The sequence below is a fragment of the Haliotis cracherodii genome, unplaced genomic scaffold (genome assembly GCF_022045235.1).
Source record: "Haliotis cracherodii isolate W230 unplaced genomic scaffold, xgHalCrac1.p SCAF_32, whole genome shotgun sequence".
Lineage (NCBI taxonomy): Eukaryota > Metazoa > Mollusca > Gastropoda > Lepetellida > Haliotidae > Haliotis > Haliotis cracherodii.
In genome coordinates, this window is record NW_027266289.1 from 998079 (window position 1) to 1142257 (window position 144179).

Sequence of the window (144179 nt, forward strand, 5' to 3'; positions counted from 1 at the left end):
AAATATCGCTCCTAAAGTGTTGTTTAAAATGTTCGACTCTCAGTTAATCTATTATTTTAGATGGTTCGGTGATTTCGGGTGTTCATAAATGGTGGTTCAAGCGAAGTTTTGAAAATCTGTTTTGGGTATTAGTTCCAAATCTACAAATGTTGTAGTGCTCGGAGAATGTGGTCGATATGGTATTTGTAGTCATTCTTACACAATATGTTTAAGATACTGGTTCAGGCTTCTTAATATGTCTCAGGAGAGAGTTAGTTAGGTTTGATGCCGTGGGTAGGAAACATTGGTTTCTGCTATTAGAAATATGTGATATGCTCATGGCTTTGGACATGTGTGGGAATTTCAAGATGCTGGTGATCCTGAATATTTTATAAGTGAGTTTATCCTGAGAGTTAACAACTGTCATGCACAAACCTGGTATTCTGAAGTGTCTGGATGCTCGACATTAGAACTGTATTCATTATTTAAGACACCATCGTCACTTGGGAGCTAGGAATTATACATAACACAGGAAGGAGAGATGGCATCGACGAGACACTCCGGTTTTGTCCATTGTGCAAATTAAGGGCAGATGGAAATGAACTTCATCTCATTCTTGTTTGCCCTATTTATGAAGATATTCGTTCCAAATATTTCCCATATTGAGACTTTACTACTGGTAGTTTTCGTAAAGTAATACTAAACTAGTGTCCAAAAGAAACGATACCACCTGTTTGCAACGACATTAAAGAAAAACTAAACAATGCAGAAGTTTAGGATTGGTGTTATGCTTTTGAGAAATCCTTTCACAACATCTGTACAAAAATTTCAATAAAATCTGTACAACCAATATGACAAGCCTTTAAAGATGGGTGGGGTCGAAAAATGAACATTTCGTTAGAGCACTGATCACAGAAACAACGGGAAATGTCACACCACACGTCTCAAAGTCAAGTCAGTAGCGGGTATGTCCACCGTGAGCATCAATACATGCCAGAACACGCCTACGGACTGATGACGTCAAACGTCTGATGACGTTGGGAGTGATGCGTTGCCATTCCTCGAGGAGACATCGTTCCAAGTCCTGGACGTTGACTGGAGGCACACGGCGACGTCGGATTTGCCGATCGAGGTGGTCCCATAAGGGATCGATGGGATTCATGTCCGGTGAACATGCGGGCCATGGCAAAACCTGTACATTGGCGTTGGCAAGGAAGTTCTGTGTCAATCTTGCTGTGTGTGGCCTTGCATTGTCATGTTGGAAAAGGAGTCCACGAGGCTGTTGCTGAATAAAGGGCACCACAACAGGCCGTAGGATGTCATCAAGATAACGCTGTGCATTCAGGTTTCCACGAATTACGACAAGCATCGTTTTGACGTCACCACATATGCCACCCCAAACCATTAACCCTCCACCTCCAAACGGCCGGACCTGTTGGATACAGTTAGGCGCCAAACGTTCACCAAATCGTCGGTATACAAGCTGCCGTCCATCGTTTCTGAAAATGAGGAATCTGCTCTCATCAGAGAACATAACACGTGCCCAGTCCCGCCGTTGCCAACGTCGAACTCGCCTGGCCCAGATCAGTCTGATGTTCCGGTGTCGAGGCGTCAGGAGCGGTCCGCGGAAGGGATGACGTGGCCGGATACCATACTGCCGTAGTCTCCTGTAGACGGTCTGTCGACTGATCCTGTGTCCCAGTGCTGTAGCCGCCGTGGACGTCGCTGTTACGGTGCGGTTCCTCAGGTGTAATACCCGGATGTAACGATCTTCACGGGGCGTGGTTACTCGTGGTCTTCCACTCCTGGGCCTGTCTGACGTCTGACCTGTCTGACGTAACCGCTGCATCAACCTGGTGATAGTGATGCGTGCGCAGCCCAACCTTCTGGCGACGTCGACGTGTGACGCTCCTTGTTGGACCATTCCAACGACTCTCTCTCTCTCGATGGCTGTCAAACGTGGCATATCTTGTGTTCTTTTTGTTGCTGTGATATCAACGTGTCTGATCAGCCGTTTTATACAGTTTTTCTGCACGCGCAGAACATGCTAGAGAGGGAAATGTCACTTTCACGAAATTTACGTTTTTTTCCCGGAAGTGATCACGTGTTCCTGGTATTTTTTTATCGACTATGCTGTGTTTGGGATGTGCAATACGAATTGGCACTTTTTCATAGTTGACAATTCACTTAGTAAAAAACAATTTTGAAAATAAGTTGGTATCGTTTCTTTTGGACACTAGTTTAGTTAGAATGTTAAACTCTTCTGATGTAAACTGTCTTGAGAACTTAGCCAAAGATGCTATCTGTCTTCGTTTTCCTTACCTGTAAACATTATTTCATGCAGCACTTGATGTGAAACTATATTGTCTATATCTGTTAATGGGCCTGAGGCCTTATTGCCCAATAAACTGATTTATTGAAGTAAGTGAAACGTTGCAATTAAAGGGTTTACTCGGTTATTACGTTTTTTGAATCAAGCGTACACATACTGCTATACCATTAGTCTACTTTTTCTTGGATTTAGAGGACGAATTGTTCATTTAGTATTAACATACAATGTATTACGTCCCTAATGTCACTTATGAACAGACTATCGAAGTATTCCATTATGCAATATAATTACTATGACAGTGTTTAATGTCATCGCGGCAACTGAAAAGGCATCTCGTATATCACAGTTGAAGGATTTTTCAATCGTGACAATTACGATTAAACGGAAAATGTCCTTCAACGATTTGGAAATGTTTTTTGAACACGTTATGTTAGTGAGTGAGTGAGATTGATTTTACGCCGCTTTTAGCAATATTCAAGCAATATCACGGCGGGCAACACCAGAAATGGGCTTCACACGTAGTACCCTTGTCGGGAATCGAACCCGGGTCTTCGGCGTAACGAGCGAACGCTTTAACCACTGGGCTACCCGACCGACCCTGTTGTATACTAGATTTCTTCTGACTGATTCTTCTAAAAGACATTGCTCTCTTTATGCAAATTCGTTTAAGAAGACATTTTAATGTACATCAAATAAATATAAATATCCCTTCGCTTTACCAAACGCTGATCTGGATGTTTAATTGTCAACACTGGTTACAACTACGTCGACAGTACATCAGCATATAGCCCGAGTTTCTTGTGCACTCTCCCGAAGAGGCCCAATAGTCACAGTACTGTCCCTGGTCAATACACGGCGGACCTGCAATGTCAAACACTGTGTGACTCACAGTACTACCCCTGGTCAATACACGGCCAACCTGCAATGTCAAACACTGCGTTAATCACAGTACTACCCCTGGTCAATACACGGCCCACCTGCAATGTCAAACACTGTGTGACTCACAGTACTACCCCTGGTCAATACACGGCCCACCTGCAATGTCAAACACTGCGTTAATCACAGTACTACCCCTGGTCAATACACGGCCCACCTGCAATGTCAAACACTGTGTTAGTCACAGTACTGTCCCTGGTCAATACACGGCCCACCTGCAATGTCAAACACTGTGTTAGTCACAGTACTACCCCTGGTCAATACACGGCCCACCTGCAATGTCAAACACTGTGTTAGTCACAGTACTACCCCTGGTCAATACACGGCCCACCTGCAATGTCAAACACTGTGTTAGTCACAGTACTGTCCCTGGTCAATACACGGCCCACCTGCAATGTCAAACACTGCGTTAATCACAGTACTGTCCCTGGTCAATACACGGCGGGCCTGCAATGTCAAACACTGTGTGACTCACAGTACTACCCCTGGTAAATACAACCTTGGAATGTTTCTACACTGAGATGTGATGAAATAGTTTGTAAACACTTGCTCATGTCAGATTTTTTTTTATTTGTCTATTTATCGCGTTGGCACACTGTTCTCCTAAGTAATATCAAATGTGCGTGTTTCGTCCAGTGAAGGAACATGTCACAAGGCACATGTTCATCCGAGGGTCTAAAGACAGACAGTCACCTGCTGCAAGACACACCTGCTCTGATAGAGGGAACCTGTTCCACCAGGGGCCTGCAAACAGGAGGTCAGCTGCCACACGGCACACCAGTTCTGCTCGTGATGGAGGGCACTTGTTTCACCAGGAGCCTGCAAACAGTAGGTCAGATGCCACACCAGTTCTGCCCGTGATGGAAGGCACTTGTTCCACCAGGGGCCTGCAAACAGGAGGCCAGCTGCAGCTGTCACATGGCACACCAGTTCTGCTCGTGATGGAGGGCACCTGTTCCACCAGGAGCCTGCAAACAGTAGGTCAGATGCCACACCAGTTCTGCCCGTGATGGAAGGCACTTGTTCCACCAGGGGCCTGCAAACAGGAGGACAGCTGTCACATGGCACACCAGTTCTGCCCGTGATGGAAGGCACCTGTTCCACCAGGGGCCTGCAAACAGTAGGTCAGATGCCACACCAGTTCTGCCCGTGATGGAAGGCACCTCTTCCACCAGGGGCCTGCAAACAGGAGGTCACCTACCACATGGCACACCAGTTCTGCTCGTGATGGAAGGCACTTGTTCCACAGGGGCCTGCAAACAGGAGGTCAGCTGCCACACGGCACACCAGTTCTGCCCTTGATGGAAGGCACCTCTTCCACCAGGGGCCTGCAAACAGGACGCCAACTGCAGCTGTCACAAGGCACACATTCTCTGCCCGTGATAGAGGGAACCTGACCCCGTAGATCTGTACCCATTTCGTAAGTTGTTCGTTTTCGAGGGCACCTGATCCATGAGATCTGCACACAGATGGCCCTGCTGTAGATTACCTGCAGTGGTTGTAGTTGTAGTGACGGTGGTTGTCGTACTAGTTGAAGTCGTGGTTGTAGTAGTTAGGGTAGTAGAAGTTAGGCGGGTTGTAGTTTTTGGGGTGAGCAGGGTAAAGTTGAAGCTTGTTGCACAGAGACGAGGGTTGCACTGGACTGTGTCACAGCACTGGAAACATAGCCTGGGGTGGGATGTACGACGACCTACCATCGTCTGTAGAGTCTTGTACATGTCACAGATCTGTAATTGATTACACTCAGCTATCCTACATTACTCTAAGGGTAACGCTATTTATCAGGGCATTATCATTTGCAGAAGCCCGAGGTCTTCCATTAACTGCCCGACGCAGGAGCGCAGTTGAAAAGACCGAGGGTTTCCGCAAATGACAATGCCCTGAAAAATAGCGTTACTTTATAATAACTAAAATGGATGGGATTTGCTATCAAATAAAAAGAAACAATATCGGTTTTGAAACATTTACTGCGATAAACACGAATGTCACTGACTCACTTTTACAAATATGGAAACGTCATAAAACAAACCAGATGACGTCAGTATTGAACTTGACGTCACCTATCCCTATTCTATGACGTCACCTAACAACGGGCGTGATATTGGAGCGTCGTCAAGCAATATGGGGGCATTATCAAGCTACAGTGGCCTGCTTATTTCTCATAACATGCTTGCATTCTATCCATTTTAGCTTTTATACAACCTACCATTGTCTGGAAAGTTCTGTACATGCCACAGATCTGTGATATAGATAACATTCAGTTCTACTTTACGACTACAACCTACTTGCTAGGACAGAATTAGTTGAAAATTATTGGACTAATTCTGTTCTGAAACCACCCTGACTTTGCACCCTGGGTACTGGAAAGGGGTTTTCAGAATATTGGAGTCAATCTCTGACAACACTGACTCTTCCACTTTGACTTAACGTCAGAGATATAACTGGAGGAATGTTGGCTATGATAACACACTCTTAAACCCTTCTTAAATGAAAATAAATATATTACAGCTGGATAATTGTCACTTCATCCGCTAGTCGTTTGTACAACTTAAGATGTTTCAAATAGCATTTCTAGACAGAATAATATCATAACAGTCAATAAAATATACATTCAAATCATTCAGAATCAATACTTATGTCACATGTTTGAAAAATACCATTTTCTCTTGCTAATTCTTTCAGAATTTTCTTTACACTTTAAATAACCAAATTTGTACGTCTGACACGTGTCCTCTACATGTATATACACACCTGCCTGCTCTCACATCCCACCCTGTAGGCGTAGTGGCCCGTGTCGTCTACAGGTATATACACACCTGCCTGCTCTCACATCCCAGCCTGTAGGCGTGGTGGCCCGTGTCGTCTACAGGTATATACACACCTGCCTGCTCTCACATCCCAGCCTGTAGGCGTGGTGGCCCGTGTCGTCTACAGGTATATACACACCTGCCTGCTCTCACATCCCACCCTGTAGGCGTGGTGGCCTGTGTCCTCTACATGTATATACACACCTGCCTGCTCTCACATCCCAGCCTGTAGGCGTGGTGGCCCGTGTCGTCTACAGGTATATACACACCTGCCTGCTCTCACATCCCAGCCTGTAGGCGTGGTGGCCTGTGTCCTCTACATGTATATACACACCTGCCTGCTCTCACATCCCAGCCTGTAGGCGTGGTGGCCTGTGTCGTCTATATACTCTCGGGTGAAGCAGATCTGATCAACACAGATAAGCCAATAGTCTACTGTAAATCAATTTGTTCCAACACAGTGGTAAGTTAAATAGATACGATTTACGATACAAAACTATTTAAAGTATTTCACAGATTAAAAGATCAAATATGCAACATGGTTAAAGTTGTAGCCTTCTAGATTTACTTTACATTGTAGATACGATACACAATATACTAGAGTGTAGTTCAGTTGGCCTGGCAGCTGGCTAGTAATGTGATGTAGGTATATGTGTGTCATGTTTACAAGGCCCCCTTACCTCGTCCTGGCCACACATTTCGAAGGCCGTACAGGACTCGGGTGAAGAAGCGTCGTTACAGGATCTGCACAACACGTCGTTGTCTGGGAAAACACAGAGTGACGTTATTACATACAGATGCGTTGTTACACACAGTAACGTTATTACACTCAGTGACGTTATAACACACAATGGCGTTATTATATACAGTGACGTTATTACACACAGTGACGTTATTACAGACAATGGCGTTGTTACACACAGTAACGTTATTACACACAGTGACGTTATTACACACAATGGCTTTTGTAACAAAGTAACGTTATTACACACAGTGACGTTATTAAACACAATGGCGTTGTTACACACAGTAACGTTATTACACACAGTGACGTTATTACACTCAATGGCGTTGTTACACACAGTAACGTTATTACACACAGTGACGTTATTACACACAGTGACGTTATTACACACAATGGCGTTGTTACACAAAGTAACGTTATTACACACAGTGACGTTATTACAGACAATGGCGTTGTTACACACAGTAACGTTATTACACACAGTGACGTTATTACACACAATGGCGTTGTTACACACAGTGACGTTATTACACACAATGGCGTTATTACATACAGGGACGTAATTACACACAGTGACGTTATTACACACAGTGACCGTATAACACACAGTTACGTTATTAAACACAGTGACGTTGTTACACACATTGGCGTTGTTTCACACATTGGAGTTATTACATACAATTGCATTGTTACACACAGTGACGTTGTTACACACAGTGACGTTGTTACGAACATTGACGGTGTGAAACTCATTTGCGTTGGAACACACAGTTACGTTATTACACATAGTGACGTTATTACACACAGTGACGTTGTTACACGCAGTGATGTTATTACACACAGTGACGTTATTACAAACTGTGACGTTGTTACGCGCAGTGACGTTATTACACACAACGACGTTATAACATACAGTTACGTTATTACACACAGTGACGTTATTACACACAGTGACGTTGTTACACGCAGTGACGTTATTACACTCAGCGACGTTGTTACACGCAGTGACGTTACTACACACAACGACGTTATAACGTACAGTGACGTTTTTACACGCAGTGACTTGTTTGATAGGCATTACTTAGAAGCTGGTGGATGACAAGATAGACACAATTTTATGGATAACTACTTCTTTAATACTGTAAAAAAAGCGACGTTTCGGTATATATCCTTATACCGTTGTCAAGCAAGACTGAAAGCAGTGACGTGACGTTATTACACTCAGTGACGTTGTTACACGCAGTGACGTTTTTACACACAGTGACGTTATTACACACAGTGACGTTATTAAACACAATGGCGTTGTTACACACAGTAACGTTATTACACACAGTGACGTTATTACACACAATGGCGTTGTTACACAAAGTAACGTTATTACACACAGTGACGTTATTAAACACAATGGCGTTGTTACACACAGTAACGTTATTACACACAGTGACGTTATTACACTCAATGGCGTTGTTACACACAGTAACGTTATAACATACAATGACGTTGTTACACACTGTGATGTTTTAAATCATGTCTGCATCATGCAGATTCCTGGAAGCCATTCCATTGAGGAACGTTACGTTATTTTGAAGTTTCAATCAAGTTTCTCATCATGAATGACTTACTCATAGTAGTTCAGCTTGATCAATGGTCACATTACAAGACAGGACTGTGTTAGCATGTCATGTATAAGCAGGGCGTGATGCAGGTAAAACCACAGCGTATTGCCCTTAGTTACAAGTTGTGTTGGAGAGGTTATATCAAACTCTTAAAAATATTATCAGGATGTTCTATATTGAAACTGAGAACAAGTGTGATGAAGGTAAAACCACAGCGTATTGCCCTTAGTTACAAGTTGTGTTGGAGAGGTTATATCAAACTCTTAAAAATATTATCAAGATGTTCTATATTGAAACTGAGAACAAGTGTGATGAAGGTAAAACCACAGCGTATTGCCCTTAGTTACAAGTTGTGGTGGAGAGGTTATATCAAACTCTTAAAAATATTTCCAAGATGATCTATATTGAAACTGAGAAGAAGTGGGATGAAGGTAAAACCACAGCTTATTGCCCTTAGTTACAAGTTGTGTTGGAGAGGTTCTATCAAACTCTTAAAAATATTTTCAAGATGTTCTATTTTGAAACTGAGAAGAAGTGGGATGAAGGTAAAACCACAGCGTATTGCCCTTAGTTACAAGTTGTGTTGGAGAGGTTATATCAAACTCTTAAAAATATTATCAGGATGTTCTATATTGAAACTGAGAACAAGTGTGATGAAGGTAAAACCACAGCGTATTGCCCTTAGTTACAAGTTGTGTTGGAGAGGTTCTATCAAACTCTTAAAAATATTATCAAGATGATCTATATTGAAACTGAGAACAAGTGTGATGAAGGTAAAACCACAGCGTATTGCCCTTAGTTACAAGTTGTGTTGGAGAGGTTCTATCAAACTCTTAAAAATATTATCAAGATGTTCTATATTGAAACTGAGAACAAGTGTGATGAAGGTAAAACCACAGCGTATTGCCCTTAGTTACAAGTTGTGTTGGAGAGGTTCTATCAAACTCTTAAAAATATTATCAAGATGTTCTATATTGAAACTGAGAACAAGTGTGATGAAGGTAAAACCACAGCGTATTTCCCTTAGTTACAAGTTGTGTTGGAGAGGTTCTATCAAACTCTTAAAAATATTATCAGGATGTTCTATATTGAAACTGAGAACAAGTGTGATGAAGGTAAAACCACAGCGTATTGCCCTTAGTTACAAGTTGTGTTGGAGAGGTTCTATCAAACTCTTAAAAATATTATCAAGATGTTCTATATTGAAACTGAGAAGAAGTGGGATGAAGGTAAAACCACAGCATATTGCCCTTAGTTACAAGTTGTGTTGGAGAGGTTCTATCAAACTCTTAAAAATATTTTCAAGATGTTCTATATTGAAACTGAGAACAAGTGTGATGAAGGTAAAACCACAGCGTATTGCCCTTAGTTACAAGTTGTTAAATGTAACTCCATAATACCAGCCTAGTTCGGCAAGGGTGGAAACTGGACTTTTGTAGTCAGTTAACTCACTTGCATATGGCATCGACCAAACAAATTTTAGAAGCACCAGAATATTACTCTACAGAGAAGGAAACATTTGCTTTAATTTTGTCAACAGTTTGAGATTTATTTAGAGACTACCGTGTATCCCATTATCCCAGTATTCACTGATCACAATCCACAGACCCTTCGTCTCAAAACTAAGAAGAGAAAACAGAGATTGGGAGGTGGATTTGCCTTTGGGAGATTTGAATCTTGAGATCAAACATATCAGGGGCAAGGGCAATGTAACTACAGAAGGACTGTCTAGAGTCGTTCTTACATATAGTGACTGTTCATAGTATGTCTACGCCTAGCTATAGTGTACTCACTAACCAGTGTACTCGGTAACTGGTGTACTTACTGACAGGCGCTTCCATTGCGATGTGTCTGCCCTTAACATAGGCCACCAGTAGCTGCAGACAGAGACTCAAGCTAAACAATGTCATACATTATGTTGACAGTAAAACATAAACATTGTGAAGAAATTCAAAGAGGCATTATTACACTGAGACAACGTTGAAGTGGTTCCAACTGACTGAAATGTTTTACATAGAAAGAATACTGATGCCGTCACTCACAACACAAAGGTTGTTTCGACATTCTGAATACAGCCATGATATCATCACTGAAGCCGTTACTCACAACACAAAGGTTGTTTGGACATTCTGAATACATCCATGATATCATCAATGAAGCCGTCAATCACATCACAAAGGATGTTTCGACATTCTGAATACCAGCCATGATATCATCACTGAAGCCATTACTCACAACACAAAGGATGTTTCGACATTCTGACTACCAGCCATGATAGCATCAATGAAGCCGTTACTCGCAACACAAAGGTTGTTTCGACATTCTGACTACCAGCCATGATAGCATCAATGAAGCCGTTACTCACAACACTAAAGTTGTATGGACATATCAAACATCAGTCGTGACATCAACCACCAAAAGGATAGGTCCATGACATCAACCGTTTGTGCAGGCACAACGTCAGTTGTTTCCTCAAGAAAAAATGACCTTATAGCCGAAATGATAACAATGGATCGTGAACACGAGCAGCTGTTCACCTGGAAACGTTGTTTGTGCACGTCAGGTATATGAACACATACAAGGGCCTTCCTGCACACTCACCATGAGGCTTGGCCAGAGGCTGAGGACGGACATGCTGGACCTCCACAGCTGGTCAAGAAATGTCCGGTAATTAACGTCAGTCAGACACACGGGCCAAATCTCCTTCTTTACCTACAAATCTTATCACGATCAGTTGTCTCAGGTCAGGCAAATATACACTAACACACTGTCCTGGATGACACCTTGTGAAGTTACAGCTGAATCAACCTTATTGTCCCTGTTAAAACGTTCTCGCTGGGTTTGATATCGTAAGTCCTTGTCTCTATCAACGCGTAACTCGATATCGTACTGTCCTTGTCTCGAACAACGTATAACATGACACGTATTCGATGGTTACGGGACTGTTGGGTAACTTCGACGCTTCATTGTCTAAAAACAGTCCACATTTCTTGTCGATATCATAATGCATATTTGGGGTTTACACACTCAAAAGAGAGTAGTATATAACGACCCCCGTTATATACTACTAAGGAGACAGCGTTTCATGTGGTCGGGATTATAATGCATAATTGGGGTTTACACACTTAAGGAAGAGAACGTTTCAAGTGGTCGGTATTATAATGCATAATTGGGGGTTACACACTTAAGGAAGAGAACGTTTCAAGTGGTCGGTATTATAATGCATATTCGGGGTTTACACACTTAAGGAAAAGAACGTTTCAAGTGGTCGGTATTATAATGCATATTCGGGGTTTACACACTTAAGGAAGAGAACGTTTCAAGTGGTCGGTATTATAATGCATATTCGGGGTTTACACACTTAAGGAAGAGAACCTTTCAAGTGGTCGGTATTATAATGCATATTCGGGGTTTACACACTTAAGGAAGAGAACGTTTCAAGTGGTCGGTATAATATTGCATATTCGGGGTTTACAAACTCAAGAGTTTGGGCGTTTTAAGTGGTCGGTATTATAATGCATATTCGGGGTTTACACACTTAAGGGAGAGAAAGTTTCAAGTGAAAATAATGCCAAAACTTGTAATAACATAGACGGAATGTTCTTGGTTGGAGAAAAGTTACGAGAAGTAGGTGATCTTTGAAAAGTACGATTGCTGTCCCAGTGTCGGAAGGAGTGACCCGACTTGACTCAGATATGAGACAGCTGAGAACAAGGATCGACAACCGAACCGGCGTTATTGTAGAATCCGGACACCAGGTTGTATGGACATCGTGTGTGGTTTGAGACGAATGTGACTGATGGGAAACATGCACTGTGATGATTGATGGGGACACCAAGTTGTATGGACATTGTGTGTGGTTTGAGAAACGTGTGACTGATAGGAAATACGCACTGTGCAGACTGATGGGGACATCAGGTTGTATGGACATTGTGTGTGGTTTGAGAAACGTGTGACTGATAGGAAACATGCACTGTGCAGACTGATGGGGACATCAGGTTGTATGGACATTGTGTGTGATTTGAGACAAATGTGACTGATGGGAAACACGCACTGTGCAGATTGAGGGGACATCAAGTTGTATGGACATCGTGTGTTGTTTGAAAAACGTGTGAATCTTTGAACTAAAGTCAAGTGTAGGCTTTTCTTTTTCATTGTGTTTTCAGTTTCACAGTTAAGATCTTATCGATGCCATCATCCACAAAGACAAACCTGTTTGCAATAAGTCCGGCGTTTGGATTCGGGGGGTCGAAAAGTTCTTCAAACAGCAAGTCCTCTAACACAGACGCTGGCAAACCCGGACTTGGTGGGGTTGATCTTGAAACAGTCTTGAAACGCTCGCAATTTGAGCCTTGGAACTTCAATCTGGCCATATGCAGTTTTAACAACAAAGACATTAAATGTGTTCAGATGTTGAATTATACGAATAACTCTTCCCGTCAGTCAGATCTCCGTCCACTTTCACGAGGTCATTTACTTTGACAAGTGTCATTTATTCAGCCATGTTAATTTACAAACAACGCAGTAGTATTGCTTTGTTGATTAAAATGAGAAATCGTGTCGTTGATATGAAACTATATTTCTTGTCTTAAAAATAGCGATTACGTGAGATAATATCAGTGAGCAATGTGTGTTGCGGGGGAGGTGAGGGAGTGGTCATTTAGACAATGGTCAACCCAGTCGGTGAAGCATGACCCACTCTGACGCAAATGGTTCATACCACATGTCCAAGGAGAATTCCGCGGTCAGTGTGGCTTGGTGAGGATCGTGTATGCCCTTCGTTATGTCGATAACGTACATTGTTCACAGACCGCCTCCGTGGCCTAGTGGTAGAGCGTCCGCCCGGAGAGCGGAAGGTCCGGCGTTCGATCCCCGGCCGCGTCATACCAAAAGACGTTAAAATATGGTACTTGTTGTTATCCTGTCTGGCGCTCAGCATTTAGGGGCTAAAACAAGGACTGGTCGGCTCGGAGTCAGTATACTGTGTCTGAGTGGGGTATTCATGTTAAACTGCGGCATGGTATCTCAGTGTGCTAGCACTATAAATCGGCATCAGTCCGTGCTAGTAAAAGCAGCCTCACACACACGTACATGCACGTCGCTCTTTAAGTGCAATAATCTTGGACGCGACGCCATTTCACCTCACCTCACATTGTTCACAGCTGTATATTAGTGGTCGGGTAGTTGTGTTATTTGTTTGTTTTGATTGGTTGTTGTTTCACGCCGTCATCATCAACATTTCAGCCATGTGACGGCTGCGTGGAAATAATCGAGTTTGGACCAGACAAACATGTGATTGATATTATGAGCCGTCGTCAGGGTACGAAGGTACACAATCAAACACAATTACACAAGCAAGATTCAGCAGGCGGCGTGGCCCTGGCGACGTTCAAGACCTCACCCTACATCCATAGAGGCGACTGAGACATCACTACATGAGTGAGTGAGTGAGTGAGTGAGTGAGTTGGGTTTAACGCTGCTTTTGAACAGTATTCCAGTTTTATTCGGCGTGTCAGCTTAATGTGGGAGGAAAGCCCGAAGTGATGCAGGTCTCAGACGTTTACCACTTCGGTGAAACCCACGGGTATGGTGCTGACAAACCTAGAAACATAATTGGGGCGAACCGGGATTCGAACCCACAATCATAGGTTTCTGGCGTGCCCATGGTACGCAACTCTGCACAGCGAATCGCGGCGCCTTAGACGACTGGGCCACCCGTGCCCCCGCCACTAAATGAATTTCACAACACAAAGAAATGTACTTCACACTTTTATTGTCACATTGTCGCTACCTGGGATAATCACACGTTCATGTTCATCACAGAACTATCAATACTATCAACATGAGTTACGTAACGCTGGAAGCCATTGACAACAAACTGACGGCATGTCTGCTTCAGTCATCACGTAGAAAGTGCTACAAATCAGCTGCAGGTTTAATGGCAGGTTATCACAATACAGTAACGTCCCCTGCACTGCACAGTTATAGCTTTTATAACGACGACGATCAGCTTCACAAATACACGTCAACAGTTACGAAGACGTTACGCTGGAGACCAATAAGAACTCTCTAACGTCAACCACTAAACAATAAAGTCAAATCAATCTAATAGCGCAATCTCTTTGACAGTTATACCACAAAACGACGTAATTCTGCCAAACATGTAGCATAACGTCATTTTTATTACGTTCAAAAATACGAAACGTTTGTGAAACGCCTGCCCTGCAGATACAACATAATAAAGATGTACATCAGATATACACAAACATTCGTCGTCTCGGTGATGACGTTATATCACTTCATCAACATCGCCTCTCAGACTTGATTACAGGTGTGTAAGCATTCTGCCTGGTATTTAGGACAGACTTGATTACAGGTGTGTTGTCATTCTGCCTGGTATTTAGGACAGAGTTGATTTCAGTTGTGTTGCCATTGTGCCAGGTATTTAGGACAGACTTGATTACAGGTGTGTTGCCATTGTGCCAGGTATTTAGGACAGAGTTGATCACGTGTGTGTTGCCATTGTGCCAGGTATTTAGGACAGAGTTGATTACAGGTGTGTTGCCATTGCGCCAGGTATTTAGGACAGAGTTGATTACAGGTGTGTTGCCATTGTGCAAGGTATTGAGAATAGAGTTGATTGCGTTGTCATTGTGCAGGTACACAGGATAAAGTTCATTAAGAGTGATAGCCACTGTGCCAGGTTTTAGGATAAAGTTGATTACAGGTGTGGGAACCATTGAGCCAGTTACAGAGGATAGAGTTGGTTACAGGTGTGCAACCATTGTGCCAGGTACATAGGATAGAGTTGATTACAGGTGCGATAGCCACTGTGCCAGATAACAAGGTCAAGGTTGTCTAAAGGTGAACAGGACAACCACCATGCCAGGTTTATAGACTTGAGTTGATTATAGGTGCGCGTCTGGCGTGACACTACCGGCCGTTGATCCCTCCCTCACTCACTCTGCAGGAGAACATAGGATACTATGCAGTCTATATACAGGGTGGGATACACACACATACATGAGCATCGCGACCATGTCGCTCGACGTTATACAACCAGTTCGTTTATGGTTTGTTACAAGAATAAATAATGCTTTCATACAGAATGACATGACAGTGTCAGCGTTTACAGAGCTGAACGATAAGAGTGATTACTGTGAAGGCGGCGACGACGGAGGAGAATGGGGCGACGCTGACGCTGGACGATGGTACCACACGGCTGTAGCGCTGTTGGACAGGGGACCTGGAAAACATCAGTGTTTGAAAGTAAGAGGGGCTGACTGAAATATGGAAATATATGTTCTTTGGTTGTTGTTTACGCCGTACTTGGCAATAGTACATCTATCTGTCAGCGATCTGTGAGTACTCGAGTCTGGACCAGACAATCAAGTGATTGAGCACATGAACAAAGAGCCATGTAGTTGTAATACGTGAGTGAGTATGGTTTCACGCCGCTTTAGCAATATTCCAGCAATATCACGGGGGGGGATACCAGAAATAGGCTTCACACATTGTACCGATATGGGGAATCGAACCCGCGTCTTCGGCATGACAACGAGCGCTTTATCCAGAGGGCTACCCCACCGCCGAAATGAGATACGGTGACTTGCATAAACACAACAAACTTACATGTACCTGATGGCACGGATAGGTGAGTTAGTGAATGATTTTTTACGACATAACAATAATCTAGATATATCAGGCCACCATGAGCAACGCTCCTCACAAGATCATCGATAAATCGGGGGCACGGGTGGCCAGTCGTCTAAGGCGATTCGCTGTGCAGATTTGCGTCCCTGGACAGGCCAGAAACCTATGATTGTCGGTTCGAATCCCGGTTCGCCCCGATTATGTTTCTAGGTTTGTCAGCACCATACCCGTGCTCGTGGGTTTCACCGAAGTGGTAAACGTCTGAGACCTGCATCACTTCGGGCTTTCCTCCCACATAAAGCTGACACGCCGCGATATAACTGGAATACTGTTAAAAGCGGCATTAACCCCAACTCACTCACTAATCGATAAATCAGCTACAAGCTGGACATTGAGGCATCAGGAGATTACCCCACACCACCTGCCGCGTGCTGACGGCGACTAATATCACAAACTATCTACTGCAAGACATCAATGCATCGTGTGTATAATTGTAACACTGTAGTGAATGGATTCACCTTGTCCTGAAATGGGGGACCTCCTCATCTGGGGCCGTAACGGTGTCAGAGACGACGTTGTCCCAGGTGGCGCCGTTGTCGTAGCTCACCTCCACGTTCTGGTTGGGGTACTCCGTGCTGACCTCCCACCTTCGGCCTTGACCCCTGCAACATACTCCATTTACAAAGATATCTGGTCAAAGTTCGCGCCCTCTGAACCTCATTCTATGCCCTTATTTGGGATGAGATGTTTTCCCACAATTACATCATGGTATTGAATAGAATCATTAACATACCTGGCCCCTGGTGGTGGAACTCTATACGCCACGCCAAGCCTGTCCAAGAACGGTAACTCTTTGTACCCAAGTGTGTTAGCAAAACGACTCCAGTCCTGAACTCGCGACGCGTTTCTAGCCGTGACGTCAGTGAGGTTCTCCCACGCGGCCCGGTGCCACGCCCTCTCCGCCACAGCCAGAAGTCGGGGGTATATGAGACCCTCCTGCTGGCCCGCCGTCCGTGTCATCTCGCTGAATATCTGGGCCTGGATACCTGTAACAGCAGCGCCTTACACAACTCAACTTTGTGACGGTTTTAATTTGAGACCCCGTTCAGATTCCGGGAAATAGAGATTCCCAATATCCCCTACATTCACTATATCCCATTGTTACGATATTCCATTGTTATGATATCCAATTGTTACGTTATCCCATTGTTACGATATTCCATTGTTATGATATCCAATTGTTACGATATCCCATTGTTATGATATCCAATTGCTACGTTATCCCATTGTTACGATATTCCATTGTTACGATATCCGATTGTTACGATATTCCATTGTTATGATATCCCATTGTTACGATATTCCATTGTCATGATATCCCATGGTCACGATATCCCATTGTTACGATATCCCATTGTTACGATATTCCATTGTTATGATATCCCATTGTTACGATATTCCATTGTTATGATATCCCATTGTTACGATATTCCATTGTTATGATATCACATGGTCACGATATCCCATTGTTATGATATCCCATTGTTACGATATTCCATTGTTATGATATCCCATTGTTACGATATTCCATTGTTATGATATCCCATTGTTACGATATTCCATTGTTACGATATCCCATGGTCACGATATTCCATCGTTACGATATCCCATTGTTATGATATCCCATTGTTATGATATCCCATTGTTACGATATTCCATTGCTACGATATTCCATTGTTTCGTCTCGACCAAAATTTTACCAAAATTAAATGCGACAGTAAACCCAGAAATCGCTATGTACTGAAACAAATTGTTAAATTCATCAATTACCGCACAAGGTCAATGAACAATCAACAAAACACGCTGCTCCGTGTGTGCTGGAGTCCTACTGTGTCACATCACCTGTACTGACCTATGATGTTCCGTGGTCGCTGTAACGGGAGACACGTGTCCTGTCTCCGTGCACAGTAGCCCTGCCGTGTCAGAGGTTCCCCGGTGAAGGTGACGTCAACGTTGCTGTACACGTCGTCCGGCGTGTACCAAAACATTTTCCTGGCGTCTGTGTAGCGAGTAGCCCAAAACAAGCCGCGCTCCAGGGGGTCGGGCTCCTGTGGGTGGTCCAAGTACAGGTGGGTGGCATGGCCTAGCACTACCTGGAGCAGGGGGGTTGCACAGTTACAGGGGGTCATGTTGAGGGGTGGGACAACTTGTAATTGATGGGAGGTCATGCTGAGGGGTGTGGCAATTTGCAAATTAACCTCCATGTCACACCACCTTGTATCCCCGTGTCACACCACCTTGTATCCCCGTGTCACACCACCTTGTATCTCCGTGTCACACCACCTTGTATCTCCGTGTCACACCACCTTGTATCCCCGTGTCACACCACCTTGTATCCCCTTGTCACACCACCTTGTATCCCAATGTCACACCACCTTGTATCCCCGTGTCACACCACCTTGTATCCCCGTGTCACACCACCTTGTATCTCCGTGTCACACCACCTTGTATCCCCGTGTCACACCACCTTGTATCCCCATGTCACACCACCTTGTATCCCCGTGTCACACCACCTTGTATCCCCGTGTCACACCACCTTGTACCCCCGTGTCACACCACCTTGTACCCCCGTGTCACACCACCTTGTATCCCCGTGTCACACCACCTTGTATCCCCGTGTCACACCACCTTGTACCCCCGTGTCACACCACCTTGTATCCCCATGTCACACCACCTTGTATCCCCGTGTCACACCACCTTGTATCACCTTGTCACACCTCCTTGTATCCCCGTGTCACACCACCTTGTATCCCCGTGTCACACCACCTTGTATCCCCGTGTCACACCACCTTGTATCCCCGTGTCACACCACCTTGTATCCCAATGTCACACCACCTTGTATCCCTGTGTCACACCACCTTGTATCCCCGTGTCACACCACCTTGTATCCCCGTGTCACACCACCTTGTATCCCAATGTCACACCACCTTGTATCCCAATGTCACACCCACCTTGTATCCCTGTGTCACACCACCTTGTATCCCCGTGTCACACCACCTTGTATCCCCGTGTCACACCACCTTGTATCCCAATGTCACACCCACCTTGTATCCCAATGTCACACCACCTTGTATCCCAATGTCACACCCACCTTGTATCCCTGTGTCACACCCACCTTGTATCCCCGTGTCACTCCACCTTGTATCCCCGTGTCACACCACCTTGTATCCCAATGTCACACCCACCTTGTATCCCCGTCTCACACCACCTTGTATCCCCGTGTCACACCACCTTGTATCCCAATGTCACACCCACCTTGTATCCAGCATTAGCCATTCTGTAGGCTCTGTTTGCTCTGCCGCCAGTCCACGCGTTGTTCCACACCATGGCGGTATGGATGTTAGACAGCCTGCGGAGGGGTGTTTCCCCCGTCTCCATCAGTCCATCCACCCATCCCGACAGGGTGATGCGGAGATCAGATGCTATACGGGACACACGCTCTGCAAAGAACTCCCTCACCCCATTCCTGTCCAGTCGTCGTGCCCTACACGCGGAAGAATTAACAAACACGTCTCTCACTTCACCGCCTACAAAGTGATACGTCCGCATTGGGTCTATATCTCGTCTCATTCTCTGCACTTCTTGCAGCACATGGCGGATGAATCTGTAAGTGGAGTCCAGACACGGGTTCACCATGTTGTCGTCAAACATCTGCACAGACAGGAAGTCCAGGTTGTCGTCTGCGTCAGTCAACAGGAAGTCGTCTGCTGTGGGGTCACCGAGGTCACGTAGCCGGGCTTGTCGAGCCTGCATGGCAATGATCCCGGCCCGTGAGTGGCCCGGCATGTCAAACATCTCCACTACCTGGGACAGAATGAGGGAGTAAGTACAGACGAACCACGACAACTGGATTGACGGTTTATCTGTCCGAAGTGAATTAATACATCAGGCATCGGCGAGTCAAAATATTTATTTTCCGTGAACGAAAACAATAGCTAACCTGAGTATTACTGGTGTGTACTACTGTATGCTTGAATCATTATTTTGGAATACTCCTTATAAGTACTGGGGGGCACGGGTGGCCCAGTCGTCTAAGGCGCCGCGATTCGCTGTGCAGAGTTGCGTCCCTTAGGCACGCCAGAAACCTATGATTGTGAGTTCGAATCCCGGTTCGCCCCGATTATGTTTCTAGGTTTGTCGTGCTCGTGGGTTTCACCGAAGTGGTAAACGTCTGAGACCTGCATCACTTCGGGCTTTTCTCCCACATTAAGCTGACACGCCGCGATATAACTGTAATACTGTTAAAAGCGGCGTTAAACCCAACTCACTCACTCACTCACTATAAGTACTGGTTTGTTTTATATGCAGGTCGCCGTCTTTTGCAGGAGAACTATTGTACTCTTTTCATCAGTGAGTTTCAGTGATCCATTTATATGATTGATGGTTCTTCGTGTGTACAGCTACGGTAAACTACGGTTATAACGAATTTAAAGGGGCCACTTATTTGGTTCGTAATAACCGTAGATCGTTATAAGCATATATACAGCCTATATACAACAAATGGCCTGGACTAAGAAAAATGTGTGTTATATTGGTCAGTTCGTTATAACAGTTTTCGTTATAAACGTAGTTTACTGTATTTGTTTAACATGCATAAACGCAAAAACATAGTTAAGATCAAAGTACGCGTGTGTAACGTGTGGACGCGCTGATAACATCGAAATATCGGCTACCCACCTCGATGTGCCTCTCCGCCGCATATCTGATAATTTCTCTATAGTCCTCTACGGTATAGAACCCGGAACCGGAAGTTGAGTTGTCTCCCCCTGATCCCAGCTGAGGGAGAAGGCAGTTTGTCTCTGTGAGGTCATGACAACGCCTCCCAGCTACCTGAAGGTGCACGAATACTGTGATCAATGTGACCTGATATATCCCACATATATAGCTGGGGTTTGCAAATGGGGTATTCTGAGTCATTCATGTTGATATTTGAACAAATTGGTCGTAATATGCCTCTGTTCATAATGTAAACCAACATGTGCCTCAGGGGCAGCTTGGGTTGTATACTCCCCAGGGAGCTGAGAAAGAAAATCTCGTGCACTCTGAGCTACTGCCAGGGGTAATAACGTAGTGTCATGAGCATTTACTGGGTGAAGGGAATCTGGCGCATTATCAACGCAGTTATTATGATATGGTAAAAACGATACGTAGATTGAGGGTACGTTAGCAATGTGAACATCTCATGAAACTATGTTGATATTGACACACAGACATCCCTTTACAAACAAGATAAAGTTTCGACGATATCCAAACCATTACAACCATTATTGGTATACAACCCTAGATTCTAACCAGGAATGAATATTGTTTTGAGAACCGACTGAACACATCGACGGGACAGTGAAGGTATGTGTTTCAACAATGCGACAGTTATAAGTATCTTTCACTATAGGTGGGTCATGTTTATTTCATTACGTCACAGATGCCTTTCTAAGAATTATGACGCCAAGTTTGATTATCTCTGGACAGTCGTCCTTGAAACAACAGAGAGAAACATGTCAATGGTCAAAGGTCAGGAATTTAGAAAAAGCCAGAACCAATCAATTTTATGAGCATTTTAGGGGGATTTGGGGGAATAAGATTGTCCTCTTTCTCTTCAGAAAGTATTCCGTGTTTCCACTCACTCACCCGGCACCAACCCCAGTTCCGCTATTCCACACACCCTCACTCACCCTGGTGAGGTCTGGAAGCCCCGGTATCTCGAGGCGCCACCCCTCGTCGTCACCCAGGTGGAACAGGAACCGATTCATCTTGTAAGCCGCCATTACGTTCATCACTTTCATCACTTCCTCCTTAGACCGGAAGTTACGTGCTACTTCCATCAGTAAGCCTCTAAATTAACAAAGTCTGTCCGTTAAAACAGAACTAGGCATTCCAATGAGATCAGTTGATCTGCACAAATTAATTTAAACAATTAAGGCAGCTCCGAGTCCATCCATTCAGAACTGCAAGTAGTTTCCCGGTACGGGTGATCTGTGGTCCAGGGTGCTGTTGTACAAAACAACCTTAGCACTACAACTGTCGTAAGTCTACGTTTAGGTGGGGCGGTCGGGTAGCCTAGTGGTTAAAGCGTTCGCTCGTCACGCAGAAGACCCTGGTTCGATTCCCGACATGGGTACAATGTGTGAAGCCCATTTCTGGTGTCCCCCGCTGTGATATTGCTGGAATATTGCTAAAAGCGGCGTTAAACCATACTCACTCACTATGTTAAGGTATGAGTGTTACGATCACCTTAGCGCTAAGATCGCTTTGTACAACGGCACCCTGAACGCAGCCAGATCCTTATAGGAATAACTGCACCAGGCCCCGTTCCACAAAGTGATCTTAGCGCTAAGTCGATCGTAACTCCCATTCTTTAACACTGACTTACGACAACCGCAGCGCTAAAATCGCTTTGTGGAGCGGGGCCCTGGAACCATAGGAATTAATCCGAGATTCACTCGTATGACGGTCTGTTGGTCATACGACCTGGATCATCCACAGAAACTGATGCCACTGGCATACTATTCAATGTGGCGCTGAACTGTTAATTGTTGTCCGTCATTCTTTACTTAGCTGTATCATCAATTCAAATATCACATTTGTACAATCTCATTAAAATCATATCTAAGTTCTCGTTTCCGCTAAACAAAGATCTGAGGACATCCCATTACGGATCATGTCAGAACGACCTTTCGCGAACTTTGACCGACCACTGAAACGAATAACAAGTAGTCGATATCACCCAATGAGAAAGCAGCTTTCACTAGCTTTACGGCACTCGTTTCAACCTGACGACTTCCTTTTCAGACTAAGCTTGAAAAATATGTTGACACATTCTGGTATGTCTAATATATGCTTCCCCCGTACTGTACAACGCCTCCCCCGTTCAAAATTTATCCCACGGAAGCGAGAAATAGACGATAATTTTGACAGAATCAGTACGGGCCGTAACTGTCGTTCGAATACCCCGTGTTAACATTTTCGAGTTTGCATGATTCGAAAACACATTCCCACTGTCATTTTCATGATCTGGTAAGCGACGCCTTGATTGGTCGGATGAAAGGTCATACTGACGTGACCCCTAATGGGGTGTCCTCAGATCTTTGTTTAGGGACAGCGGAAACTAAGATCTTATTTTAATGACACTGACATTTGTAATACGGTTGATAAATATGAAACATTTTTTCATCTGTTTCCCGGAACCTGCAAGACCCTTACAGAAATAACTGGGTCAGGATCCATAGTATCTGTCGGTTCATACGACCTTCATTCACCTCAATACACTTATTCCATTTCGCCTGCATCCTGGAAAGGGGGCACGGGTGGCCCAGTCGTCTAAGGCGCCGCGATTCGCGGTGCAGAGTTGCGTCCCTTGGGCACGCCAGAAACCTATGATTGTGGGTTCGAATCCGGATTCGCCCCGATTGTGTTTCTAGGTTTGTCAGCACCATACCCGTGCTTGTGGGTTTCACCAAGTGGTAAACGTCTGAGACCTGCATCACTTCAGGCTTTCCTCCCACATTAAGCTGACACGCCGCGATATAACTGGAATACTGTTTAAAGCGGCGTTAAACCCAACTCACTCACTCAGTCATCCTGGAAGCGTCTTCCACGAAGGGCAGATTTCATTTGCCGTAACAGGAAATAGTCACTGGGGGCTAAGTCTGAGCTGTGAGGGTGGGGGATTTAACTGTACAGCCCAGACTTAGCCCCCAGTGACTATTTCCTGTACAGGCAAATGAAATCTGCCCTACGTGGAAGACGCTTCCAGGATGACGAGGACATAAAGGCTGCCACAGAGGCGTGGTTAGAGGCCAATCTGCGGATTTCTATAAAAGTGGTATTAAAAGCTTGAAGGACAAATGGAAAAAGTGTTTTGAGGTGAATGAAGATTAAATTAAAAATTAAAAGTGCAAAAGATATTTTGCGACGTGGTCTTATATTGAAGTTGCAAAACTTATTGAACGCCCCTCGTACTATTCATTGTGACGCGGGACGGTCGCGTAGCCAATTGTAAGTGGTTAAAAGCGTTTGCTCGTCACGCCGAAGACCCGAGTTCGATTCCCGACATGGGTACAATGTGTGAAGCCCATTTCTGGTGTCCTCCGCCGTGATATTGCAGGAATATTGCTAAAAGCGGCGTAAAACGATAGTCACTCACTCACTCATTGTGGCGCTGAATTGACTTCATTTCCTCACTCACTATAATTGTTGTCCATCATAATTCTATTCTTATCCACATCATGAAGACAATGTTCACATGTGTAAAAAGGTTTATAATTAGCACACGTTTCTTTAGGAATGGTCGCGTACCTGTATTCGAGTCTGGGAGCATCCTTCACTGTTGCTCTCGGCACCTCTCCCGTGAAGCCCCCGCTCCCATCTCGACTCAAGCTCAGCAAACTCTGCACCCCATAGAAAGCACCTACAGGGTCACGTGACATTATTGTCACTACCTGTCTCCCCGGATCCACAGTCAGCGTGTATGCTTCTCGTGACGAGGTCACTTGGCCGTTCATCCTAACATCCGGGTTCCCGCGTCTGAGCTCTATGACACGTGACGCTACACGGTTCCAGGACAATGTCACTGAGCTCATGTTCAGGGTGGCTGCACGGATGAACAATAAAGGATGCAGTTATGATCGCATCTGACGAACCCTGATTGTTTTTGTACCGTCTATATAAAGAACCTATATCGTGAAACATGCGCGGTCCTACCTAGCAGGACCTGTGCCTTTTTGCTCAACTCTACCTAATATGAATTCCTTGTGACAGAAGTACCGTCTTGCCTGAACAGTTTGCCCGTTTCTTGTAAGTTCTATGTTCAGGACCACCTCCGTGGTCTTGTGGATAGAGCATCTGTCCACAGACCAAATGCCGGTGATCCGATCCCCTCCCACGCCATACAGAAACACGTTAAAAGATGGTATTTTTTGTTTCCCTGCCTGCACGTCACTATATAAGTGCAATTATCCCGACCGCAAAGTTCAACGCTAAGGGTGGTCGGGTAGCCTAGTGGTTAATGAGTTCGCTCGTCACGCCGAAGACCCTGGTTCGATTCCCGACATGGGTACAATGTGTGAAGCCGATTTCTGGTGTCCCCCGCCGTGATATTGCTTGAATATTGCTAAAAGCGGTGTAAAACCATATTCACTCACTCAACGCTATTTCTCAACTCCCATACCTAACAGGGGTTGTATATCTTTCTTGACAAGCATACATATATACTTTAAATGTACTGTGCATGATTTATGAATGATGATTCTTATCAGAAATGTCTCGTGCCGTCAATGATGATTCTTACCTACAAGAAACTGAGCCTCTCTGATGAAGGTGTTGTCTGCAACCACACCCCAGCAGCACTCGGACAGCAACAGGCTGGAACTGTTGTCTATCTGAAGCAGGGATACAAACACCACTCGCCTGGTTAGACTGCATATGTTTATGTGACTCCTACAAAACTAACATATCTACTGAAAACACACACATTCACACACACAGACACACACAGTGCACGTACATACACACATACACACAGTACACACACACAGTACGCATACACGGCACACACATTACCGTAGTACATACATAATGCACACGCACAGCACACATACATAGTACACACATCACAAACACAGTACACACACACTCACAAACACACACACTAATACACACATACGCACACAATACACACAAAGACACACACAATTATACACACACAATACACACACAAACAAACAAACACACACACAGAACACACACACTAACACTCATACACATCCAAACACACACAGTACACACACAAACACACTCACACTTCATACACATTATGTCAGTACCTGTGTTTCCAGTGGTGTTGGGAGAATATGTCCCCCTGGTCCTCCGAGGTCCTCAGTCAGTTGGTTCACGGTAAAGCGGTCCTCCAGGCTCAAGGGGTTGTACCTGGGTACATAAGACAAACAGAGCACTTATGGAGATTCCTTCATATTTTCAATGGCACCAAATCAGGAATCACATTTCATCACCAGCAGCAACAGTAGCAAGAGGACATGAATGCCTTTTTCGATCATGCCAATTATAACGAAGTACCAGTCTCCCTGGTACCCATATACTGCGTGAATGTGTTTGTGAATATATGGTTGCACTACATTTCGCTGTGCAGATTTGCGCCCTTTGTTCGTGCCAGGATCCGCGAAATATCAACATCAAGCTAGCATGGCATTATCCAACTGAAATACTGTTCACAGCGAACTCCAACTTTGTGACACAAAAGAACCCCAATCTCATTAAAATCAGATCTTAGTTCTCACTATCGCTAAACAAAGAACTGAGGACATCCCATTACGGGTCACGCGAATTTTGACCGACCAATGGAAGGACTGACAAGAAGTCGACATTAGCCAATCAGAAGGCAGCTTTCTCGTGCTGTACGGCACTAATTTCAAATTGGCGACTACGCTTCGAAACATATTTTGACAAATTCTCGATTACAAAATTGAAACCTGATCAAAAGAACATTCTGGAATGGCAAATATATGGTCTAGATTGTATGGATTCAGTCGTTAAACCCGTAACTATCGTTTGGAATACGCCGTAGATAATGATCTGGTAAGCGACGCTCTGATTGGTCGGATGAAAGGTCGTTCTGACGTTACCCCTAATGGGATGTCCCTTTGTTTAGCGGTAGCGAGAAATAAGATCTGATTTTAATGAGATTGAAAAGACCCCCAATTTCTATTTGAAAATAATAAATATTAAACGTCAAGGGATAATGTCAAAATGCATTATTCTAACCGGACATGCTAAATCCCACTATCCAGGGCTACCCGTATCCGCCATATCGGTGTGTTATGTATAGGTTGTCAATGTCGTCGCTCGGGGGACGTCTTCAGCAATCCATGTTTATCGAAAGAGGCGCAGACGTAATCAAGCCGTCAGGTTCGCTTCCCTTGTTGATGCATGGCATCGAATCCCAGTTGTGTATATCGATGCTCATGATATCAATCACTGGCCTGTCTGGTTTAGAGACTCGATTATTTACAGACCGCCGTCACATAGCTGGAATATTGCTAAGTGCGGCGTTAATCAACAACAAAATTAAAAAAACATGTCGTACCTGTCGTCAATGCCGGTCTTCCACTGCCTCTCATTAGTAAAGGGCCCCAGAAAATACAGCTCCTCCCCTTTAGTAGCATTCAGCGTCCGTGGAGACATCCCCTCCGCCGTCACGTACCAGTTGGGCAAGACGTGATTCCTAGCGGCTAGCGACATCCCCACAACCAACCTGACAACTCGGGGCTCGTTCGGCCGCAGCGCTCGAAATCCAGGAACAGGCTGGAACTTGAACAATGAGCCTTTAACATGAGTAAACCTTAGCTTGTGATCCTGCAGGATGTATCCTTGGGGGTTGTGCACAAGGTTAGGCGGGAAGAGCTGCCCGAAACTAAACATGTATATCTCCCAGTTGCCGGCCACAATGTCAGAGTCGTTGGTGTTGGTGAGGGTCATGTCGACGAGGCTGCGATCAGGCTGGGCCGTGTTGTCTATGACGGTGAGGTTTACTTGAAGGTACTCCGCGATCATCTCGATGGTGTTGAGGGTGACGATGGGGAGGGTGGGTGTCGGGTGGGGGGTGAAGGGTACACCCCTGCTGAACCGCCGGCTGTCGTGGGACCTGGAAGTGGGAAAATAATAATAATAATAATTATCATCATCATCACCATCATCATCACCATCATCATATAAAGAAGAAGAAGAAGGGGAAGAAGTTATAAATTAATTCGATAAACTTGGTATCACGTTCCGATAAAATTATGTTCTTTCAGGCTCCATTCATTTACGCGGTGCCTTTTTTCCGAAAAAAAACTATCAACCGATGCTTCCAATATACGTAGATAGGGGTTTCCCAATGTTAGGGGAGGGGGTACCCAATGATAGGAGTTTCAAAATGAGTCGCCCAAACATGGCGACAAAGAGGGCTGCAAGTCATTTGGAACTATATGATAAATGGGGCGGCTCACTCAAGGAGTGTATTCATGCGCGATATCTAAACCTACTCCAATGAGTGAACGCATAACTTAAACATATACTATCTAATGAATGAAATGGTATGATAAAGAGATTGTTTCCCTCGTGTGTTTCGTATCGTAAATGGCATATGTTAGACACAATGTTTAACATAACACAATGTTTACTCCTAATATATGACATCTAAGATATCGAAACACACTCGCCTCAACATCTCTATTTTTTGTTCGTCCATACAAAATTTAAGGGTAAATCTAAGAGCAAGTAGCATAATACACTGTACAAAATGATATTTAAAGTACAACATTGCGAAGTTTTATTACATAAATCAGTGTGAAAGAGTTTTCTGAAGTTGAGAAAAGTGATATTTTATTTTCATTACGGTGAAAATAACACTTGATATTTCACTGCAGTGAATATGACACTTTGATAAAACTATTGTCATACAAGCGTTATCTCCCCTCAAATTGTCTCCCTTTGTCGTAAGTGTCCAGCCCCTACACAAACTGTTGTCCTTTTTACGTAAGCGCCACATTGACAAGGCAAATTTATGATAACATCGCTTCTTGTCGTCTTGTTATCCCCTTGAAAAGGTTTCATTATAATAATAAGGTTTCAATCGAGACTTTCGATTCACAAGCGCTATTTCTGATACTTGGCCACCGTGTACTCTTTCGCTTCCAGCAGCGGTCTCGTGGCTTTCAAGAATATGTTTTTGTGAAAGTTGATTTTGTATATAATCATATCTAAATGTATGATAAAGAATATTCGTGACCGTAAATATTTTTTAAGACTTTTGTTTATATTTGTAGATTTTGCAAACACGAAACTACTTTTTAAGTCGGAAATACAAGGGTTGGGTAGGAAGAACCTACGTTTCAAGGTTTTACATTTGTATTGAAATATTTAATTTTCTGGAAGACAACTACACAATAGGTATATAATAGGATAGTCCATGTATCCAGTGAAGTATATATCGTGGTTCTTTTTGTAAAATTTAGAATTTCTATACTTTCTTAGCACAAGTTTTATTATTCTCGGCACTACAACTTGAGCGTATATATATGTGAGTCATGTGACTTTAAAACCAAACAACGTAATGGTTAACACACTTTGTTTTGTTTGTTTGTTTGTTTGTTTGTTTGTTTGTTGTTTAACGCCGCACTTAGCAATATTCCAGCTGCATGACGGCGGTCTGTAAACAATCGATTCTGCACCAGACAATCTAGTGATTGACATCATGAGCATCGATCCACGCAACTGGGATACTATGACATACATCAACCAAGTCAGCGAGCCTGACCACCCGATACTGCAGTCGCCTTTTACGACAAGCATAGTGGCAATTTACGGCAAGCATGGGTTGCTGAAGACCTATTCCACCCCGGATCTTCACGGATATGTTAAAACACTGCTCAGTGAAGAACACAGTATAGTGACCCGCTACACTCCAGACAGAAGGGCCATACATTGTACTCTAATGTTCATTCACCAGCCAACATGGTCTAACTTCAGCGCCACACAGCTTTCACTACCTTGATCTGAGGGACAATGTCTGGTTGTCTCTGATCTCCATGTCACGTGGCACGTCCTGCCAGCGATCTGTGTCACGTGACCGGAACTGGACGGGCATGCCGGGATACTCGTTGTTTGTTACAAGTCGGGTCCCTTCCATTCTGGAAATAAACAATCACTAAACCTTCAAATCTACTTTGCTTTAATTGTACGTCGTTTGGTGGAAGATGGAGGCGAAGACCTGCTTCTGTGTACACAACTGTGGGATGATGACTTCTCGCGGATCTCTGTTCCAACCTCAGTGAGGTGAGGTGAGGTGAGGTGAGGTGAGGTGAGGTGAGATGAATTGAGGGGAGGGGAGGTGAGGTGAGGCGAGATGTGGTGAGGTGGGGTAAGGCGAGAAGAGACGAGGTAGGTGAGGTTAGGTGAGGTGAGGTGAGGTGAGGTGTGGTGAGGTGAGGCGAGATGAGTTGAGGTGAGGCGAGAAGAGACGAAGTGAGGCGAGAAGAGACGAAGTGAGGCGAGAAGAGACGAAGTGAGTTGAGGTGAGGTGAGGTGAGGCGAGGTGAGGTGAGGTGAGGCGATATGAGGTGAAATTGGGTTTAACGTTACGTTTAGGCGTATTGCAGTTACAATGCACCGTTGCATGCATGTGTGAGTGAGTGGTTGTACGTACTAGGCCGGATTACTGTCGGTTTTATAGTACTCGTCTAGAAAAATACCATGTCGCAGCTTAACATGAATACGCCACTCACACACATTATACTGACTCCGAGTAGTCTTTTTTAATGTCGGGCGCTAGGCAGGTAAACAGCAGCTCCCGACCTTTGGTAAAACAAAAACAAAACAAAAAATGACCCATAAGTCTGTCAACACTAACCGAGCACCGGGCGGAGGAATTCTGTACTGAATGCCAGCCTGGTCCATCCGGCGTATTTCCCTGTGTCCTACCGCGGAGATGAAAGAGTTCCAGTCCTTGGTCTGTTGCAGGAGGCGCTGTGGTCCACTCGGCAGACGTTCCCATGGTGCCTCGTGCCAAGCACGTTCTGCCAGAGCCAGGAGACGGGGATAGATCATGTAGTCCATCTGGTCAGCTGTCCGAACTGTCTCCGTCCACAGGTGTCCCTGCATCCCTATAGAACACAAGTATACAGCAGATATAGACAGGTGCCCTGCATCCCTATAGAACACAAGTATACAACCAGATGTAGACAGGTGTCCCTCTATCCCTATAGAACACAAGTATACAACCAGATGTAGACAGGTGTCCCTCTATCCCTATAGAACACAAGTATACAACCAGATGTAGACAGGTGTCCCTCTATCCCTATAGAACACAAGTATACAACCAGATGTAAACAGGTGTCCCTCTATCCCTATAGAACACAAGTATACAACCAGATGTAGACAGGTGTCCCTCTATCCCTATAGAACACAAGTATACAACCAGATGTAGACAGGTGTCCCTCTATCCCTATAGAACACAAGTATACAACCAGATGTAGACAGGTGTCCCTCTATCCCTATAGAACACAAGTATACAACCAGATGTAGACAGGTGTCCCTCTATCCCTATAGAACACAAGTATACAACCAGATGTAGACAGGTGTCCCTCTATCCCTATAGAACACAAGTATACAACCAGATATAGACAGGTGCCCCTGCATCCCTATAGAACACAAGTATACAACCAGATGTAGACAGGTGCCCCTCTATCCCTATAGAACACAAGTATACAGCCAGATGTAGACAGGTGTCCCTCTATCCCTATAGAACACAAGTATACAACCAGATGTAGACAGGTGTCCCTCTATCCCTATAGAACACAAGTATACAACCAGATGTAGACAGGTGCCCCTGCATCCCTATAGAACACAAGTATACAGCCAGATGTAGACAGGTGTCCCTCTATCCCTATAGAACACAAGTATACAACCAGATGTAGACAGGTGTCCCTCTATCCCCAGAGAACACAAGTATACAGCCAGATGTAGACAGGTGTCCCTCTATCCCTATAGAACACAAGTAGACAGCCAGATGTAGACAGGTGCCCCTCTATCCCTATAGAACACAAGTATACAGCCAGATGTAGACAGGTGCCCCTGCATCCCTATAGAACACAAGTATACAACCAGATGTAGACAGGTGCCCCTGCATCCCTATAGCACAAGCATACAGCCAGATGTAGACAGGTGTCCCTGCATCTCTATAGAACAAAAGCATACAGCCAGATGTAGACAGGTGTCCCTCTATCCCTATAGAACACAAGTATACAACCAGATATAGACAGGTGCCCCTCTATCCCTATAGAACACAAGTATACAACCAGATGTAGACAGGTGTCCCTCTATTCCTATAGAACACAAGTATACAGCCAGATGTAGACAGGTGCCCCTGCATCCCTATAGAACACAAGTATACAGCCAGATGTAGACAGGTGCCCCTTTATCCTCTCAATAGGAAAGCATATGCACTGACTGCTGAGGCTCAACTGAAGTCGTTTTACGTGCACTCATTAATATTATAGCAGTGTGGTGTCAATGATACCTATGACATTTTCTGGACTCGTCAGCTGAACACATTGGCTGCCGTCATCCCCACACACGTCCGCAGTCGAGAGTGGCTCCCCGGAGCGGCCCCAGTCGATGTTCGAATACAGATTCAAGGGAGAGAAGTCGAACACTTTCCGGGTGTCTGTGAACCGGGTAGCCCAGATGAGACCGCGTTCTTCCGGGTCAGCTTCATACGGGTGGTCGAAGTACAGATGGGTAGCCTGGCTCATGATGACCTGTGGTGCAAGGTGAAGGACAAAAGGTCATATTGATTTTGGGGTGGGGGCAACTGTAAAGCAGATGATCTGCTGATAGAAACTTTTCAGGCTTGATTAATGCTTCCAAGGACAACATTCCATTGAAACATTGATATGTTCCAGCACATTTTATTCCAGCTATATGGCAGCGGTTTGTAAATAATCGAGTCTGGACCCGCCTATCAAGTGATTGATATTGTGAAAACAATCCAGGCAATTGGGATACGATGACATTCATTAATCAAGCCAGCGAGCCGGAGGATGCGATCCTGTTAGTCGCCTTCTATGCACGCATACTATGTGGGTGTAAATGAATCTGATTGTACCTTGTCTTTAATGTGCATACTTGTGTGAAAAGAAAATACGGTGAAACCTTGTCGCCGCGACCTACTATACAGAGTTGCGTCCCTTAATCGTTCCAGAATCCGCTGAAGATGGATTCGATCTGGCTATTCATAATTGTATTGCTTATTATCCTTTGTGTCCCACTACCAAACATGTGCTCGTGGCTTTCACGTGTTTTTCCCCCAGATGAAGCTAACATGCTTCAATACAACTGACATGCTGATCAAATCGGTGCAAACCCACTCATAAGAAATATTCATCTTAAATTGAAACAGGTACGATGACACGCTATCAGCCAAGTAACCGAACTTAACCACACGATCCTCAGAGGCGCCTCATACGTTAAGGATAGGTTGCTGGGCCTTATCTGGAATCTCAATGGGCCCATCCTTTTATAGATACATCACATTGGAAATTGCAACTATGAGATTCTCCAAAATGCCTTTACCAACACAAAAGTCTGCAACTTTATTGTAACACCACAGTTCAAATTTGACGTAGCCAAAAGAGAAAAAGACATATTGCTTGGACTTATGCTGTCGTAGATTTAATTCTAGGCTATATGGTTTGAATGACCTTGACCTTCATGCACAATAGCTTGTCACTGTTTTACGACCTTGTATCGTCATTGCTGTTTTACATCCAAAGTAGGTATTTGGTTTTTCTTTCCTTCTCAGGTAGCAGTAAGTGATTTGGGGCTGCAAATACATTTTTCATAATTTATTTTCAGCCTAATGAAAATGAAAGAGTTTGGAAATTCAAACAACCAAATTTAATAGGAGTTAATGTACCTTGAATCCAGCATTAGCGAGTCTGTATGAGTTGTTGTAATGCCCCCACTGCCAGTGGTTATTCCAGGGGTAGACAAACACATCCGGGGTCGCGAGTTCTCTCCTGTCATGTAGCTTCCCATCATGCACAAGCCCGTCCTCCCAGCCTCCTAGCGACAGGTTCCGGGCAGCAGCTAACCGCGACACTCTGTTGGCGAAGTAGCGGGCTAGGCTGACGTTTGCTACGGGGTCCGACAGTCGAAGTCTCTGACACGAGATGGAGTGGTTCCATGTTCGGCCCCAGACTTCATCACCTCCGAAGTGGAACACCCGCAGTGGATTGACATCTCTATGCATCTGCACCAGCTCGTTCAGCACGTGGTCCACAAAGCGGTAGGTGGACGGCACACACGGGTTGATGGCGTTGTTGTGGAACATCTCCTCCCGAGGGTCGCGGAGACTGCTCCGCTCGTCTGTCAACAGGTAAGCCCTTCCTTCAGCCGCTCTCCGCTGTCTGGCGAGTCTTCGCTGTCTCACTTCCATTGATTTGATGGCAGCCCTGGAATGGCCCGGCATGTCGAACTCGGGGATCACCTCGATATGGCGTTGTCTCGCAAACTGTAAAATCTCACGATAATCGGCGATGGTATAGAAACCGGAACCGGAAGTGCCTGTGTCAGGTCCTGAACCAATTTGTGGCAGGAGGCAAAGGTTCTCACTGAGGTCATGACATCTCCTTGACCCAAACTGCAAGTCAGAACAACCACACAATTTAAATATTACTCAAACTTTAAATAAATTAAAACACTCAAAGTTGCAGTGGTCAATGGACAGTCGAGGCCTTAGTATGGGCCAGTTGTTAAAGTATTCACTGGACATGTGAGAGGCATTAGTTTGGTCCACCATCATAAAGTTGCTTCAAAACTGAGACGATCACAGTTAATCCGTACCTTCGTACATTCGTTAAATATGTACAACGGAAGCTGAGACACATCACATTATTCAAGTCTTTGAGAAGCATTTAGAAGTGATACACATAAGAAAGAGAATTTATGGAAGTCAACTTCTTTATTATGAGGAACACAACGTTTCGGAGTATATGCTTACTCCTTCATCAGGTGAATGAATGCCATGAGGCAGGGGGCATCTATATGTACATGTTAGAACAACAAAAGTAATAAGACAACAAAGGTAGAAGCTTAACAAGGGAAGCCAACAGATAAATAGAGCTGATGGCGGTTAGCAAAAGACACCGTGAAAGCCTTGGCTACAATTGCAGCCTGAAAGGTCTGGAGGCTACGTACCCTTGTGAGGTCTGGTAGTCCAGGAATCTCCAGCCGCCAGCCCTGGTCGTCCGACAGATGGAAGTGGAACTTGTTTATCTTGTACACTGACATGGCTCCCAGAAGTCTCAGCACATCCTGTTTCGGGAGGAAGTTCCTTGAAACGTCCAAATGCATGCCTCTGTATTCAAATCGGGGAGCATCTGTTATTCTCATTTTTGGCAGCACACGGCCGCCATTCAAGAGCATCAGAAGGGAATGTATGCCATAGAAAACACCAGATGGTCCCTGGCCAGTGATTTCCACAGTATTGGTTGTCGGGTCCGCTGTTAGACGATAGGCGTCGCTGCTGTTGAAGAACCTTCTGTCCGTGACGTCACTGAGATCGACCTGCCCCATCCTGAGTCTGATAGCGTTATTTGTCTGGTCGATCTGTGTTGGGCGATTCATTCGTAACTGACCTGGGGTGAAGAGGCTTAGTGAATTCAAAATGTATAGTACCAAATATCCGCTCAGCAAAGTATGTGTCAAGGGCGAAGAATTTTTTTATCTGTCCCTCTTTTGAAAAAAATGACGAAACAACTGATTTTTAATTATTATATCAAACCTAAAATGGTTCTTATATTCACAAATGCTTGAATTGTACCCCAATTAGTTCAAGCGACCAGTGTCAGAATACAGTTCAGTACAGTGATGGAGGAATGAGTGTTGGGTCAGTTGGGATATATGTAGAGAGGATTGCCCCACATACTGACAGATCATATAGCTGTGTTGTTTATCAAAAGGAACGTGATACCTTCGTTCAGATGTTACTCAACAATTAGAAACTAATCCCAATTAGATCCCCGAAATACTGATAAAATCAGTTTACGTCGCAGAAACCACACACGCCACTATCACCCAGCAGACCTAAAGTAAGAATCCATTTGAACACTGTTAGCAGCTAACTCAGTAAACCTACCTTCCAGGAAGTTGGCCTCCTAACTGACCTGGCTGTCAGGAACTACACTCTATCACCCCTGTCACCCAAAAGACAGACAAACCTGGCAGAAAGTTAGCCTCCTAGTTGATCAACCTACCAGAACGTTAGCCTCCCAGTGGACCAGCCTGTCAGAAAGTTAGCCTCCCAGTGGACCAGCCTGTCAGAACGTTAGCCTCCCAGTGGACCAGCCTGTCAGAATATTAGCCTCTCAGTTGACCACACTGGCAGCAACTATACTCAATCACAATTGTCACTCAGAAAACCTACCTGCCAGAACGTTGGCCTCCCAAATGACCTCACTGTCAGTAACTATACTCTATCGCCGCTTTCACTCAGCAGACCTACCTGCCAGAATATTAGCCTCACAGCAGACCTACCTGCCAGAATATTAGCCTCCCAGCAGACCTAACTACCAGAAAGTTAGCCTCCCAGTAGACTTACCTGCCAGAACGTTAGCCTCCCAGTAGGCCTACCTACCAGAAAGTTAGCCTCCCAGCAGACCTACCTGACAGAAAGTTAGCCTCCCGGTAGACCAACCTGCAAGAAAGTTAGCCTCCCAGCGACCTACCTGCCAGAAGGTTAGCCTCCCAGTAGACCAACCTGCCAGAAAGTTAGCCTCCCAGCGACCTACCTGCCAGAAAGTTAGCCTCCCAGTAGACCAACATGCCAGAAAGTTAGCCTCCCAGTAGACAAACCTATCAGAACGTTAGCCTTCCAGTGGACCTACCTGCCAGAAAGTTAGCCTCCCAGTAGACCTACCTGCCAGAAAGTTAACATCCCAGTAGACCAACCTGCCAGAAAGTTAGCCTCCCAGTAGACCTACCTGCCAGAACGTTAGCCTCCTAGTAGACCAACCTGCCAGAAAGTTAGCCTCCCAATTAGCCCACCTGCCAGAAAGTTGGTCTCCCAGTAGACAAACCTGCCAGAAAGTTAGCCTCCCAGTAGACCAACCTGCCAGAAAGTAAGCTCCCCAGTAGACCTACCTATCAGAAAGTTAGCCTCCCAGTAGACCTACCTGACAGAAAGTTAGCCTCCCAGTAGACCAACCTGCCAGAATGTTAGCCTCCCAGTAGACCAACCTGCCAGAAAGTTAGCCTCCCAGTAGACCTACCTGCCAGAGAGTTAGCCTCCCAGTAGACCAACCTGCAAGAAAGTTAGCCTCCCAGTAGACCTACCTGCCAGAAAGTTAGCCTCCCAGTAGACCAACATGCCAGAAAGTTAGCTCCCCAGTAGACCTACCTATCAGAAAGTTAGCTCCCCAGTAGACCTACCTATCAGAAAGTTAGCCTCCCAGTAGACCTACCTGACAGAAAGTTAGCCTCCCAGTAGACCTACCTGCCAGAATGTTAGCCTCCCAGTAGACCAACCTGCCAGAAAGTTAGCCTCCCAGTAGACCTACCTGCCAGAGAGTTAGCCTCCCAGTAGACCTACCTGACAGAAAGTTAGCCTCCCAGTAGACCTACCTGCCAGAAAGTTAGCCTCCCAGTAGACCTACCTGCCAGAAAGTTAGCCTCCCAGTAGACCAACCTGCCAGAAAGTTAGCCTCCCAATAGACCAACCTATCAGAAAGTTAGCCTTCCAGTAGACCTACCTGCCAGAAAGTTGGCCTCCAAGTAGACCTACCTGCCAGAAAGTTAGCCTCCCAGCAGACCTACCTGACAGAAAGTTAGCCTCCCTGTTGTACGGCTATCAGTGACTATACTCTGCCACCAGTGTAACTCAGTAAACCTTTACTGCCAGACATTTAGCCTCCCAACTCCCCTCACTATCAGCAGCTATACTCTGTCACCACTGTCGCTCAGCAGACCTACCTGCCAAATATTAGCCTCCCAGCAGACCTACCTGCCAGAAAGTTAGCCTCCCAGTTAACTTGACTGTCAGTAACTATGGCCCACTGGTCTCCTATGGTGAGATCCCGTGACGTGTCGAACACCGCTATGAGAGGCTGTGGAATCAGCCTCCTCCGCCACTCATCTCCCCCTGGGCCCCCTGTCCCCCCTGACTCTCCCTCAGACCCTTGGTTCCGCTGGAACCTCTCCTGTGTCGTGGGCGGGTTGTACAGATCGTCCGTGTCTCGCTTCCACTGTTCCAGAGAGTTATAGGTGCCCCCGTACTCCAGGCCTTCGTCTCGAGTGTTCGCGATGACCCTGGGGATCAGCCCTGTTGCAGGAACATAATGTAGGTAAGTCATATGCACAGCTGTGTATATTGAAATGTATATCTATCTATGCTTGATATCAAGTATCATCTTACCATTGGTTTTAAAAATACGATGACTTACTTACATCTATTCTTTCTGTCTGGCACCCACTGCCAATCATGCAGACCGCCTCCGTGGTCTAGTGGTAGAGCGTCCACCCGGAGCGCGGAAGGTCCGGGGTTTGGTCCCCGACCGCGTCATACCAATAGACGTTAAAAGATGGTACTTGTTGTTACCCTGTCTGGCGACAAGGACTGGTCGGCTCGGAGTCAGTATACATCATAACTGTGTCTGAGTGGGGTATTCATGTTAAACTGCGGCATGGTATCTCAGTGAGCTAGAGCTATAAATCGGCATCAGTCCGGACTATTACAAGCAGACACACACACACACACACACACACACACACACACAGACGTGCATGCACGTCGCTATATAAGTGCAATAATCTTGGACGCGACGTTAAACCCCATTTCACCTAACCTCACCTCACCTCACCTCAACTCACCAATCATACAAATAGTGCCATGTGAGAAACTGTGACATTGTCTCTTTGAAATTATACATTTAAAGTGGGTACTGAATGCCTTGAATCTGGGCAAATCTAGCTAAGGGCCTGACGATTTCTTGCTTTTGCTAATCAGGAGGGGGAGTGGTGTTTGGTAGGGGCAGGATATATTTTCAAGCACTGATCCTAAACATACAGTTCATTTTCTCTTTCAGGGAGAGCCATAAAATTGTATTTTATACCAATGCTTCATTTCAGAACACCCAGAATCTCAAGCGAACAGTTGAGGTCAATGTAAAACCTGAGGCAAAATTGTTTATTTCCAGTATTTGTTGGGACAGACTATTTTCAAACCCCAGCACTCTCGAAACATGAATTGGTCGGACACTAAGACTACACTTCAAGCCCACAAAGACATTCATTTTAACGAGACTGCTGAATTAGATTAATCAGATAAATATTTACCTTTGTGATCCGTCCAATGCCTTATTTATCTTTTATCATTTTATGTCTGATCACGAGATATGTCAACTTCCTATGCAACTCCATACATTTTCAGGATAATCAATGGCACTCTTTAGAAAGATGGGTTTTATATATATTTAGTCAACCCTGACTGTCAAAAATGTTCACTCAGTTCACTCAAGTTCTTCATAATCAAACGCATGAAGAGTGAAAATCCCCCTACCGTCGGCGGTGACGTACACGTTAGGCATGACGTCAGACCGGCTGGACATCCACTGTAGACCCAGGAATCGAATGGTGCGCGACTCTCCTCGGGGGAGCGGGAAGAAGTTGCGGGTCGGGGACAGGCGATAGAGCGTGTCATGGACCCTGTCCAGCCTCCACCCCTGCTCCGCGAGCCCCTCCCCCAGCTGACTGGGCGCTATCCCCCGGATCTTGTTGAAGAAGATGCTCCAGGGGCCGGTCTGGACCACAATGTTTCCCCGATTGGTCAGATTGAAGAGAAGCTGACATGTCGTGCCCTGGTCATGGAGGTTGTCGATAACCTGGAACCGGAAGTCGAGGAACCGAGCCAGGTAGTTGATTGCTGATTGGTCGATTTGACATGTCACATGGCCCACTGAGGAATACAACAAAATTCAATGTATGGGGTGTCATTTCAGATGATAACATATGTCAATACATCAATCATGATTAAGAAAATAACGTTTCGGTGACGTAAGCTGGATGCTATGTCAGTAATTAAAATTTGAATAATGATAATAATAACAACAACAATAATAACAATATGTGTGAGTATATTTTTACGCCGCTTTGAGCAGTATTTGTGTTATACCATAGTGTCAGCGAGGTATGGAGGAAAACCGATCTAATGCAAGCTATTTTCATAATGCAAATAATATTAACATCAACAATAATAATAATGTGTGTGTAAGTTTAGTACTACGTCACTTTGAACAGTATTGAAGGTATACCCCGGTGTGTCAGTTAGGGGAGAAATGCCTATGTAATGTCAGTCTTGGTAGAAAACCACGAGTATGAATAAATAGCTGGCATAATATAAAATATAATCAGTTCGAATTTGGGATTCGAACCCCGCGTTCGTAGGTTTCTGGCACGGCGAATTGAGACGAGACGAGACGACTTGACCACCCCTGACCCAACAATAACAGTCAGCGACAGGATGGAGCGACTCGATCATTTTATTACCGTCTTCGCCAAGCTTGTGGTTTTGACACAGAGGTCCACCCATGGAACGTCCCAGAATATGGAGAGGGCTTCATGGAAAATGATGAATATAAAATTCTTTGGAATAGGCCCATTTACAGCCTCAGACGAATCCAAGCCAACAAACCTGATCTTGTCCTTGATAGATTCAATGAAAGCATTTATATCATTGTATTTTCGGTCCTCTTGGACACTAATGTGATTGGCGAGATTAAGGAAAAACGTGGCAAATATGCGGACCTCGCTTTAGAAATGTCACGCTGGCATCCCAAGTACCAAGTTGTCCGACTCCCCATTGTTCTCGGTGCCTTAGGTTTGGTACCTCCCAATCTGTTGACTGAAATTGAGGGAGAGTACCCGGGTTTGCTACCAGAAATATACAGCCCGCCTGACAATCTGGGTAATGCAGAAGGCTGCAGTGTTGGGGAGTCTTCACATTCTCCGAATAGTTCTGGGTGGGTTTGACTAGGCAGCGCTTCCTGGGAGAAGTCCCATTCACTGTCTGGGCTGCGAGCAGAGGGGGCAAAGGGCCCTGAGCTGATGATGAGCCTAACTGTGCCAGGATCACCCAACCCTCTTTGCTGCATTTTTTATTTTAATCTTTAATAATAATAATAATGATAATAATAATAATAATAATAATAATAATAATAATAATAATAATAATAATGCGTATTGTTCTCGCACTCTTCCGCGGTTTATGATAACGCGGGGATAAACAAACACGTGCTGATAAATAATTATCCTCATGATGATCATTTGGCTGATGGGTAGGAAAAAATGATCACGTGACGACCTTCGTCAATCCCCTCGCCTCACCAGCGTGTCTGCCATGAGATCGATTGACTCATACCCTTGCCGAGTAATTAAATTACGTAATATTCAACAAAAGTATTTGCTATTTGCAAGCAGAGTCGGTTCTAATCAATCTACAAACAAGTACTGCAAGGGGAATCGGCGACTCAGACGTGGAGACAATTTGAGATCTCGCTGTGTCATCGCGGACGTAACGTGAATATGCGTGACATTTGTTTGCCCGCGTGAGGTCAGCCTTGTCCTCAGAGGAGTGCGTGCTTGCGTTGGGTGCTCGCCGATCATGGGGGTCCATGTTTTCAACATGTTCAAGAAATTAACAACCCTGCGGGAAAAACAATCTCAGATATTTCCCTGACTATTTCCTTTTGTTTCCGTGTAGTGGTAGGGAATCTCATTGAGGTGCCAGCACGGACATACAGCCTGCAAGTGAACTACCGCGCCCCACCTTGAAGACACAGTCAGTGCACCCAGCAGTAGAGATCAGGATATCATAGAGGGGATTCAGTGCACCCAGCAGTAGAGATCAGGATATCATAGAGGGGATTCAGTGCACACAGCAGTAGAGATCAGGATATCATAGAGGGGATTCAGTGCACCCAGCAGTAGAGATCAGGATATCATAGAGGGGATTCAGTGCACCCAGCAGTAGAGATCAGGATATCATACAGGGGATTCAGTGCACCCAGCAGTAGAGATCAGGATATCATAGAGGGGATTCAGTGCATCCGGCAGTAGAGATCAGGATATCATAGAGGGGATTCAGTGCATCCGGCAGTAGAGAGCAGGATATCATAGAGGGGATTCGATGCACACAGCAGTAGAGATCAGGATATCATAGAGGGGATTCAGTGCACACAGCAGTAGAGATCAGGATATCATAGAGGGGATTCAGTGCACACAGCAGTAGAGATCAGGATATCATACAGGGGATTCAGTGCACCCAGCAGTAGAGATCAGGATATCATAGAGGGGATTCAGTGCACACAGCAGTAGATCTCAGGATATCATACAGGGGATTCAGTGCACCCAGCAGTAAATCTCAGGATATCATAGAAAGGATTCAGTGCACACAGCAGTAGAGATCAGGATATCATAGAGGGGATTCAGTGCACACAGCAGTAGATCTCAGGATATCATAGAGGGGATTCAGTGCACCCAGCAGTAAATCTCAGGATATCATAGAAAGGATTCAGTGCACACAGCAGTAGAGATCAGGATATCATAGAGGGGATTCAGTGCACACAGCAGTAGATCTCAGGATATCATACAGGGGATTCAGTGCACCCAGCAGTAAATCTCAGGATATCATAGAAAGGATTCAGTGCACACAGCAGTAGAGATCAGGATATCATAGAGGGGATTCAGTGCACACAGCAGTAGATCTCAGGATATCATAGAGGGGATTCAGTGCACACAGCAGTAGAGATCAGGATATCATAGAGGGGATTCAGTGCACACAGCAGTAGATCTCAGGATATCATAGAGGGGATTCAGTGCACCCAGCAGTATATCTCAGGATATCATAGAGGGGATTCAGTGCACCCAGAAGCAGATCTCAGGATATCATAGAGGGGATTCAGTGCATCCGGCAGTAGAGATCAGGATATCATAGAGGGGATTCAGTGCACACAGCAGTAGAGAGCAGGATATCATAGAGGGGATTCAGTGCACTCAGAAGTAGCGATTAGGATATCATAGAGGGGATTCAGTGCACCCAGAAGTACAGATCAGGATATCATAGAGGGGATTCAGTGCACCCAGAAGTAGAGATTAGGATATCATAGAGGGGATCCACGGTACAGAAGCACCAATGCACTCCCAGACTTGCCGTCTCATCGATGTCGTCAGCCGCCTGATGACGTCATCGGAATCCCTCGCCGCTCGTCCCTCATTTGAGCGTCCAGCTGTTGATGGTTCTGTGCACAGCCAAACATCCTGGATGACCAAGTGTTGTCTGTTGCTGTACCCTAAGGGCAGAGCGTCCAACGGGAGAGTGGAAGGTCGGGGTTCGATCCCCTGCCACATGATACCAAAATACGTTAAGATGGTACTTGTTGATACCCTGCCTGGCGCTCGGTATTAAGGAGCTAAAACAATGACTGGTCGGCTCGAAGTCTGTATGGGGGCACGGGTGGCCCAGTCGTCTAAGGCGCCGCGGTTCGCTATGCAGAGTTGCGTCCCTTGGGCACGCCAGAAACCTATGATTGTGGGGTCGAATCCCGGTTCGCCCCAATTATGTTTCTAGGTTTGTCAGCACCATAAATGTGCTCGTGGGTTTCACCTAAGTGGTAAACGTCTGAGACCTGCATCACTTCGGGCTTTCCTCCCACATTAAGCTGACACGCCGTGATATAACTGGAATACTGTTAAAAGCGGCGTTAAACCAAACTCACTCACTCACTCGAAGTCTGTATAGTGTCTGACTGGAGTATTCGTGTTAAAACTGTGGCATGGTATCTCAGTGGGCTAGAACTATAACATCGGCGTTAGTCCGGACTAGTACAAGCAGCCACACACACACGGGCTCTATGTAAGTGCAACAACCTTGAACGCGATGTTAAACTCCAGTTCACCTCATCTCACCTGTTGCTGAGGGAATGGTAACGGTTTTAGCCTAGTAACGTTTCGATAACGTTTGTAATTGTTTGGTCAAATCAAATTTTCAACTGAATACTTTCTTTTGTCAGGCAGTTTATAAACACAATAAAACCTTGAAATCACTGTTGGTTGGTTGGTTTGTTGTTTAACGCCGCACTCAGCATTATTCCAGCTATATGACGGCGGTCTGTAAATAATCGAGTCTGGACCAGACAATCCAGTGATTAATATAATGAGCATCGATCCACGCAATTGGGATCGATGACATGCATCAACCAAGTCAGCGAGCCTGACCACCCGATCCCGTTAGTCGCCTTTTACGGCAAGCATAGTCACCTTTTACGGCAAGTATGGGTTGCTGAAAACCTATTCTACCCCGGATCTTCACGAGTCTTGAAATCACTGAGTTCATAAGCATCGTATGGGCACTGATGTAAATATCACTTCACGCGCACCATTGTATTGTTTACGTCATCCGGACGGCAATGTTCACGTCATGCGAATCTTATCGTGGCGTAAGGTCGGAATGAGTAAGTGGTTTTGGTTTTACGCCGCGTTTAGTACTATTCCAGGAAAATCACGGCGGGAGACACCAGAAATGGACTTCACACATTGTACCCATGTTGGGAACCGAACCCAGGTCTTCAGCGTGACGAGCGACCGCTCTAACCATTAGGCTGACCCACCGTCGAAATGCCATCCCACTAGAAATGACGTCATAGTTCAAGATTGTTGACGTCATTCGACAATTGTGGTTTTCTAAGGCGGCGGTAGTGATCAGTTCATTTTTCCAAAGGGGAGCTAAAAATGATTAAGAAATATTGTGCAACGAAGCGATTACACTCGCCTGTGTGCCATACTGATTTTACGACTCGTGTAAGAATTCACGTATTACTATCGGTCGCGCTCGGGAAATACAAGAATTCTGACATTCGTTTCGTAAAATCAGTACGAACACTTGTTGGTATAATATTCTCTATGAATCGCCACAGTCTGCTGAACACGCTGATCTAGGCGCCGGTCCCCGGATCAAGTGCAGCGATACCCAATATGTCACTCTCATCACTGTGGCGATATTTTTCATGTGATCTATTTAAATCAAAGGAAGGAATTCGAGGCGTTTGAATAAATACATTTGGAGTCTTTAATAAGTACAGTAAACTACGGTTATAACGAACTCAAAGGGACCACTAATTTTAGTTCGTTATAACCGTAGTTCGTTATAAACATATATACAGCATAACGACAGCAAATAGTCGGGACAAAAAAGTAGGTTCGTTATATCCGTCAGTTCGTTATAAGCGTGTTCGTTATAAACGTAGTTTACTGTAGATCCCGTGTGAACAACGCACTTCCTCTTAACTTACACGAAATACTAGTTAATGCCTGGTTAAGGAGCTGGCAATTATTTCCATGCTGCCCGCTCTCAGGCGGGGTACAATTTCTTTTTCATAGAAAACATTTTTATTTGAATCAAGTTGGGGACAAGTGATACTTGTACACATAACATACGGTAGGTGGACTCTTGCACAACATGATTGGTAGACACCCTCTGCGAAACACATTTCATGAAATCACAAAAATAAAAACACTTTGATTTACTTGAGAGTGCACGCATTGTCCATTCACTAAAACCATAAGCTCCCACGGAATCTACACAAAGCAAGGTGAGCACGACGTGTCATTACATCGCAAATTGTAGCTAACATTGCTTGGTATTTGCTTAGAATGTAACCCAGAGCTTAACCAAGAATGCTGATGACACCACTATAGTCAAGTATATTTCTTGAAAGACGACATGACCGCTCGGGCTTCTTGCGGCCATTTCAACTTTTCTTTTAAGTCATTTCTGTGATCGCTTGTGAACGCACCGTAGACCCGTCAGTATTTGCTTCCGTAGAGTAATCTCCCTTTGTACCACAGAGGGCGCGGTTACTCAACACGCCTTTTTAAATGTTTCGACTTGTCAGGACAATATGTCTGGGTTTTTTTTTAGGAAACAAAGGTTTTACTCAAACTATGATGACAACTGCATTATACTGATGCATTACTTAAGTATTGAAGTTGTATTTGTTGACGTTCATCAGCTGATGAAGACAGTGCGTCACGTGAGCAAATTCCATGATGCGCGAAGCCCTTTGTGAAAAATTTGCTCACATGAGGTATTGTCTTCATCAGCTGATGAACGTCAACAAATACAACTTTAATCCTTATATTGACAGATACATAAATCATAACAAAACAATCCATTTAACATCAAACTATAGCGAACTATATCAACGCGGAGAGTCGTGACGTCATCCGTCCCAAACATTCCATTTGGAGTGACATCCCTTGGTTTTACAAACGGCAGAAAATGGCGGCTACCGCAATATCATTCGCTTGAAATACAAGTTGCACCCAGTAAAATAGCGTTGGAATTGGAAAGAAATCCACACCGCCTCATCCTGAAAATGGATACATATTAACGTTCTGTGAACTTTTGGTGTGTGTTTGAGTCATACTACGGCTGCTGATGACGGGGATTACCGCTTGATGCGGCACAGTTGGATTTACTGAGGCATGATAGTGTGGAGCCCGGTGATTTCTTTTGGTAAGTCGAGCATTCTCTGTTACAGCTTCGAATGAACGCTTCATTTCGGTGACCCGACATATACATGATATGTCTGACTTCAAAGCCTGCATCATTCATAGCTTAAATCGATGTCGCTCTCAGTTTTCCCTAATTATTTTTAATATTATTTTTTAGACATGGAGGAACTCCCCTAAAGTAGTTCTGTATGTCACCGCGCGATTGACAACGTATCATCACGTGACATACTGACGTTCATCGGCAAATGAACGACAGTCAGCTTGGTAGTGTTCACCTAGGCAAAGTTACCCGCTACTGTCAATATTGAAACATATCACTGAGAAAGCAAATTAGCAGAAGCTGAATTGTCTCTCGTTTTGAACCTTAATCCACCTTTTACCAACTCGTCTAACCCAACGATGCTCTCATGCTTGTACAACAAAGCGATCTTACCGCTACGATGATCGTAAACCTATGTTAAAGTATGGGACTTACGATCACCTTAGTGCTAAGATCACTTTGTGGAACGGGGCCCAGCGCTTTATCTCTCAGGCCGGGGACCTCGTCGTTTGAGGTCGAACAGAGATGGCATGGCGAGGAAGACAGAGGATTAGCTTTTACAGCTTTCATTGTAAGGAGGAGAAGGTATGGATGTCAACTTCTTTATTATGAGGAACACAACGTTTCGGAGTACATGCTTACTCCTTCATCAGGTGAATGAATGCCATGAGGCAGAGAGCATATATATGTACATGTAAGGACAACAAAAGTAATAAGATAACAAAAGGTGGAAATTTAACAAGGGAAGCCAACAGATAATTGACGCTGATAGGTGATTAGCAATAGACAATGAAAGCCAACACTGAATAGTAATTAGCGCTGATAGTTATGGACAACTGGAAACCAGGACTAAATTATCACTGATTGGTAATTGGTAATTGGCAATGGAACAATGGGCAAACGAGAGGCCGGGTTTTTTTTAGCACTGATAGGTTAACGGAAGGCCGGGGGTAATTAGCACTGATTGGTAAACGGGAGGCCGGGGGTAATTAGCACTGATAGGTAAATGGGAGGCCGGGGTATTTAGCACTGATAGGTAAATGGGAGGCCGGGGGTAATTAGCACTGATAGCTAAACTGGAGGCCGGGGGTAATTAGCACTGATAGGTAAACGGGAGGCCGGGGGTAATTAGCACTGATAGCTAAACGGGAGGCCGGGGGTAATTAGCACTGATTGGTAAACGGGAGGCCGGGGGTAATTAGCACTGATAGGTAAATGGGAGGCTGGGGTATTTAGCACTGATAGGTAAATGGGAGGCCGGGGGTATTTAGCACTGATAGGTAAACGGGAGGCCGGGGGTAATTAGCACTGATAGCTAAACGGGAGGCCGGGGGTAATTAGCACTGATAGGTAAACGGGAGGCCGGGGGTAATTAGCACTGATTGGTAAACGGGAGGCCGGGGGTAATTAGCACTGATAGGTAAATGGGAGGCTGGGGTATTTAGCACTGATAGGTAAATGGGAGGCCGGGGGTATTTAGCACTGATAGGTAAACGGGAGGCCGGGGGTAATTAGCACTGATAGCTAAACGGGAGGCCGGGGGTAATTAGCACTGATAGGTAAACGGGAGGCCGGGGGTAATTAGCACTGATTGGTAAACGGGAGGCCGGGGGTAATTAGCACTGATAGGTAAATGGGAGGCTGGGGTATTTAGCACTGATAGGTAAATGGGAGGCCGGGGGTATTTAGCACTGATAGGTAAACGGGAGGCCGGGGGTAATTAGCACTGATAGCTAAACGGGAGGCCGGGGGTAATTAGCACTGATAGCTAAACGGGAGGCCGGGGGTAATTAGCACTGATAGGTAAACGGGAGGCCGGGGGTAATTAGCACTGATAGGTAAAGGAATAGAAATAGCAATGGGCTCCGAAACGTTGTGTTCCTCATAATGAAGAAGTTGACATCCATAAATTCTCTTCCTTATGTGTATCACTCTAAATGCCTTTCAAGGACTTCAGCTTTCATGATTATCTCAATATATTTACAGAGATTCTTCTTAAACAATTCTATGACATTTAGCATACATGTTCCTTCATTTTGACATGGGATATACAATTTACGAGCATCGTTAAAATAATTATGTACTACTGGCGTTATCAAACAAAACTTTCATATTACATAATTTACAATACGACCACTTAATAGGGTGGTATTCCATCTTCCAGTTTCAATTGGCAAGCAGTAGCAGTATTTTCGAGCGAAGATTATTTAAGCGCTATACGGAAAGAGGGTATTTAGTAAATGGGACCCGTGAAGATCCGGGGTAGAATAGGTCTTCAGCAACCCATGCTTGCCGTAAAAGGCGACTATGCTTGTCGTAAAAGGCGATTCACGGGATCGGGTGGTTAGGCTCGCTGACTTGGTTGATGCATGTCATCGATCCCAATTGCATGGATCGCAGCACACCCAGGGAACCAGGATGAGGACCTCGATCGTGGCAAAGAATAACGCATATATTCTTGGATCACGTTGGCACCATCAGCAGACTGATCTGCTATAATATGTTTTTTTCCGCATCATTAAGAAGAATATCTTCATAATTCATAGAAAAAACTTAGCAATAATTTTATTATGAGATCACAGTTACTTTTGCCTTCGAGTATTGTCTGAAATGCCAAATTGTATTGCCACCATCAGAACCACATATTTAAGCTGAAGACAGAGTCGTCAGTGCTGCCAACGTGATAAAGTATAGCGTCTGTACCGAGACACGCCCCATTTAAATAAAGTCTGTATACCCATGAGTTAAAGTAAGAGGCGACTAACGGGATTGATGGTCAGGCTCGCTGACTTGGTTGATCGGTGCTCATGATGTCAATCACGGGATTGTCTGGTCCAGACAATCAAGCCGTCAGGTTCGCTGCCCTTGTTAATGCATGGCATCGAATCCCAGTTGTGTATATCGATGTTCATGATATCAATCACTGGCCTGTCTGGCTTACAGACTCGATTATTTACAGCCCGCCATCATATAGCTGGAATACTGCTGAGTGCGGCGTTAAATAACAAACAAACAAACAAACAAACAAAAGTACAACGATAACCTGAGGACCACTGACCTGAGAGCGCGGTGGCCAAGAGAGCGATGAGCCACGACATGTTTACTCCGTGTGTCCCGGCGTTCTGGCTGTCTGGGGGAACAGTTCCCCCTTTTACCTACACGGAAGAACGCTGGCGGTAATCCCCACAAAGGTCCAAGCAAATAGCTGGAGCGAGGGCGGGAGGTGGTGGGCGGGGCACCCGAGCGTGTTCCTCCTTCCAGCGACAGTTGTGTCTACAACTGGCTTCTTAGTACGTCAAACATGCTTTTTTAACTTTAATGGTTTCCTAGATAGGCCGAACATGTACAGATGGAATTTGAGAGTGTTGAATAAATGAACTATTAACTTTGAAGGGAATCAACATTTTTGAAAAATGACATAATGTTCAAGAATGTTGCAGTAATCTTGTCATAGCTTGTCTTCTGTGGTGTTAGTTGGAGTATGTTTGGTGAAACGACTGACTGACTGACTGACTGACTGACTGACTGACTGACTGACTGACTGACTGACTGACTGACTGACTCACTCACTCACTCACTCACTCACTCACTCACTCACTCACTCACTCAGTGTATGATGCATTTGCATAATAAAGCGTGTGCGCGCTTCATAAAGAAAATACTGTTTGTCTGTACAGGTGTACATACAATGCACTTTAAAATCGCCTGCAATCTGACAACTGTGGGGACAATAGCCCAAGGAGAATCAATATGGCCTTTGAAAATACAAAACAAAACGTAAATGCCGAATACGAGGGCTGGTCAAAAAGTTCTAAGCCTGACTAACTTTTAACTATTGGCCATAACAAAGTGAACGAGTCAATGTAGTACATTGTTTGATTAGTTCATTGCAAGTCTATTTGCTCCATTGAGGTCGTTCGTATATTAGTGACAGCCAGTTGAACGTGATAGGGGTCGATATAGACACAGAACGAGTCATCATTCTTTTTTACTTTAGAGAAAAGTATTCATGACCGCATGTGACAGGTGTATGGGGATAAGTGCCCTAGCTATTCCACTAGGTGAGGTGAAATGGGGTTTAACGTCGCGTCCAAGATTATTGCACTTATATAGCGACGTGCATGTACGTGTGTGTGTGTGTGTGGCCTCTTGTACTAGTCCGGACTGATGCCGATTTATAGTGCTAGCACACTGAGATACCATGCCGCAGTTTAACACGAATACCCCACTCAGACACAGTATACTGACTCCGAGCCGACCAGTCCTTGTTTTAGCCCCTTAATGCCGAGCGCCAGACAGGGTAACAACAAGTACCATCTTTTAACGTCTTTTGGTATAACGCGGTCGGGGATCGAAACCCGGACCTTCCGCTCTCCGGGCGGACGCTCTACCACTAGACCACGGAGGCGGTCAAGCTATTCCACTATTAAACGTTGGACAGCCATGTGTAAGGCTGGGAGAACAAGCCTTGATGAAGGGCGTCCCTCAACTTCCATTAATGAAGATTCAATCAAGGAGATAGAGAAAACTCCACCGCCAGATAGACGTATTACCATTGCTGAACTTGAGGAAGACACGGGTCTAAGCCATGGATCCATTGAAAATATTATTCATGAACATTTACAGATGAATAAGATATCTGCTCTTTGGGTGCCGAAGTTTCTAAATTCTGTTTTAAGGAAAAAAAGAACTGACATTGCCAGAGTAAATTTAGAGCTAATTGAGGAGGATTTCGTCAAATTCTAAAACTGATTAGTAATGGATGATGAAACATGGGTCTACCACTATGATCCCGAGTCATATCGTCAATCCATGAAATGGCAACATTCCACTTCTACGGCACCAAAGAAATTCAAGTCTTCAAGATCTGTGAAGAAAGTTGTGACAATTGTATTCTTGGATGCAAAGGGTGTGATCCTTATTGATTACCAAGAAAGTCAAAAGGCGATTACCGGTGCCTACTATGCTGATTAACTTCATCGCCTGAGACATGCTGACTGCTGGAGTTCTATTATTTCATGACAATGCCTCTTCTCACAACTCTCAACTTGCAAAGACTGCTGTGCTATAATGTGGGTTCGAAGGGCTTCCTCACCCTGCATTCTCGCCAGACCTGGCACCAAGTATTTCCACCTGTTTCCTAAACTGAAAGAACACCTTTGTGGAAAGCGTTACTACGACAACGATTACCTCAATGGGGTTTTCGGGGTGGCTTCAGAAAACTACTTCCTGACTGGAATTGAAAAGCTTCTCTATCGATATGAAAAGTGTACTGAAAAACAGGGAGATTATGTCGAAAACCTTTCACAATTGGTTTTGTTTGCTAGGTTTAGAACTCTTTGACCAGCCCTCGTACTGACCTACTGTTCTTTATTTAAGTTGACCAGACGAGTAAATGTGAGGAAAGAAATATCCGCATAGAAAATCCCACTCAAGGGCGCGAAGTATAGATAGATCGGGTATGGGGTATAGACGCCCTATCCAAATGACCACGGGGGCGATCTGTAAAAATCAGGCGCAGTGCACCGCGTAAACCCTGAACTCTGAACCCTGGTCCCTGAACCCATCAAGGGAAGTGGGGAGTGAAACTGGAGGGGGAAGTGAGAGAAACAATTAAAGAGAAGGAAATATCACGGTGACGGAATTTACTGTTACAGAGGAGAAGCACGTACAATGATCTTCCTCTTCGCAAGTTAAATATCTTCTTTCAGTTTAGTTATTTCCACCAAGTTGAAGAAATGATGCGTGGAAAAAGTGTTTTTATAGAGATTCAAGCGAAATCCCCTCATTATTAAACCGACTCAATCGACATTTTAGTGGTACGTAATTTGGACATAATATTACCTCCCTTGTATATGTTTTGCAGAAGTTACTTCCCTTGAATTTAATTAGCGCTGCATAATCAGTCATGAACGCTGAGTTTTATCAAAGTGCATCAATCTTAGAGGTGCACAACGCAAGGATAAACATAGTAGGTGTTCCGTTCACCACCGCGAAGGTTTGATGAGAAATGTGGACATGTTCTTTGGTGAGTATTTCATCGATGAAATGGAATCCTGTTAGTCGAGAACCCCAGTTTTCGTGCACGAAATTGATTATGATATTAGCATTTCAACGTTATGCTTTAAGTCTTTCATAGTCATGCTTGTTTGCTTTTCGGATGTTTAAGAATCATGTCGTACATCGAGGCCTAATGTAGGATAATTCTTAGCCTTTTGTTTGAAAAAGCTTATCTGATGTAAACCCCGTCCTTGATCTATGATTCTGAAGCAGTGACTGAGTGAGCATGGCGAGGGTTCACAGTTGACAATGCCGCAGTTATGTAATGTATGGCAACACAACGTGCTAGATGATACATGTATACCTTTTAAAGATGGCTGTCCTGACAGTCTGGTGTTCATTGTCAGCGCCTAGATTCAGTCAGTTGCTGGCAGACATTGTCAGTGTAATTGTACTATACTGGCATCACTGACAAAACATAGCCTCATCCCATTTCTGCTCCGTTTCTGCTTCGTTCAGCTTCATTCACTGATTGTGTCGCAGGAAAAAAAACAAGTATGAAACCGATATTTTACCGAACTTGGACAATAGACTTGATGACAATCAGCACCGATAGAAAATGGGGCTAGTCCTATATTCCTTGCCACATTGCCCAATAGTAAAGGTATCATAAGGACGAGTAGACACTGGCCTGATTTAAAGGTTTTGCTACCTTGTGTTTTCATCATAAGGACTAGTGGACTAAAAATATGAGTTTTTATCGCTGCAATGATTTGTAAATTCCTGCAGTACAAAATACTTAAAATTACAACACAGAATTTTTTATCCAAGTTATTGACTCATGAATTAAGTTAGAACAGAGAAACAATGGATTATTTGGATATGTTAAAAAATACACCTTCCATCAATTGGTCATGCAGGTTGGTTGGTTTGTTGTTTAACGCCGCACTCAGCAATAGTTCAGCTATATGACGGCGGTCTGTAAAGTAATCAAGTCTGGACCTGACAATCCAGTGATTGACATCATGAGCATCGATCCACACAATTGGGACCGATGACATGCATCGACCAAGTCAGCAAGCCTGACCACCCGATCCCGTTAGTCACCTTTTACGACAAGCATAGTCGCCTTTTACGGCAAGCATGGGTTGCTGAAGACCTATTCTACCCCGGATCTTCACCGGTCGGTCATGCAGGTACTTGCTGAAGCAATGTGCTACTCATGAAAGCAAGGCTTGGTAGCGAAAGTGTCACATACACATGGGAAGGTATTCTTGTATATTTTAATGTTTTAAAAGTTGAATTTTACTCGCTGAAATACATGTACTCATTATGAGATATTGTTCAAATGGAGAATCACCTTCATAGCATCCCTAGCCACGCCTTAATGACAGGACGTCAACTGCTCTGTTTGTAAACAATAGCCAATACCTCACGAGCCTGCTCTGCTCGCCTTATCACCCGACACAGAATGTTCTGCTCTGGTGACCACACTGTGGGAGTAGACTTATCTACTTTTCTACTTTATCTACTTTTCTCTTGTTTGCAAACACACTTATTCTGACATATGAACAGACAGGCAAGCCTTTCTGTGCTCTATACACAGAGCTCCAGATAAGCTGCGTATCTGCGTAAAATACGCATCAGAAATGCAGAAATATACAGTAAAATAAAATCCAATTACAGATACGCTACAAAAATAAGACTTGTGCATATCATCAAAATATTGTGAAGTAACCCTGTGTATTCGAGTAGCAAATCAGCAACTTATTTTGAAATTATAAACAGGCATTCCGTCAACCTTGCCAAACTCCACGATGACAGTTACATAATGATCATTTGCCATCACACTTTCTTGTGGAAGTATCGTGGTATTTTTGAGTCCCATATAGCTCTCGAACCCACACGACACTATTTTGCAGGGACTAGATGAATAGTGTTTTTAAATATTTAACTTAGATACCCACATGTGTAAAAACTAGTGGGTAACAGAAATTTGAATACCCAGATAGAATTATTGATACCCAATGATTTTAAAGTGCATGGGTAAAATACCCACAACACCAAAAGCTTATCTGGAGCTCTGATACATATTGTTTTGCATAATGATATAGGCCAATGATAGGCACACTACTACAACTGCGCCAGAGGTGCATGACAATATCGCTTCACACATCAATTCAAAGTGTTCGTACTGTTAACTCACCACAGGGCTTCCATGACACCATGTGGAGGATAAAAAACCAAATGGAAATAGCGTGTCAGGTTTTAAGGTATTTTTCTCAACTAAAAGTTACGTTTAAATACCGTATTCGACGTAATAAGCGCCCCGCTTTAGTAAGCGCAGACGGCGGTATTTGCTAATATATTGGCTAGTGAACAATCCCAATTAGTCACCCCTTCCGATTGATCAATGATCACAAGACTTATTAATTCGCGTACAGTACGCACTCGTGTGTTAAATACACCCTTCATTATGGGCAATTAAATTCTAGAAAAATAAATCTGTCGTACATAAACATTTCAGGCTGTCAGCATAAATCACGAGATGTATCTTTCAACTCTGTTTTTTTTCACCAAAATAATATTCCAATAAGAGCCCCCTATTTCTAATTTTGAGGATGCCCTGGGCACTTATTACGTCGATTACGTTAAATGTGTTAACTGGTCAGAAATGAAACATGAAAATGAATGTGTAAATTGTGATGTGGTAACAGAGGTACTGGGCTAGCCGCAAGGAACTAGCCTACAAGGTAGGAGAGTGATTGACTTTATACCAATCCAATAATATTTATTTTGAGGCTTTGTTAAAGACTGACTTCTAATGTAATCACGCTGGCAGTTAGTATTTTGTAACTCATTCGTAAGAAAAACACGAGCTTTCTCTTCAATTTGCAATGTTGTTTTGCATGTTTTGAGTTCTTGCCTCGTTTAAATATTTGTGACACTGCAGCTTAATACCATATTCACTCTCTTTCCCATCTTGGATGTTGCAGGGATCAGTGTGACCACACAGTAGAGATGTTCTCGTCAAACCACCAGCACAGTTCTAAGGCCAAGTCTAGTGGACCCAATCACTCCCTCTGTCAAGGTGGGGCACGGCCCAAGGTCACAAGCCAAGGAAAGCAGGTCTCAGACAAGGGCCACTGCAACAGCAAGATCAAGGGTCCTCAAGGAAAACTGGTGTCAGATAACTTTCAGTGCAATGGCAATGGTCCTCAAGGAAAGCAGGTCTCAGACTGCAACAGCAAGGACTGGAAGAAGGAGAGCCGAGAGGATAGATCTTGTGAAAGACTGAATAGTCTGAGCGAGGAGCAGATTGAGAAGTTCTTCTCGTGCCCATACACTAGTGTGGAACAGGAAGAGGCAGGTGCCCACAGACAGAACGAGGGAGTGCAGGACACAGGTTTGTGGGCGGATGAAGGAGACCAGGTGTATGATGGCAGGTGCGATGGCCGACCTCACTGCGAATCCAGTAGTGGTCACTGTAGGAAACAGGTGAAGTGTAGTCGACAGGAGTCTTTCGCCTTTCCTCTTCTCCACTGGGCGTTTGGAAACCGGCCTTACACTACACGTGGACGCCTCTACAACAGCCTGTTCGAGCCTTTCAATAGGAGCAGTAGGAATGTGTGTCACTGCAGCGAGTGTGTGAAGGGCCGTGTGTGCCAGTCAGCCAGTGTCCAGGGGGTCAGTGCCAGGCCCCCGAAACGCAGCATCAGTAAGTCTCAGAGCTTGATGCTGAATCGGGCATCTGTGAATGACATGAAAGCTCCCACCCAGCAGGTGAACCACATCTCCTTGTATGACGAGACGGATGAACGGCTGGCGCTGGAGAGATGGCGGAACGCAGGCTTGGCTCTGAGACGGGTCCTCAACAGCAAGGTGGCCTCTAAACACCGGAGTGGCGACCTCCATGGCTCTGGGGACTGTCTGTCCACAACAAGCAGCCGGGAGAGGCTGGCTCAGCAGTGTCAGAATGTCGTTGATGAGATATTTGATGATGTTGATGAAGAGGACACTTTGAAGAACGTGGGTTCATCTTCGACCTGCTCAACCAGTGAGTCTCCAGAAGTGTTCTTGTTGTCTGACCAAACTGACCAGCAAGGGGACCAGTCGAAGCCGGCCTTCCAGACCCCGGTGGTCAGTGCTGTGGACAGGCCGGGTATATGGGACAGTCAGCTGTATTCCACAGATATATCGAGCCAGTTCGATCTGTCCCCAGATCTGGACGACTCCCAACCTGATAGTCAGGAAAAGGGAGGCGAGGAAAGCTTCCTGTTTCCATGGAAACGTCATGCCACGTTTCTGGGTGCGTGCCTGTTTCCGCAATGTATGAGCATGATAGGACTGCGTCCGTACACAAGTGCAATAAACCGCAGTGGGACAGAGTGCAATGAATCAACTCCGGAGTGCAATATGAACTCATCGAAGCAAGGCTGTGATAACTCCGCTGTCAGAGCGGGTGGTGCAATGTTGACTGTAGGAGACACACCTAGACCAGACAGTGGACATGCATATAAAGATGACTGTGATAAGGGGAAGGGTTGGGTTCGAACTGATGCTGCTGGCAACCCTGGCCGGCAGAATGCGAACCGGCTTAGTTCAAACAATGATGGAGAACATTTTGTGGTTGAGAAACCGCTTTCATCGGATTCCCATGGCGAGGTGGACAGACTGGGCTATGTCCGTCTGTCCAGCGGTCAGTGCACCTCCAGTTTCCATAGTGAGGACGGGTATGCCACTAAAAGTAGTGGTTACCATGGTGACAAGGGAGGCGACTCTGACTTGACAGACAACAGTTCCATGTGTGGTGATAGTGGGGAGATCTATTTCTATGAGGACAATGACAAGTTTGATACTGTGCCACGGAGGAAAAAGTCGAAAGAGAAAGCTGCAAACCCCCCCAAGAAAACTCTGCAGCGGGAAAAGAAGAAGAAGCTTGTCCACGCCCGGAAGACACACAAGAGGAAAAGTAGCTCCAGCTCCAGTGACGTCGTTCAAGAAGAGGGTTGTCATGGAAATGATGATGATGGCGAAGACATAAAGGGTTTGTAAAGTTTACCTACAAAGTAAATGATAGAGCTGATTTATAGCAGATTCTTGTTTGGGTTAAATTTATATAAATTTTCTAATCTCGACATGCTCAAGATGATGAAGTTTATAATGCATACTGGCTTTCAATGATTTGAACCAACTACGAGGTGAAGCAAACATTCCTTAAATAAGACAATGGCAGAAAGTCAATCTCATTAAAGGGAGCACGGGTGGCCCAGTCGTCTAAGGCGCCGCGATTCGCTGTGCAGAGTTGCGTCCCTTGGGCACGCAAGAAACCTATGATTGTGGGTTTGAATCCCGGTTCGCCCCAATTATGTTTCTAGGTTTGTCAGCTCCATACCCGTGCTTGTGGATTTCACTGAAGTGGTAAACGTCTGAGGCCTGCATCACTTCGGGCTTTCCTCCCTCATTAAGCAGACACGCTGTGATATAACTGGAATACTGTTAAAACCGGCGTTTAACCCAACTCACCCACCACCACCAATCTCATTAAAATCATATCTCAGTCCCAGGACATATCAAGTCAGAACAGTCTTTCATGCAACTTGATACAACCAATCAACATCACTTGTGATGTATTGCGAATATGAATGTCCGAATGTAATGTTATCATGCAACCTGAAAAAGGTTATCACTAGGTATTCGGAACATAACATATGTTTCCAACATTTAAAACAGAAGGGTTTTTTCCATTGCCCTTTAGATCTAGGCCTATCTTTTGGACAAAGCAGAAGTTTCATTTCTTCAGTTTTCAAGTTTTGAATCGAGAACTTTGTCAAAATATTTTTCACGGCATAGTTTAAATGGAAGTTATCATTTTGAAACTAGTGTGGTAAAGTTTGAGAAAGCTGCTTCCTGATTGGCTAATGTGACTTCCTGTTAGTCATTTCATTGGTCGGTTAAAGTTTTGCGAAAAGTCGTTCAGATGTGACCCGCAATGGGATGTCAGTTGAGAGCAGCTGGCCTGCCAGGGTTGTTGACGTCTTTGTGTTTAGCATGTTTGTCATCAAACTGTGTGTCTACAGCCTGAGTCAGAGATGTAATGTGATCAAGGCACCACAACCCACAAACCCCACCCCTCCCACAACTTTAATCTGTAAAACTTTGGCATTTTCATAAGGGCTGGCTATTGACATAGACCATCGTGATCAATAATCACAAACTAAATATCGATCAATTATTGGAAAAGTAACTTTATGCAAATTTGCAAGAAAATCCTGAAATAAATCAACATATGTCACACCACTGCTGAGCAGTGATACATTTATTTTATGCATGGATTACTTTGTTGACGTCTGAGATCTGACATAAAACAGTTGCTTTTCATCTTCCAACAATTGACATGATTGACAATAACAAGTCTATTTCTGTAAGTCTAAAATTTATTTCATCACAAAAATGTATGTAACTTATTATCGATCACAACTGTTTCATATCGATAATCATTAATATTTCTTCCCCTTGATGATAATTCCGATTATTAATCGTTTTAGCCAGCCCTAGTTATAAGTTTCCTATGTAATGTTTCAGTTGCTGAAGTGCCAACTGCATTCTCATCAGCATTTGAGCCTTGTCCCAGTTTCGCCCCACGGGAAACACAAGATGGCTACAGCCAGGGACAGATAACTCCACCACGCCGAACGGCTTCAGTTGCACGTCATTTCCTTGATCGTGGAGGCAGGACCTACAACCATCAGTGCCCTGCTGCTCATAACGGCCACTTCCGCATCAATGATGTCACCTCATCCGATTTGTCGAGTCTGCCAAACTTTGAGTTAGCTCCCTTGTATCATCTTCCATCATTCCTGGAATCGTCACATGACTCCTCGCCGCCCTGTCACATGACATCGGACATCGGCAGCTTTCACCAGCTCTGGAGTGATGGACTGGTTGCAGAGCCAGAGAAATCCGTCATGTCACCTTCCGCTGTTGGCCCTTCAGACAGGGCAGATTACCCTCAACATCCTGAAGACCAAATTTCATTCCTTGAACAGCACAGGGGAGATAACTGTTTTGGGGTCAAGTCTCGGCTAGCTGGGGATGTTGCGGCAGGTTTCAAGGATTGTCAGGTTGATTTTAAGGATGTAGAGGATGTAGAAAAGGATCTGTGTCGTGTTGAAAAGGATCTGCAGGGTGTTGAAAAAGATCTACAAGATGTTGAAAAGGACCTTCAGGGTTTTGAAGAGGACCTTCAAGGGTTTGCGAGGGTTACCCAGGCGGCAGTAGGAGAGAGTGACTCTGTACGCCCTTCTGACAGGGGAGGTAACTCTCTTCTGTCCCCTGACTCCTGGATACGGCTGATCGATGAGATCTACAAGCCGATCGTGTGTGAGAGTGACGCAGGGGAGGAGTCTGCACTGTCGGACATTGAGGGCGACAAGAATCAGGACGTGAGTCATCATCATCCATTGTCGGCTTCATCACCTCTGTAAAACAAATAATCAGTTAATTCATGGATTTATTTTTGAAATCGTCCACTATTTGTAAAAAGTAAGAAAAAAAGAGACGGTCTTCGTTTGTGCTTTAGTTGGCATCTATCCTTTAAAATATTTTCTTTTACACATTCCATGCACAAGTATTTAAAAAATTTTAGTAAATAAAATTGGTGGTGGTGTTCCTGCCAGGTACTAATAGTAATAGGATGTACACTTGGCTTGCAGAAGACTCCAGATTTCTTCCGGTGTCCTGACAATCCTGACAAGACTTCAGACAGCGGTGATGCAGATGATGAGTTTGAGTGTGAGTGTGACCACTGTCAGCTGCTCCGCAACCTCGACTGCCCATCTCACTTCCTGTCAGCCATCAACTCCAGCAGAGACACGGGGCGGGAGACTGGAGACTCCTCACACCGACCAGATCCATGGTAAGTGTCACTCACACTTCCTGTCAGTCATCACCTGGAGACTGGAGACTCCTCACACCGACCAGATCCATGGTGAGTGTCACTCACACTTCCTGTCAGTCATCACCTGGAGACTGGAGACTGGAGACTCCTCACACCGACCAGATCCATGGTAAGTGTCACTCACACTTCCTGTCAGTCATCACCTGGAGACTGGAGACTCCTCACACCGACCAGATCCATGGTAAGTGTCACTCACACTTCCTGTCAGTCATCACCTGGAGACTGGAGACGCCTCACACCGACCAGATCCATGGTAAGTGTCACTCACACTTCCTGTCAGTCATCACCTGGAGACTGGAGACTCCTCACACCGACCAGATCCATGGTAAGTGTCACTCACACTTCCTGTCAGTCATCACCTGGAGACTGGAGACTGGAGACTCCTCACACCGACCAGATCCATGGTAAGTGTCACTCACACTTCCTGTCAGTCATCACCTGGAGACTGGAGACACCTCACACCGACCAGATCCATGGTAAGTGTCACTCACACTTCCTGTCAGTCATCACCTGGAGACTGGAGACACCTCACACCGACCAGATCCATGGTAAGTGTCACTCACACTTCCTGTCAGTCATCACCTGGAGACTGGAGACTCCTCACACCGACCAGATCCATGGTGAGTGTCACTCACACTTCCTGTCAGTCATCACCTGGAGACTGGAGACTCCTCACACCGACCAGATCCATGGTGAGTGTCACTCACACTTCCTGTCAGTCATCACCTGGAGACTGGAGACTCCTCACACCGACCAGATCCATGGTAAGTGTCACTCACACTTCCTGTCAGTCATCACCTGGAGACTGGAGACTCCTCACACCGACCAGATCCATGGTGAGTGTCACTCACACTTCCTGTCAGTCATCACCTGGAGACTGGAGACTCCTCACACCGACCAGATCCATGGTAAGTGTCACTCACACTTCCTGTCAGTCATCACCTGGAGACTGGAGACTGGAGACTCCTCACACTGACCAGATCCATGGTAAGTGTCACTCACACTTCCTGTCAGTCATCACCTGGAGACTGGAGACTGGAGACTCCTCACACCGACCAGATCCATGGTGAGTGTCACTCACACTTCCTGTCAGTCATCACCTGGAGACTGGAGACCCCTCACACCGACCAGATCCATGGTAAGTGTCACTCACACTTCCTGTCAGTCATCACCTGGAGACTGGAGACCCCTCACACCGACCAGATCCATGGTAAGTGTCACTCACACTTCCTGTCAGTCATCACCTGGAGACTGGAGACGCCTCACACCGACCAGATCCATGGTAAGTGTCACTCACACTTCCTGTCAGTCATCACCTGGAGACTGGGGACTCCTCACACCGACCAGATCCATGGTGAGTGTCACTCACACTTCCTGTCAGTCATCACCTGGAGACTGGAGACTGGAGACTCCTCACACCGACCAGATCCATGGTAAGTGTCACTCACACTTCCTGTCAGTCATCACCTGGAGACTGGAGACACCTCACACCGACCAGATCCATGGTAAGTGTCACTCACACTTCCTGTCAGTCATCACCTGGAGACTGGAGACTCCTCACACCGACCAGATCCATGGTAAGTGTCACTCACACTTCCTGTCAGTCATCACCTGGAGACTGGAGACCCCTCACACCGACCAGATCCATGGTAAGTGTCACTCACACTTCCTGTCAGTCATCACCTGGAGACTGGAGAGGGGAGACTCCTCACACCGACCAGATCCATGGTAAGTGTCACTCACACTTCCTGTCAGTCCTCACCTGGAGACTGGAGACTCCTCACACCGACCAGATCCATGGTAAGTGTCACTCACACTTCCTGTCAGTCATCACCTGGAGACTGGAGACTCCTCACACCGACCAGATCCATGGTAAGTGTCACTCACACTTCCTGTCAGTCATCACCTGGAGACTGGAGACTCCTCACACCGACCAGATCCATGGTGAGTGTGACTCACACTTCCTGTCAGTCATCACTTGGAGACTGGAGACTCCTCACACCGACCAGATCCATGGTAAGTGTCACTCACACTTCCTGTCAGTCATCACCTGGAGACTGGAGACTCCTCACACCGACCAGATCCATGGTAAGTGTCACTCACACTTCCTGTCAGTCATCACCTGGAGACTGGAGACTCCTCACACCGACCAGATCCATGGTAAGTGTCACTCACACTTCCTGTCAGTCATCACCTGGAGACTGGAGACTCCTCACACCGACCAGATCCATGGTAAGTGTCACTCACACTTCCTGTCAGTCATCACCTGGAGACTGGAGACTGGAGACTCCTCACACCGACCAGATCCATGGTAAGTGTCACTCACACTTCCTGTCAGTCATCACCTGGAGACTGGAGACTCCTCACACCGACCAGATCCATGGTGAGTGTCACTCACACTTCCTGTCAGTCATCACCTGGAGACTGGAGACTCCTCACACCGACCAGATCCATGGTGAGTGTCACTCACACTTCCTGTCAGTCATCACCTGGAGACTGGAGACTCCTCACACCGACCAGATCCATGGTAAGTGTCACTCACACTTCCTGTCAGTCATCACCTGGAGACTGGAGACTCCTCACACCGACCAGATCCATGGTGAGTGTCACTCACACTTCCTGTCAGTCATCACCTGGAGACTGGAGACTCCTCACACCGACCAGATCCATGGTAAGTGTCACTCACACTTCCTGTCAGTCATCACCTGGAGACTGGAGACGCCTCACACCGACCAGATCCATGGTAAGTGTCACTCACACTTCCTGTCAGTCATCACCTGGAGACTGGAGACTCCTCACACCGACCAGATCCATGGTAAGTGTCACTCACACTTCCTGTCAGTCATCACCTGGAGACTGGAGACTGGAGACTCCTCACACCGACCAGATCCATGGTAAGTGTCACTCACACTTCCTGTCAGTCATCACCTGGAGACTGGAGACACCTCACACCGACCAGATCCATGGTAAGTGTCACTCACACTTCCTGTCAGTCATCACCTGGAGACTGGAGACACCTCACACCGACCAGATCCATGGTAAGTGTCACTCACACTTCCTGTCAGTCATCACCTGGAGACTGGAGACCCCTCACACCGACCAGATCCATGGTAAGTGTCACTCACACTTCCTGTCAGTCATCACCTGGAGACTGGAGACTCCTCACACCGACCAGATCCATGGTAAGTGTCACTCACACTTCCTGTCAGTCATCACCTGGAGACTGGAGACTCCTCACACCGACCAGATCCATGGTAAGTGTCACTCACACTTCCTGTCAGTCATCACCTGGAGACTGGAGACTCCTCACACCGACCAGATCCATGGTGAGTGTCACTCACACTTCCTGTCAGTCATCACTTGGAGACTGGAGACTCCTCACACCGACCAGATCCATGGTAAGTGTCACTCACACTTCCTGTCAGTCATCACCTGGAGACTGGAGACTCCTCACACCGACCAGATCCATGGTGAGTGTCACTCACACTTCCTGTCAGTCATCACCTGGAGACTGGAGACTCCTCACACCGACCAGATCCATGGTGAGTGTCACTCACACTTCCTGTCAGTCATCACCTGGAGACTGGAGACTCCTCACACCGACCAGATCCATGGTAAGTGTCACTCACACTTCCTGTCAGTCATCACCTGGAGACTGGAGACTGGAGACACCTCACACCGACCAGATCCATGGTAAGTGTCACTCACACTTCCTGTCAGTCATCACCTGGAGACTGGAGACTCCTCACACCGACCAGATCCATGGTAAGTGTCACTCACACTTCCTGTCAGTCATCACCTGGAGACTGGAGACTGGAGACCCCTCACACCGACCAGATCCATGGTAAGTGTCACTCACACTTCCTATCAGTCATCACCTGGAGACTGGAGACTCCTCACACCGACCAGATCCATGTAGCTGAGTGAGACTATGGAGATAGTTGTTTCGTACAGATAATAGCCTTGTGTATACTGTAATTCCAGGGAGAATGACTGGACTCCGAGCGCTGATGACAGTTTTGAGATCAACTTGGATGACCTCCGACCTCTGGAGCCATTCCTGCTGTCGTTGCAGGATCTCCCGCAGGATCCCGTGGACCTCATGTTTCAGGTTAGGAGTCAGCAGGGTAGACAATGTGAAGATCACTGAAAAAATGGCACAAAAGGTTCTGGATAAATAACAAAAAAAACATTGTGTCAAAGTGTTAAATAGTATACTAATCTTACCATGCATGCTAAATAACACATCTTATGACTCTAATATCATGAGGGGGGGATATTTGACTGTTTTGAATGTATCAGTGTGCCCCTCCCTCCTCTACTTCAGAATGTGATCACCCAGATGCTGGCCGTGCACCCGGAGCTGCTGGGGGACCAGGCCCCACCCCCCGTGCCTCAGACTGTCATTGACAGCCTCCCCTCCCTCACAGCTACACATGACAACATAGGTGAGTCACAGCTACACAACATAGGTGAGTCACAGCTACACAACATAGGTGAGTCACAGCTACACAACAAAAGAGAGTCACAGCTACACAGCATAGGTGAGTCACAGCTACACATGACAACATAGGTGAGTCACATCTACACCCCCTGTGCTTCATTGACAGCCTCCCCTCCCTCACAGCTACACACGACAACATAGGTGAGTCACTGCTACACAACACAGGTGGCTACACATGACAACATAGGTGAGTCACTGCTACACCCACTGTGCCTCAGACTGTCATTGACAGCCTCCCCTCCCTCACAGCTACACATGACAACATAGGTGAGTCACTGCTACACAACACAGGTGAGTCACAGCTACACATGACAGCATAAGTGAGTCACTGCTACACCCCCTGTGCCTCAGACTGTCATTGACAGCCTCCCCTCCCTCACAGCTACACATGACAACATAGGTGAGTCACAGCTACACAACATAGGTGAGTCACAGCTACACAACATAGGTGAGGCACAGCTACACAACATAGGTGAGTCACAGCTACACAACATAGGTGAGGCACAGCTACACAACATAGGTGAGTCACAGCTACACAACATAGGTGAGTCACAGCTACACACGACAACATAGGTGAGTCACAGCTACACAACATAGGTAAGTCACAGCTACACATGACAACATAGGTGAGTCACTGCTACACCCCCTGTGCCTCAGACTGTCATTGACAGCCTCCCCTCCCTCACAGCTACACATGACAACACAGGTGAGTCACTGCTACACAACATAGGTGAGTCACAGCTACACAACATAGGTGAGTCATAGCTACACAACACAGGTGAGTCACTGCTACACAACATAGGTGAGTCACAGCTACACAACATAGGTGAGTCACAGCTACGCAACATAGGTGAGTCACAGCTACACATAACATAGGTGAGTCACAGCTACACAACATAGGTGAGTCACAGCTACACATGACAACACAGGTGAGTCACTGCTACACAACATAGGTGAGTCACAGCTACACATGACAACATAGGTGAGTCACAGCTACACATGACAACATAGGTGAGTCACAGCTACACAACATAGGTGAGTCACTGCTACACAACATAGGTGAGTCACAGCTACATAGGACAACATAGGTGAGTCACAGCTACACAACATAGGTGAGTCACTGCTACACACGACAACATAGGTGAGTCACAGCTACACAACATAGGTGAGTCACAGCTACACAACATAGGTGAGTCATAGCTACACAAACATAGGTGAGTCACAGCTACACAACATAGGTGAGTCACAGCTACACAACATAGGTGAGTCATAGCTACACTCCCTGTGCCTCAGACTGTCATTGACAGCCTCCCCTCCCTCACAGCTACACATGACAACATAGGTGAGTCACTGCTACACAACATAGGTGAGTCACAGCTACACAACATAGGTTAGTCACAGCTACACAACATAGGTGAGTCACTGCTACACAACACAGGTGAGTAACTGCTACACAACATAGGTGAGTCACATCTACACCCCCTGTGCTTCATTGACAACATAGGTGAGTCACAGCTACACACAACATCATAGGTGAGTCACATCTACACCCCCAGTGCTTCATTGACAACATAGGTGAGTCACAGCTACACACGACAACATAGGTGAGTCACATCTACACCCCCTCTGCTTCATTGACAACATAGGTGAGTCACAGCTACACACGACATCATAGGTGAGTCACATCTACACCCCCTGTGCTTCATTGACAACATAGGTGAGTCACAGCTACACACGACAACATAGGTGAGTCACAGCTACACACGACATCATAGATGAGTCACATCTACACCCCCTGTGCTTCATTGACAATATAGGTGAGTCACAGCTACACACGACAACATAGGTGAGTCACTGCTACACAACATAGGTGAGTCACAGCTACACGCGACAACATAGGTGAGTCACAGCTACACACGACAACATAGGTGAGTCACAGCGTTCTGTGGAGACATGTTTTGCCTCTGTGACAATGCCGTCATTGTCTTTCTCTTCCAGTAGATGATGACCTCACCTGCCCTGTGTGCCTCTGTCACTTCCAGCGTGGAGAGGACATGACCCGTCTACCCTGTCATCACCTCTACCACCCACTGTGTATCCAGGCCTGGCTGGCCAAGGTACGTAGTGTGTCCCTCTACCCTGTCTGTACCACCGACTGTGTATCCAGGCCTGGCTGGCCAAGGTACGTAGTGTCCGTCTACCCTGTCTGTACCACCCACTGTGTATCCAGGCCTGGCTGGCCAAGGTACGTAGTGTGTCCCTCTACCCTGTCTGTACCACCCACTGTGTATCCAGGCCTGGCTCGCCAAGGTACGTAGTGTGTCCCTCTACCCTGTCTGTACCACCCACTGTGTATCCAGGCCTGGCTGGCCATGGTACGTAGTGTGTCCCTCTACCCTGTCTGTACCACCGACTGTGTATCCAGGCCTGGCTGGCCAAGGTACGTAGTGTGTCCCTCTACCCTGTCTGTACCACCCACTGTGTATCCAGGCCTGGCTGGCCAAGGTACGTGGTGTGTCCCTCTACCCTGTCTGTACCACCCACTGTGTATCCAGGCCTGGCTCGCCAAGGTAAATATTGTGTCCACCTCTACCCTGTCTGTACCACCGACTGTGTATCCAGGCCTGGCTCGCCAAGGTACGTAGTGTGTCCCTCTACCCTGTCTGTACCACCCACTGTGTATCCAGGCCTGGCTCGCCAAGGTACGTAGTGTGTCCACCTCTACCCTGTCTGTACCACCCACTGTGTATCCAGGCCTGGCTGGCCAAGGTACGTAGTGTGTCCCTCTACCCTGTCTGTACCACCCACTGTGTATCCAGGCCTGGCTCGCCAAGGTACATATTGTGTCCACCTCTACCCTGTCTGTACCACCGACTGTGTATCCAGGCCTGGCTCGCCAAGGTACATATTGTGTCCACCTCTACCCTGTCATCACCTGTACCACCTACTGTGTATCCAGGCCTGGCTCGCCAAGGTACGTAGTGTGTCCCTCTACCCTGTCTGTACCACCCACTGTGTATCCAGGCCTGGCTGGCCAAGGTACGTAGTGTGTCCCCCTCTACCCTGTCATCACCTGTACCACCTACTGTGTATCCAGGCCTGGCTCGCCAAGGTACGTAGTGTGTCCCTCTACCCTGTCTGTACCACCGACTGTGTATCCAGGCCTGGCTCGCCATGGTACGTAGTGTGTCCCTCTACCCTGTCTGTACCACCCACTGTGTATCCAGGCCTGGCTCGCCAAGGTACGTAGTGTGTCCCTCTAACCCTGTCATCACCTGTACCCCCAATTCAGTGTGTCTGTTACCTGTACAATGATGTATTCCTTGTCTTGCAGTCTGGCACGTGTCCTGTTTGCCGACACAGTCTACACAATGAAGCTGAAGGTCGGAGTGAGGATTGATAGAAGGTCGAGGTCAACTGGATGACCAACACAAGATATTAGCTTCTAGGCAACAATGATATTGTTTTAGTAACTTATTACTTATGTTATGTCCAGGTGGTGATGATATTGATAATGCACAGTCACATTCCGCCTATTGGTTGCTCGATTGTTACCGTGGTTACCCTGGAGGTTATATTGTTCTTTGTGGGCACCACAGGGTAATGTGTTATGGACGTTAAAATCTGTTGATTTTCCTTTTGAATGTAAGTCTAGATGTGGCTAGATCCCTGAACTTGTTGTTGCGGAATGGTCCGTAGTGGTTGTTGCCTTTCTACCTAACTGTGCTGTGATTGTATTGTCATAGTGTTAGCTGTTGGTAACCTCCATGGAGATGACTCGTTCCTCTCCCTGAAGCTTGTATGTGTGTCTCGGTCTTTACACTGACAGAAGACAATACTGTCCCCCACACCAGTGCCCCCAGTACATCAGACCGCCACTGTATGTTAGTCTCAGCGCCCCCAGTACATCATACCACCCCTGTATGTTAGTCTCAGCACCCCCTGTACATCAGACCACCCCTGTATGTTAGTCTCAGCGCCCCCTGTACATCAGACCACCCCTGTATGTTAGTCTCAGCACCCCCAGTACATCAGACCACCCCTGTATGTTAGTCTCAGCACCCCTAGTACATCAGACCACCCCTGTATGTTAGTCTCAGCGATCCCAGTACATCAGACCACCCCTGTATGTTAGTCTCAGCACCCCCAGTACATCAGACCACCCCTGTATGTTAGTCTCAGCGCCCCCAGTACATCAGACCACCCCTGTATGTTAGTCTCAGCACCCCCTGTACATCAGACCACCCCTGTATGTTAGTCTCAGCACCCCTAGTACATCAGACCACCCCTGTATGTTAGTTTCAGCGATCCCAGTACATCAGACCACCCCTGTATGTTAGTCTCAGCACCCCCAGTACATCAGACCACCCCTGTATGTTAGTCTCAGCGATCCCAGTACATCAGACCACCCCTGTATGTTAGTCTCAGCACCCCCTGTACATCAGACCACCCCTGTATGTTAGTCTCAGCGCCCCCAGTACATCAGACCACCCCTGTATGTTAGTCTCAGCACCCCCTGTACATCAGACCACCCCTGTATGTTAGTCTCAGCGCCCCCAGTACATCAGACCACCCCTGTATGTTAGTCTCAGCACCCCCTGTACATCAGACCACCCCTGTATGTTAGTCTCAGCGATCCCAGTACATCAGACCACCCCTGTATGTTAGTCTCAGCACCCCCTGTACATCAGACCACCCCTGTATGTTAGTCTCAGCGATCCCAGTACATCAGACCACCCCTGTATGTTAGTCTCAGCACCCCCTGTACATCAGACCACCCCTGTATGTTAGTCTCAGCGCCCCCAGTACATCAGACCACCCCTGTATGTTAGTCTCAGCGATCCCAGTACATCAGACCACCCCTGTATGTTAGTCTCAGCGCCCCCAGTACATCAGACCACCCCTGTATGTTAGTCTCAGCGATCCCAGTACATCAGACCACCCCTGTATGTTAGTCTCAGCACCCCCTGTACATCAGACCACCCCTGTATGTTAGTCTCAGCGATCCCAGTACATCAGACCACCCCTGTATGTTAGTCTCAGCGATCCCAGTACATCAGACCACCCCTGTATGTTAGTCTCAGCGATCCCAGTACATCAGACCACCCCTGTATGTTAGTCTCAGCACCCCCAGTACATCAGACCACCCCTGTATGTTAGTCTCAGCACCCCCTGTACATCAGACCACCCCTGTATGTTAGTCTCAGCGCCCCCAGTACATCGACCACCCCTGTATGTTAGTCTCAGCACCCCCAGTACATCAGACCACCCCTGTATGTTAGTCTCAGCGATCCCAGTACATCAGACCACCCCTGTATGTTAGTCTCAGCACCCCCTGTACATCAGACCACCCCTGTATGTTAGTCTCAGCGCCCCCAGTACATCAGACCACCCCTGTATGTTAGTCTCAGCACCCCCTGTACATCAGACCACCCCTGTATGTTAGTCTCAGCGCCCCCAGTACATCAGACCACCCCTGTATGTTAGTCTCAGCACCCCCTGTACATCAGACCACCCCTGTATGTTAGTCTCAGCGATCCCAGTACATCAGACCACCCCTGTATGTTAGTCTCAGCACCCCCTGTACATCAGACCACCCCTGTATGTTAGTCTCAGCGATCCCAGTACATCAGACCACCCCTGTATGTTAGTCTCAGCGATCCCAGTACATCAGACCACCCCTGTATGTTAGTCTCAGCGCCCCCAGTACATCAGACCACCCCTGTATGTTAGTCTCAGCGATCCCAGTACATCAGACCACCCCTGTATGTTAGTCTCAGCGCCCCCAGTACATCAGACCACCCCTGTATGTTAGTCTCAGCGATCCCAGTACATCAGACCACCCCTGTATGTTAGTCTCAGCGCCCCCTGTACATCAGACCACCCCTGTATGTTAGTCTCAGCGATCCCAGTACATCAGACCACCCCTGTATGTTAGTCTCAGCGATCCCAGTACATCAGACCACCCCTGTATGTTAGTCTCAGCGATCCCAGTACATCAGACCACCCCTGTATGTTAGTCTCAGCACCCCCAGTACATCAGACCACCCCTGTATGTTAGTCTCAGCACCCCCTGTACATCAGACCACCCCTGTATGTTAGTCTCAGCGCCCCCAGTACATCGACCACCCCTGTATGTTAGTCTCAGCACCCCCAGTACATCAGACCACCCCTGTATGTTAGTCTCAGCGATCCCAGTACATCAGACCACCCCTGTATGTTAGTCTCATCACCCCCAGTACATCAGACCACCCCTGTATGTTAGTCTCAGCACCCCCTGTACATCAGACCACCCCTGTATGTGAGTCTAAGCGCCCCCAGTACATCAGACCACCCCTGTATGTTAGTCTCAGCACCCCCTGTACATCAGACCACCCCTGTATGTTAGTCTCAGCGATCCCTGTACATCAGACCACCCCTGTATGTTAGTCTCAGCACCCCCTGTACATCAGACCACCCCTGTATGTTAGTCTCAGCGATCCCAGTACATCAGACCACCCCTGTATGTTAGTCTCAGCACCCCCAGTACATCAGACCACCCCTGTATGTTAGTCTCAGCGCCCCCAGTACATCAGACCACCCCTGTTTGTTAGCCTTATGTTAACCCTGCTGCTTGTATGAATGTCCTTGGATACACACTGACTGCACACAAGACGTACCAACCCCACTAAGTCTGATCACCACTTGTGTTGAATGTCAACCCCTTGCTAGTCCTACTTCGGATGCAACTCTCTATTTTACAATACATTATATAAAAGACTTTGAAAAAGGAAATGCTCTGAAATCCTCATTAGGAATGGAGGAATAGTTGTGTGTGGAGGTGAAAGTATTGATAGTGAACAATGAGAGGATCATTCAGGCTATCCTACCTTAAGTTGCAAGCTCTCAGGCACAAGCCAGCGTTTTGGTGAAGGGGCCACCACTAGGATGGACACAGCCTCTAGTCCACTAGTCCGAGACTAGTGACATCTGACTTTCATAACCCCTACTGATGTATGTACCATGTGTTAACATAGTATTGTCATGTGTCATGTGTCATGTGTTCACAGTGTTTACATGTGTTCACATGTGTCATGTATGTACCATGTGTTCACAGTGTTTACATGTATCATGTGTGTACCAAGTGTTCACAGTGTTTACATGAATCATGTATGTACCATGTGTTAACATAGTATTTACATGTGTCATGTGTTCACAGTGTTTACATGTGTCATGTGTGTACCATGTGTTCACACGTGTCATGTATGTACCATGTGTTCACAGTGTTTACATGTATCATGTGTGTACCAAGTGTTCACAGTGTTTACATGAATCATGTATGTACCATGTGTTCACGAGTGTTTACATGTATCATGTATGTACCATGTGTTACCAAAGTGTTTACATGTATCATGTATGTACCATGTGTTCACAGTGTTTACATGTATCATGTATGTACCATGTGTTCACAAAGTGTTTACATATACCATGTATGTACCGTGTGTTTACAAAGTGTTTACATATACCATGTATGTACCATGTGTTCACAGTGTTTACATGTATCATGTATGTACCATGTGTTCACAGTGTTTACATGTATCATGTATGTACCATGTGTTCACAAAGTGTTTACATATACCATGTATGTACCATGTGTTTACAAAGTGTTTACATATACCATGTATGTACCATGTGTTCACATGTATCATGTATGTACCATGTGTTCACATTGTTTACATGTATCATGTATGTACCATGTATTCACAACGTGTTTACATGTATCATGTTTGTACCATGTGTTCACATTGTTTACATGTATCATGTATGTTCCATGTGTTACCAATGTTTTTACATTACCTTGTGTGTACAATGCTCTCACGTGTGTAACATTAATATGCCATGTATGTATCATGTGTAACGTGTGTATCAGATGTGTAATTTGTTTATCATTGATGTACCATATGGGTACAGTGGATGTACCACTGATAGTACATGTGTGCACCACATGAATACTGCGGATGTACCATACATGTAGTATGGATGTTTCATTGTTATAAGCTACCGCTGTGTTTTTTACTTGGGCACAGGGGATGTGTGATGTCTGTTTTCTACTCTCTATGTTAGCGTTATTGACATTAGTTATTATCAAATGTCACTTTTGTTAAGCATTTTCTTTTAGCTGTTTAAAGATAAGACTGCCTTAAGAATCACCTTTTTGCGATTCCTAATTGTAGCCATGTACTTTTTTAGAAAGTCATGTTAACTTACCAATGTTGAAGATTATTGTTATCCAAACACTGCCAAGCTTATCCAAAGCTAGATTCTGTTAGTTCTGTGGGAATGTCCATTGTGTGGGGTCACTGGTCACTTATCCAAAACTAGATTCTGTTAGTTCTGTGGGAATGTCCATTGTGTGTGGTCACTGGTCAAGTTTTGTTGCCAAAGGTCATTGGCAAGTCCCCAGCACTGGTCAATGTGGTAAACCTGCTGACGTGACTTGTCCGTCTCATTACCCTACACATTATAATATAGCTGATACACTTGGCCAAGTAGCATTTAAACCATCTCATTCCCAGAGAGTCTTGTTTCCTTTCCACGTCAAGTGACCAGAAAGCACTCTATGTGTTTTGAAATTGTGGAGAGATCTTAAAACAAACCCAGGGCAACAGTGGTCTTTGGCACCACACTCTGTTGTGCAGAGTGATGTACCTTTAGTGTGACAGAATCCTGTTATTGTGGGTAAGGGACTGGTCATTTATTATAAGGGGAGCAAGGATGTTTGAAAAAAATGAGAGCGAAAGAAGGGTGGTCGCTTAGACGTGTCACATCTATAAGGGGATGGGGAGAGGGTCTAGGGTGAAAATGACTGTTCTAATTTTTTAAGTATTTTTTTAATATAAATTATGACATTATTTAGGGACTGGCCATTTCATTTGGGGGCATGAAACCATGTTACATAATATGGGCGAGGGAGGGGCAGGGTGGGGTGGGGTGGTGGTCAAAATATGATCCAGTCCTTAGACCAATATAGACAGGAGACACAGCTAATTTGATGCAGCCCAACGATTTGTGTCAACAAAGTTCTACATTCTTATCTGATGATTTGAATTGAAGTCTACCTCAAGTCTTCAATAATTTAAAATTCTGCTGGTCTAGAATTCGCCATTACATGACAAGCTTACATATGTTACAAGTTGGAAATGTTAATGCTGTGATATGAAACAGGAAATTTTGTTTGCTTTTGTTTCCTTGTGGAGTTGTATTTGCCTCTTAAATAGCTCTGTTTGAATACATTTACAGTTCTACAGAAAATTCGCAAATTGCTTCCATGCATTGAACACACTGCTTTCTTCTTCGGAGGCTGTGGATTCAGCTGTCCTCGTGGTTCGTCTTACTTCCCAGCCCCTACATGATCAGATTTTACAAATGGGCTCTGGCTAGTTGGCAGTCCGATCCCTTCAGTTAAAGTCACTTTGTGCGACTGCTAACTTCAAGTCCATGAATTTATAGCCTTCAAATTTATTTGCCCTAAGTGAGGGCAATGATCATATTTCATTTTCATTCCTAATTTTGGATAATTGTCTATATTTCCGCTTGATTCCAAAATTTGGCTGGACAGAGCACCTGCTTTTACCAGCTTAACCAGGGAGTACTTCCATGTTCTAACCACTTGACATCCACTCTCTCATGTTCTAATGCCGGTCTCCTAGTGAACTGTTATCCCCTGTGACACAACACCTTCAACCAGGGAGTACTTCCATGTTCTAACAACTTGCTATCCATGTTCTAATGCTACAAATATGTCTCCTGTGTCACCAACTCCTGCTGACAACTGCTGCACCTTGTGCTGCCTCTCTCAGTTTCACACATCCCATGACCGTACTTCCTGGAATAAACGCCACGATTTGATTAAACAGCTGGTATGCATAGATTCGTCCCCATTATTATCTTTGCGATTAAACGCCGGGGTATAGAGTGTCTGAAAGAAATATTAACCTTGGTTTAATCGAGGTAGTACGGTAATTACTATATCTAAACCTGGACCAGGCACCAGCCAGGGAGTGTAGTAACCTTGCTGCTGGCCACTCCCAGAGTAGACTTGTCTAACCATTAACCAGGACTGCTTTGATACGTTGTCAATTTCTGGGCCCTGTTCCTCTAAGCAAGCTTAGTGCTAAGTCGATCGTAGCTCCCATACTAAACATAGACTTACGACATTGGTAGTGCTAAGACGATCGTAGTTCCCATACTTAAACATAGACTTACGACATTGGTAGTGCTAAGTCGATCGTAGCTCCCATACTAAACATAGACTTACGACATTGGTAGTGCTAAGACGATCGTAGCTCCCCTACCTTAAAATAGACATATGACAGTGGTAGTGGTAAGACGATCGTAGCTCCCCTTCATTAAAATAGACATATGACATTGGTAGTGGTAAGACGATCGTAGCTCCCCTACCTTAAAATAGACATATAACAGTGGTAGTGTGCTTAGACGATCGTAGCTCCCCTACCTTAAAATAGACATATAACAGTGGTAGTGCTTAGACGATCGTAGCTCCCCTACCTTTAAATAGACATATGACATTGGTAGTGGTAAGACGATCGTAGCCCCCCTACCTTTAAATAGACATATGACATTGGTAGTGGTAAGACGATTGTAGCTCCCCTACCTTAAAATAGACATATAACAGTGGTAGTGGTAAGACGATTGTAGCTCCCCTACCTTAAAATAGACATGACAGTGGTAGTGGTAAGACGATCGTAGCTCCCATACCTTAAAATAGACATATGACATTGGTAGTGGTAAGACGATCGTAGCTCCCCTACCTTTAAATATACATATAACAGTGGTAGTGCTTAGACGATCGTAGCTCCCCTACCTTAATATAGACATATGACAGTAGTAGTGCTAAGATCATTTAGCGGAACAGGCCCTTTACAAGTTGTTCATATTCTTTCAATTTCTCTCAACTAGCGTAGTCCATAAACTCCAGATGACTAGTCACATATAAGGGGGTCTCAATGTCTGCACGTGTCCAGCAGTCACAATGCATCACTCTCACTGTTAGGTGCGGAGACGAGGTTCTCGCGGGATGCGACAGCTGATTGTGCATGGAGGCGAGAACCTTGCCTCCGAGTTGCTGTATACGTTATGTATTCCTTCATGAATAAATTGTTGATCATGTTTATTAGCATGTGCGATTATTAAGCATTGAGGCCTTTTTGTTTTTATTTCATTATATGGCTGAGTATTGATGGGTCATGTGTCATCTGGTACAGGAGGAGGCCCGTGAAGATGCGGCGTAGAATCGGTCTTCAGCAACCCATGCTTGCTGTAGAAAGCGACTATTCTTGTCGTAAGAGACGATGGACGGGATCTGGTGGTCAGGCTCACTGACTTGGTTGATACATGTTATGGTATCCCAATTGCGTAGATCGATGCTCCTGATATCAATCACTGGATGGTCTGGTCCAGACTTAATTATTTACAGACCGCCGTCCTATAGCTGGAATATTGCTGAGTGAGGCATTAAACAACAAACAAACAAAATGGTACACGAGTAGGGTTGATGCAGGTGCACCAGTAGAAACGTTCTTTTGAATCGCTGTGTGGTGGCAAGTGGTCGTGTGTACAGTGGGTATGGTTTTACGCCCCTTCTAGCAACATTCGAGCAATATCACGGCGGGGGACACCAGAAATGGGCTTCACACATAGTAATCGAATTGAACCCGGGTCTTCCGCGTGACGAGCTAACACTTTAACCACTGACCCCCCAGTGGCCCAGTCGTCTAAGGCGCCGCGATTTGCTGTGCAGAGTTGCATCCCTTGGACACCAGAAACCTATGATTATGAGTTTGAATCCCGGTTCGCCCCAATTATGTTTCTAGCTTTGTCAGCACCATACCCGTGCTCGTGGGTTTCACCGAAGTGATAAACGTCTGAGACCTGCATAACTTCGGGCTTTCCTCCCACATTAAGCTGACACGCCGTGATATAACTGCAATATTGTTACCTACTCACCCCACTCACTTACTCACTCATGTGTACAGCACACAGGTCACAGCTGTCAACATTGGTTGGGGAGTAGTTGGATGGGTGACCGTGGTCGGCAGCTTGCCCCAGAGTCTCTAGTTTCTGTACTTACAGAACTGGGATGGTACAGATTTGTCCTCAACAACTTCAAGACAACGAAATGACACAAACAAGATTGAAACAATCTGTGCCGTGACTTTATGTAAAGCAAAGTTACTCATCCTTGAATGCAATCATTCGGAACAACACTTATATTCGGTATAACACTTATAATCAGTTACCGTATTCGACGAAATAAGTGCCCTGCTCTAATAAGCGCCCACGGCGATATTTACTTATATACTACTCAAAAGAAGTTAGGGGTCACACCATTTCGAGAGTATGAAAATGTAAATCATTGTGTACACCCAGTTGGTTGTATTTTGAGAAATGTTTTGAAAAGAATTGAAGATACGCGAATCAAACTGAAGGATCATGTGCAAATCATGGAGATTGAACGAGTTTGTGGGTGCATCAGGTGCTTTGAGAAATGTCAAATTCTAACAAAAACTGACATCCAGTGACGTCAATCATGGCAATCGAACACAACATTTACTGATCCTTGCCTCATCATTAATGAAATGCACCGTGTGCCGTTATTGCTTAAATTCCGCGAACGATTCTGTACGAGTCACATGTTTCATCCGACTTGAATGTTGAACATGACTCAACGTCAGCTAGGCCTTGTTGATCATGGAAGAGCCATTGCATGGCTTCAGGACGGTCTGAGTCACAGAAATGTTGCCCAGAGAATCGGTTGTAGCCAAAGTGTGATTGGTAGACTGTGGCAGAAATTTCAAGTGATCAATTCCATTCAGAATCGCCCTCGTTCTGGAAGACCCAGGTCAACTTCACAACGTGAAAACCGGTATATCACAAACCTGGCATTGCATCAACGAACTGTCACAGCTAGACATGTTAGAGATGAACTGCGTCTTGCAACAGGAACCCAAGTGTCTGACCAGACAATCAGAAACCAAATACGGGCAAACAACATCCGGTCACGGCGCCTATAAGTTTGACCACCTCTTCAGCAACATCATCGTAGAGCACGTGCAGACTGGTGTAGACGTCACAGACACTGGACACGCCCTGAATGGCAGAGAGTGCTCTGTACAGACGAATCCCGGTTTGCACTGCAGTTCAATGATGCCACGATTCGTGTCAGACGTCACAGATATGGTTGAGGCTCAGTGATGGTGAGGGCTAGAATTTCTGTTCACCACAGGACACCTCTCTACGTCGTTCAGGGTTATCTGACAGGAATTCGGTATAGGGATTTATTAAACCCCTTGTTCTTCCTGAACTTCGTCAAATTGGACATGGTGCCATTTTGCAGGACGACAATGCCAGACCTCATCGTGCTCGGGTGGTAGTTTATTTCTTGGCACAAAATGGTGTGCAATGAATGGATTGGCTAGCGTACTCACCAGATTTGGCACCGATTGAACACGCCTGGGACGAGTTGGGTAGACGTGTGGCAAACGTCAACCTGTAAATCTGCAAGAACTGACACAATTCCTTCAAGCAGAGTGGCAGGCTATCCCCTAACAGTTCTTTCGACACTTAATTGACAGTATGCGACAACGATGCGCAAAGGGCGGTTTTACTCGCTATTGACATGGCATTACTCTGTATGACGTGTGTTTTTGACCCCGTTATTCACAAGTGGTCGGCCATTTTTACCGATGTCGCCACTGTTGAATGATTTTGCCGCTTTTGTGCAGCAGTGATTGGCAACTGTTACTGTGTCTTTTATTTACACCAGCATATGAAATCTGAAATTTTACAGACTATAAATTATTTGACCCTTAACTTCTTTTGAGTAGTATATATTGCCTAGTGAACAATCCCAATTAGCACCCCTTCCAATTGATCAATGTACACAAGACTTATTTATTCATGTATGATACGCACCCTTAATTATGGGCAATTAAATTCTCGAAAATATATCTATCGTGTATAATACACACAGATTCTTCTTTTATATCATTTCAGGCTGTCAGCATAAACCACAAAATTTACAATCTTTCAACTGTTTTTTATCTCACCAAAATTATATTCTAATTAGAGCCCCCTATTTCTAATTTTGAGAGCGCCCTGGGCGCTTATTACGTCCAATACGGTTATCAAGCAGCATTGTGGTATACATTCATGAACATTCACAAGCTTGTTTGTATTTTGTATGTATAAAATAGTATTAAATGAACTGATGTGTAGTTAGGTGGTAATTCAAGGTCATGTTAATTTTCAAGGCAAGCTTGTCAGGTCATGACACCAACCAAGTGACTGGTCTTCCATGTCATCGTATCCAAATTATCAAGATCGAAACTCAGTTCAATCAGTGGAGATCTGGGTTAGAATAGATCTTCAGCAACCCATGCTTGACGTAAAAAGGCGACTATGATCGAGTAAGAGCCAACTGACGGGATCGGGTGGTCAGGTTGATGCATGTCAACGTATTCCAATTGCATGGAGCGATGCTCATGATGTCAATCACTGGATTGTCTGGTCCAGATTTGATTATTTACAGACTGCCATCATATAGCTGGAATATTGCTGAGTGCGGCCTTAAACAACAAACAAACAATCAGTGGACACTCTGGTCCAGACTCGATTACAGACCGCCGTCATATAGCTGGAATATTGCCGAGTGTGGCCTTAAACATCAAACAAACAATCAGTGGACTGTCTGGTCCAGACGTGATTATTTACAGACCGCCGTCATATAGCTGGAATATTGCAGAGTGCGGCCTTAAACAACAAACAAACAATCAGTGGACTGTCTGGTCAAGACGCGATTTTTTACAGACCGCCGTCATATAGCTGGAATATTGCAGAGTGCGGCCTTAAACAACAAACAAACAATCAGTGGACTGCCTGGTCCAGACTCACAATTTAGTATTCAGTTTTTACAGACCGCAGTCATATAGCGTAAATATTGCCGAGGTCAGACCAGACTATCCAGTGATTAACCTTATGAGCACTGATCGACACAATTGGGATAGATAGATAGAGCCTGACCACCCGCTCCAGTTGGTCACCTCTATGCAAGTGGTCACAATGGGCGGGTGATGGTCATCATGGCGACTGATGGTCATCATGGTTGAACCCCTGTGAGGACCATCTTCCTGAGGCAAGAGAGTTAACTGACTTTAAAAGTCCAGTTCCCACCCTTGCCGAACTAGGCTGGAATTCCTGGGCTCGACCGTAGCGCGAGTTGTGTCCTTTCTATGCCTCTCCTATTGACCAATCAGATTCAACCTCTCGTATCACTTGCATTTGCTTCAAACAAAACGGTGGCGCCCATCGATAATCATGATCTATATTGTGATTAAACGAGTCTTACATTGCGAAGTGCATCAAATAATCTGAGCACCTTGATTAAAAACATGAAAAGATTTTAAAAAATATCTGTTGACAAGGAGTTAGCGGTGCACGTGCTTTGCAAATCCTGCAGTCGACCGAAATCTGCATGACACTTTACGAACCGGATTTCGATTTCAGTGCGCGATTTTGATTGGATTATGCATAGACTCATTAGTCCAGCCACAATGTAACTCCATAATACCAGCCTAGTTCGGCCAGGGTGGAATCTGGACTTTATAGTCAGTTAACTCACTTGCCTCGGGAAGATGGGTGAGGACACAGAACAGGATAGATGCAGCATAGAACAGATTTATTTGTACATTTCATCACATCCACATCAATTCAGCATACATAAATGAGGACCTTCCAGCTAGTACTGAAATATACTGATGGCAATAAATAATGGGACAGAAATACAGCAGATTGTCCAATCATGGTCAGTGAACATGCCACACAAGGAGGTAACTACATGTCATGAACTGTGTGATTTGCAATCGAGAAGATGGTAAGAAATTCGTACACGTTTGTGGATAACAACTTGTGGTTTCCTGCATACAGCAGACTCCAGCTTGCCGATGTAAGAATCTACATCAAAACGTCGCAATAAACCAGAAGTTGTTATTTTTCTTACATGCACCATGAGTGTGATGTGTTGGCTGTAGACGAATACTCCAACACACGCAACATTGGTATGAGTGGAGGGCCTTGAGCGGAGGGCCTTAAGCGGAGGGCCTTGAGCGGAGGGCCTTGTTATCTTTCGGACGAGTCAAAATTCATCACATGATGGGTCAAAACTGATCATGTGATGAGTCAATATTCGAGGTCAGTGTCAGCCAAACGATTTCGGGGTCGACATTGAAATTATTGTTTGTGGTACGGATTAACCAATGGAAACGCAAGATTCTTAATCGAGGTATAATAATTTCAGATATTGTTGGCACGCTTTTGGAAAAGTCACCTGTGTTAAATCCAGGCTGAAGCACTCCTGAAGCACTCCTACTTCTGCCACTGTTTGACTTCCTACCTTCAGTGATGCAGGGGATAAGTGCCCCCCCCTTACTAGTGGATGCTCCTAGCTGTATAGGTGTGAAGCCCTGGTGTATTCAAACGCATTCAAATCAGATCTTTTACTTAAATTCAGTACCTCTCTGCATGAGGATCTGATAACCCTCCATATAAAGTCATGCTTAGCAAACTTGGATCGCCCAATCAAATGCAAGATGCTTGTGTTTATGTCTGGTTCGGATGGTGGTGTGGGGATGTAAAGTCTGCTCTCAAACACCACAGACAACGGGCTCGGTAGAGGGTTCACAGTCATCCAGAAACTAATTAGCCTTGGGGCAGTATGTGTGTTTAAAATCAGATCTTGGTGCTCGCTACCGCTACACAAAGACATCTCATTACAGGTCAGAACGACCTACATCCAAATTATCAGAGCCTCTTTCTAACTATGCTACCTCGTAACAGTTAACCATGTTAACATAGAACATTCCGAATGATAGTAACAAGCTTTATGACTGATTCTGAATGCTAGACATTGTCTCTCCCTTCAGTGGGATGAACTCTGAAACAGCCCAAGGGAAGAACTTCTAAACTGATTCTGAATGCCAGACATTGGCCCTTTTGTGTTGCTGCAGCAAACACTACCTCCACTCAAGGCCCTCCACTTAAGACCCATGAAAGAATTTGGGGTGAGCGCTTTACTGAGTCACCCAACAGCCCATTTTGGGATGGTGGAGACCCCGAGTTGTTGCAGCACCAATGCAGCAGCGCAGCCACCTGTTCCCCTGGCGCTAAATACTCAGCTGAAGACACAGACATCACTGGTTCTGTTATTTTATAACTAGTTACAACATAACTAGGCATGCCATCAGCTGTCGACACAGACATCACTGACTCCATCGTCCTGGTAACTATCCACCATGAGGACACAGACATCACTGACTCCATCGTCCTGGTAACTATCCACCATGAGGACACAGACATCACTGGTTCTGTTATTTTATAACTAGTTACAACATAACTAGGCATGCCATCAGCTGTCGACACAGACATCACTCTGGTGACTCCATCGTCCTGGTAACTATCCACCATGAGGACACAGACATCACTGACTCCATCGTCCTGATAACTATCCACCATGAGGACACAGACATCACTGACTCCACTGTCCTGGTAACTATCCACCATGAGGACACAGACATCACTGACTCCATCGTCCTGGTAACTATCCACCATGAGGACACAGACATCACTTACTCCATCGTCCTGGTAACTATCTACCATGAGGACACAGACATCACTGACTCCATCGTCCTGGTAACTATCCACCATGAGGACACAGACATCACTGACTCCATCGTCCTGGTAACTATCTACCATGAGGACACAGACATCACTGACTCCATTGTCCTGGTAACTATCCACCATGAGGACACAGACATCACTGACTCCATCGTCCTGGTAACTATCCACCATGAGGACACAGACATCACTGACTTCATCGTCCTGGTAACTATCCACCATGAGGACACAGACATCACCGACTCCATCGTCCTGGTAACTATCCACCATGAGGACACAGACATCACTGACTCCATTGTCCTGGTAACTATCCACCATGAGGACACAGACATCACTGACTCCATCGTCCTGGTAACTATCCACCATGAGGACACAGACATCACTGACTCCATCGTCCCCTGGTAACTATCCACCATGAGGACACAGACATCACTGACTTCATCGTCCTGGTAACTATCCACCATGAGGACACAGACATCACCGACTCCATCGTCCTGGTAACTATCCACCATGAGGACACAGACATCACTGACTCCATTGTCCTGGTAACTATCCACCATGAGGACACAGACATCACTGACTCCATCGTCCTGGTAACTATCCACCATGAGGACACAGACATCACTGACTCCATCGTCCCCTGGTAACTATCCACCATGAGGACACAGACATCACCGACTCCATCGTCCTGGTAACTATCCACCATGAGGACACAGACATCACTGACTCCATCGTCCACCATCAGCTAAGGAAGTGAAGAGGAACTGGATGTCCATCATTTCGAGCTCGCTGTAGCAACTTCCTCGACTCCAGCACAAAGTTTGAATAGTGGATCTGAGGGTAGAGTGGTATTAGTTCATCCACTGTCTCCATGGTAACCTGACCACACCTCATGAGGCCGAGATAGCGGAGGGACTTGCAGGTTTCTGATATGGCTCGTACCCCGTCGTCCGTGATCTCCCCACACCACGCTACGTCCACCCGCTCCACTGTCTTGCTGTACCGCCCGATGTACTCCAGAGCTGGAACAACCACACACATTTGCCAGAACCTACCATGATTCCAAGACCATGACAAAATGACAAAAGAAAGGCAACTCCCAAGTGAGCTTAGCTTAGTTTTGTTTGTTTGTTGTTTAACACCACACTCAGCAATATTCCAGCTGTATGATGACGGTCTGTAAATAATCGAGTCTGGACCAGACAATCCAGTGATTGTTTGTTTGTTGTTTAACACCACACTCAGCAATATTCCAGCTATATGATGACGGTCTGTAAATAACCGAGTCTGGACCAGACAATCCAGTGATTGTTTGTTTGTTGTTTAACACCACACTCAGCAATATTCCAGCTATATGATGACGGTCTGTAAATAATCGAGTCTGGACCAGACAATCCAGTGATTGACATCATGAGCATCAATCCACGAAATTGGGATACGATGACATGCACCAGCCAGCTAAGCTGATGAAAGTCTGAATATTAACAATAAATTCTACTGGCAATTATGTCTCGTGACATTTTTAGAATGAACCATTGTGGTGGACGGACTGTTCTAGTCTGGTAACTTGTTTAACGTGGGTACTTCAAAATTATGTGCACGTTCCTTCTGCCTTGTACAGCAGTACATCAATAATTTATGTCAAATCCCGACACTCATGTGTGTTGTTGCATCAGTACTTACTCTTGTCGGTGAGGTTGCAGGCGACGCAGGACAGACACTTGAGGTGGACGCAGGACAGGACGATGGTCTTGATACACTCGTCGTCCACTGTGCGGTTGAGGGACACACTCAGCACCTCCAGCTCCTTGCAGCTCCGTGCGATGTTCTCCAGGCAGCCCGAGCTGAGCTGTGTCATGTTGGAGATGTCCAGCATCCGGAGACGGGGAAGCTGCAGCAAGTGAGTGAGTGAGTGAGTGGGTGAGTGAGTGGGTGGGTGAGTGAGTGAGTGAGTGAGTGAGTGAGTGAGCTGCAGTGAGTGAGTGAGTGAGTGAGTGAGTGGGTGAGTGAGTGAGTGAGTGAGTGAGTGAGTGAGCTGCAGTGAGTGAGTGAGTGAGTGAGTGAGTGAGTGATTGAGTGAGTGAGTGAGCTGCAGTGAGTGAGTGAGTGAGTGAGTGAGTGAGTGAGTGAGTGATTGAGTGAGTGAGTGAGCTGCAGTGAGTGAGTGAGTGAGTGAGTGAGTGGGTGAGTGAGTGAGTGAGTGAGTGAGTGAGCTGCAGTGAGTGAGTGAGTGAGTGAGTGAGTGAGTGAGTGAGTGAGTGAGTGAGTGAGCTGCAGTGAGTGAGTGATTGAGTGATTGAGTGGGTGAGTGAGCTACAGAGAGTGAGTAAGTGAGCTGCAGTGAGTGAGTGAGTGAGTGAGTGATTGAGTGAGTGAGTGAGCTGCAGTGAGTGAGTGAGTGAGTGGGTTTGTGAGTGAGTGAGTGAGTGAGTGAGTGAGTGAGTGAGTGAGTAATAACTGACAGAATTAAAGCACCTGTCAAGGACACTCCAGCACTAAAGATTCCTACTCCTCGTACTCTGCACTTTCAAATTAACCTCTGTGGATACAATCTATTACAGTGATTGTCCATGAGACAAGCACTAACTAGAAGGACAAAATCATGATTTCATCCACTTTAGATAGGGCATTCTTCTGATGATGCAAGTACCAAATTGGAAAAGATCAATTTGTCCTAGAAACTGAAGCGGTCTGAACCCTGCTACGCGTGGACATCCAGGGAAGTATATCCTGAGTGTCACGGTTGGGCGATCACACTACATGCCATTCCAAGAAATACAAATGTCCCTTGCATTCCAGCATGCAAGAAATACATATGTCCCTTGCATTCCAGCATGCAAGAAATACATATGTCCCTTGCATTCCAGCATGCAAGAAATACATATGTCCCTTGCATTCCAGCATGCAAGAAATACAAATGTCCCTTGCATTCCAGCATGCAAGAAATACATATGTCCCTTGCATTCCAGCATGCAAGAAATACATATGTCCCTTGCATTCCAGCATGCAAGAAATACATATGTCCCTTGCATTCCAGCATGCAAGAAATACATATGTCCCTTGCATTCCAGCATGCAAGAAATACAAATGTCCCTTGCATTCCAGCATGCAAGAAATACATATGTCCCTTGCATTCCAGCATGCAAGAAATACATATGTCCCTTGCATTCCAGCATGCAAGAAATACAAATGTCCCTTGCATTCCAGCATGCAAGAAATACATATGTCCCTTGCATTCCAGCATGCAAGAAATACATATGTCCCTTGCATTCCAGCATGCAAGAAATACATATGTCCCTTGCATTCCAGCATGCAAGAAATACATATGTCCCTTGCATTCCAGCATGCAAGAAATACATATGTCCCTTGCATTCCAGCATGCAAGAAATTCAAAATGTCCCTTGCATTCCAGCATGCAAGAAATACAAATGTCCCTTGCATTCCAGCATGCAAGAAATACAAATGTCCCTTGCATTCCAGCATGCAAGAAATACAAATGTCCCTTGCATTCCAGCATGCAAGAAATACAAATGTCCCTTGCATTCCAGCATGCAAGAAATACAAATGTCCCTTGCATTCCAGCATGCAAGAAATACATATGTCCCTTGCATTCCAGCATGCAAGAAATACATATGTCCCTTGCATTCCAGCATGCAAGAAATACAAATGTCCCTTGCATTCCAGCATGCAAGAAATACATATGTCCCTTGCATTCCAGCATGCAAGAAATACAAATGTCCCTTGCATTCCAGCATGCAAGAAATACAAATGTCCCTTGCATTCCAGCATGCAAGAAATACAAATGTCCCTTGCATTCCAGCATGCAAGAAATACAAATGTCCCTTGCATTCCAGCATGCAAGAAATACATATGTCCCTTGCATTCCAGCATGCAAGAAATACATATGTCCCTTGCATTCCAGCATGCAAGAAATACATATGTCCCTTGCATTCCAGCATGCAAGAAATACATATGTCCCTTGCATTCCAGCATGCAAGAAATACATATGTCCCTTGCATTCCAGCATGCAAGAAATACATATGTCCCTTGCATTCCAGCATGCAAGAAATACATATGTCCCTTGCATTCCAGCATGCAAGAAATACATATGTCCCTTGCATTCCAGCATGCAAGAAATACAAATGTCCCTTGCATTCCAGCATGCAAGAAATACAAATGTCCCTTGCATTCCAGCATGCAAGAAATACAAATGTCCCTTGCATTCCAGCATGCAAGAAATACATATGTCCCTTGCATTCCAGCATGCAAGAAATACATATGTCCCTTGCATTCCAGCATGCAAGAAATACATATGTCCCTTGCATTCCAGCATGCAAGAAATACAAATGTCCCTTGCATTCCAGCATGCAAGAAATACATATGTCCCTTGCATTCCAGCATGCAAGAAATACATATGTCCCTTGCATTCCAGCATGCAAGAAATACATTACCTTGGCCAGCTGTTGTAGACCGTCGTCTGTGAGGCTGCAGGCCAGGAGGTGGAGGTATTCCAGTTGTGGACACCCAGCGACCAGCGCCTTCACACTCACGTCCTTCACCTACAACACCAGCACTGAGTTACCAGGGCAACATTAACCAACATCCAGCGACCAGCGCCTTCACACTCACGTCCTTCACCTACAACACCAGCACTGAGTTACCAGGGCAACATACATCCAGCGACCAGCGCCTTCACACTCACGTCCTTCACCTACAACACCAGCACTGAGTTACCAGGGCAACATTAACCAACATCCAGCGACCAGCGCCTTCACACTCACGTCCTTCACCTACAACACCAGCACTGAGTTACCAGGGCAACATACATCCAGCGACCAGCGCCTTCACACTCACGTCCTTCACCTACAACACCAGCACTGAGTTAACTGGCCTTTTCTTTTGTTGATCCGAGCAATTGAGATACGATGACATGCATCAACCACGTCAGAGAGCCTGACCACCCGATCCCGTTAGTCGCCTCTTACAAGAAGCATAGTCGCCTGTTACGGCAAGCATGGGTTGCAGAAGACCTATTCGACCCCGGATCTTCACGGGCCACTGGCCTTTTCTGTTCAAGAATTCAAACCTCAGTAGAATATGAGAAAAATCATACATAATAAAAACATGTTCCAAACTTTGTACGACAGTCTAACAGGGATTTATCTAGAGTCTGCAGCAAAAGTCACTAAAAATTCCCAAATGGAAATGTATGTTATTGCTTTGTAGAGGCCATAGAGAGGCAACTTTTATACCAATGACAATGCTGCCAACAGGGCCAATGAACTGGAAGAGGCATAAATGCTTAAGTTTTACATAATTGCACTGAATACAATATTAAAATACCACAAAATTTAGAAAAATTAAGTTAAAAAAAATACATCCAAATTTTGAACAAAATATCTTGCTCAATTTGCCTGCACTGTAGAATCTTAGACAAATCCCTGGATAATAGTGTCACCTTGACGCACTGGTCGATACGGAGTTGTCGGGGTAATAGTCTTGTCTCACCTTGACACACTGGTCGATACGGAGTTGTTGGGGTAATAGTCACACCTTGACACACTGGTCGATACGGAGTTGTTGGGGTAATAGTCTCACCTTGACACACAGGTCGATACGGAGTTGTCGGGGTAATAGTCTCACCTTGACACACTGGTCGATACGGAGTTGTTGGGGTAATAGTCTCACCTTGACACACTGGTCGATACGGAGTTGTTGGGGTAATAGTCTCACCTTGACACACTGGTCGATACGGAGTTGTTGGGGTAATAGTCTCACCTTGACACACTGGTCGATACGGAGTTGTTGGGGTAATAGTCTCACCTTGACACACTGGTCGATACGGAGTTGTTGGGGTAATAGTCTCACCTTGACACACTGGTCGATACGGAGTTGTTGGGGTAATAGTCTCACCTTGACACACTGGTCGATACAGAGTTGTTGGGGTAATAGTCTCACCTTGACACACTGGTCGATACGGAGTTGTTGGGGTAATAGTCTCACCTTGACACACTGGTCGATACAGAGTTGTCGGGAGAATAGTCTCATCTCACCTTGACACACTGGTCGATACGGAGTTGTTGGGGTAATAGTCTCACCTTGACACACTTGCCTAAACAGAGTTGTTGGGGAAATAGTCTCACCTTGACACACTGGTCGATACGGAGTTGCCGGAGACGGGGACAGCCATGGGCTACAGCCAGCATCCCCTCGTCAGAAATCCTGTTGCACTGACTCATGAACAGATGCTCCAGCTGGGGACAGCCATTGCCAATCTGCACATCACAAACAGAGCTATAAGGATAACACATCATAACACACGTTAGACTGACATTCTAGAAGTTGGTGAATTAAAAAACTCCAGCTAGACAACTGTGTAAGAAACTACACTGAAACTAAAGGTCAGCCGTACGACCAGTATATCAGGAAATTGAGGTTCATTTATTCCACGATACGTATCATGATATCATTTCATAATGATACGATAGCTGTGTGATAGCTGTCTGTAAATAATGGAGTCTGGACCAGACAATCCAGTGACTGAAATCATGAGCATTGATCTATGCAATGGGGATACGATGACAAGCATCAACCAAGTCATCGAACTTGACCAACTTACAACAAGCATAGGTTGCAGGGACTTATTGTCTCTCCTGGAATCCCACCGACTGCATCCTTTCCAGGAGATTCTGGACAATATAAGCAACATTTCTCTTGACTCTGGCTTGACTAATGGTTAGTGTCACGAGCTGATGAGGGCACCAGACAAACTGCACTCACCGCAACGATGGACTTGTCAGAGATGGAGAAACAGCCGTCGAGGTTGAGGTGGCGGACGAGGTGACAGAACTTGCCAACGGACTCAAACACATCGTCAGAAAATACAAAGTACCTGGGATCACAAAACATCAATTAGATGTAATCTCATCACCAGTACCCTACACTAATCAACATCTATCAGAAAAGTACCTGACTGTATCTATAGCATGCCCCTCCCACCCACAAAGTCTCACCTAGCTAACTTGAGCGTCCTGATATGGCGACACTTCAACTGTATCTATAGCATGCCCCTCCCACCCACAAAGTCTCACCTGGCTAACTTGAGCGTCCTGATATGGCGACACTTCAACTGTATCTATAGCATGCCCCTCCCATCCACAAAGTCTCACCTGGCTAACTTGAGTGTCCTGATACACCCACACTTCAACTGTATCTATAGCATGCCCCTCCCACCCACAAAGTCTCACCTGGCTAACTTGAGCGTCCTGATATGGCGACACTTCAACTGTATCTATAGCATGCCCCTCCCACCCACAAAGTCTCACCTGGCTAACTTGAGCGTCCTGATATGGCGACACTTCAACTGTATCTATAGCATGCCCCTCCCATCCAAAAAGTCTCACCTAGCTAACTTGAGCGTCCTGATACACCCACACTTCAACTGTATCTATAGCATGCCCCTCCCACCCACAAAGTCTCACCTGGCTAACTTGAGCGTCCTGATATGGCGACACTTCAACTGTATCTATAGCATGCCCCTCCCACCCACAAAGTCTCACCTGGCTAACTTGAGCGTCCTGATATGGCGACACTTCAACTGTATCTATAGCATGCCCCTCCCATCCACAAAGTCTCACCTAGCTAACTTGAGCGTCCTGATATGGCGACACTTCAACTGTATCTATAGCATGCCCCTCCCACCCACAAAGTCTCACCTAGCTAACTTGAGCGTCCTGATATGGCGACACTTCTGAAGGATTTGGATAACACCCTCGTCTGTGAACGTTGTCAGTTTGCTGTCACTCACATCCAGGGTCATCACGCGGTCACTCAGGGAGGTCAACCAGTTCAAGATACTGTCCGTAACCCTTGACGACACGGGTAGATAGATATGTCGCCATAGAGACGGATCATGCGCAGCCTGGTGCCACAGTTTACAGACACGACACACGCGACACAACAAGTCGGGCATGGAGAGGTATTGGAATATGTTCACAACTAGAGACAGGGGCAGAATCTGGCTGGCATCTTCATCACTGTCGCCATGGAAACTAGATACCTGTGTTTGCATGGCAACGGCATAGTCTGTGTAAGCTCTGCTTGTGGAAGGAATACATACAGTACTGGATGAAATGTGTGATGCTGTGTTCTTGTTGCCATAGTTACAGTTCATGTTGGAATCCCCTGCGCCTCCTCTGTCCAACAAGCGACTGAAGCTGGACAAATGTTGGGTGTCATCTTCGTAACTCTTGTGAGGACTTGTCTTCATGGTCTTCTTCTGCTTCCGCTGGATACATGACAAACTTGCAGAGGAGACGGATTTATTTAATAAATTGCTGTTTTCACTCTGAGCTAAAGCATAGATTCCAGACCGACCAATCTTCACAGGGTCCTGTCCTTCTGTGTGTTGGGGAGGTCGGCCTTCCCCTTCATCCTCGTCATCACTGGAGCTCCTCCTCCGCGACGGCCCCGAGCCCCGTCGCATCTTCTTACACGGACAGGTCTCACACGGTACAGCGTCCATGTTCCCCCCAAGTGTGCAGGTCTCACATCTCACTCCCCCAACAGGGATGCCCTGGGACGGCCCAGCTTCTTCGTCAGCCACATCCATGCAGGTGTCTGTTTCCAGTCTTCTACCTCCTCGCTCACCGCTGTCCATTCAGCAGTGTCCAGTCTTCTACCTCCTCGCTCACCGCTGTCCATTCACCAGTGTCGAGTCATCCCCTCCTCGCTCACAGCTGTCCATTCACCTGTGTCCAGTCTTCTCACTCACCACTGTCCATTCACCTGTGTCAGCTGAAGAAAGGATTCTAATTATATTACAATAAATATTTTATTTAGAGAATCAAATCAGAGAAAGTAGTGAAAGGATACAGCGATACAGTATTCTAACCCAAAACAAGGTCCATGATACCATACACCAATTAACAGCCATAGAACATCAGATTAGAAGTTATACCGTATTCGACGTAATAAGCGCCCAGGGCGCTCTCAAAATTAGAAGTAGGGGGCTCTTATTAGAATATAATTTTGGTGAGAAAAAAAAAACAGTTGAAAGATCGTATATTTTGTAGTTTATATTTTTCCAGAATTTCAATTGTCCATAATTAAGGGTGCATATAACACACCAGTGCGTATTATACACTAATAAATAAGTCTTGTTTACATTGATCAATTGGAAGGGGTGATAATTGCGATTGTTCACTAGCCAATATATTAGCAAATATCGTTATGGGCGCATATTAGAGGGGTCAAATACGGTATTGATTTTAAGCATATATATAATAATAGATTAGTCAGTTGCTGCAATCTGATTTTAAAAAAGAAGGTAAAATGGGATCGGAAGCCTAAAAGTGTTCTACCATTGAGAAGTTATATCTCCCTTTTTTCATGTCATTTATGCCATCTTTGCGAAACTGTCCTTGCCAATAATTAAGGTATCATAAGGAAAAGCAGAGATTTGCCATAATTAAGGGGTTTGCTATGTGTAATCATTATAAGGACTAGTGGACTAAAACAGTTAGTTTCTATCACTGGACCCTATGGTGGTCGGCTGCATGATCTGCGTGTGGTGTGTACATATTTCAGCGGTAATTTGTAAATCACAAACATGTGCAGCATTGCTTGTGTTTTCTGTTTGACATCGACAAATGACATTCCAGCTATTCCTCGTGCCATTGCAGAGATATAATATTATGCCAGCAGAGCGGACACACCACACTGGAAATAACACAAGCGGGACGTGCAGACCATCACTTCCGGTGATAATCTGGCTGCATATGAGAATAATACAACACATTCACGCACCTTGCCGTACATGTGGATAGAATTGCCAGTATCAATTCAACTCCATTTCTTAACTGACATCGTGCAGTTACGCCAATGGAACTTTAAATTATTCCGGCAATGACGGCCACCTCGATCTTCCCTTCGTGACCAAGAATTACCTGTGTGTAATACGTCATCAGTTCTTGCGTAGTAAATATATACAACACGAACTCTGCAGGAAACGAACCTGAGCAAGTTTAAACATTGTAAATCTGGTACATTTAGACGACACAATTTCATGGTATTGGTATATTTTTAACATAAGTCGAATCAGCTAAAAATGATAGAACAGCTATTATTCCAGCGAAATATATTTCTGACGTTGGCCCAACGTTTAAGCGCTTTCCCAGCGCGTGACTCCTCGTTTCACTGTCACGCAGTGATATTGGAGCAGCGGCCATGCAAATTAAAAGAAGCTCATTTATGGAGTAACCCCTCCCCATAGCAAAAAAAAAAACACACAACAATTTTCTTCACAATATATCATTTATGCATTAGAAAATGATGGTTGTGGTGAATTCTGTTGGTGGTAGACATGTTTTTTGTTGGTAATTTTTAAAAGCACATTTTGTGTGTCAATATTAAATATATAAAATAAATGGCTGTAAACAAATCAGTTTGCATATTGCAATGCACATTTTATAAACGAAACCAGTGTGCTGACTTAGGAAACATGCAATAGAACAAATAAACAATAACCAAAATTGTTTGGTTTATGGCCCAAAATGTGCCAAAATGTGTCAAAAACAGGAATATATCACTAATTTTTAATTTTCAAATTATTACAAAACCTAATATCTCATAATCTGCCTGAAAACCTGCAAAATTCCAAACTTAATGTAGGTAATATAATGTATGAAGATTTAGTAAATATGATCTCACCCACCCCATCCAAGAAAACAACAAATATATTATTACATATTTACGAGGCGGTCGGGTAGCCCAGTGGGTAAAGCGTTTCGCTCGTCACGCCGAAGACCCGGGTCCGATTCCTGACGTGGGTACAATGTGTGAAGCCTATTTCTGGTGTCCCCCGCCGTGATATTGCTGGAATATTGCTAAAAGCGGCGTAAAACCATACTCACTCACTATTACATATTTTTAAAAAATATACTATGACAAAACTAATATTCATGTACACCAAACTGTTTTGTTTGAACAGATTAATCGTTTAAGTATCTCACTTATATGAGCTAGAGAAATTTGATTTATCCAATATGGCGGACAAAATGGCCTCCAAGATGGCCGCCAATACAGGAACTGACAATATTTCGTCTCCACTTCGGAATCCAGAGACATTGAAATTACAAAATTTAGGTTTCGATCAGGAACTCCATCTATCGTTTTATTGTCATAAATAAAATTAATCATCGCCTGTGTTAAGTACTGTTATTGCTGATCATATTAGCTTACTTTGAAGTGTCAATGTGAAACACTAATATGCAATTGCTTCAATATTTTCAGTAACTCAGATCCAACTGACAACCTGTAATATTAAGACAGAGATCATATTAGATTGTTAAATACTAGCTGAGATAATGATATGGATAAGATCTTATGAAAAAAAATTGAACTCACATTCTTGTATCACTTATCGATGCACTGCCTGGGGCCCAAGCTTCAACAGCGTAATTGCACCGAGCTCAGATAATCGAGACTGGGTATTCTCTGTAATTTATTTGTGAGTGAATCGTGAAAGGCAGTTGCACGCTGGTAATTTCGATCTAGAAGAACATTGTGAAACGTGATATTCTTTTGAGTGAGTGAGTTGGGTTTTAACGTCGCTTTTAACAGTATTCCAGTTATATCGCGGCGTGTCAGCTTAATGTGGGAGGAAAGCCCGAAGTGACGCAGGTCTCAGGCGTTTACCACTTCGGTGAAACCCACGAGCACGGGTATGGTGCTGACACGCCTAGAAACATAATCAGGGCGAACCGGGATTCGAACCCACAATCATAGGTTTCTGGCGTGCCCAAGGGACGCAACTCTGCACAGCGAATCGCGGCGCCTTAGACGACTGGGCCACCCACTCACAATTTGCATGAATGAATGAGTATGGTTTTACGCCGCTTTTAGCAATATTTCAGCAATATCAATTGCATGAACAGTAAGCGTTGTATATTGCCTTCCATGCGACTGTTGTCTTTAAAGAAACCAGAGAATCAAGTTGTTGTTGGCTTGTTGTTTAACGCCGCACTGAGCACTATTCCAGCTATATGACGGCGGTCTGTAAATAATCGTATCTGGACCAGACAATCCAGTGATCGATATCATGAGCATCGATCCATGCAATTGGGATCGATGACGTGCATCAACCAAGTAAGCGAGCCTGACAACCCGATCCCGTTAGTCGCCTTTTACGACAAGCATAGTCGCCTTTTACGGCAAGCATGGGTTGCTGAAGACCTATTCTACCCCGGAATCTTCACGGGTGAGGGAATCAAGCAATGGATCAGCCAAAAAATCCAGTGACACGATAGTGCATTTACTGCTTTTTGTGGAAACTAAAAAACCTATATGTTAATTACATCTGCCGTGTACAAGTGTGTTTAGAACGTAGTATGGCTACAATGACTACATGGCTACAATGACAACAATGACTACATGGCTACAGTGGCTACATGGCTACAATGGCTACATGGCTACATGGCTACATGGCTACAATGACAACAATGACTACAATGACTACATGGCTACAATGACAACAATGACTACATGGCTACAATGGCTACATGGCTACATGGCTACAATGGCTACATGGCTACATGGCTACATGGCTACAATGACAACAATGACTACAATGACTACATGGCTACAATGACAACAATGACTACATGGCTACAATGGCTACATGGCTACAGTGGCTACATGGCTACAATGGCTACATGGCTACATGGCTACATGGCTACAATGACAACAATGACTACATGACTACATGGCTACAATGACAACAATGACAACAATGGCTACATGGCTACATGGCTACAATGACAACAATGACTACATGGCTACATGGCTACAATGACAACAATGACTACATGGCTACATGGCTACATGGCTACAATGACAACAATGACTACAATGGCTACATGGCTACAGTGGCTACATGGCTACAGTGGCTACATGGCTACATGGCTACAATGACAACAATGACTACATGGCTACAGTGGCTACATGGCTACAGTGGCTAAATGGCTACATGGCTACAATGACAACAATGGCTACATGGCTACAATGGCTACATGGCTACATGGCTACAATGACAACAATGACTACATGGCTACATGGCTACAATGACAACAATGACTACATGGCTACATGGCTACAATGACAACAATGGCTACATGGCTACATGGCTACAATGGCTACATGGCTACATGGCTACAATGGCTACATGGCTACATGGCTACAATGACAACAATGGCTACATGGCTACAATGGCTACATGGCTACATGGCTACAATGACAACAATGACTACATGGCTACCGTGGCTACAATGGCTACAGTGGCTACAATGACAACAATGACTACATGGCTACAGTGGCTACATGGCTACAATGGCTACATGGCTACATGGCTACAATGACAACAATGGATACAGTGGCTACAATGGCTACATGGCTACAGTGGCTACAATGGCTACATGGCTACATGGCTACATGGCTACAATGACAACAATGACTACATGGCTACAATGACAACAATGGCTACATGGCTACATGGCTACAATGACAACAATGACTACATGGCTACATGGCTACAATGACAACAATGGCTACATGGCTACATGGCTACAATGACTACATGGCTACATGGCTACATGGCTACAATGGCTACATGGCTACAATGACAACAATGGCTACATGGCTACATGGCTACAATGACAACAATGACTACATGGCTACAATGGCTACAATGGCTACATGGCTACATGGCTACAATGGCTACATGGCTACATGGCTACAATGACAACAATGACTACATGGCTACAGTGGCTACAGTGGCTACATGGCTACAATGACAACAATGACTACATGGCTACAATGGCTACATGGCTACATGGCTACAATGGCTACAGTGGCTACATGACTACATGGCTACAATGGCTACATGGCTACATGGCTACATGGCTACATGGCTACAATGGCTACATGGCTACATGGCTACATGGCTACAATGGCTACATGGCTACAATGGCTACAATGGCTACATGGCTACATGGCTACATGGCTACAATGGCTACATGGCTACAATGGCTACATGGCTACATGGCTACATGGCTACATGGCTACATGGCTACAATGGCTACATGGCTACAATAGCTACAATGGCTACATGGCTACATGGCTACAATGGCTACAATGGCTACATGGCTACAATGGCTACATGGCTACAATGGCTACATGGATACATGGATACATGGCTACAATGGCTACATGGCTACAATGGCTACATGGCTACAATAGCTAAATGGCTACATGGCTACAATGGCTACAATGTCTACATGGCTACAATGGCTACATGGCTACAATGGCTACATGGCTACATGGCTACAATGGCTACATGGCTACAATAGCTACATGGTTACATGGCTACATGGCTACATGGCTACATGGCTACAATGGCTACATGGCTACATGACTACATGGCTACATGGCTACATGGCTACAATTGCTACATGACTACATGGCTACATGGCTACATGGCTACAATGGCTACATGGCCACAATGGCTACAATGGCTACAATGGCTACATGGCTACAGTGGCTACATGGCTACAATGGCTACATGACTACATGGCTACATGGCTACATGGCTACAATGGCTACATGGCTACAATGGCTACATGACTACATGGCTACATGGCTACATGGCTACAATGGCTACATGGCTACATGGCTACAATTGCTACATGGCTACAATGGCTACATGGCTACAATGGCTACAATAGCTACATGGCTACAATGGCTACATGGCTACATGGCTACAATGGCTACATGGCTACATGGATACATGGCTACAATGGCTACATGGCTACAATGGCTACATGGCTACAGTGGTTACAATAGCTACATGGTTACATGGCTACATGGCTACAATGGCTACATGGCTACATGGCTGCATGGCTACAATGGCTACATGGCTACAATGGCTACATGGCTACATGGCTACAATGGCTACAATGGCTACATGGCTACATGGCTACAATGGCTACATGGCTACATGGCTGCATGGCTACATGGCTACAATGGCTACATGGCTACAATGGCTACATGACTACATGGCTACATGGCTACAATGGCTACATGGCTACAATGGCTACAATGGCTACATGGCTACATGGCTACATGGCTACAATGGCTACATGGCTACAATGGCTACATGGCTACATGGCTACATGGCTACAATGGCTACATGGCTACATGGCTACATGGCTACAATGGCTACATGGCTACAATAGCTACAATGGCTACATGGCTACATGGCTACAATGGCTACAATGGCTACATGGCTACAATGGCTACATGGCTACAATGGCTACATGGATACATGGATACATGGCTACAATGGCTACATGGCTACAATGGCTACATGGCTACAATAGCTAAATGGCTACATGGCTACAATGGCTACAATGTCTACATGGCTACAATGGCTACATGGCTACAATGGCTACATGGCTACATGGCTACAATGGCTACATGGCTACAATAGCTACATGGTTACATGGCTACATGGCTACATGGCTACATGGCTACAATGGCTACATGGCTACATGACTACATGGCTACATGGCTACATGGCTACAATTGCTACATGACTACATGGCTACATGGCTACATGGCTACAATGGCTACATGGCCACAATGGCTACAATGGCTACAATGGCTACATGGCTACAGTGGCTACATGGCTACAATGGCTACATGACTACATGGCTACATGGCTACATGGCTACAATGGCTACATGGCTACAATGGCTACATGACTACATGGCTACATGGCTACATGGCTACAATGGCTACATGGCTACATGGCTACAATTGCTACATGGCTACAATGGCTACATGGCTACAATGGCTACAATAGCTACATGGCTACAATGGCTACATGGCTACATGGCTACAATGGCTACAATGGCTACATGGCTACATGGCTACAATGGCTACATGGCTACATGGCTGCATGGCTACATGGCTACAATGGCTACATGGCTACAATGGCTACATGACTACATGGCTACATGGCTACATGGCTACAATGGCTACAATGGCTACATGGCTACATGGCTACAATTGCTACATGGCTACAATGGCTACATGGCTACAATGGCTACAATAGCTACATGGCTACAATGGCTACATGGCTACATGGCTACAATGGCTACATGGCTACATGGATACATGGCTACAATGGCTACATGGCTACAATGGCTACATGGCTACAGTGGTTACAATAGCTACATGGTTACATGGCTACATGGCTACAATGGCTACATGGCTACATGGCTGCATGGCTACAATGGCTACATGGCTACAATGGCTACATGGCTACATGGCTACAATGGCTACAATGGCTACATGGCTACATGGCTACAATGGCTACATGGCTACATGGCTGCATGGCTACATGGCTACAATGGCTACATGGCTAGATGGCTACAATATTATTTGAGTGTCATGATTGCTTGGTTATATCTCGATCATATACATTTGTAGTAACTTTGGACTACATTTGACAGTCTAGTCACACCGAACTGTACGCGTTGTGATTTAAGTGACTTACGCTTATAAAGAATCACGTATGTAATTACAAATATAATCATAACTATTGATATTGAGAGCAATAATGTATTCATAAATATTTTGATGTACATCGTCGCCCTTATATGTTAACTATTCCGATTAGGCTCTACATGATAGTTGTACACTTAAATAAACTATTTTTCTTCTTTTTTCTTCTTCTGTAATGAAATAGAAAGGAGATCACATTGTGACGTAACCCATTCAGCATAACTGAATTTTTGGTATCTTCTCTTTTTGAGACTTACAATAAATTCAATATTGTAAGTGACCTTGTGGTTCGGTAGAACATATATCGTGGGATAGACTTTACAAAAACATCACATAACAGGTTCTGTGTAGAAACACCTTTATTCTGAAGAGCACTGAAAAGCACATTTATAGAAGGCACCACGACACACGTCTCAGCCACACAATATCCTCAATATTCCATATCGATTCCAATTAATGAATACAAACAACATATACGTAACGGTAAACATAACTGTGATCCTATTCCCATTTGCCGTTTTCAGGAAGTTAAAAAATGAATTGAAGAAACTTTTTACGTGTACCGTTGTTCCATTTAACAGAAAACGTTAAAACACCCAGACAAGAGTCAATAATTTACACTGAAGTTTTGTGGAGTAATTACCACGTTAGTTACACAATTTAGGTATGGTCAAACTGTTAGTCATTCCCCTTCATTTCGTTTGAAAGCAACATGAATTGTTGAACCCACTATGCATTACGCCCCATGAGATCAACGATACTTTTAACCTTAAATAAACTTTAGTCTTGTTTCATAGCAACTATGTGGTATATAACTAAACAATGAATATGTTTGAACAAATTGAATTATGACAGCCTAAAAAACAATAAAAACAATAATATTAATAACAGTGGAATTAGGTCTCACAAGTAAGTCAGTCTAATGCCCAAACTGATGCCCAACTGATGCTCATGGAGATGCCCAACTGATGCTCATGGAGATGCCCAACTGATGCTCATGGAGATGCCCAACTGATACTCAACTCATGCCCAACTGATGCTCAACTGATGCCCAACTGATACTCATGGAGATGCCCAACTGATGCCCAACTGATACTCATGGAGATGCCCAACTGATGCCCAACTGATGCCCAACTGATACTCATGGAGATGCCCAACTGATGCCCAACTGATGCTCATGGAGATGCCCAACTGACGCCAAACTAATGCAGTCTAATGCTAGCTGAAATAACTAAACTAAACTACGGTTATAACGAACTCAAATGAACCACTAATGTTATTTCGTTATATCCGTCAGCTCGTTATAAGCGTGTTCGTTTACTGTATGTGAATTGTGCGTGGATTACGGGTTTAGTTTATCCACTCATTTGAGATGTGTCCAGTACGTCTTGTAAATGAGGCACCTTCATCATCACCCACAGTATGAGTGAGTGAATTTGGTTTTACGCCGCTTTTAGCAATATTCAAGCAATATCACGACGGGGGTCACCAGAAATGGGCTTCACACATTGTACCCATGTCGGGAATCGAACCCGGGTCTTCGGCGTGACGAACGAACGCTTTAACCACTAGGCTACCCGACCGCTCCCACTCACAGTATGAAAGCATTTAGGTATCTTTTTCAACACACCGGTCGAGATAAATTAGAATTAAGTTGGAGGTCACTGGAATATCGCTAAAACAGCGTAAAACCACACTCACTCACACACTCACACATTACTCTCTCACAGTTTCGCACGTCGAGCAGTGATCTTATGGTATCACAGGGTAGAAAGTTAGGTATTCCAAAATGTGAAAGACTTTGTCCATTTTGTATCATTCCAAGTGTAGAAACAGAATACCATGTTTGTTAAGTTTGTCCGTTTTATGACGATCTTAGAAGAAACTTTCTGCCAAGTTATTATTATACATCTCCATCAGAGCATAAATGTAAGGTTTTATTTACCACCAGTGATGCTTTCACAATCAATAATCTTGCCAAGTTTACATTCTTTGCTCTTAAAATGAGGGGCAAGCAGTTGTTCATAAAATAAACTACTAATTCTATCACCATATGTATATGGTCTCAGATACACTTGTACTGATTAGTATTGATATTACTACATGCACTTGTGGCGCAACATGTTACTTACTTACTTACTTATATTGGAGATTTAACGTGCGCTTTCCGACTGCCAGCGTATGTCGCACACGGGCCCGGCCAGGCCATTTAATGTGTTTCCAAAAAGGGGAAAAGTGAGTTTGTGCAACCCAGGAGGGGGGCTTTAGGGGTTGCTTAAATAGCAATTTTGAAATTTTGAGATTTGGAAAGAAAGCCAAGAGTGGGTGGGGGACGAACTAAGGGAGCTGTGTGTGTTGGGTGGTTGTTAGATAAGGTAGTTTTGTTTTTAGTATTTTATTTGGGGTTTAAATGTGACTAATTCGTCCTGTTTTTATTAGGTATATACCTAAGGCTTTGAATTTTTCTAATTTATTTTGTGGATTTAGGATTGATTCTAGTGTAAGTCCGGTTTTAAGATTTAGGGTGGTCTGTAGTGTTGTTCGGAGTGTTTGGTAGTGTGTGCAGTGAATGAGTACGTGTTCTGGTGTTTCTTGTTGTTTGCAATGTGGGCAGTTCCTTGTTGTGTGTAGATTAGTTATTTAACGGTGACTGCATGTTTGAATGCTTGAAAATATATTGTAAAATGGGCCTGTGGCCTGATTTACTGAAAATAAACCACTACAACTACTCACACACTCAAAGTAGAGACGGGCGGTGGTCCAGCATTGTAAAAACATGAAACTTGATGTTGAGTACAAGACGTCAACAGATTCGGTGACGTCATCAGATTGGTGATCTTACGTCTCTGCAGGCAGCAAGCTCCAAGATCAACATGACAATGGTCGCCATTGTTTTCATTTCTTGAAGGCTCAGAACATTAAAGTTCGTACTGTGGTCTTCAAGGGGGGTGTTGGTTTTGGGGTGAATGTGTATTAAATGAATATGAATCCTCCCTCCGTCATATGCCAAGAGGAGTGAGTGAGTATGGTTTTACGCCGCTTTTTCAATATTCCAGCAATATCACGGCGGGGGACACCAGAAATGGGCTTCACACATTGTACCAATGTCGGGAATCGAACCCGGGTCTTCGGCGTGACGAGCGAACGCTTTAACCACTAGGTTACCCGACTGCCCCTCGCCAAGAGGAGAGGGTCGCAGTGTTTATATATATGTCAACCAGACGTAGGCAAAGACTTTTCAGTTGTAATTTGATGAACACCTTGCAAGTGTAAAAACACACATATTTCCCACGAACATCTTTTAAACATTGAAGTAGCTCGAAAACCACATATGCGAGGGGGAGAGTGGGGAAGGGGATGTTGGTTTTAGGGGTGTATGTATATTAAATTGATATGAATCCTCCATCCGTCATATGCCAAGAGGAGTTGGGCGCAGTTTATATATATATATATATATATATATATATATATATATATATATATATATATATATATATATATATATATATATATAAACTGTAATCGCCATGTATATATATATGTAATCGCCATGGACCCCACTGTCTTTTGCTGTGGTGGGTTTAGTGAAAGTGGGATCAATTATTAAGACGAGTGTTGGGGGGATGAGGTGAAGAACTTGCCTTAGTAGATGGAGGAACTACACATTACTCATCACAGTTCACTGTCACGGCATCTCCATACCTCCAAAAAATGATACATTTCTCAACAGTTCAAGTGTACAATTTTGTACAAGACCACGTGAAAACGCCATCGACACATCTCCTTGTACCTGGGAAAAAGCGAAAGGGTATAATTAGATATATATTTCTCTAACAAGTTTTAATAACACGCCACACACTTGATGTAATGGCCTGTCGGGTCATACACCAGGAAGAGACACAAGCCTAAGTTGTTCTACAACAGGAATCCCAAACACTGTAAAGCTGCGAAAGCATAATATGTACGAAAACATCTCTATCTCAAGCAGAAGCCTAACAGCAAAAAATGTGCTTAATGACGGGCACACTTTTAAGGGTTGAGTGTTTGATAAGTTGTAAAACCTGGACACCTTAGCCTTACTTAGTTGATAAAGAAGCAGATCAGCAAGAAGGTGATCCCAACTGATGACCCAACTGATGCTCATGGAGATGCCCATCTTGTGCTCATGGAGATGCCCAACTTGTGCTCAAGGAGATGCCCAACTGATGCTCATGGAGATGCCCAACTGATGCTCATGGGGTGCCCAACTGATGCCCAACTGATACTCAACTGATGCCCAACTGATGCCCAACTGATGCTCATGGAGATGCCCAACTTGTGCTCATGGAGATGCCCAACTGATACTCAACTGATGCTCAACTGATGCTCATGGAGATGCCCAACTGATGCTCATGGAGATGCCCAACTGATGCTCATGGAGATGCCCAACAGATGCCCAACTGACACCCAACTGATGCCCAACTGATGTTCATGGAGATGCCCATCTTGTGCTCATGGAGATGCCCAACTGATGCCCAACTGATGCTCATGGAGATGCCCAACTAATGCTCATGGAGATGCCCAACTGATGCTCATAGAGACGCCCAACTGATGCTCATGGAGATGCCCAACTGATGCTCATGGAGACGCCCAACTGATACTCATGGAGATGCCCATCTTGTGCTCATGGAGATGCCCAACTGATGCCCATGGAGACGCCCAACTGATGCCCAACTGATGCTCATGGAGATGCCCAACTGATGCCCAACTGATGCTCATGGAGATGCCCATCTTGTGCTCATGGAGATGCCCAACTGATGCTCATGGAGATGCCCAACTGATGCTCATCTAATGCTCATGGAGATGCCCAACTGATGCCCAACTGATGCTCATGGAGATGCCCAACTGATGCCCAACTGATGCTCATGGAGATGCCCAACTGATGCCCAACTGATGCTCATGGAGATGCCCATCTTGTGCTCATGGAGATGCCCAACTGATGCTCATGGAGATGCCCAACTGATGCTCATCTAATGCTCATGGAGATGCCCAACTGATGCCCAACTGATGCTCATGGAGATGCCCAACTGATGCCCAACTGATGCTCATGGAGATGCCCAACTGATGCCCCACTGATACTCATGGAGATGCCTTACTGATGCTCATGGAGATGCCCAACTGATGCTCATGGAGATGCCCAACTGATGCCCAACTGATACTCAACTGATGCCCAACTGATGCTCATGGAGATGCCCAACTGATGCCCAACTGATGCTCATGGAGATGCACAACTGATGCCCAACTGATACTCATGGAGATGCCCAACTGATGCTCATGGAGATGCCCAACTGATGCTCATGGAGATGCCCAACTGATGCTCAACTGATACTCAACTGATGCCCAACTGATGCCCAACTGATACTCATGGAGATGCCCAACTGATACTCATTGAGATGCCCAACTGATGCGCATAAGTTGCTTTAATGATGTAGACACTCATTTAACGCGGATGTTGTCAATGAAGAAGACCAGCATTCCAAATGCCACAGTGATCCAGGAATGAAGTGGAATAGGGGTGTACACATTTGACAAATCAAATTTTTTGACAGGATTGTAGTTGGTTCTTTTCAGAGATCGCAAACCTTCAAGCTAAACCTCTGAGTTATTGAGAAGCCACTTGGTTTCAATTCCACTTGCCTCAAATAGTTATATACGAATATGAGAGACGTGCTGATGTGATTCTATTAAAGGGCAAGTTCACACGGAAATGAACCTTTTTTTCGTGTACTTTTTCCACATTAAAAGTGTTAACATAGAAGTATCATAGACAAAAATATAAAAACATCATATTTAATTAACATATTTTTTGCACTAAAACGATTTATATTTTTCACATTTACCAAGTGTTCTATTTCCATAACAAAAACACCATGGCTTATGTCCCTTGCAATATGACGTCATTGGTGCCAATTGATAAACATTATGACGTCATCATGCTTTGTTAGAGCCGCTTCACGTGGTGTAGGTACAGTTTTGTCATTCTAGCATCTCAGATGCCAGCCAGAATTGTGTTATGCTGAGTCACCACTGCGCCGGAATGTGTCGTAGACCATGTTGTTTTACCGCAAACTGGTCCTTGATATCTTTTGCGTTGAGAATAGACAGGGACCCAGTTGAATTGGCACCAATTACGTCATAATCTAAGGGGGATAACTCAGGCCTATTTCGATCGTAAAACGAAGGCCTCATAACGGCATATCACTTTCACACTATTGTGAGCTTCCTACTTTCACTGTGGAAAAAATGAGTGTATATTTTCAAACACAGATACTAACTAATTCTAAAATTGCGTTTTGTTTAGAAAAAGAAAGAAAGTGATTTTTGCGTGTACACTTCCCCTTTAAGGGATATAATTGACCAGTTCAGAACACTTAACATGTTATAAGATATGCAATACCTTTAACATATTATAAGATATGCAGAACCTTTAACATGTTATACGATATGCAAAACCTTTAACATGTTATAAGATATGCAAAACCTTAAACATGTTAAAAGATATGCAGAAGCTTTAACACGTTATAAGATATGCAGAACCTTTGACATGTTATAAGATATGCAGAACCTTTGACATGTTCTATGATATGCAGAACATTTAACATGTTATAGGATATGCAGAACCTTTAACATGTTATCAGATATGCAAAACCTTTAACATGTTATAAGATATGCAGAACATTTAACATGTTATAGGATATTAAGAACCTTTAAGACGTATAAGATATGAAGAACCTTTAAGATGTTATAAGATATGCAGAACCTTTGACATGTTATAAGATATGCAGAACCTTTGACATGTTATAAGATATGCAGAACATTTAACATGTTATAGGATATTAAGAACCTTTAAGATGTTATAAGATATGCAAAACCTTTAACATGTTATGAGATATGAAGAACTTTGGACATGTTATAAGATATGCAGAACCTTTGACATGTTAAACGATATGCAGAACCTTTAACATGTTATAAAATATGCAGAACCTTTAACATGTTATAAGATATGCAGAACCTTTGACATGTTATAAGATATGCAGAACCTTTGACATGTTATAAGATATGGAGAACCTTTGACATGTTATAAGATATGCAGAACCTTTGACATGTTATAAGATCTGCAGAACCTTTGACATGTTATAAGATATGCAGAACCTTTGACATGTTAAACGATATGCAGAACCTTTGACATGTTATTAGATATGCAGAACCTTTGACATGTTATAAGATATGGAGAACCTTTGACATGTTATAAGATATGTAGAACCTTTGACATGTTATAAGATATGCAGAACCTTTGACATGTTATAAGATATGTAGAACCTTTGACATGTTATAAGATATGCAGAACCTTTGACATGTTATAAGATATGTAGAACCTTTAACATGTTATAAGATATGCAGAACCTTTGACATGTTATAAGATATGTAGAACCTTTAACATGTTATAAGATATGCAGAACCTTTGACATGTTATAAGATATGCAGAACATGATACGCCCACACGATACGCTACACCTGGTATCGTCACTATTTGATAGTGGTTCAAAGAAACATGCTCAAGATATACGAGAGGTGTTCATTAAAGATTTCCCCTGACCCACTTCCGATGGACCTAGTGGAATGAAACATAGGTATTAGTCTTTCTCCACATAGGAGCCATCAGGAGTTACACACTTCTCCCATCGTTTTATGCAACTATGGAGACCTCGCTTGTAAAAGCCATCATTTTGCGTCTCAAACCAGGACTTGACTTCAGAAATCAGTGTTTCATCATCTGTGAAACGTTTTCCCTTCAAAAATGACTTCATGGTTGGAAAGAGGTGGAAGTCAGATGGTGCAAGGGCAGGAGAGTAAGGAGGATGTGGAAGGCTTTCATAGCCACAGGACCGCGCTTCTGTCTGGGTAACATGAGAGTTGTGTACAGGAGCATTGTCTTGCAGGAGACGGACACCCTTGGTCAGCATGACACGGCGCTTAAGCTTGATAGTGTCCCACAATTTCCGCAGCAATGAAGCATAATAAGCTCCTGTAATTGTGGTACCCTTTGCCAAGAAATCCATCATCACTCCTCCGTGCTGGTCCCAAAACACCGTGAGCATGACTTTGCCTGCAGAGGGTTGGACACGTGCCTTCTTTGGGGGTGGTGACTCCACATGCTTCCATTGCATCGACTGAACTTTAGTCTCAGGATCAAAGTGATGGACCCATGTTTCATCCTGTGTGATAAGTCTGTCAAAAAAGTTTGCCTGTTTTTTGGGCACATGTCCAAAAGATCCTGCTCGGTATTCTACTGGCTCCATTGTCACACCCTACTCGATCATAACACCTGTAAAAGTGGTAAGATTAATAGTTCGGTGCTGCAAATTCAGACATAACCCATAGATACATGTATCATTACACATGTGAAATTTCAACCAAATATAATAACCCTAAGTGGTTTAGGGGAAATCTTTAATGAACACCTCGTAGTCGAACATGGACTTGCTTGACAGTGATTCCTTCATCACAAGGGATACCTGTCAGCAAATGTCCATGTGTATAGAGAGAATGGACAATACGACATCGTCTTCAAATCTGGACTGACACCCAAAGCAGATGTAACCGTCATTTGGTTTAATTTCATGTAATTCCACTTATCCTTCTTTGGTGTGGCACTTCTGTGATATCACACCGACATTTCAGATTAAAAATCACTACATGAGGTAATAATGAAGTCACAAAACCCCTTTCATATCCAATTCAAACCTCTGCATGATTGTCGTTTGGGGCAGTGAACAGGCTACTATGCACTTCAAGAATGCCAAGGAAAACTGGATGCAGATATGAACTTTTTTGACTCACCTTAATTCAGGACTAAGAGTCTGAAAAACAACAATCTAAGGTTTAGACTGTTATATTCTGAAATTGTTAAAATGGCCTTTGATGAAAATGAAAAAAGCTTATCGGGTGATCTAGATGATACAGTTCTGAATCCAACAACAGTGACGCTAGCAGCAGCGTCACCATTCTTGGATCCATCTGTAAAGATTGATTTATCAGTTTGGTACGGGCTTCTTAACTGATTATATTATTATTGGTACTGTAATTGATTTGTTTCTGATTCTCAATTTTTTGTTTATGTCGGGCCTGCCTGTGGCTTCAGCAATTGTCGAGGAGGAGAAAACAGCAGCCGGAAAGGAGATATATTATAGTTCAAAATTAGCAGTGGAAATAAAACCTTTAATTCATATCCCAAGATAAGATGATGACTTATTATTGTAGAGATCAAACAAAAAAGGATTAAACATACAGTTGTATGCAGGCTTGGACTCAATGGAATGTGACTTTGTAAAGATTTAGTGCTGCGGTGTTGAAAGGATGGCTCATCGGCCTCAACATACAAACTGTATATGTGAGGTGTTCTAAAAGATCCAAGACAAAGTCTTAGTCCTTGATGGAGTATAGAATGTAATAGTTTAAGGGTAGAGGTTCCGGCATAGCTAACTGAGCCATTATCGAGTTCAGAATGGATTGGTGATTTGTACAAGTAACGAATGATTTAGTGGCCCTGTCCAATCATTGCTTTTATTTAGACAGATCTTCAACACATCGGGTACATATTTATACCTCGACATGATACATTGAAATCATTGATAAAAAACGACCCATCAACAGAGTCTAATCTGACCACAAGATGAGTGCCTGGGAGTGATTCCATTTGAGTGGACTGTTCAAGTGAACACTTATTATCATTGGTTTTCACCCACGTCAAGTCGCTTTGGCAGTTCACTGATGAAAAGGAGACAAGCACAGTGTTTAGAGGTTGTGTCAGAGTGTTTGTCTGTCGATGGACCTTTATGTTTCCATTGATTCTCGGTTTTGGACAGTGTTTTTGCACAATAAAAACTAATGTTTCTTGTGAATTTAACGTTGCTCATTTACATGTGTTTCAAAATTGGACAGTCTTCAGAGAATGATGTGTGACTTCCTGAGCAGTTAGTTCACTTTGTACAATTCCTTCCCAATCTTCTGTTACATGTGTATTCTCGCCACAGTGGCACATAGAAAAGCAGTTTCCAGGTTTCCATACTTTAGCACATGGAACACCACAAAGCATTTGGAATGTAGATTTCAACACGAGGATTGCAGTAACCTTACCTGGATTGACTTTGAAACACTCGGAGCCGAAAATGAAAAGAGGTGTGTGTTTGTTTGCAATTCATTGTTTTTTTAACGGTTGGGGAATCTTTTGACATATGTAAGTGCTAGATCTCTCTTTTCAGACACAATGCCAATCTCAGTCATATTGGCAAACAATTCATCATGGTATCTACAATATCTTTACTGGTGTTCTGTGTACTGTCGGGAGAGACCAGAACAGGGACAGGTTGGTTACATGTTGTTTTCTATTACATTCGGGTAAAAGAGATCCTGTGCACAAGCGTTTAATGTTTTCCATTTCCCCTGCTATATCTTTAGAAAAGACAAGTAGGTAGAACAATAGTGTTTCATCTTCCTAGCTCCCCACCCAGCATGGAGTATCATAAAGTCAAGGCTACTACGAGTGGTTCTCAGACTCGAAGTGAAAAGGTTACTCGGAGGATATACTAAAGCAGAAAAAGAAAAGGATTAATATCTAATCTCTTGGCATAGGACTCTGGGCGAATTGCATTATCGAAGCTGTACAGGTAACTTTCAAGCAAAACAGCACTTAAACGCCAAGACTCAAAAAAACTTTTTAACATATTGACCAATTGTGCAACACTACATTGAAGCTCAGGGCTGGGCACGACCAGCTGATTGAAGGGACTGGACCCCTCCTGGCATGTGTCTAGTTGAAGTCAGGGTCAAGGTAGTGTGTAGGGCAAAGGAAGAATGTTCCTGGAGCACTCAACTCCCAGACTTCCGTCCTTGACCGACACACAGACACACAGACGCAACCCAAACAGGTTTCCCAATTTGGTCACATCTACGACCAGCAATGGGGAGCTGGAGACTCATTCTACCCCGTTACCCGATGTTGCGAATTCTTGGGGAGACTATGGAAAGGGTGTTGTCACTTATATTTACCTTGTATCCACAGTCTATAAACTGTTTCACCCTTGAACTTGGTTTCGTCCAAGCTTTTAACGGGAAACTCTTTGCATCCCAAGATGTAATTGTATTGGCTTTGTCAATGGTTTCATCAGGAGACATATTAATGTTCAAAAAGTAGCATTTTTGTTTGCATCTGGATTGGACCATGAAGACACCCCTGCAGTGCAGAAAGAAATAAAATATTGATTATAGCAGTCATGACAATAAAACACTGGGCATTATTTATGATGACGTTGTACTTTAGACGTAGAAGTGGTAGTTGGTAGTTTTACTTGTGGTGAGGTGAGGTAGTGGTGGTGTATAGTGACAGAACTAGAAGCAGGACTTGGTGGAAGTCGTAACAGTAGTTGCAATAGTAGTCTTAGGGATGGACGGCTACAAGAACAAGTAACGTAATGGCAGAAGTAGTTATAGCAGTAGGGATGACGGCCACTGGTAACAATAAAGGGGAGGGGATGTGTTAGTTGATGACTACGTTGGATAACGTCATTCAGTATTAGACGTTATTTTATCCTGAGTTTAAGTCGAATCTGTTTGCAGAAGGGACAGGTCCTGTTTTAATTGGACGATAAAAATGCTGCCGGCGATATCTCACGCTCAAGCATTAAGGTTGTTGACCTTTAGAAAGTGACAGGTGATATGTGTTGCTTATGATATTACATTGTCATGTTATAACAAGATCCGTTGGTTCTTCGTTGAAGGAAACGAAGCACAACTGGATGCACTACCTATTTCATGTATCATGCTAGGACAACACTGTTCGGTTTCCTCTGAACACAAATCAAGGCACTAATTGATTTGCTTCCACCGCCAGATGTTTCAGACTCTCAAATGCGGCATACCAACATCTCTTTCCCTCTGTCGTGGCGATAAATATATTGACAATTTACGTGTGATGAATATTGTAAGCTGTTTTTATTTCCATGTGCAACGTAATATCATGTTGCAGGTGCAGTTCCAAATCTACATTGTAAAATGTAGGTAAGAACATACTCTGGAAAGTTGTGTTCCTGATCAGAAAGAAGTAAAATGTAAGTAAGTATATACCCTGGAACGTTCTGTTCCTCATCAGAAAGAAGTAAAATGTAAGTAAGTATATACTCTGGAAAGTTGTGTTCCTCATAATGAAGAAGTAAAATGTAAGTAAGTATATACTCTGGAAAGTTGTGTTCCTCATAATAAAGAAGTAAAATGTAAGTAAGTATATACTCTGGAACGTTGTGTTCCTCATAATAAAGAAGTAAAATGTAAGTAAGTATATACCCTGGAACGTTGTGTTCCTGATCAGAAAGAAGTAAAATGTAAGTAAGTATAAACTCTGGAACGTTGTGTTCCTCATAATAAAGAAGTTGACATCCATAAATTCTCTTCCTGATGTGTATCACTTCTAAATGCGTATCAATGACGTCATCTCGTCTGAAGTTAATATATCCTTGCGCCTATTGAATATTCTGAAAACCAGAATCCAGTGAATCACTGATTCAAGGCTATTGTTTGAAGCATTTTTGGTGGTTCTCAGGGAACAAAATATTTTGTCACATTCCTGTCTCGTCTACATGACGTTAAATGTATGCCATTACAATATCATACATTATGTTATTTCTTTAAAAAGTGATTACATAACATTTTAATATGCATTACGAGATCTGTATGTACTGATTAATTTCGGTGTTTTCATAAGAGACGTTTGACTATTAGATAGAGAACATGCTGATTGACTTTAGTTTTAGGAAGACCTCATTATATTTGGTTAAAGCGATGATGCATGTAGACCACAAACGCGACTAACATGCCGGTCAGGTTATGCATGAAGCAGCAATGGACACATGGATATAGTCACACTTTATGTGTAGCATGTATTTCCGAAGTAATAAATAAATAACAATGAACATTTGTTCCACAAATGCCACCATGAGCACATCTAATTCTAGTTTATATACATTGAATCACAGCTGGTTTCAGACAAGTTTATTTTACTGAGACATTGTCCAATATCAAGAAGAACCTGGTCAAGATGAATGAGAAAAGTAGGAGCATTCCCTTGGATCTTGTGTTTTAACTCTAGGTTGTGTACTTCTGTTTACACTCGTGACATTATCAGTCATATTAGTAGTGTTAGTATTAGTGATATCATACATACCTCATTCTGGCTCCTGGTGTGTCGACGAAAGTAACACTGTCCTCGGTCTGTATATTAGCAGGAAGTGGCACCTGTCAACATGTATTTCACAATTAGACACCACTATAGTAGTATATGTGAGGATGGATACATCTTAAATATCTACTACTACTCACTATGACACCTTTGTGAAGTATAATGGGACATTACCACCATTATAGTTTTTAAAGTTTGACTTTCACCATTGCCTTACTGTATCCTGGATGACCTTTCATATCTTACACCTTTCAGATAAGTGAGTGAGTGATTTGGGTTTTAACGCCGCTTTTAACAGCATTCCAGTTATATCGCAGCGTGTCAGCTTAATGTGGGAGGAAAGCCCGAACTGATGCAGGTCTTAGACGTTTACCACGTTGGTGAAACCCACGGGCAAGGGTATGGTACTGACAAACCCAGAAACATAATCGGGGCGACCCGGGATTCGAACCCACAATCATAGGTTTCTGGCGTGCCCAAGGGACGCAACTCTGCACAGCGAATCGCGGTGCCTTAGACAACTGGGCCACCCGTGACCCCTTTCAGATAAGACCGACAGTGACGGAGACTAGCTACTACTTCACTATCACATTGTCATGTCTCAGTGATTAAAGTTTATCACATTCTGTACTGTGCTCCACGTTTTATTTATGTAAAGGGAGATAACTCTACATTAAAGTGTGAATGTATGAAGCACATGGTCCGAATAAGACATTCAGAATGAAATAATTTGTCTATTGTTGTATAGAGTGAGCCTATGAACATTACCCCGTGCGATTGTCTGACAAAAAATTTATCTAACTGACATTTATACCTGTCTGGAATATATGACCACAGTTTCACTGAACTAGTAAAAACCAACAGCAGAGTAACTTCCCTTCCCAAAACCAATCAAGGACAACTATCCGTTCATTTCGGAAACTTAATGATACTTACGTGAGATTAGCAAGTTACATTAAATGTTCCAATTGATTACTCAGTAGTAGGGCTAGGACGGGTAACTCGGGTACTCGGGTCGGGTGGGTCATGAGTAGGACCCGGGTACCCACAGTACTACCCGGACCCGTGACAAATTGTTTAATGACAAAAACTTACTGTAACTCAGCGGTTACACTACAAGTCGCTAATGTTCCCATTTCTTTATGATTATGTACACATTCCTTTTGACTTGTATATGTTTGAGGAAAGATAAAGCTTCAGTCAGCTTCAGCGTACGCATGATCTGATCGTTTCATAAGAGACCATATATGTCCATGGTCTCTGGTTTCATACATGTATCTAAACAGTTTTTGCCAGGCTGCAGTTTAACTATTCCCAATTAGACATTGTGTTCCCAACTCTTGAGACCTACAGTGGGTACTCGGGTAGGATCGGGTAATAGGGGGTTGGGTACACGGGTAATAAATTTGGACTGCTCAGTAGGTTTCCTGAAAATTGTAACCACCTGTGAGCGAGCTACATGGAAAGGACTGCTACCTAACCACTCATAAGCCCGTTCTTTAATGCAAGGTAAGATAAATCCTTGTGTCACAAGGTGATCACATTGCCGACGAGGTAAAACGTCGGAAAACAAAACGAAATGGTGGTAGGGAGTGACAATCGTGGCGATAACCATTGGTCTCAGAAAGAAACGATCGGTAGAGGAATTGGAAGCACTTGCGGACAGTGAGGCACTCTTCAAGGAACTATCGAGGAACATTCAGACTTAAGGTGAACGCATCTTCTCTGCTCATCAGGTTCGTAACTGAAATAACTATCAATGGCAGGAAAGACTATTTCAGCAGTAAAAACGCTGAACGAACATCTGTGAACACAAAGGTCGTTCATTAAATTCATGTTTTCAAGAAGATGAAGGAATATGATGAAACTACCGCTGCGTTTGTCCTAAAGGCTGGTTACACAGATTTAGATGACATAATCGATGGAGGTGAAACAAACAGAGAGCCATGTCCTGTCTAGATGTTCAAGTAAAAGTTCGGAATATCAACTTGTTAAAGTTGGCTGGTTGGTTTCTTGTTTAACGTCGCACTCAGCAATATTCCAACTGTATGACGGCGGTCTGTAAATAATTGTGTCTGGACCATGTCATCGTATCCCAGTTGCATAGATCGATACTCATCATGTCAATCACTGGATTGTCTGGTGCAGGTACGATTATTTAGTGTGGCGTTAAACAACAAACAAACACAAATGATGGTATGCTGTGTTTGTGTATGACACGGGATAAAACAACAATTTGGGGTCAAATTACACCAGGCGGTGAAATACCAAGCGTTAAATTCACTGCAATGAAGATATGCCGTTTTTAACTTTCTTTCACACTGAAGTATGCAATAAAAACCAAATCTTGTTAGGCCAATGAATCCTCTTCCATGACCTTGAGTTCCAGTGTGCTCTACCTGACACCAGGCTACCCGGTCCTGTATGTTTTGAGGTGAGAGGAGTGGACGTCCGATTGGTCTTTCTTACCCTTAGTCAATCTCATTAAAATCAGATCCTAGTTCTCGCTATCGCTAAACAAAGATCTGAGAACATCCCATTTCGGGTCACATCAGAAAGTCACAGCGTCACTTACTAAATAATGAAAGTGACAGTCGGAATGTGTTTTCAAATCATGCATCCTCGAAATCGTCAACACGGGGTATTCCGAACGACAGGTACGACCCGTACGACTGATTCGTCCAAATTATCGTCTATCTCTCGCTTCAGTGGGATAAACATTTGAACGGAGGAGGCGTTGAACAATCACAACCAGTTTTCAAATTTTAATCGAGAACTGTGTAATCAAGCGTAATCTGAAATGGGAATCTCCAGGTTGAACCGAGTGCCGTAAAGCTCGAGAAAGCTGCTTTCTAATTGGCTGATGTCGAATTCTTGTTGGTCATTTACGTGGTCGCTCAAAGTTCGCGAAAGGTCGTTCTGACGTGCCCGGTAATGGGATATCCTCAGATCTTTGTTTAGCGGCAGCGAGAACTCAGATCTGATTTTAATGCGATTGACCCTTACCCTTGGTGCCTTCAGTCGACGGTAAGGGACACTCTGTTGTGGGTATGCCAGTGATGACGAAGAACAGTAGAGTTGTACACTGGATGTGTGTTTTCTAATGAACTGACCGATTACTGTATGATTAATGTACAACGCAGTGAAAATAGCCCGAGATGACATTATTAAAATTAAAATTAACACCAGAAAGCCACAGGAACGTTCTGACATCAAACATGACTTTATCTATAGAGAACCCTTAGGGTGCATACGGCTCGCATCAATGCACACAGAAGGATGGGGAGTTGAGGTTGCAACCATTGCACAGGCAGATGATGGTTCAACATAATGTGAACCATTTGAAAATCTCATCATTTAAAATGAGCTCACAATTACACTTCAAACTTGGTGGTGAATACTCGTGACGAGGTGTATACAATCATTTACATTGATGAGGTTACCAGCAAAATCATATCCCGACATAGATACGAAACTGTCGGCGGAACAACCAGAAAGCACTTTTCTCAAATGAAGTATTAATGATATATCTGATATTATCAAGTCAGAGAAATACCATGGCCCGCTGCCTTAACAAATGTGAATTTTTAATCTATGTACATGTGTACACGTCTAAACCATTTTAGTCAACACTTAATCAAGCATACATCTCATTTGCACTTGGGGGCACGGCTTGCCCAGTCATCTAAGGCGCCGCGATTCGGTGTGCAGAGTTGCGTCCCTTGGGCCCGCCAGAAACCTATGATTGTGGGTTCGAATCCCGGTTCGCCCCAATTATGTTTTTAGGTTTGTTAGCACCATACCCTTGCTCGTGGGTTTCACCGAAGTGATAAACCTGAGACCTGCATCAGTTCGGGCTTTCCTCCCACATTAAGCTGACACGTCGTGATAACTGTAATACTGTTAAAAGCGGCGTTAAACCCAACTCACTCACTCACGCGTTGGCACTTACACTACTGCCTAGAAGTTCATTCCCCTTACACGCATGGGCAACGCGTTACGCAACCAGTGTGCATCGGGTTGGTCACGCGTGTGATACCCGTGTGCAACGCGTTGCACACGGGTGTGCACCCCGTCCGCCACTCGTGTGCAACGCGTGACACACTCATTAGAGGGGGAACAAACTTTTGACCAAAGGAGGACCCGTCTTAAGCTGAACCTGGAGGTGGTAACAAGGAGAGAAAATTTTGTTATCCTGACGAAAAATGATAATGCACATGTATTTCCTAATGTCTCCTTTCTTTATGTGATTTTGTGGGAATAACATGAATACTGTTGTGATCAAATAGATGTGTTTTGTTTTATACGACCATTGCTTCTAAATCCGATGGTGTTAAGAGAATACATGGTCCTGGAACATGTTATTGCAATTGAAATGCTTTTATTGTGATTTGGCATTAACCGTCTGTAGTACGACTTTCAGTGATAATATGTATGAGGTTTGGCGGCGCATTGTTTTTATTGGACCCTAATTACTTTATGATGACTTGGACTCTTTATCACAGCTCCATAGCCGTGAGGTTGGAAAAGAGCAGCATGTAATTAATGAGGGTGGGTTATATCATTGAGGATACACTTGAGGGAGAGAATACTAATTACCGTACTACAGGAAGAGACCTGTAGACGTAAGCGCGGGGTTGTGTTTTAGCTGGCCGTTCGATAATGGCCGCCAGGAGAAGTGAGCTTTGACTGCGTCATCTAAAATAAATAATAAGATACAGCAGTGTTATTTTCACGGTCTGTTGAATAAACTCCCAGTGCAACGGTCAATGTATCTTCTACTTGATCCTTGATACATCATTTTGGCATTCACAATATATAGTATTTCAACGTACAAAAGAGCACTGATCTAAAGCAATTCCGCGGGAGTAGTTGTTACCTGTGCATTACTGTATTTTCTCAGTGAGTACCCGGATGATATAGCAGAAATCTAGACTTGTTCGCGACCTGTGCTCGCCATTCGTAAGCGCATTTTTATTGAAAGTAGAAGGACATATGGTCACACTGATCAACAAAAATGAAATACAGTTTTTGAAATGTAGGTATATTTGTGGGGATCATCGGTAATGGTGATGCAGTTTTGATAAGTCACTTGCTTGGTAATTGTGCGATCTTCGTGTACACTATTTTGACTTGCAACACAAAGTAAATATTTCATCTGCACATTGCTTATTTTACCGTGTGTATATGTTTACATTCAAAATGTAAACAGATTTCACTAAGGAAATGTATTAAACGCCTAAATATTCAGTTTATTTTACAAATTAACTGAAAAATATGTCCATCTTTATTAATATGATAACGAATTCCAAATATTTGTTTATGTTTAATATCATCACCAAGTACAGTTCTGTATTGTTGGGCTTCTTTTCTTAGCATAATTAATATATTGTGATGTGTTTAAGCTCTTTTGGTCGTCTTTATCATTTTTAGTCAGTCGGTTAAATAAATGAATGGATTATTCAGTCAATTTGTAAAATGACTGAAATATTTAGATATTTAATAAATTGCCTGAGTGAATCATATTTTACACATTGACTGTAACATATACACGCTTACAAAAGAAAATACTTGTGAAAACAACGTCTATCGCGCATAGAAAAACTTCCCAACCAAACGGAAAGGAACAAGAATGATTCTGTTCAAAGCTGCAGCGAATGAATGAAAACAAAATGCAAATATCATTATTACAACCTACCAAAGTTATAATGTATCCGGGAATATGAACATAAAGGAACAATATCCATTGCGTCTGCAGCTGTACAAAAATACTTATTCGATGTCAAATGTCTATGTGAGAATCAAATACTTTAATAATAATTATTTGGAAACAATATTTGGAATATATATGAAATATATTTAAATATTTAAATATATCGTTTTTAAACGTTATTTAAATGTATCGAATATTATAACCCGTGTCTGTTTCTTAACTGATCACTTAGTTTGTTTCAATTGTTTCACATAGGTGCCAAGTTAGCTGAGAAAGCCCACGTGACAACTATTTTTATAATGTCCACGGTTCTTAAAATCATACATTGAGTTAGATAACAATGAACAACCAGTCAGTGTATTATCGCTTACCCTTTGAACAAAGTATGTTGTTTTTACATCTGTACTTCACGCCATGATATGAGTGTATTCCCTGGGTTTAGTAAACCTACCTTCACATTTAAACACTTACTTTTGACATATCCACTGTGTAAGATAACAGTAATTAATCAATCAACGTATTTCCTGTTGATCCTTTGATGTCTGGGAATGATCAGTTGATTTACAAAAAAAGTAAATCAACTGATCATACATCTCTTGCTGGGCTGCCACGTGCATAATTCACATTCCACCTCACTTCAAACCTGGATTTAGATCAAATAATTACCCCAGGTACAAGAAAGACCAAATTTGAACCTTTATCCGGTAATCTGAGTGGTGCTACAAATGAGTATACATAATATAAATTCATTAACTGAGCAGCATGTGAATTACGACAAATACAGAAGTGTAGGGTTATACCAGAAAATGTGGATGACAACAAGGGAGTAGTAATTGTATCATCCACGCAATCCGAAATCCGCAAATGCTTTCACTCAGGGATACTTTTTTTATTATCAAACTGTAACAATCAGGGGTATTTCCAAATAACGACATCCGATGAGCTTTCGCCGTTATTTGTCTGCTTGTTTAGGCTGAAGAAATTAATTACCATGCGCCCTTTGTTGAAATCTTCATAGATCACGGGTAACCAATCAGTTTTCAAAAATGCGTAAGTTTATTTAGCTGTCCTTGCAGACTGGTAGCCCAGTCTCTTGTCACGCTCGGTTGCGTTAACGAGCAAATTGACTCACGGCAGCTAGCAAGCCCAAGCGGAAATCCAAAGGTCGTATTACCTGAAGAATCAACCTTCATTTGCGAAATATCTACTGCTCTTAAAATCAATATTTCTCCCAATACTAAAATTCAGAACTTTCTAACCAAGGATTACCAGTTGAAACTGGTCGATGGCTGAACATTCCCAGGGAAGACAGCCAGTGTCCACTCTGTGATTCTATCGCTGTGGGAGATGAATTGCATTATTCATTCCGATGTGAAGCTTTACACCAACGGCGATATGAACTCTTAAATAAGCAATATCTTAAGTTTCCAAACATTTAAGAAAATTATGACCACTAACAGTGTACGAAATCTAAAAGGCCTATCTAAATTCCTTAACAATGTGTACAATACAATTGGTAAATTGTATTAATATCCACGTATCCTATTTTTATTATTTTTGTTAAATTGTACAAATTGTAGATAATTGTATGTCATGTTATTCTAAGAATAAATGAGTTTGAGTTTGAGTTCGACACCCGAGAAGAAGCCAGAGATTAGTGCTCCTTTTTGAATAGTTTACAATCATGTGTTTTAGGGTTAGCTGTGTTGGCTTAAACGTATTTTTATTTCAAAAGAAATCTGGATCGGTAAACAAGCAAAACTTGCTTGTGTAATACCTCTCCAGGTAACAACTTAACAACAGCTGGATATATATATATAAGAGAGTGATGAACATAAACATACAAAATGCACAAATGAAATACACGAAGCCAGTACACTGAAGCAAGTGGTGTCTGTGAAATAAGGTAATGCAGTTTTCCTTTACTACATGCATAAAATTAAGCTACTCAAACCTTTTGCTTTTGACAATGATGTCATGAACTGATTTAAGAAGTCATGTTTGTAGAACTGCTCAACTACTGCCATGTAATATCATGTTTAGACCATACCCATGTGTGTAGAAATACACAGTGTTTCTGATATTATCGTATTTTTTAACAGTTATAGAAAAAGTGAATTGCATCTTCAAGGTGATATCCACAAGTGCAGTCTGGTATGTCTGATACATGTCGTCTAAACTTATCAGCGTTTAAGTCACTGCAGCCGAGCCTAAGGCGACAGTGGACAATTTGGCATGATCTATGAAAATATTTGAAGTCAAAATTATTAATAATTGCATCAGAACGATTAATTAGGAAATTGATTTCTTTTAATGAGCGAGCATTAGTTACTTCATCGGATAGAGGGTTCCGCAGGTTGATCATATCCAGAAGAAATGATAATAAGCATAGGTCTGTGTTCTACATTTGATTGTTTGTATGTTGAATCTTTTCCTAAGGTTATATTTGCTGTTATCAGAGAATTGAATATACACTTTTCAAATATTTTGGCTAAGCAACTTGTGAGTGCTACAGGTCTATGATTTGGGCATTCATGTTCATCGCTGACACTGACACCGCATCAGCCCGGCAGTGGACTTGACACAGTTATTTGCGCACTGATTATATAACTCCTACAGACAGGTGGGGTGGTTGTTCAAAGCGAAACGGACGACCCCGTCTGTTATCTAATAAATGCTGTGCGGCGCCTTTGATCTTGCCTCCAACCATACACCTTATAGTAATAAACGACGATCAGGATGGCCTGGAAATAAACACAATTCTGTCTGCCCAGTGTATCCACAATTAACTAGAATGCTTCATATCTACAAATATATATATATAGAAAATTGCATCAGTGTGGTTTATCATGTACAATGTTTTCTTACGCTTGGTGAGGCAGACTGAAATTGAACATTAGGATAACGTCAGCAGGGATAAAAGAGGTCATACCAAAGAACTTTATTTACTAGTGGAAAAATCAGACATTCTGATCAACCACTACAAGCCCCGGCCGGATCTCAAGGTTGACCAGATCAACACCCCAAAGGAATATCTCTACGCCAAACAAGGAGTCCCTTTCGTCATGGTGCACAAGAAGGGGGGACAGGACATCGAGTAAGACATCACAAACTACACAGACTTGTACCACTTCTTCCAGAATAGTGGCGTACCGACCTCAAACCACTTCGTCGCCAATACCGCCGCCCTCCTTGCCAAGAGTCTCTACCAGAATCCCGACCCCCAGGATGAGAAGCTGACCAAGAGACTACTACAAGGACTAAACTTAATTTTTTTTTTGGGGGGGGGGGGGGGGTGTTTGCACTTCTTTATTTAATCATTACGCTTTTTTACCCTAATAGTATAAGTGCTTCCCCGTATGCGAGATAGGCTAAAGTCGGAAAGCGCACGTTAAATCTCCGAGGTACCTATCTACCAGAACTTTATTTGCTGTTCTGGTCATACATAAATATATGTAAGTTACGTACATGGGGAGGCTAGATTATTTACAGCTTACAGCAATATAGTGCAAATATTATGTTCAATAAAAGAAAACGTTGATAGATCTATAACACACTTTTTGTACTTTTAAACAAACTGTGGACTTTTAAGACATTTTCGCTTATTGTAATAACATCTAGCTAACCAATCATGTCTATCTATGAAATCTACAAGCATAGTTGCTGTCAAACCTAAAAACATATACAGGGAGGTAAGTTTTGACTTGCCAAGCACCTTAAGGTGAGTTTACTTTTAAACTGTCAAAAGCTATTGTCCCTTCAATACTAGTATAAGTCTGGAAGCTGTCTCTCGGACTGTTATGAGTTATGATGTATTTTATGATATAACTGGGGAATGTTCAAATTAGTTACTGTCATTTAATCCAACGTTCTAACTGTCAACTGTCTCAACAGGATCATAGGTTTGGTTATATATCTCCTCCCTGTCTCTATGTCTTAAGTTGGTAATCGGTAACTGCGGTCCAAATGTATCAACCTATTCATCTATTGTTGCAAACTTGACTGATTTAAACATATCTTATTGATCATGAACTACTCAGTCAGTCAAGCACCTGAACCAGAAATGTAAAACCAGGCATGTTTCATGTAGTCCCCAAATCTGGTAATTATTTCTTCGCAATATCACTGAAAAATGCCGATGTAACGTGACATATAAATTTACTCACAGACAATATATTTTTCGTGAGAGTGAAGCACAATTTTATTAAAGTTTTATTAACAATTTCATAAACTATAATAATATTAATATTAATGTTCATCATCACTTGCCAAGTTTATGAAAATGTCCCCATTTGGGAGATGTCACATATAAACAAGGATTCGAACTAAATTTGATCGTCTTTGACACTGAGGTTTATCCCCACTTTGCCAGCAAACTGCAGAAGATTAACAGTGAGTGAGTGAGCATCGTTTCTATGTTTATACAAGAAAAGATGTCATGCCAAAAACGCCCACAGTAGTTAGTGAGTAAACTCACGACCTGTCATGACCTGGTTGAGAGACTTCCTCCTATCAACATGAAAGGATTACCCACAGAGAAAGAAAGGATTAAAGTCACCCATACATCTTCTCCTAACGTAGTACTCCAACTTCTAAATGCCTCTCAAAGAAGGATTAAAATCCTAAAGATATCCTATCTACGTGGTATAGGTACTCACAACCTCTGATAATAAACTGTTACGTTTGGTATCCTCAGCAATACTCACCATGGTCATTGGGCAAATGTAAAAATCACAAACCCTAACGAGATTCTGTCAACATGGTCACACCCGGTGATTGTGAAGATCTCAAATTCTATCAACTGTCAGACAGCATGGCTGTTCATATTCATTTACAACATCCTCTTATAATTAGTATAAAAGTGTCCCACACAAAACCTTCTTTTATTTATTCTTTCAAAATACAACACAGAAAGTGGGGTGTGGGGAAATGGGACATATTCCTACGTGAAATAATGAGACATTAGTAGTGGTGACGGCTATATCATAATTGTACTGTCTAAAGCATAAATTTGGCGAACGAAAAACGTTATATTTGCAATCAAATGGAATGACTCGTGTGGGCAAATGAATATGTTCGCAATCCACAAACAATCATTTTATTAATGGCGAACATTTACCAACCCGCGACAATCGTGTCAACACGGGGGTTCCCCTAGCAATAAACTCGCATCTAAATTCATTACTGTTCTACAGTCGGCTAGCCACAATGGCTAGACTGGACCCTAGTGGAATGGTTCATGCCATAAAAGTCTAGCAACCGAACACTAATTAAGATGGGCCGACCTTGTATTTACGGTCTGGTGAGCACAGCTCAATGGCCGCTCATAAACTCAAATTTCACATCTCACTGTTTTGTTTTATCTCACTATTCATTTGATAAATTTGTCAACTTCAACTGGAACCCGGTCCCGTGTTACACGCGTGGCACACGCGTGTGCAACGGGTTGCACACGCGACGCACACCCGTTGCACACCCGTGTCCAACGGGTGCTCACCCCGTGTGCAACCCGTTGAGCACCCGTGTCACATGCGTGTTACACGCGTTCTCAACGCGTGTTAGGGGAATGAACTTTTAGGCAGTAGTGTAAACACATCTCACAACTCACCGTTTCAGTCGTCATCTGCAGAGGAGAGAATATTGGAACACGCAGAGTGACGTAGGTCCAGGACACTTCAACGCCTTGGTTTGAGGAGCTTATAGAAAGTGAAATGTAATGAATGTCAGATGTGGGTGGTGAAAATTTCAATCGTAACATTTTACGATTAAAAAAAACAAAACACCTCACATATTTCACTTGAGAATTCTGGTTCAGAAAATCGTTATTTGGAACTGTTTTGTGTTTTAATATTATCAATTGTGTTTGTGCAAAAACATTGTTTTTTTATAGAAACCACGTTCGTGACTATTAATAAAAAGAGAGAGTGAGAAAACGTCCACAACGGAGCTCACTTATTTACAAATAGCAACGTCATCGAACATGATATAGGATGACGTCACAAACAAGAGACTTGACGCTAAGGACGTCACATATCAACAGAATAGATAGTAGCTCGTCGTTCGTACAGTGGCCCGCACATTTCTGATTTCTGCGGGCAATTCAATGAGGGTAAGTTTATTTTTATTCTAACATACCTAAAATGCTCTTAGTAAAACGGACTCTTTCTTGCCAAGTAATCACTGCAGTGACGCTGGAGCAACGTCGTCGATGGTTTGGACAAAGAAGAATAAGAAAACGGGAGGGCTTCCGAACACCTATTTATATACTCTGATGACGGAGTTCTGAAAAGTAAACCTCCCATACTTTTGACAATTTCTCTCTCTCTCGCTCCCTCGACTCTTTCTGTTGAACGCATGTGATCGAGTGCTCGTGCCCCACGGGCGGAAAAACAAAGAGTTAAAAAATACTATCTACCCGAAACAATCGATATAGTTAGAATTTATTGATGATTCTCTGTCGACAAAAGAAAAAATATAATGACTTACGACCGAGAAGTACAAAAAGACGACTTAAGCTTTGAAAATAGAAAATGTATTACACAATTATAAATTGAATATTTTCTTCACAAAATAATTCAATCCAGTCGACTATCATGTGTTGGGGTCGTTCTGATAAAGCCCACTGTTATGTAAGTTATGTAGGTTGTTTCGCAAAAACTCCAAAGTCCGATTTGAGGTAACCTGGTGGGTGAAGCGCTTTCTTGTCACGCCGAAGACCCAGGTTCGATTCTCTGTGTGGATGCAATGTGAGAAGACAATTTCTGGTACCCCCCTCCCCCCGCGGTGATATTGCTAAAATACGGCATAAAACCAGACTCACTTACTCACAGCGGCGTTCATCAAATTACTTTACGCGAGAACACAGAACACCCACAATTATAAGATTGTGGCTTGCAATGCAATCAGCCATGACCAATAAACCATAAAAATATAAAAGAACCGAGGATTCTTTAACTTCTCAAGAAACATATATATTTAGATTTTAACCTGATTTATTTTGCCATGACTCACCATGCGTTGACGGTGTGATGGTCACATAAACTCCTAAATCATGCAATTCAATGTTTGTTTCTGAGCTCTCCGTCATGTAAAATAAACAAAATCTCAGCACCCAGAAACCTAACACCCACCCCAAAAGATAACAATATTAAATATTGAATATTGTACTACTACTATATTGCATCCTCCCATGGTAGTTGCTGTGCAGTAATTTGCCCCTATTTTAAAACCTAGTAAATTGTGAAATAATGATTGAACACTTAGTCCCTTTACCTAGATATTTCTGGGTTGTCATACGTTTTTCAATTTGGGAATGGAAACAAGACACAGTTTTGAAAATTACTTTTCCTGCAAATTCATTCACGTATACATTACGCGTTTAGAAAGAAACATCTTTGTTTAAACCAATTTCTTTTATGCTTTAGAATAAATAATAACAAATGATGAAGTAGTCCCACAAAACAATAGTAAAACACAAATACACTCGTGTCATTTGACTCACTCTGTTTCACATAAGGGCAACTTGCTATAATTTATCATACTGATATAATTTAGTAAGATCAATAAAATAATGTTAATGCTGAGGTTTGAAAGAAAAATACCTGTCTGTAGAAAGCAGGAGCACGTGCCCTCAGATGACGCGTGACACTGGAGAAACTCCTGGCAGCCCTCCTGGCTACAGTGCAGCCCCAGCGTGTGGTGGCCAGTAGTTGGTGGAGCATAGCGTGCACACAGGAAGATGTTGGCCAGTTGTTGAAGCAGCATGGCTGCAGACACTCCAGAAGAACAATTCTCTGCTAGATCGCAAACACAGATATATGTCCTTCGCTTAACTGTACACACTTCAGAAGGATAATTCTCTGCTAGATCGCAAACACTAATATATACGTCCTGCGCTTAACTGTAGACACATCAGAAGGACAATTCTCTGCTAGATCGCAAGCACAGATATAAGTTCAGTGCTTGACTGTAGACACTTCAGAAGGACAATTCTCTGCTAGATCGCAAGCACAGATATACGTCCTGCTCTTGACTTTAGACACTTCAGAAGGACAATTCTCTGCTAGATCGCAAGCACAGATATAAGTTCAGTGCTTGACTGTAGACACTTCAGAAGGACAATTCTCTGCTAGATCGCAAACACAGATATACGTCCTGCGCTTAACTGTAGACACTTCAGAAGGACAATTCTCTGCTAGATCGCAAACACAGATATACGTCCTGCGCTTGACTGTTGACACTTCAGCAGGACAATTCTCTGCTAGATCGCAAACACAGATATACGTCCTGCGCTTAACTGTAGACACTTCAGAAGGACAATTCTCTGCTAGATCGCAAACACAGATATACGTCCTGCGCTTGACTGTAGACACTTCAGCAGGACAATTCTCTGCTAGATCGCAAACACAGATATACGTCCTGCCCTTGACTGTAGACACTTCAGCAGGACAATTCTCGCCAGATCGCAAGCACAGATATACGTCCTGCGCTTAACTGTAGACACTTCAGAAGGACAATTCTCTGCTAGATCGCAAACACTGATATACATCCTGCGCTTAACTGTAGACACTTCAGAAGGACAATTCTCTGCTAGATCGCAAACACAGATATACGTCCTGCGCTTGACTGTAGACACTTCAGAAGGACAATTCTCTGCTAGATCGTAAGCACAGATATACGTCCTGCGCTTGACTTTAGACACTTCAGAAGGACAATTCTCTGCTAGATCGCAAGCACAGATATAAGTTCAGTGCTTGACTGTAGACACTTCAGAAGGACAATTCTCTGCTAGATCGCAAACACAGATATACGGCCTGCGCTTGACTGTAGACACTTCAGAAGGACAATTCTCTGCTAGATCGTAAGCACAGATATACGTCCTGCGCTTGACTTTAGACACTTCAGAAGGACAATTCTCTGCTAGATCGCAAACACAGATATACGTCCTGCGCTTAACTGTAGACACTTCAGAAGGACAATTCTCTGCTAGATCGCAAGCACAGATATACGTCCTGCGCTTGACTGTAGACACTTCAGCAGGACAATTCTCTGCTAGATCACAAACACAGATATACGTCCTGCGCTTGACAGTAGACACGTCAGCAGGACAATTCTCTCCTAGACCGCAAACACTGATATACGTCATGTGTACATGTTTTGAAGGTTCAGGTCAGTGAAAAGACTGTGGTTTATAAATTTTCACATTTTCATATTTCGCATATTATTATGTAGTATTGGTGAGAGAACATGCATGGCCAATGAAGTAAGACTAAAACATTACAACGTAAATAATAATTAATGTCCAGCATGAGTCACAGCAAATTCAATGTGGTATTCAGGTCGATAACGCCAGTATCATATAATGTTTATGAAGCGAATCTTTGGTAGAAGCATAATGAACGTCCACTTAAACAACTATACAATGGTAATCGCGTTAAAGATTACTGCACTTATATAGCGTCGTGCATGCACGGCTGCGTGTGGCTGCTTGTACTAGACCGGACTGATGTCGATTTATAGTGCTAGCACACTGAGATACCATGCCGCAGTTTAACATATATACTCCACTCAGACACAGTATACTGACTCCGAGCCGACCAGTCCTTGTTTTAGCCCCTTCATGCAGAGCGCCAGACAGGGTAACAACAAGTACCATCGTTTAACGTCTTTTAGTATGACGCGACCGGCGATGAACCCCGGATCTTTCGCTCTCCGGGCGGATTTTCTACTACATTAACATAGTAAAGTATGTATTACACTTCCAATTCCATTTCATTGCATTGTTTTATGACGATACGTCAAATAAGAAACAAACTGCCATTACTTCAAGAGTGTTTCAAAGAAGCAATTGTCTGACTGTGATTCTTTCTATGATTATACCTAGCTATGCAAGTGTAACTGTGTGAGCCTTAAACTGAATGTGTGTGTATGTGTGTGCGTCTCTGTGTGTGCGTGTGTGCGCGCGTGCGTGCGTGTGTGCGTGTGTGCGTGTGCGTGCGGGCGTGCGCGCGCGTGTGTCTGTGTGCGTGTGTGTGTGTCTGTGCTGGTACTAGCTGGGACTTAAGCCGGTTTAAACGTGCTAGCCAAATGATATCCCATGCCGCAGTCTAACATGTCTGCCCATTCAGAAACAATAAACTCCGAGCTTACCCGTCCTTGTTTATTATCACACCTTAATGTCGTGCGCGAGGGGTGAAAAATACAAGGACTAACTTTTAAAGTTTTTTGATGACTAACCAAGGGATCGAACCACCGACCTTCCGCTCTCTTTGTTCATTCCTGTATGTACATGCAGTGAAAGCAATGCATCAGTTAAATAGCGTTACTATGAACCAACTACACTATAGCCCCTATCATGATAAAAGCTAACGTCTTGAAGATGGGGTCCATACTGTGACTCGCGGACACTGTCGAACCCGTTCTATCGAAGCACAGTGTGTATGGCGTTCTATGGATATAACTATATGTCAGTTCTGTTTCTGTTCTATTGATATACTGTGACTCGCGGACACTGTCGAACCCGTTATATCAAAGCACAGTGTGTATGGCGTTCTATGGATATAACTATATGTCAGTTCTGTTTCTGTTCTATTAATATACTGCGACACACATACATTACACGTCAACCGTGTATAATCACTTTTTGATACAAAAGAGTGACGTCACAATTTATCTCTAGGTATATGACATCATTTGTATATTTAGACACACGGGGAAGTCCATAACAGCATGGTATATATGTATATAATCCTGGTAATCTGTGTATTGTTTGTTGTTTATCGCCGCACTCAGCAATATTCCAGCTGTATGACGGCAATCTATGTACAGAACTGACATCATCTTTATACGTTTGTTACCATCCTATGTCTACCTTTGACAGTATAAACATAATTATCATATATCATGTACATCAAATCACAGCTGACACAAGACATTTTCAAAACATTTTTATAAGGTTTCATTATAGGTTTTCAAAATCATTTTCGTCAAAACGTTTTCTAAACTTTTCCAAAATGTTTCCAACTTTAATTTTTTTTAACGTGTTTTTTCAAATGTTATTTAAGAAATAAACCAAAAGTGGGAGTTGTTTATCGTACAGTAAAACACGGCAGTGAGAATAAACCATGATAATATGAGATATGTGCAGCTTCTTTAAGGATGCCGATAAATTCTACACGCTTTAAAAAAAATGTACCCGTATTTAAATAATGATGACTCCCTCAATAGAATCCGACCTCGGCAATGTGGAGGAGTCAATTTTATGAACAGGTGGGTATTTCCCGCATGTTCTCACAATCCTCTCTTCGATTGTCTGCATCTTTTCTCCTGATACCGATTTCATATCTCTCCCGTTTTGGGATGCGATGGTTTTTTCTGCGTTACCCAGCTACATCAATACGAACAATTCAATAGACACACCTCTCTCAAAACTAACGTCGTCATAAAACGACGTCATCGAGTTCGAATCTCCAGAAATTACGTCATGATAGAATAATGTTTTAGCGTGAAATTAACCACGCTTTGTTCTTCATTGTTCGTAGGTATCACATATTCAAGAACGTTTTGCTGTATCATGGGCGAAATTATTTCATAACATGTTTTTACAAAGTTTTTAACATGTTGCTGAAATGTTTTGCCAGAACGTATTTCATCAAATGTTAAGCTCATGTTATGAGATCATCGCGAACACATATGCCAATCATACGAATAAAGTGTGAATGTTTTGCATTACAAGAGAGAAATGTCTATTCCAAAATCATGAGCAAAATTGACTCGTTTAGGAAATAATAGAAAAAAGATAAACACCTTCCTCAAATGTAACTTAAGAAAAGACACGCGGTGGTGTTGCGTGACGTATTCACGCGTAAACGAAACAATAATGTAAACACACTTTGAGTGTTAGCCGATAGCCGCGATGGGGTCTGACAGTCCATCGCGGTTCTCGTCTGATTAAGTTCAGTCATTGCTTGCAATCTGTCTGTCATTTCTTCCTCAAACTTCTTTTTAACAACCGGACTGAGCATTTTTTGAAAAATACATAACCTGATTATATTCCGAAATCCATAGCACATAGACTGATTGTATTTGAGGAATATTGGTTTAAGTCCGTTTGCAGATGGCAAATTGATAAAAGCGTTTATTTTTAATTTCAATGAACGAAGTATCTGAGTGCGGCACCAAAAAAAATAAAAAAATGTAATTTGTATCACTGAAGATGTGCGGGCTATCACTGACACGTGCTGTTTAGACGGTACCGTGGCGATAACTGGTGCAATTAGTCCACGGAAAAGTACTCTCTCCACCTCTCTCCGTTTCCTCGTTGCCTTATAACAGAAGTCAAACAATTCCCGTGGAGCTCAACTTTATACACGGAATATTCCGGAATAACACGATAAAAAGTCGATATCTGGTCCAACTACATTTTCAATATCGAATAATGTTTTCTTAACGTTTTCAAATGTTTTACTTCTTTGTCAAAAGGTAAAAAGGCGTGAAAACGTTGCAGAAAAAAAGAACAACCTTTAGGGTAAAGAAAACTGTTTTCAACGTTATATAGTTGTTCCCACAGAGGCTGTTGGCTTTTTGTCTCCAAATGTATCCAAGACACCCCTGTACCCTTGTTACGACACTCTATTTTCACAACTCCGTGCATTAATGCAAGAAAACAGTTACAGATCGGCTGTCACATAAACTGAATCCCTAGTGTGATATGCAGCATGTGTTCTGTTTATCTTATGCCCTACATAATCGAGCAATATCTAGACACCAGCGCCGTTAATGTTACTCTAGCCACACTAGTGTATATGCCACATTTCTGTGCCGTCAACGACCCCAAAAGCGCAACTGCGCCTCACAAATAACTTTACAGTTAAGACACACTGGTCTCTGAAAGGCATTTAGAAGTAATACACATAAGGAAGGGCATTAATGGATGTCACTTTCTTTATTACGAGGAACACAAAGTTTGGGAATATATGGTGAGTTTGATGGAAAATCCAACATCAGCGACTCCTCCTCTTTCGTGAACCAGCCGAAAGAACCTAACTTCAATGGCACCATGGTCAGCTATGATGTAATCGACCTCAAATGCCATCTGATGATCACTGAGACTTCCTCATTGAAACATCAATGTCAAATTTGGGGGTAAGACATTTAGGCAAGGAGCAGGCATGCCCATGGGGACCAATTGTGCTCCCCTTCTTGTGGGTCGGTTACTTTATGCATATGAATTGGAATTACTTCACGGATTGGGAAGGTCAAAACAGGGAAGTTTGGCCAAGAAGTCTCACGTAACCTTCAGAGGGACGACTTTAACTTTCCAATGGTCAACTTGCCGTTGGCCTCACACCCTTCACGTTGAGCAATGTTCCAGCAGCTCAAGCCTTTGGCGTTTACATTTTGATTCTGAATCTCACCGATAAAATAATTAAAGTAAATACGTTGTCGCAGCCCAATGTCACGTCCGAATGTCAGCTGATCAGCATGCTTACAAGGGAACTCAAGAATTACGATTACAACTGTAGGGATACCTGTGGACTCAAACACAGGATTACACACATAGAACTGACAAGATGTTTGAACCACATGTCCGTGCCACATGTCCGTGCCACATGTCCGTGCTGATATATATATATATATATATATGAGCAAGCAAGCACCATTAAACGTATTAGAACAAACAACGTTAAGGGACTGGTCATTTATTATTGGAGTGGGGCTGATTGGTCTAAAGACTGCATCATATTTTGCCGACACCCCAAACCAGTAACGATTTTTCATCAGACGTCCCCTGGCACACTTAAGGGTTACGTCTATACCACTTTAACATTGGATCCATCAGATGACACCAGCCATGCAGTGCTAGGACATAAATTGGGGCATGTATATACTTGGAAATGAGTTGGATATACTATTTGGAAAAGGATGTAGTAATCAGATGCAGTATTGTCCGCATCTGTATAGAGGAACACAAAATACAATATCAACATGGCATGCAATAAAGCTTTATTACAAGATGGACTGTGTGTACAGTAATTATCTACCGACGGCAGCACACCAGAAACAGAATAGACACCAGCCTCCCCTCTTGGCCAGCTTGGACACGCTTGATAGAGATTTGGCTGGGAAAGAAAGTAACAGAATTAACTGTCACATATCATTTGTTTGAATGTTTGTGGAAGACGTATGCCTTGCCTGTTACTTAAGTGATGCGTTTAGGGTTTATTGGTATGCTCATCGTATAGATGTCGTTTATACCTCTTGACCTTTGGCAGATTGATGACCTACATCTCTGCAACTAGTATACAGCACTCCAGTAAAATGTATTGTGTTCTATCGATGGAGCGGTTACATATTGCATCGTACTACAAAGAGGCCAATGTCGTTAACTTCAAGAACACAGCCCCTACATGCTACCATAGGATTGAATTAAGAAATTGTAGTATGTCTGAGTCATGGCTACACATATATTCTTTGATGGTTGGTCGGTTAAAGCCGCACCATGCAATATTCCAGCTTTATGACACGGGCCTATAAATAATCGTTCTTATCAAGAGCAACGATCTGTGACGTCAGGTAACAATGTCACCAAGTACCCAGTCCCCTACCCTGACCACCCGATTCACTGAGTCACGTACTACGGACAGTAATTCCAACCCGGTGACGTCGGGTAACGATGTCACATGACCTACCAAGTCACCCAGCCTGACCACCCGATTCACTGAGTCACATATACGGACAGTAATTCCAACCCGGGATCCCAACTGGGCCAGTACATCTGTACGTAGTTTATCCTACGTAGTACGACATCAAATAAATGTTTGTCCTATGAGTAAACCATTCAACCTGTGTGGAAACATTTGTTTGAACTGAACTAATCTAGATATACTGCCACAAATGAACCCTGTTTTCGGATTTGTAAATTCTTAGTACAGAGCCATATTTCCTGCATTAGCTACTAATCCTCTCACTTGTGAATGCTATCTCAGTCAATCAGCTATATAGATTTCAGGTAATGAGATATCACAGTTGATTAACTTTCGTATACAATTGGCGAGAATAAATCACAAATAACGTATATCAAGTACGTTGGCGCAAAGACAGCGATTCTGCAGTTTCTTTGCTGTCCTCTTTGTCAATAGCTACTGAAGCTGACGGATCAAGGACCATTCCACGCACAACTGTCTCCCGAAAAACTGACCCTCTGGGAAAATGTCCCCAAACCAACATGCCTTGACTTGCCTTTGCATGTGTTTGTGGCGGGTGCCGCCAGTGGGGCAGGATACGCTTACCTTTTGTCCTCACACCTGATGTCATCGCTATTTGATAGTGATTCATAAACACATGCGCATGGTATATTTCGAATCGTACACTGGGCTCTGGTTTTAGAACAGATTCAGATTACAACCATATGAGCCGGACGTCAAAAAAAGAGAAAAAGATCCATGTTAGAATATGAACGACCTGTGCCAGCAATTTCCTTCTTGTGTTGCATGATTACATAAAACTAAAAGAGTCAGAGACAGTCATTGCTTTGTCGCACTGATTCACTATCATTGACATCCCTGGGAAAACAGACACATCACCAATCTGACCCTGAGACCTCTTCTTGGGAACTGTAGAAATGAGTCAGAATAAACCGTTCCTCTTATTCGTGGTGAAACCTAATGCATCGTTTGCTCAATTGTTATGATGTATAATAACCATAACTTTGAGAACGTTAACGTGTGCCTATTGAGGTTATTACCGTAGGGGACCGCCTCCGTGGTCTAGTGGTAGAGCGTCCGCCCGGAGAGCGGAAGGTCCGGGGTTCGATCCCCGACCGCGTCATACCAAAAGACGTTAAAAGATGGTACTTGTTGTTACCCTGTCTCTCGCTCGGCATTAAGGAACTAAAACAAGGACTGGTCGGCTCGGAGTCAGTATATTGTGTCTGAGTGGGGTATTCATGTTCAACTGCGGCATGGTATCTCAGTCCGGCATCAGTCCGGATTAGTACAAGCAGCCACACAAACACACACACGTACATGCACGTCGCTATGTAAGTGCAATAATCTTGGACGCGACGTTAAACCCCATTTTAATCACCTCACCTATTACCCTTGGGAGAACGACAGTACGATGAGCACAATGCATCCTCCCAAACATTCCCAACTGTTTACGATCAACTCGTAATTTGTATATGTCCTCTATATCACTTCCGGTAAACCTACCTCTTCCGCGTCTCGTGACTCTGGGAACAGCTGAAATAAAAGTTATTAATTTTATCTGTGTTCAACATGTATACTGTGTACAACATACACATACAGATAAAGCAGTCCTGATTTTAAATGATATTAATTTCATCACTGAAGAATATATACTCTTAAACAAGTAGAAGAACATGAAATATAAATGATGATATAAAGCTTTAGAACAAAGATAAGTGTTGACGACAAACATCCTATGCAAGAACGGTCATGTTTATAAAACATTACACCAAAACACATCCGATCGCTTACGCGTGCCGCACGCAGTAGCGCTACACACGTGAGTAGGGTGTCTTTTCTGATTTTGGCACTTTCAAGGACGGTCGATTAATCACTGTGGACACTTATTCCTGTCAATTTTATTATTTCTGTTTGTCACAGAGTTGTGATTTACTTGATTTCATTCATTGTTTGTGTATGAAATAGCGAAGCGGCGTCTGGAACGCGCGCGCCTCTATAGCCTAATGGCATGGTAGAGACTGGCAGAAGTCATCGTACAGTGGCCGATACGTTCAATGTTTCACAGTCTGTGATTAGCAATCTGTGGGACAGATACCAACAAGCCCAACATGTTGATCGACCCCATTCAGAGCGTCCCAGGTCAACAACAAGAGTACAGAGTAGATAGATCCGGCTCTATCAAATCGCGTTCCAATGGAGAAGCAAATTGCCGCAAACTTTCATAACACTACTGGACTACGAGTTAGAAGTCAGAGAACTAGAACTCGTCTACATATGTAGCGGCCATAAAATTTCACTTTGATTCACTTTGCACGGTCCTTCATAGGCGCGGTCGTGTCTGGCGGCGTTGAGATGGACGCCAAGCCAGTGTCAAGCCGAGATCTCATGACAGATTTGGCGGTGGATCGGTTATGGCGTTGCATTACTTTTTGAAAGGAAGGGCCAAGGGATAGAACAATCGGGACAACATCCTGACACCCTTTATTGTCCTGTTTGCAAGACGTGGGTCGACGTTTCGACTTTAAGGACGTCAACGCCCGCTCTCCCCGTGCATGAATCATCAATGCCCACCCTAGTAGCACAACTAAAATAAAATCCCATGGCCAGCAATGAGCCCAGACCTTTTCCCATTAAACACCTATGGGAGGGAGCCGTGTGCGACGACGTCATAGGCCGTCGACCACGTTGGAGGAGGGGAGGAGTGGGACAGACTCCCTCAAATCGCCATTAAGAGATTCATACGCAGTATGCTTCGTCGAGTGAATGAATGTTTGATCCACAAAATTGAACTTTGAAATTTTCCATCTTACCACAATCGTCCTTCAGGATCTTTTTCCTTCAACAACTACTGTCATACTTCACTAACGGTGCAATGTGTTCCCAATTCCTTCATTTTTATAATACAGCTGTTATTTCCGAGTGTCCCATTTGGCTTCAGAATATATATATCCATGTGTCATTATGCATCTTATGGTTGCCGTATATATATCTTCGGCAAATATGTTAAGCCAATCGAATGTTAACCCATGTTCAAAAAGTGCAGTATTTTGTAACAAACATAACGTTCCCATCTATCAAATTTGATCTGCCAGTTCTGTGTAGTATCTAGAAGAAAAAAAACTTACCTGCAGCAGCCCGAATCACTTTGCCATCTTGGAGGACATACACTCTGCAGCCGCTACAGAAGTTAGCAATCCTCTCGCCTACTCTCTGGGCGACTTCTTCAGTAGGTACTTCTGCTTTGGGAACGGCCCACTCTTCCGTAGCTTGAACCTTTGGTGCTTTATCTCCCTGCGTGATAGACATACGATCGCGAGTGATATAATTAACAATGCAATGCAATTTATAACGTGATATGATTATGTTGTTGAGTGAGTGAGGGAGTGAGATCGCAACAATGCTTCAGTTCCATCACAGCATCTCAGAGAACATCTGTTGAGATGATGCAGTTCCAGCACGTTGCTGAAACCCTCGTGCACGGACGTGGTGCTGACAAACCTAGAATTATTATCAGGGTGAATATGCAATTGCAGAAAGTGACACGCAACTTATGTTGGAATATGTATCAATAGTCAACACAACATACATTTCTGATACGATCTACGACCTTCTTCATTTCGTCATATGTCTCGCCAGATGTTTTGACAAAACACGTTGCTTTCCCAACTGCCTTCATAGCCACCAAGCCCTGCAAAAAAAACCCAGTCAAAGAAGCATTTCAGTCGTTTATCTCAAATAGCTATTTTTGTGTTGGAATTTCAGATTCGTTACTAGAATTTGACAGATTTGATGAGGTCATTATACGACGATGTCGTATTGGCCATTCAAGATATACAAATGAATATATATTGAAAGGTGAGGATCCTCCATTTTGTATCCCTTGTGATGAAAGAATCACAGTCAAGCATGTCCTGCTTGACTGTATTGATTTTTCCATCACAAGGGATAAATATTTCAGTGCAACATCAATAATGGATCTTTTTAATGATGTGTCGTCTCATTTAATAATTAGTTTTTTAAAAGAAATTGAACTGGTAGATAAATTTTGAATATGTGTACATAGTTACCTTTTTACTGTATAGTAGTGTTTAACTTGTAACTGAGTTTGTTAGTGGCTGTATCTTCAAAGGGGGTTGAAGTACTGTAAAATGATTGTCCCCCCGAGAGGGTATGTAAGTCCACATCATTCGAGGTAAATTTATTCCTACTACCGTTTTAGTCGTAGTATACTTGTTTGTTTTAATTTGGCTAAACTTGATGATAATCGCCAGCAGCTAAGGTGTAAATCCTGCTGGGGAACCGTGCAGGTAGCAGAAGTATTGTAAGTCCCCACGGTTCCCAGTATGGTGGCCTACTTTTAATTGCTGGCGATTCCTAGCCCCGTTTTTATACTGTATTGTTATTTATTGTAGTACTTTTGTTATGGTTCCATACTAGTCTTAAAATGTACATCTGTGATAATCTAGTTATTTTACTGTCCTTTGACGACAGGTTTTATGATAAAATTGTATGTATTATTACTGTCTAACTTGATTTAGTCACGATATGGTTGAAATATTGCCGATGTGACTATAAATATTCACTCACTCACTCACTCACTAGAATTTGAGTTATGTTGTTCAATGGTCAGTTGCAACGATCTGCATTTTTTCATTACCTTTATATCCAACCCCTTGCTCTTCATAAAGCCCGAGCGTGATCACTGACCGACGGATAACATGTCTGTTACAAATACCAACAACAATACATATATAGAGGTTATCACGCGATGGTGTTTGGGGATGGTAAATATCCTGCATTAGGAATAAATATTGTATTTAGCGAGCCTTGTCATTCCTTTTTTTGTGCTTCAAAATCGCTTTCCCTCTCTCACAAACATTACCGAAACATTGCGAGTTTTCCTGTAATACGTGCATTAATATTCATTACGTCACAGGGTAAGTGATGTGTCAGTCGGACAGTGACAGTAGCCAATATAGTTCCAACTGAAATCTATTACAGTGGCGAAGCAACATATACGCAAAACAACAATTGTTTTTACTTGCTTTCGCGGCAATCCATCGGTCTATCCGCTAGCGTAACTGCCCTTTGTCAAACGGAAGCTACTCTAACCCTAGTTTATGAGACATCACGGCCACGGTCAGACGTTGTTGACAGTCGGCCTGTCCTGTCATAACGTTAAAAATGGAGTCAGATGTACACACAGCGACAAAACGAAACAAGGTAACAATTCAAACATATTTCGGCAAAATCCAACTATTTTAATTTGTGGAGAAAGTTTCAAGCCGCAGAGGTCTACAAGCACAGATATTGCTACTGATCCCCGCTTGGCTAGGCCTCGTGCCCTCGCAAAATTGTTTCGAAATTTATATCTCCAAAGTTGCCAAAACTTATAAAATACTTTAGCTACGTCACAGTTAGACACTGTTTTTCAGTATATTAGACTCTTCTTTTGATGATGATAGCAATTATCCCTGTAGTTTATCCAGATTCCCGATGGTTAATTCTGACTCGATCGCCGAATGACGAGGGCGACGCCATGTTTGTTTATAAACAGTGAAAGTAGTCCCTACTTGACCTTTGATATTTGCATCTCTATCCGCATATGACCCGAACGGATATCTTTTTTATCTGTTGGCTTTATCCTGCCGAGATAGTGGAGATACCTACCATTATATATATATGAGCTGCACGTGTACCTTTGTGAAGTCATGGAAGTTGATCGTCTTCTTGAAGCAGGCGATAGGCGGGTCGGGAGTTCCTGGGTAGGTTATCATACTCTTGTGGTGCAGTTCGATGCCCATTGGGACGATTTCCCCACCACCAGGTGTCACGGAGCCGTTCGCATACTAGGATATAACATAGTTTTCTGCACGTACTAGGATATAACATGCAGTGTCCTGAACGTACTAGGATATAACACACAGTTTCCTGTACGTACTAGGATATAACATGCAGTGTCCTGAACGTACTAGGATATAACACGCAGTGTCCTGAACGTACTAGGATAAAACACAGTTACCTGAACGTACTAGGATATAACATGCAATGTCTTGAACGTACTAGGATATAACATGCAGTGTCCTGATCGTACTAGGATATAACACACAATGTCCTGAACGTACTAGGATATAACACACAGTGTCTTGAACGTACTAGGATATAACACGCAGTGTCCTGAACGTACTAGGATATAACACACAGTTACCTGAACGTAATATAATATAAAACACAATGTCCTGAACGTACTAGGATATAACACACAGTTACCTGAACGTAATATGATATAACACCCAATGTCCTGAACGTACTAAGATATAACGCACAGTGACCTGACCGTACTAGGATATAACACGAAGTGTCCTGAACGCACTATTATTGAGCACAGTGTCCTGAACGTGCTAGGATATAACGTGCAGTGTCCTGAATATACTAGGATTTAATGTGCAGTGTTCTGAACATACTAAGGTATAATATACCGTGTCCTCAATATACTAGAATACAACGTACTGTATACATATGTAAGTTTATATATAAGTATATATATGTCCCGAGATATAACACACATTCTGGGATATAACAGTGTCTTAAACGTACCAGGATATAACAGTGTCCTAAACATACTAGGATATAACAGTTTCCTTAACATACTAGGATACAACAGTGTCGTAAACATACTAGGTTATAACAGTGTCCTAAACTTACTAGGTTATAACAGTGTTCTGAGTATACCAGCATATAACAGTGTCCTAAACATACTAGGATACAACAGTGTCCTAAACATACTAGGATATAACAGTGTCCTAAACTTACTAGGTTATAACAGTGTTCTGAGCATACTAGGATATAACAGTGTCCTAAACATACTAGGATACAACAGTGACCTAAACATACTAGGTTACAACAGTGTCCTAAACATACTAGGTTATAACAGTGTCCTAAACATACTAGGTTATAACCGTGTCCTGAGCATACTAGGAAAGAATGTACAGGGTCATGAGCTTACTGGAATATAACATACAGTGTCCTTACCATATTATCACATAATGTTAACTGTCTACTCGGATGTAATCGTTCAAGTTGTCGGTATGTCGCTTCCAATGAACCGTAAGTGAGACAGACATACCTCGGGTAGTGCCAAGGTACTCGGAAAGACAATCAGCAATAGAGCAGCAACGATCATCTTGTCAAGCGGTCTAAAATAGATACAGAATTACGAGGATAAATATTTTGACCAAAATGTTTGTCTGCGTGTCTAACTCTGGAATAACACTGTAACATTGTGCATACTTACCAAACAGCTATGTCGACATATACCAACTGATCACTCGCCAGTTGTTCTTTCTCTACTCATCCCCGGGCTGTGTTTTATACCAAGTTCTACCACGCTTTGTCAATGTGTTACATGGCACTTTTACACCTTGGATATTTATATACGTCATAGGGGAATTGTTTTCACGTTTTGAAATGGCAACATCGATTACAATGTCCACACTTCATCACACCATCACCACGTGGGTATATCCTAAACAAATACTTTCTACCGCAGCATGACAAGTGTAAGTATGGTACAGGTGTGTTTGCCGTTATCGGCCCTGGCGGATGACACCTCCTTGCACGACTCCTATTAACTATATCATGTGCAAATACAGAAGTTGTCCGCGAGAGAATCATTAATAACTGCTTCTGTCAAACATTGTATGAGATGGGACTGATGACATATAGGGGCACTGACACACTAATGGCTTTTCTATAGCTATCACCCCTATGCGCACAAAATCCCACTGCGAAAGATCAAAAAACATATTTGTATATTTTACGACGAACGCCTGATCTACCGAGTGTTGTTTAGATACACATTAAGAAATACTACACGGAATAACGATGTCATCAATATGCTGATTTCTTTAAAGTGAGTTTAATTTTCTAACATTCAAATGGGGTAGCATGTTTGCGATATATAATGACGATGAACGAATATGTATTCCTACAGTGTTGTAGGAATTTCATAGTCACAAAATTCTAGATAAGATTTTGTCCGGAATAATGTATTCCATAGTATTGCCAGATAGGACACCTGAGTACCTGGATGTATATGACAAGATTTGAGGTGAATATCACATTGGACTGTGGGCATCGTTGTAATTTCTTATGAGTAAGGGGCGTTCGGGTAGCCTACTGGTTAAAGCGTTAGCTCGTCACGCCGAAGACCGGGTTCGATTCCCGACATGGGTACAATGTCTGAAGCCCAGTTCTGGTGTCCCCCGCCGTGATATTGCTGGAATATTGCAAAACAGCGGCGTAAAACCATACTCACTCAATCACTCTTATCAGTATCTTTACATTTCTTATAACCAAATCTTACATATATGTATTGCACAGTCGTTCTTGTATCGCCGAGCCGTGGTGTCGCCAATAGATTAAAGCGTTCATTCTTCACGTCAAAAGACCAGGTTCGATTCCTACATGGGTACAATGTGTGAAGCCCATTTCTGGAGTCCCCTGATACTTATGGAGTAGTGCTAAAAGCGGCGTAAAACTATGCTCACTCACGCATTATCTACCATGAAGAACAAAGTTCTTCTTTCGAAACGTTTGTATTTTCTATGTAAGACGCAAGTGATCACGTCCATCGTAAAGTACACCCTCTCCATCACATCAATAGAAGCAACCCATGCTTGCCGTAAAAGGCGACTGCTTGTCGTAAGAGGCGATTAACGGGATCGGGATGTCAGGCTCGCTGACGTGGCTGATGCACGGTCATCGATCCTAATTGCGTGGATCGATGCTCATGATATTAAACATTGGATTGTCTGGTCCAGATTCGTTTATTTCCAGACCGCCGTCATATAGCTGGAATATGGCTGAGTGCGGCGTTATACAACAAACCAAGCGACCAACCAACCAAATCTTAAGGTTACTTCAATATCAATATTATCTGCACAATCACACACCAAGCAGATCCTGTTTAATCATGCTACCTTGCGGTGTCACACGAACTGTCGTATTCAAACAGGACCTAGCCTACATCTCATCAGGAGCTCAATTTAGACCTGATGCTGCCATGATGAAACTGATGTTAGGCGAGGCCTGTTTGAGTAAACAGTTTAGCAATATACATGGTATTCACGCACAGAGCTGTTTCGACACAATGGTCAAAACTTAGGCTCTATTTTTGAAACACAATATTCCAAATCCGAAAATGTCTTAAACGGATTTATCAAATACCCATACATGCGTAGTTCGATAATTATTTCATTAAAAAAACTCAAATGACGCTCCGTCTGTGCATGAAATGCTGTCATTCACGTTGCAGTTGAATCTTGTAACAAATCTGTGACGTGATTCTATTGTTTGAACGCTCCATTATTTTTCAGCTTGTCAACTTTTCATTATCTTGAATCAACAATTTTTACATTTCATGACAAGTGAATAATTTCAATTTTTTCTGAAAACATGTGTCGCCAGAGAGTTTCGAACCCGCATCGTTTGACTTGAGGATGTGTAATTGTTAACCTCATCTACGGCAGCACATGAAGGCAAGGTGTGAAATTAACTATTACATATTTTCATAACTTTGCCCAATCCTCACAAGCTGGTATATATTCTGTGTAAGAGCAGGTTACCTACAATAATGTTCAAATTTAAAGCAATCAGATAAGCCTTTGACGAGAAAAAAAAAAATCAGGTAATATACATATCCTTGTTCGGGGCTCTATGTTTCCTTTCATTCCCGTCAACATGAATTAACAATGTGCAAGCGATTGACCAATACAAGTTCAGGACACAACGAAATTATGACGGAGCATGGTGCACGTGCAACAGCGGCAGAAAACGTATTCCACGTGCATCATGCAAGGGCGACTCAGTACAAATACAGTCTGTGTGTTTGCTGTTTAACGCCGCACTCAGCAATATTCAAGCTTAATGACGGCGGTCTGTAAATAATCGAGTGTGGACCAGACAATCCAGTGATTGACATCATGAGCATCGATCCACGCAATTGGGATACGATGACATGCATCAACTTATTCAACGAGGCTGACCACCCGATCCCGTTAGTTGCCTCTACGACAAGCATAGTCGCCTTTTTACGGCAAGCTTTGGTTGCTGAAGACCAATTCTATCCTGGATCTTCACGGGTCGGTCTCCATAGAGTTCTGGTTTATTTTTATTTTTATTCTGCAACGGAAAATTTTGTCAAAGTGTAAAAGTAGGGATGAGTTTTAAGGAGGGGAATATCCTCCCACAGGGGCGTTCAATAAGTTTTGCAACTTCAATATACGACCAAGTCGCAGAATATTTTTTGCACTTTCAATTATAATATAATCTCAATTTACCTCAATACACTTATTCCATTTTTCCTTCAAGCTTTTAATGCCACTTTTATAGAAATCCGCAGATTGGCCCTCTAACCACGGCTCTGTGGCAGCCTGTATGTCCCGTATGAGGGGGCACGGCTTGCCCAGTCGTCTAAGGCGCCGCGATTCGCTGTGCAGAGTTGCGTCCCTTAGGCACGCCAGAAACCTATGATTGTGGGTTCGAATCCCGGTGCGCCCCGATTATGTTTCTAGGTTTGTCAGCACCATACCCGTGCTTGTGGGTTTCACCGAAGTGGTAAACGTCTGAGACCTGCATCACTTCGGGCTTTCCTCCCACATTAAGCTGACACGCCGCGATATGAGTGGAATACTGTTAAAAGCTGCGTTAAACCAAACTCACTCACTCACTCATCATCCTGGAAGCGTCTTCCACTATCGCCGCTGGGTTAACATGTTATTAACACTGACTATTGCTATCACCACTGTATTGTTGTATCCGATGCTGACCATTGCAACCATATTATATACTGCCACTGAATATTGAACAACCACTCTGTTGTGGTAGGACGAGTTCTATGGATGAACAACTTCTTTATTACAATTAGTGCGACGTTTCGGTGTAGATCCTAACACCTTTATCAAGCAAGTGATGGGTAGGGCTTACTTACTTACTTACTTTGGAGATTTAACGTGCGCTTTCCGACTGATGCGTATTTCGCACACGGGCCCGGCCAGGCCATTTAATGTGTTTCCGAAAGGGGCGAAGGTGGTCTGTGGGGTTTTAGGGGTTGCTTATATAGAATTTGGGAATTTTGAGATTTGGAATAGATGCCTATGGGATTGGGGAGGAGAACTAAGGGAGCTGGGTATGGTGGATGTTTGTTTGTTTATGTGATTTTGATTTGGTAGGTTATTGTGTTTTTAGATGCGTTTTATTAGTTCCGTTTTTATTAAGAATACGCCTAAGGCCTTGAAGTTTTCTAGTTTATTTTGTGGGTTTAGTATTGCTTCTAGAGTGAGAGCCTTGTTTAGATTGAGGGTGGTTTGTAATGCGGTTCGAT

At 43.7% G+C, this 144179-nt stretch overlaps 5 protein-coding genes across 5 annotated transcripts; 1 reads left to right on the forward strand and 4 right to left on the reverse strand.

Annotated features, from left to right (window-relative positions):
• Nucleotides 1-3025: 3025 nt before the first annotated feature.
• LOC139477208 (uncharacterized) lies at nucleotides 3026-11213 on the reverse strand. The gene is made up of 6 exons (XM_071259767.1): nucleotides 11017-11213; nucleotides 10241-10292; nucleotides 6735-6817; nucleotides 6389-6460; nucleotides 4737-4974; nucleotides 3026-3172 (listed from the first exon to the last, which is right to left on the reverse strand). The coding sequence occupies exons 1-6, from the start codon at nucleotides 11047-11049 to the stop codon at nucleotides 3057-3059; spliced, it is 594 nt and encodes a 197-aa protein (XP_071115868.1). The 5' UTR covers nucleotides 11050-11213; the 3' UTR covers nucleotides 3026-3056.
• Nucleotides 11214-14183: 2970 nt separating this feature from the next.
• LOC139477241 (uncharacterized) lies at nucleotides 14184-40829 on the reverse strand. The gene is made up of 19 exons (XM_071259794.1): nucleotides 40679-40829; nucleotides 39239-39634; nucleotides 37685-38002; nucleotides 34882-35321; nucleotides 33599-34324; nucleotides 32201-32441; nucleotides 30533-30785; nucleotides 29673-29813; nucleotides 27227-27784; nucleotides 25950-26052; nucleotides 25415-25505; nucleotides 24424-24718; nucleotides 21801-21960; nucleotides 20806-20958; nucleotides 19384-19932; nucleotides 17981-18221; nucleotides 16862-17114; nucleotides 16587-16730; nucleotides 14184-15661 (listed from the first exon to the last, which is right to left on the reverse strand). The coding sequence occupies exons 1-19, from the start codon at nucleotides 40827-40829 to the stop codon at nucleotides 15538-15540; spliced, it is 5337 nt and encodes a 1778-aa protein (XP_071115895.1). The 3' UTR covers nucleotides 14184-15537.
• An 11378-nt stretch (nucleotides 40830-52207) lies between these two features.
• On the forward strand, nucleotides 52208-69447 carry LOC139477212 (uncharacterized). Its single transcript, XM_071259772.1, has 8 exons — nucleotides 52208-52316; nucleotides 55285-57335; nucleotides 58874-59733; nucleotides 60004-60206; nucleotides 64233-64359; nucleotides 64576-64696; nucleotides 66751-66869; nucleotides 68087-69447. The coding sequence occupies exons 2-8, from the start codon at nucleotides 55310-55312 to the stop codon at nucleotides 68150-68152; spliced, it is 3522 nt and encodes a 1173-aa protein (XP_071115873.1). The 5' UTR covers nucleotides 52208-52316; nucleotides 55285-55309; the 3' UTR covers nucleotides 68153-69447.
• Nucleotides 69448-83215: 13768 nt separating this feature from the next.
• On the reverse strand, nucleotides 83216-92422 carry LOC139477191 (F-box/LRR-repeat protein 17-like). Its single transcript, XM_071259750.1, has 7 exons — nucleotides 92290-92422; nucleotides 90198-91278; nucleotides 89263-89374; nucleotides 88626-88757; nucleotides 86934-87041; nucleotides 84166-84373; nucleotides 83216-83504 (listed from the first exon to the last, which is right to left on the reverse strand). Exons 2-7 carry the CDS (start codon nucleotides 91139-91141, stop codon nucleotides 83224-83226), a joined length of 1785 nt encoding a protein of 594 aa, XP_071115851.1. The 5' UTR covers nucleotides 91142-91278; nucleotides 92290-92422; the 3' UTR covers nucleotides 83216-83223.
• A 39700-nt stretch (nucleotides 92423-132122) lies between these two features.
• Nucleotides 132123-139979, reverse strand: LOC139477211 (uncharacterized). The gene is made up of 6 exons (XM_071259771.1): nucleotides 139923-139979; nucleotides 138496-138645; nucleotides 136383-136484; nucleotides 135922-136087; nucleotides 134300-134329; nucleotides 132123-132208 (listed from the first exon to the last, which is right to left on the reverse strand). Exons 1-6 carry the CDS (start codon nucleotides 139977-139979, stop codon nucleotides 132123-132125), a joined length of 591 nt encoding a protein of 196 aa, XP_071115872.1.
• Between the last annotated feature and the right edge of the window lie 4200 nt (nucleotides 139980-144179).

Coding starts and splice junctions, on each gene's coding strand:
- LOC139477191 (XM_071259750.1), bottom strand. CDS start 91,141: ATGGACAGCGGTGAGCGAGGAGGTAGAAGACTGGAAACAGACACCTGC. Junction 88,758..89,262: donor CTGACAAGTCCATCGTTGCG/GTGAGTGCAGTT, acceptor TGTGATGTGCAG/ATTGGCAATGGCTGTCCCCA. Junction 87,042..88,625: donor GTATCGACCAGTGTGTCAAG/GTGAGACTATTT, acceptor CTGGTGTTGTAG/GTGAAGGACGTGAGTGTGAA.
- LOC139477211 (XM_071259771.1), bottom strand. CDS start 139,979: ATGATCGTTGCTGCTCTATTGCTGATTGTCTTTCCGAGTACCTTGGCA. Junction 138,646..139,922: donor GTACCTTGGCACTACCCGAG/GTATGTCTGTCT, acceptor GTTATATCCTAG/TATGCGAACGGCTCCGTGAC. Junction 132,209..134,299: donor AGTCACGAGACGCGGAAGAG/GTAGGTTTACCG, acceptor TTTCTTTCCCAG/CCAAATCTCTATCAAGCGTG.
- LOC139477208 (XM_071259767.1), bottom strand. CDS start 11,049: ATGTCCGTCCTCAGCCTCTGGCCAAGCCTCATG. Junction 10,293..11,016: donor GCCTCTGGCCAAGCCTCATG/GTGAGTGTGCAG, acceptor CTCTGTCTGCAG/CTACTGGTGGCCTATGTTAA. Junction 3,173..4,736: donor TACAACTACAACCACTGCAG/GTAATCTACAGC, acceptor TTGACATTGCAG/GTCCGCCGTGTATTGACCAG.
- LOC139477241 (XM_071259794.1), bottom strand. CDS start 40,829: ATGCAGCAAAGAGGGTTGGGTGATCCTGGCACAGTTAGGCTCATCATC. Junction 24,719..25,414: donor AGAGGCTCAGTTTCTTGTAG/GTAAGAATCATC, acceptor TCATCCGTGCAG/CCACCCTGAACATGAGCTCA. Junction 18,222..19,383: donor TGGCTAATGCTGGATACAAG/GTGGGTGTGACA, acceptor CCCCTGCTCCAG/GTAGTGCTAGGCCATGCCAC.
- LOC139477212 (XM_071259772.1), top strand. CDS start 55,310: ATGTTCTCGTCAAACCACCAGCACAGTTCTAAGGCCAAGTCTAGTGGA. Junction 64,697..66,750: donor AGCTACACATGACAACATAG/GTGAGTCACAGC, acceptor TTTCTCTTCCAG/TAGATGATGACCTCACCTGC. Junction 66,870..68,086: donor TCCAGGCCTGGCTGGCCAAG/GTACGTAGTGTG, acceptor CTTGTCTTGCAG/TCTGGCACGTGTCCTGTTTG.